The sequence below is a fragment of the Pristiophorus japonicus genome, chromosome 13 (assembly GCF_044704955.1).
Source record: "Pristiophorus japonicus isolate sPriJap1 chromosome 13, sPriJap1.hap1, whole genome shotgun sequence".
Taxonomy (NCBI): domain Eukaryota; kingdom Metazoa; phylum Chordata; class Chondrichthyes; family Pristiophoridae; genus Pristiophorus; species Pristiophorus japonicus.
In genome coordinates this window covers 9,037,824-9,182,002 of record NC_091989.1, presented here as the reverse complement: position 1 = coordinate 9,182,002, position 144,179 = coordinate 9,037,824, and positions in this window count along the sequence as shown.

Below are 144,179 nucleotides of genomic sequence, written 5' to 3'. Positions count from 1 at the left end.
CATGCCATTTGCTTTCTTAACCGCCTGCTGTACTTGCATGCCAACCTTCAATGACTGATGTACCATGACACCCAGGTCTTGTTGCACCTCCCCTTTTCCTAATCTGTCACCATTCAGATAATAGTCTGTCTCTCTGTTTTTACCACCAAAGTGGATAACCTCACATTTATCCACATTATACTTCATCTGCCATGCATTTGCCCACTCACCTAACCTATCCAAGTCACTCTGCAGCCTCATAGCATCCTCCTCGCAGCTCACACTGCCACCCAACTTAGTGTCAAAAGACCAATGTGTGCAGAAACTGACAAAAAAAGAAAAAGTGGTCAAAGAAGTAACATGTAAATAAATCCAAACTGAAACTGAGCTTTTTAGAAAGTGTCGATCAAGAAATAGTGGGGTAATTTTAACTTTGGGCGTTAGTTTAAGAACATAAGAATTAGGAGCAGGAGTAGGCCATTCGGCCCCTCGAGCCTGCTCCGTCATTCAATAAGATCCTGGCTGATCATCAACCTCAACTCCACTTTCCCGCCCGATCCCCATATCTCTTGATTCCCCTAGAATCCAAAAATCTATCGATCTCAGCCTCGAATATACTCAGCGACTGAGCATCCACAGCCCTCTGGGGCAGAGAATTCCAAAGATTCACAACCCTCTGAGAGAAGAAATTCCTCCTCATCTCAGTCCTAAATGGCCGACCCCTTATCCTGAGACTGTGATCCCTGGTTCTAGACTCCCCAGCCCGGGGGGAAACATCCTCTCAGCATCTACCCTGTCAATTCCCCTCACAATCTTCTATACCAAGCATTTCCTCCAACACAGCTCCAAAGTTGCACGGCCCAGCGAGACGCCTCAGGTCGGCACAAACTCCACCACATCCTGGTCCTCGGAATGATTGTGCGTATTTAAGCGATACCTCGCCATGATGATGCTTAACTTTGGTTTAATGTGGTTCCGAACCAGCGTACACAATTCATCGTAAGTCTTGTCCATTGATCGAGTTGGTGAGAGTAGACTCTTGATAAGGCCATAAATTTTTGACCCACAAACGGTGAGGAGAACCGCCCTGCGCTTAATTGTGTTATTGGTTCCTTCAAATCCGTTGGCTACGAAGTACTGATCGAGGCGATCAGTGAAATTCTCCCAGTCTTCCCCTTCCACGAATCTCTCCAAAATTCCAACAGACATGGTTGTGTGAAAGTTCGTATTTTTAACTCGTTGCCAATTGTTAAGTATCGGTTAACTCCACAAGGCTAAATACAGTGAGCTAGTTCAGGCATGACCTTCCTCCAGTTTATTTATTCTCAAAGTGAGGATTCAACATGGCTGCCAACATTATATACACGGCTTGCAGTGTCTGCCAGTGACCATTAGGACTCCGACCGTTGCGCCCTCCAGTGGCAGATAAAGCCCAGTTAACATACATAACAGTGGGGATGACGGCCGAACCACTGCTTGGATGGATACGGAGGAGGATGGTCCCGAGGTGGGAACGTGCTCCGAGCCAGAAGCATGATGTTGCTGCTGGCTCTTGTGTGTGGTTGGCAATGGCCGTGCGTTACCTTGGGCTGCAGTGCCACGCTCCGGGACCATTGGGAGCCCTCTGCCACCAGTGTTCCTGGCTACCAGCTCCAGGGCCTCCACCATCCCTTCCACGTTATATCTTATTTGTTGGAAAAAAACTCGGTGCCAACTACGTTCTTGGTGCTTAGTGGGCTTTTTGCTGCTGGTGAATCTCCCTCGTTCCTCCCACAACAGCCAGACAAGCACACACCACAGCCACACTCACTTTCAGTCCCTCTGAGCTCCCCCTCTCTCTATCTCCTCTTCTGCGTATGTCATGATGACCCTTGACCTCCTGAATCACAGGAATCGAGCGCTGCCATGCCGTTGCTAAGGACGGCGACACTTTACGGCAGAAGGTCAAAAAAATGTAATGCTACCGCCCATTTCATATCGCTCGTGGTAACGACCATCTTCAAAAATAGAGATTAGGTGCTTTGAGAATGGGCGAGAAGCCGGTGATCTGAAAACCCTTTTTTACCGCCCACACCGGAAATAGCCTCCATTTTTGGGCGATAAGCTCAAAAATGGAAAATCTAGCCGCAAGAGTTAACAAGCAAGCAGCAGTGAGAAAGACATTAAAGCAGGAGATGTAATTAAAAGGGGAAAATGTTGTTTCAAAAGTGAGAGAGAGTTTATGAAAAGGAAGGCAGTGCAGTGATGAATTGGGGATTATGAAGCCGTAACCTAATACCCAGCCAAAGTCCTCCCAAATAATCCATTGCAGAATGAAGGTGGTAACCTTGATCAGGGACCAGTGAAAGAGCTCTTCCAAAATTGGAGTTGGGTTTGCTCGGTACAGATTAACCATTTTGGGATATCCCTGAATGGTTAGACTGTGTTCCTAACTGGCTGGTTCAGAGATTGGGAGGTGGGGAGGTCTGGTGTAGAGTAGCCCTGATTATTGCCCCCATTCTAAATGTGAACAATTTTTCTAACAGATTGAGGGTTATTTTCTGACACATTGGCCGAGGTGAAGCTTGTGAACTCGCACATATTGGAAAATGACCCTATAGTGATTTTTCATTATTCATTGGATATGTTCAAGAAGGCAGTTCACCACCACCTTCTCAAGGGCAATTGGGATGGGCAATAAATGCTGGCAAGGCTGGCATTTATTGCCCATCCCTAATTGCCCTTGAGAAGGTGGTGGTGAGCTGCCTTCTTGAACCGCTGCAGTCCGTGATACTTCTTTGTAGTAGTTTGTTACAGTGTTTGAGTGGCATGTTAGACCAGAGGGCAGTTAAGAGTCAACCACCTTGCTATGAATGTGGATGGGTTCAAGTCCCACTCCAGGGGCTTGAGCACAAAAATCTAGGCTGACACTCCAGCGCAGTACTGAGTGAGCTCTGCACTGTCGGAGGTGCCGTCTTTTGGAGGAGATGTTAAACCGAGGCCCCGTCTGCTCTCTCAGGGGGACGTTAAAGATCCCGTGGCACTATTTCGAAGAAGAGCAGGGGAGTTATCCCTGATGTCCAGGCCAATATTTATCATCAGAAAAAACAGATTATCTGGTCATTATCACATTGCTGTTTGTGGGAGCTTGCTGTGTGCAAATTGGCTGCTGTGTCTCCCACAATACAACAGTGACTACACTTCCAAAAGTACTTCATTGGCTGTGAAGTGCTTTGGGACATCCTGTGGTTGTTAAAGGCGCTATAGAAATGCAAGTCTTTCTTTCTTTATTTCTTAAAAAAAACGTTTTGAAATCTTGAAATCTGCGTATTAGATATATACAGTGAAAGATTGCATCTTGGTTATACGGTCCTATATGTATTAAGTGATTTATTTTCCCCTGCTGCCCACTCCCCCCTCCCCCTCCCCCACCTCTCTTGTGATAGTCATTTAACACTGAGGGCTTAAGTCTGTACAGCAATTTTAACAAACCACTTATGAGTAATTGAGCGCATTACATTATAAATGTTCGCGCTCTGGTGGGGGGCTGGCTGCATGTATGGAAACAAAATAAAAATTAGATGAGTTATTCTGACGAGCTTGACATGTACACAATTCATGCAAAGCTGAAATCATTTCCTCGCTCGATAATGCCCAAATAAACATGTTCTAAGTACACCTATGGAGGCACTGTATGGATAGAAGGATGAGTCGGCAGAATCACAGTCCCAGAAGGAACATGATTAAATAATTTATATGAAAAAGTTCACCAACTAAGTTTTATTATTTTAGAGTTTTCAGCATCAATTATTGAAAGTGATGGATATTTCAGTGAGGCACACAGAATTTTATCATGCCGCTCACATTCACAACACAATTTAACTTGCTCAATATTTATTTCGAAAAGGTAAATCCACTGGATGGGGCATCTAGGCTTTGCAAATGATAGCAAAAAATAGTTTTAAGCTGGAAATACAGCGGTTGTTTTAAAATTCTCATCCTCGTTTTCAAATCCCTCCATAGTGCCCCACCCCCCTCCCTATCTCTGTAATCTCCTCCAGAGCCACAACCCCCCCGAGATATCTGCCCTCCTCTAATTCTGGCCATTTGCTCAACCCTGATTATAATCGCTCCACCATTGGTGGCCGTGCTTTCATCTGTCGAGACCCCAAGCTCTGGTACTCACTCCCTAAACCGCTCCACCACTTTCTCCTCCTTTAAAACACTCCTTAAAACCTACCTCCGAACATGTTTTTGGTCATCTGTCCTAATATCTCCTTCTGTGGCTCGGTGTCAAATTTTGTTTGATATCGCTCCTGTGAGGCGCCTTGGAATGTTTTACTACATTAAAAGTGCTGTTTAAGAAATAGGAGCAGGGTTAGGCCATTTGGCCCCTCGAGCCTGCTCCGCCATTCAATACGTTCATGCCTGATCTGATCATGGACTCAACTCCACTTCCCTGCCCGCTCCCCATAACCCTTCACTCCCTTATCATTCAAAAATCTGTCTATCTCCGCTTTAAATAAATTCAAAGATGCAGCCTCCACAGCTCTCCGGGGCAGAGAATTGCACAGATTTACGACCCTCTGAGAGAAGAAATTCCTCCTCATCTCCATTCTAAATGGGCGACCCCTTATTCTGAAACTATGCCCCCTAGTTCTAGATTCCCCCCAAGAGGGGAAACATCCTCTCTGCATCTACCCTGTCGAGCCCCTTCAGAATCTTATACATTTCAATAAAATCATCTCACATTCTTCTGAACTCCAATGAGTATAGGCCCAACCTGCTCAACCTTTCTTCATAAGTCAAACCAAGTTGTTGTTGTTGTTGGATAGCTCAGGACACTTTCCGTTTGCCGCGAGGATGTGGATTTAAATAGCATCCAGGCAAAGAGGTACATCTCCACCCAGGCCCCGTCGGTGTGTCCATAATGTCACAATGTCCTGAAGACAAATGGACTCTGAACAGCTTAATTGCGCTGAACTCTCTTCAAATTCAGTCCAGTTGATACTACACTGCAACGTTGGAAGGTGTAATGGTGTGAGACCAGACCAACATCCCCAGCATTGAAGCACTGACCACACTCGATCAGCTCTGCTGGGCAGGCCACATCGTTCGCATGCCAGACACAAGACTCCCAAAGCAAGTGCTCTACTCGAAACTCCTTCACAGCAAATGAGCCAAAGGTGGGCAGAAGAAACGTTGCAGGGACACTCTCAAAGCCTCCCTGAAAAAGTACAACATCCACACTGACACCTGGGAGTCCCTGGCCAAAGACCGCCCTAAGTGGAGGAAGTGCATCCGGGAGGGCACTGAACACCTCGAGTCTCGTCGCCGAGAGCATGCAGAAAACAAGCGCAGGCAGCGGAAGGAGCGTGCGGCAAACCAGACTCCCCACCCACCCTTTCCCTCAACCACTGTCTGTCCCACCTATGACAGGGACTGTGGTTCTCGTATTGGACTGTTCAGCCACCTAAAGACTAATTTTAAGGGTGGAAGCAAGTCTTCCTCGATTTTGAGGGACTGCCTATGATGATAATGATGATGTAATGTATTTGCTTCATGGGTTCTTTGCTTAGGAATTCACAGCAACACATTGCTATTAAGAACTAGTTGGTTTATTAACAAAGGTTTAACAATCACACTACACATTACCAGTTCATCCACTAGGCTCACAACTGCATACCTCATCGTGGATGACCGAGACCCAACTGGCTGGGGTTTTATTGAGTCTTGTGAACATCACGTGACTGGCTAAGCCACTCACAATACGATAGCTCTACAACTATTTTAGTTGTGCACTTTAATTAAGTGCCCCCTGGTTAAAGGGGAGGCACACTCGCAAAACCTTCAAACAAGTGCCCCCTTGTTTTTTTTTGAGGGGCACTAAAAACACAAATTATACAGGTGCCCCCTGGCTAAAAGGAGGAGAACATAAGGGCATAAGAACATAAGAACATAAGAATTAGGAACAGGAGTAGGCCATCTAGCCCCTCGAGCCTGCTCCGCCATTCAACAAGATCATGGCTGATCTGGCCGTGGACTCAGCTCCACTTACCCACCCGCTCCCCGTAACCCTTAATTCCCTTATTGGTTAAAAATCTATCTATCTGTGACTTGAATACATTCAATGAGCTAGCCTCAACTGCTTCCTTGGGCAGAGAATTCCACAGATTCACAACCCTCTGGGAGAAGAAATTCCTTCTCAACTCGATTTTCAATTGGCTCCCCCGTATTTTGAGGCTGGGCCCCTGAGTTCTAGTCTCCCCGACCAGTGGAAACAACCTCTCTGCCTATATCTTGTCTATCCCTTTCATTATTTTAAATGTTTCTATAAGATCACCCCTCATCCTTCTGAACTCCAACGAGTAAAGACCCAGTCTACTCAATCTATCATCATAAGGTAACCCCCTCATCTCCGGAATCAGTCTCGTGAATCGTCTCTGTACCCCCTCCAAGGCTAGTATATCCTTCCTTAAGTAAGGCGGCCAAAACTGCACGCAGTACTCCAGGTGCGGCCTCACCAATACCCTATACAGTTGCAGCAGGACCTCCCTGCTTTTGTACTCCATCCCTCTCGCAATGAAGGCCAACATTCTATTCGCCTTCCTGATTACCTGCTGCACCTGCAAACTAACTTTTTGGGATTCATGCACAAGGACCCCCAGGTCCCTCTGCACCACAGCATGTTATAATTTCTCCCCATTCAAATAATATTCCCTTTTACTGTTTTTTTTCCCAAGGTGGATGACCTCACACTTTCCGACATTGTATTCCATCTGCCAAACCTTAGCCCATTCGAGGGGGCACTAAAACCGACGAACATAGACAAATTAAACTTTAAACATTAATGATCATATTAAAATTTGGTTGCCGGGGGTGATGATGCACTCCAGTCCCTCCGGCGCCCACCTCTCGCGGAAGGCCACGAGCGTACCGGTGGACATCGCGTGCTCCATCTCCAGGGACACCCTGGCTTGGAATTAACCGCGAAAGAGAGGCAGGCAGTCGGGCTGAACGACCCCACCAACAGCTCTACAACTCTTTTAGGGAGTACAAAATAAACATTAGATCGAGTGCCCCCCGATCTGGGGGACACTCCAGACACTTATAACTGCCCTCTTTTTTTTGTTTTTTTTGTTTTTTTTGTGTTTTTTTTGTGTTTTTTTTTCCTTTTGTGATTTTTTTTTGGGCATTAAAATCATATAATTTACAAGTGCCCCCTATAAAAAGGGAGATTTGAACACGGATCGTCGAATTCAAAGCCCAGAGTGCTCACCATTACACCATTGAACCAACCCAACAGCTCTACAAACCTGTCAGCATTCTCACAGGTGCATACATTACAAGTAGTGGTACCAGCGGCAGATTAACCATGGGACAAATGGGACAATAGCCCCAGGTCCACCAAAGATCAAAGGCCCACCAAATAAATGTAGGAAAAAAAATATAAGGCCTCCCAAATCAGCTGAATAGAATAGAAAATAAGAGAGGAAAAACAAAACCAAGGAAAATATTGTTTATTGTCCTAACATGTCCAGAGGTATTTTTGCAGAGTCAAGATGTTTACTATTTATCTGTGTTATTATTTAACTGTGTTAATTCGATATATTTAATATATAAAATATATGTTAATATACAATATATTATATTAATATATTATAGTATAAGTCCACCATAGTAATTGTTATTATATTTATGCATGTGATATATATGCTTTCATTGTTGAATAAACTGGCCTATGTTTTCATACTCAGATTCAGAATCATATACGTGATGTAACGACCATGAACAAATATAACTCTAGGCCCATTTTGATCAGTTTGCCCCAGACCCATCAGGCCCTGAATCTGGCCCGGAGTTGTACTAAGGGCACAGTGGGGAGGGAAGCGCTATTCAAAGAAATATGGGATTACTGAGGGAAAAAAATCATCCCGATGCATGTTAAAGGTAAAGAAAATGGGAAATAAAATGCAGCCTGTTACTGTTTAAGGCACTTTTCAGTCACCAGTGAGCCTGATCACCATACAAAGGGTCATCGACCTGAAACATTAACTCTGTGTTTCTCTCTCCACAGATGCTGCCTGACCCGCTGAGTGCTTCCAGCATTTTCTGTTTTTATTTCTGATTTCCAGCGTCCGCAGTATTTTGCTTTTTGTGTAAATTGGAGGCAACAGCACGTCGTCCTGTTTACAACCGAAGTTAGCTTAACCCCTGCTGGCATTTCCTAGACATTGTTTTGGTACAATAACATTGTGACTGAGATATGGGGAGAAGCCTTTTTACTGCCGTAATCTGTGGTGCATGTAGCACACAAATCACTGACTCCACACGGTCTGGTGTAAATCTAACTGCTGTGACTTTCGTCCTTTATTGTTCAGCTCCAGAGTGCCTCTCAGGTGTGGTGGTTAGCCTTATATAGTGCCTGTTCGAGGTACTTCCAGGTTTCCCACCACAGCGCCCTCTGTGGTGTGGCATAGTGCTTACATTACATTTAAGGTACCAGGACGATACACACATCATTACATAACATAACATAACGTCACTAAAATATACAGTTTGAAAATTCATAATAAAAAGACTAAGGGGTAGATTCTGACTTTGTGCGGAAATGTAAGATGGGTGGTGGTGAATCGTCAGCTTGGTTTAAAAATAAAATAAAAATTGAGAGAGATAAGAACATAAGAAATAGGAGCAGAAGTAGGCTATTCGGCCCCTCGAGCCTGCTCCACCATTCAATGAGATCATGGCTGATCTTCGACCTCAAATCCACCTGCCTGCACTATCCCCATATCCCTCGATTCCCATAATATCCAAATCTCTATCGCTCTCTGTCTTGAATATACTCAAAGACTGAGCCTCCACAGCCCTCTGGGGTAAAGAATTCCAAAGATTGAGCAGATGTACGACGGGCTGCTGGGACACTGCCTCAAAGCAGAGGGTGGATGGGCAGCACAGGCCCGAGGCTCCCTGGACATCAGGCCTTGGGCCGACATAAGAACATAATAAGAACATAAGAATTAGGAACAGGAGTAGGCCATCTAGCCCCTCGAGCCTGCTCCGCCATTCAACAAGATCATGGCTGATCTGACCGTGGACTCAGCTCCACTTACCCGCCCGCTCCCCATTACCCTTAATTCCCTTATTGGTTAAAAATCTATCTATCTGTGACTTGAATACATTCAATGAACTAGCCTCAACTGCTTCCTTGGGCAGAGAATTCCACAGATTCACAACCCTCTGGGAGAAGAAATTCCTTCTCAACTCGGTTTTCAATTGGCTCCCCCGTATTTTGAGGCTGTGCCCCCTAGTTCTAGTCTCCCCGACCAGTGGAAACAACCTCTCTGCCTCTATCTTGTCTATCCCTTTCATGATTTTAAATGTTTCTATAAGATCACCCCTCATCCTTCTGAACTCCAACGAGTAAAGATCCAGTCTACTCAATCTATCATCATAAGGTAACCCCCTCATCTCCGGTATCAGCCTAGTGAATTGTCTCTGTACCCCCTCCAAGGCTAGTATATCCTTCCTTAAGTAAGGGACCAAAACTGCACGCAGTACTCCAGGTGCGGCCTCACCAATACCCTTTCCAGTTGCAGCAGGACCTCCCTGTTTTTGTACTCCATCCCTCTCGCAATGAAGGCCAACATTCCATTTGCCTTCCTGATTACCTGCTGCACCTGCAAACTAACTTTTTGGGATTCATGCACAAGGACCCCCAGGTCCCTCTGCACCACAGCATGTTGTAATTTCTCCCCATTCAAATAATATTCCCTTTTACTGTTTTTTTTTCCAAGGTGGATAAACTCACATTTTCCGACATTGTATTCCATCTGCCAAACCTTAGCCCATTCGCTTAACTTATCTAAATCTCTTTGCAGCCTCTCTGTGTCCTCTACACAACCCGCTTTCCCACTAATCTTTGTGTCATCTGCAAATTTTGTTACACTACACTCTGTCCCCTCTTCCAGGTCATCTATGTATATTGTAAACAGTTGTGGTCCCAGCACCGATCCCTGTGGCACACCACTAACCACCGATTTCCAACTCGAAAAGGACCCATTTATCCCGACTCTCTGCTTTCTGTTAGCCAGCCAATTCTCTATCCATGCTAATACATTTCCACTGACCCTGCGTACCTTTATCTTCTGCAGTAACCTTTTGTGTGGCACCTTATCGAATGCCTTTTGGAAATCACATCCATCGGTACACCTCTATCCACCATGCTCGTTATATCCTCAAAGAATTTCAGTAAATTAGTTAAACATGATTTCCCTTTCATGAATCCATGTTGCGTCTGCTTGATTGCACTATTCCTATCTAGATGTCCTGCTATTTCTTCCTTAATGATAGCTTCAAGCATTTTCCCCACTACAGATGTTAAACTAACCAGCCCATAGTTACCTGCTTTTTGTCTGCCACATTTTTTAAACAGAGGCGTTCAGGGCTGCAGTGATACCCACCCTCCTGTATGGCTCAGAGACGTGGACCATATACAGTAGACTGGAGAAAATCGCTGGAGAAAAACTACCAACGATGTCTCCACAAGATCTTGCAAATCCCCTGGGAGGACAAACGCACCAACATCAGTGTTCTCGATCAGGCCAACATCCCCAGCATCGAAGCACTGACCACACTTGACCAGCTCCATTGGGCGGGCCACATTGTTCACATACCAGACACGAGACTCCCAAAGCAAGTGCTCTACTCGGAACTCCTACACGGCAAGCGAGCCCCAGGTAGGCAGAGGAAGCGTTTCAAGGACACCCTCAAAGCCTCCCTGATAAAGTGCAACATCCCCACCGACACCTGGGAGTCCCTGGCCAAAGACCGCCCAAAGTGGAGGAAGCGCATCCGGGAGGGCACTGAGCACCTCGAGTCTCGTCGCCGAGAGCATGCAGAAACCAAGCGCAGGCAGCGGAAGGAGCGTGCGGCAAACCAGACTCCCCACCCACCCTTTCCCTCAACCACTGTCTGTCCCACCTGTGACGGAGACTGTAATTCCCGTATTGGACTGTTCAGTCACCTGAGAACTCACTTTTAGAGTGGAAGCAAGTCTTCCTCGATTCCGAGGGACTGCCTATGATGATGATGATCTCTTGTTCTTCATAACATGAAGGATTTAGACATGGGAGCAGAGGGAATAGTATCAACATTTGTTAATTAAGGGCATGACAATCTGTGTGTGTGTGTGTGTGTGTGTGTGTGTGTGTGTGTGTGGGGTGGGGGGGCACTGAATGGAAGAGACTGCAGGAAGCCATAGACAGGTTCAGGGGAATGGCAGGTTTGTGACTAATATAGTTGAACATAGGTATACAGGTGTGTAGGAGTAAATGCAAAGGATGCCGTGTGGAGGAACACAGAGAGATTTAAGGACGCATATACACAGATCTTAAAACAAAAGCTTGCAAGTGGAAAATAAACCATAAAGGCAAAGGAGATGGTAGGTTTCATATATAGAGGCACAAAATTAATACAGTGACTATACTTCAAAATACTTAATTGGCTTTAAAAGTGCTTTGGGATGTCCTGGGGTCATGAAAGGTGCTATATAAATGCACTTGACAAAATTATGGAGATGGTGACAAATCTGTTCAAGACATGGTGAGGCCACAGTTGAGTGTGGCTTCAGCCTTACTGCGTTATAATAAAGATACTTGATCCACGGAAAATATCCAACGCAAATTCACTCAGTTGAGTGGACACATTATAGTGAAAAATTAGAGCTGCTTTCACCAGAAGCAGGAAGGTTAAAGGTGGGGTCTAATCAGTGTTCAAAAGTTCGAAAGGGTAACTCGATAACACGGGGCATACAATCAGGGTCGGTGTTCGAAGCAGAAACAAGGGAGGTTGGAAGATATTTTCTGTACAAAGGATTAATAAAATCTGGTTTAAAAAAAATACTGGAATTCCACATAAAAACGGAAAGTGCTGGAAATACACAGCGACATCTTGAGGGGGAAAGCTCGGTTAACCTTTCTGGTGAAAGGTTTGTCTTTTCGTTGTTCGACAGGCTGATGGATTTTCATCTTTTCTGGGTTTTATTAAATTAAATAATGCATTACCACAAAATGGCTGTTTTAGCCAAGACAGTCACAACATTAAGGGGCAGAAATCGCGGTCTGTACGGAATGCGTACGGAGTGCGTACGGGGTCCGTACGGGGTGTGTACGGGGTGTGTACGGACCAGGGAAGGCATCGCAAAAGTCAGTTTTCAGCACACAATGCGCATGCGTGGAAAACCAGCTTTTCCGATCCGTCAAGCTGGAGCCTGACAGATCATCTGCATCTCGGGAGCGAGGACATTTGCATGGGCAAGATTGCAGGATTTACCCATATCTTGCCCAGCAAATGTCCTCAAACCTCTTGCGCTTGATAAAAGCAGACACATAGCCGCCTGTTACAGGCGTAAGTGTTTTAAAATACACAAAAACATTTTAATATAAAATTATAAAAACACTTTATTGTTAAAAACCCTCCCTACTACAGTAAGTTTATTTTAAACCATAATTAAAAAAACTTTTTTAAAAATCGGAGAAATATATATTTTTTAAATACATAAATAACTTTAATTTAAATTAATAAAAATATGTTGTGCATTTTTCTATTTTTTATTATTGGTTGTGTGTGTTTTGGGGGGTGGGGTTCTCATTCATAATGATGGGAACTCCAACTTACGTAATTCCCATTATTATGAATGAGAATATACTTTACCTGATTGGCTGCCCAGAGCCATGTGACTGCAGCTCAGTGGTGGCCTCAGGACCGGGAACCCGCGTGGGCGCAGCAGGATAAGGCAAGTGCGCATTTTTAAAAACATTTTTACCCGATCGCCCGCGGGAAGCAGCCGACCGGGATTTCTGGGCCGAAATAAGGAATAAAAACAAAACATGCCGGAAATCTCAGCGGGTCAGGTAGCACCTGTGGAGAGAGAAACGGAGGTAACGTTTCAGGTCGCTGACCCTTCGTCAGAACTGGCAAATCTTCGAAATGTAACAGGAAGTGCAAGCGGCCCTGAAAGTGGGAGGGGAGGAAAGAACAAAAGGGAAGGTCTGTGATGGAGGAAGGCAGGAGAGATTTGAGAGACGAAAGGGATGATGGGCCGAATTGAGATGGCAATGGCACAAGTTAGGAAACAAAAGATAAGTCTAGCTAGGGGGCGAATGGCAGAATAACTACCAGCTGCCCTGGGAAACAGAGAGAAAAACAAAAATAAAAAGAGGGTGGGGTTGCAAAAAAAAAGGGAGGAAAGGGAACAATATAGGGGCAGAGGATAATAAATAAGGAATTAGGTACAGAATTTAGGATGAAAAATATCAATGGAACACAGGAACATAGGAACAGGAGGACGCCATTCCGCCCCTCAAGCCTGTTCTGCCATTCAATGAGATTATGGCTGATCTGTGGGCTGCCCCGACCTGTGTGAGAACACCACCGCAGGCCGGGACTATAAATAGAGTTGGAGCGCCGGGCCCTGGAACATCGTGGGCGGAGGTACGGTGAATGAGGGCACGGGGCCCAGAAGAGCCGAGGGCCCAGGGGCAGCACGGGCCCAGCCCACACTGTGATATGTGTGCGCACTAGGTCCGTGCAGCAGGGCAGGTCTCCAGTTGTCCTGGTTAATCCTTTGCCGCTGGATAAAGGCCTAGTTCTGTCAAGCCCGTGTGGTGGCTGGCATGCAATGGTCACCACACGTTAAAAAAATTCACGCACAGGCATCTTCCACCCTTCAACTGGAGTTCAGGACTGGAACATCGGGTCCTTCATTGAAACATCTTGTGGAAGCAAGTCATCCTCGTTCGAGGGACCGCCGATGATAATTATGGCTGATCTGATCCCTAACTCCATCTACCCGCCTTGGCTCCATCTCCTTTTATACCCTTGGCTAGAAAAAGTCTATTCATCTCAGATTTAAAATGATTATTTGAGCCCCCAGCGCCTGCTGCTTTTTGTGGGAGAGAGTTCCACATGCCTACCACCTTTTGCCTGACAAAGTGTTTCCGAACTTCTGTCCTGAATGGCCCAGGTCTGATTTTAAGCTGCTGTTCCCTTGTTCTCGGGGAAGGGATTAAAGTAAATGGTTTTAATGCGAAGCTGGCCCCAATGTAAACATGAGGGCCTGGGAGGCCTTCTCTGCTGGTATTTCTATGCTTGTGCTAATCCACCGCAACTCAAATTAATTTGAGATGGAATTATGGAGAACTGGTGATTGCCATTAGTACAGGTGCAGCGTCGAAAATCTGGAGTTCCGGAATCCGGAGTGTTCCGGAATCTAGACTCTGGGCCGATCAGTGGCAGGGTAAAATGTTCCGGAATCCAGAATGGCCTTGGTATTGTTTTAACTTCAGTGGTAAGATAGCACAATAGAAAGAAAGAAAGACTTGCATTTCTATAGCGCCTTTCACGAACGCCGGACGTCTCAAAGCGCTTTACAGCCAATGAAGTACTTTTGGAGTGTAGTCACTGTTGTAATGTGGGAAACGTGGCAGCCAATTTGCGCACAGCAAGCTCCCACAAACAGCAATCAAACAGATAATGACCAGATAATCTGTTTCAGTGATGTTGATTGAGGGATAAATATTAACCAGGACACCGGGGATAACTCCGCTGCTCTTCTTCAAAATAGTGCCGTGGGATCTTTTACATCCACCTGAGAGAGCAGACGCTAGTTACACTCTCATCTGGAAGACGGCATCTCTGACAGTGCGTCGCTCCCTCAGCACTCGTCATCATCATAGGCAGTCCCTCGGAATCGAGGAAGACTTGCTTCCACTCCCAAAGTGAGTTCTCTGGCGGCTGAACAGTCCGATACGAGAGCCACAGACCCTGTTACAGGTGGGACAGACATTCGTCGAGGGAAGGGGTGGGTGGGGCTGGTTTGCCGCGCGCTCCTTCCGCTGCCTGTGCTTTGCCTTTTCACGCCCTTTGCGTTGGGACTCGAAGACGCCCTCCCAAATGGACTTTCTCCACCTCGGGCGGTCTTCGGCCAGCGTCTCCCAGGTGTCAGTGGTGATGTCGCACTTTACCAGGGAGGCTTTGAGGGTGTCCTTGTAACGTTTCCGCTGCCCACCTTTGGCCCGTTTACCATGAAGGAGCTCCGCATAAAGCATTTGCTTAAGGAGTCTCGTAACTGGCATGCGTACTATGTGGCCTGCCCAGCGGAGCTGATCGAGTGTGGTCAGTATTTCAATACTGGGGATGTTAGCCTGGTCGAGGACACTGATGTTGGTGCGCCTGTCCTCCCAGGGGATTTGCAAGATCTTGCGGAGACATCGTTGGTGATATATCTCCAGCGACTTGAGGTGTCTTCTGTACATCATCCATGCCTCAGATCCATACAGGAGGGCGGGTATTACTACAGCCCTGTAGACCATGAGCTTGGTGGTAGATTTGAGGGCCTGGTCTTCAAACACTCTTTTCCTTAGACGGCCGAAGGCTGCACTGGCACATTGGAGGCGATGTTGAATCTCTGCATCAATGTCTGCCTTTGTTGATAAGAGGCTCCCGAGATATGGGAAATGGTCCACATTGTCCAGGGCCCCGCCGTGGATCTTGATGATTATGGGGCAGTGCTGAGCGGTGGTGACAGGCTGGTGGAGGACCTTTGTCTTACGGATGTTAAGCATAAGGCCCATGCTTTTGTACGCCTCAGTGAATACATTGACTATATCATGTCACTGGGAGTGTCAGCCTAGATTTTGGTGCTCAAGTCTCCGGAGTGTGACTTGAATCCACAACCTTCTGACTCAGAGGTGAGAGTGCTACCCACTGAGCCACAGCTGACACAAAATAAGATATGTTCCAACAGCCAAGCAAAATTCTCTTTTTCCTGATTACTTTCAATATTTCTGTTTGCTGAGCAATTGCATCACTGACGCTATTTACTAGAAAGAATTGCATAGAGGTGGCGGCTGATTACGTCCCTCGGAAACGTCTCAACGTGCGTCCACTGCAATAAGTTATGTTGAAGTACACCCAGTGGTGGTTTTGCAGACAAATGGAAGAGTTACAAGGGTTGGTTTTAGGAGTGCATGTTACCAGCGTGGAGTCTCTCCCAACAGCTGTCGACATTGGGAAAGCTCATGTGCGATATTTCCCCATTCTTTGTCCACTAATGACTGCATCTGAGAGTGGAAGGAGCAGATAACCCTCAGCACAGACGATTCAGTAATTGTGCCTCTTCCATTTATCTCCGACAGACTCTTATGTATCAGCTCAGGGGGGGGGCAGCACTCTCACCACTGAGTCAGAAGGTTGTGGGTTTATGTTCCACTCCAGAGTTCTGAGCACCAAAATCCAGGCTGACGCTCCCAGTGCAGTGCCGAGGGAGTGCCGCACTGTCAGAGGTGCCGTCTTTCGGATGAGACGTTAAACTGAGGCCCCGTCTGCTCTCTCAGGTGGACGTAAAATATCACATGGGACTATTTTGAAGAAGCGCAGGGGGAGTTATCCCCGGTGTCCTGGTCAATATTTCTCCCTCGATCAACATCACTAAAACAGATTATCTGGTCATCATCACATTGCTGTTTGTGGGAGCTTGCTGTGTGTAGATTGGCTGCCGCGTTGCCTACATTAGAACAGTGACTACACTCCAAAAATACTTCATTGGCTGTAAAGTGCTTTGGGATGTTGGGTGGTCGTGAAAGGCGCTATATAAATGCAAGTCTTTCTTTCTTGCAGTATCAGGTTCACTGATCCGTCCAGATCTGTTCCCACAGTGATGTTATCAGCTCTTACCAGTTAAACCAAGGATTCAAACAAATTAATAAAAATAGTTTTGCAAAGAAGAATGTATTTAAAGGTTAATGATAATTGTAACCATGCTACCCATAAAACAGCCGTGACTATAGTCCTCTCGCATGCTCCAACAAACCAAACAGGAATCAGCTTTGACACCCAGCTATAGATCAGGGCAACAATCCTAAAGCAATGGGGGCTTCGAGACCAATAAACCAGATCCACTTAAATAGTAAGTGCATTATAATTTAGGCTGATGCACTTCAGTGCAGTACTGAGAACATGCTGTATTGTCAGAGGGAAGGTCTTTAATTTTTGTTGAGTTGCTTTTATCTGCAAAATAGGCAGTGGAAATCATGAACAAAGAATTAACGAAGGGATTTTCAGCCAGAAAAGGTCGGAGAGCAGTTAAAATGGGTGGAACAGACGGTATTAGATAGAAAAAAAGTACAGTTAAGATACAGCTTTCTGTCAGTGGCGTTTTTCAGCATTAGCGTCAGTCAGTCGAAAGAGAGAAGAAAAGCTGAGTTGGCTTAAGTAAATGGGAATTTCCCTGAATCTACTGGCAGTCTATGGGTTAATACAGTGTGTTACCCAGTGGTAACATAAAAACATATAGAGAAACATTCAGCAGTCACCTGAAGTTCCCCCCACAGGATTCAGCCTTAACAGGGAACGGTAGTATAGTGGTTACTGGACTAGTAATCCTGAGGCTTGTACTAATGATCGCGAGATGTAAGTTCAAATCCCGCCATGGCAGTTGCGTAATTTAAATTCAATTAATTAAATAAATTGGGAATGTTAAAAACCATGGTATCAATAATGCTGAACATGATACTACCAGATTGTTGCAACAAACTATGTCCTTTAGAGAACAAAATCTGCTGTCCTTACCCAGTCTGGCTTATATGTGACTCCAGACCCACAACAACATGATTGACTCTTATGTGCCCGCTACAGTTCAAGAAGGCGGCTCACCAACACCTTCTCAAGAGCAATTAGGGATGAGCAATAAATGCTGGCCTTGCCAGCGATGCCCATATCCCAGGAATGCATTAAAAACCATTCATTCAGAACTCTTGTTGTTTTAACTACAGGCAAATGTGATTACAATTATAACTTTTACACAATTGCATTAATTTGTATAGCTTTATAGACACTTTCCTGCAGGGGTATGGTGAGAAAGCAGGAATGGGGTACTGAAGTTGCATGTTCAGCCATGAACTCATTGAATGGCAGTGCAGGCTAGAAGGGCCGAATGGCCTACTCCTGCACCTATTTTCTATGTTTCTATGTTTCTATCTGCCATGATCAGCTAGTAACACATAAACCTTATCGTCCTGATATTAACAATGGGATTACCTCAAAGGTGACAGTACAGGATGCTCATATGCTTTGGATCCCAATTGAGTTCCTGTCTGCAATGAAATATTTGGGCAGTAATTGTTCACCATAAAGCACAAACTAAATGCTTACTATAAGAATGAGATTAAACATCAAGAACAGGGTTAGGTGTTTACATAGGTAGGTAAAGAGTGACCTGTCTTTTTCCTGCAGTGCAGTGCTGAGGGAGTGCTGCACTGTCAGAAGTGCCGTCTTTTGGGTGCGACGTTAAACCGAGGCCCCGTCTGCTCTCTCAGGTGGACGTAAAAGATCCCAATTTTGAAGAAGAGCATGGGGAGTTATCCCCGGTGTCCTGGCCAATAATTAGCCCTCAACCAACATCACTAAAACAGATTTTCTGGTCATTGTCACATCGCTGTTTGTGGGAGCTTGCTGTGCGGAACATGGCTGCTGCGTTTCCCTACATTACAACAGTGACGACATATCAAAAGTGCTACATTGATTGTAAAGCGCTTTGGCACGTCCTGAGATCGCGGAAGGCGCTTCATAAATGCAAGCTCATTATTTCTTTGAAAACCCTTGCACAAGTCAATCCTGGTTCTGGTGAAGGTCACAAGCTGCATTTTCTGATTTTATTTCAAGTATCTAGCAATCCTGCGGTTTTCATTCTGCTTGTGATTCTGCTCCGGATCAGAAAAGTTATCAGCTCAGTCCTGTTCACGGAGATGAGACCTCAAGCACAATTGGCCAACAAGGTGCAGCCGCACCAGTCAAACATTCCTTAAGGTCGTGGGTTCAAGTCCCACTCCAGGAACTTGAGCACAAACAGATCCAGGCCGACACTCCCAGTGCAGTGCTGAGGGAGTGCTGCACTGTCGGAGGTGCCGTCTTTCGGATGAGACGTTAAACCGAGGCCCCCGTCTGCTCACTCAGGTGGACGTAAAAGATCCCACGGCACTGTTTGGAAGAAGAGCAGGGGAGTTATCCCCGGTGTCCTGGCCAATATTTATCTCTCAATCAACATCACTAAAACAGATTATCTGGTCATTATCACATTGCTGTTTGTGGGAGCTTGCTGTGCGCAAATTGGCTGCCGCGTTTCCTGCATTACAACAGTGAATGCACTCCATAAATACTTCATTGCCTGTAAAGCGCTTTGAGACGTCCGGTGGTCATGGAAGGCGCTATATAAAAAAATTCAAGTCTTTCTTTCTTTTTACCATGAACAAACCCCACCCCCGATCCTATGTATTTTTTCTCTCTTTGTCTCCCATGGCAGCCGGTAATTATTCCGCCATTCACACCCGATCTAGACTAACCTTTTTCTAACATCTGCCATTACCATCTCAAGTCGGCCCATCATCACTTTTGTCTCTCAAATCTCTCCTGCCTTCCACCCTATCACAGACCTTCCCTTTTGTTCCTTCCTCCCCTCCCCCTTTTAGTGCTCCCTAAGAATCTGTTCATTCCGAACATTCGCCAGTTCTGACGAAGGGTCACAGACCTGAAACGTTAACTCAGTTTCTCTCTTCACAGATGCTGCCTGACCCGCTGAGTATTTCCAGCATTTTCTGTTTTAATTTCAGATTCCAGCATCCGCCGTATTTCTCTAATCAAGTCTATTTTTGTTGCCAAATTTCTGTCGTGAAACGTTAAAGATAAAGATGCTAAAGTCAGCGACCAGACTGAAGCAAAGACATTGCGGATGCGAGCTGCAGTTCTCACTGAGGCATTCCACATTATCAGTCAACAAATATTTTCAACGTGACTCGAACCGCTGAATTGAAACATGCTCAAGCTGTCGACTTGACAATGGTGCACACCGACTGCTTCAAAGTCATTGTGTGAATTTAAAGAACTGGAATCGTCCAAAGAATTTGAAGTAAGTAACATAAATCAACCTGCAACGTGCAAATTTAATGATAAAAACGAAATTATCAGCTAATTTAAATTCTGCAACTTTGAACTAAGGCTATAAATAATGATTAACTAACGACAACGAGCCATTTCCATTTATCAGCTACATGACGGATAATGAAACAAATCACTCACTTCCGCTCTATTACCTCATAGAGCGTATTGATTATTCCTACTTAGCCATTGATTTCAGGAAACAAAGTAACTTTCCCCGCTCTTAAAAAGGTGTTTCGCCACCATTACCATGCTTCATATTGAAATATTACAAGAGTTCACCCCATTTTTCTTCTTCTCGGCCATGCCTCGCAGCTCATGAAGCAACCCTTTCCTCCCACTGCGCTCCATCCAGCAGGCTGTGCTCGGGGTGGTTTCCGCAACGAACACGTTGTTAGCCTGACTCACAGCTTCCTTCCAGGGGAACCGGCTAGAGGCCATAGCGGGGGTCAGCCACTCCACTTCCATCCAACACCAGTGCCCAGCTGGATGTGGTGGCGGGAGTTCTGCTTTCCTGCTCGCCAGGGCTACGATGGGGAGGGGCTAGGATGGGGAGGGGCTACGATGGGGAGGGGCTACGGTGGGGAGGGGCTATGATGGGGAGGGGCTATAATGAGGCGGAGCTACGATGGGGAAGGCCAAAATGGGGAGGGGTCACAATGGGGATGAGCTACGATGGGGCAGGGCTCTGATGGGGTCTAAAATGGGGAGGGGCTACGATGGGGAGAGGCTACGATCGGGAGTGGCTATGATGGGGAGGGGCTACGATGGGGCAGGGCTATGATCAGGAGGAATCTCCGATGGGCAGGTGCTATGATGGGGCGGGGCTATGATTGGGAGGGGCTAGAATGGGGAGGGGCTACAATCAGAAGGCAGTCAATGGATGCCAACCAGTATACAGATACCAGGGCCCTGATGTTTACAGGGAGGCTGGGAGGGAGTGGGATGGCGGGAGACGTGGGAGGTGGGGGTGAGGGTACAGGGGAACCTGTTAGTCCAGGAGATGCAGAGGCCCTGCTCAATTTAACAGCACGGCCTCATTATCATTTTCTTCCTTCCGCTTCCCATCCGGCAGCCGGCCAGATCGACCAGCTGCTGGGCGGTTAAAGCCAGAGGCCGCAGCCGAGGCCCATCCTCAATTGGGCTTGATGGGTGAGGGGGTGGGGGGTTGTGGGGGGAAGGGGCCGGCCATGGTGAGGGAGAGAACGATCGGGGGTTGGGGGGTGGGAATGGGGGGGGGGGTTGACCAATCACGGCAGTAAGAAAAGGCCATGATCGGCGGAAGAGAGGCCGAAGATTTGCTTGAGGGGCCGGAGGGGAGAGCACGCCTGTTCCTGCTGGCCCACACAGAGGACTCTAATAAGAACATGAGGTGGCGGGGGGGGGGGGGTTAATATTGAATCTCCCACCTTGAGTTCTTGTCTCAGTCCCGCCGGGACCGACCGGAGCGTCTGTAGCTGTAATCTGGTTTAACTATCATTGACAGCAGAAAGTTGCGTGTTGTGAATGCCCAATGTTCCTTGATGCTGTGACAGTAGGTGTGCCTCAGATCTCCGTCTCTCGTTTGGATGAGACATTAAACCGAGGCCCCGTCTGCTCTCTCGGGTCAATGTAACAGGTCCCGCAGTACTGAGTCGAAGAGGAGGAGTAGCGAACAGCAGTGACCAATATTGATCCCTCAATCAACATCTAAAACAGATTATCTGGGTCATTATCGCATTGCTGTTTGTGGGAGCTTGCTGTCCGCAAATCGCCAGCAGTGTTTCCCACATTACAACAGTGACCACACTTCATTGGCTGTAAAGCACTTTGAGACGTCCAGTGGTCGTGAAAGGCGCTGTATAAATGTATAAGTCTTTCTTTTTCTGTGACTCTATTCCTAGCATCCAAAGCGATTTTCAATGCGTGAATTATTTTATGGGTCTATAAGTACTCACAGGGAAGTCACCTGTCACTGAACGCCTCAACAATTCATTTTTATTTTGGGCTTCAGACAGACTTAGTTGTCTTAATTCCACTCATGCTGTGGGTCACCATGAATTATACAACTTTTTGTTTGCTTTGCAGTACATTAGCGTAATGACTCACAGAATGGGCCCCACTGTCACGAAACCAAGCACAGCAGAGACCTGCGAGAGTTATCACGACATGTGGCTATCTCCACTCACGCCGTGAATTTCACTCTGGATTTAATTGGCTGCCTCCTACGGCTAGGTCACAGCCAGAACCTTTAGCTACGCTTCGCTGGAAATGCAGGAATTACACCTCTCCCGTCCACTGAGTCATCAAGCATGTTGAAACTTAATCAGTGTTGGGTCATAACGATTTGACATGTGCCCACACAAAATGCAACGTTCTCTCCACACTGGTGCCTGCTGGCCCATGTTTTATAGACAGTTGCTTCAGTGTTGCCAGTGACGTTCTGAATCCTCATTGCACTGTAAACAGCTTGAGTTCAGAGCAACATAACACATCACAGACAGCTAAATATGCATCAAAATGTACAGCGGGAATTGAACTGCCGGGGCTCGAAGCAGGAGCAGAACGATGTACAAATCACAACGGGTTACAAACCACCCGCTATTTGTTCTTTAATGCTGTTTTATCATAATAATACTTTCACTGCTTTTTTAAAAGATTTGTTCATGGGATGTGGGCATCGCTGGCAAAACCCAATATTTATTGCCCATCCCTAGTTGCCCCTTGAGAAGGTGGTGGTGAGCTACCATCTTGAACCGCTGCAGTCCGTGTGGTGAAGGTGCTCCCACAGTGCTGTTAGGGAGGGAGTTCCAGGATTGTGACCCAGCGACGATGAAGGAACGGCCGATATATTTCCAAGTCAGGATGGTGTGTGACTTGGAGGGGAACTTGGAGGTGGTGGTGTTACCATGCGCCTGCTGCTCTCGTCCTTCTAGGTGGTAGAGGTCGCGGGTTTGGGAGGTGCTTGTCATGTATGCATGCTTGGGTTTACTAGCCACCAGGCACCACTGTCAGGTCATTGGGCTGTGCGCACGTGTGCGCGTCCCAGGTATAAAAGGCCAGCCATCTTGTAATGTAACCACTTTGGGCCCTAATAAAGTAGAACCAGGTTTGTACCTGTCCGTACTTTACAGTGTTCAGTCTATTGAGTTATTGTATACACAACAGTGCTGTTGAAGAAATATCATACGTTATCAATCAAGAAGTCTCAATGCGTTTCACGCAACAAAAGACTTTTGGGTGCAGTGACTGATGCTGTCCAGACAATTTTGGCATCCTTTCACCACCAACAATGTCCCACAAACACCAATAAGATCACTAGTCAGCTATTCTGTTTGGTTTGGGTAATATTGGTTGAGGGAGGAATATTGAGTGGGACACAGGGAGAAAGCCCTCTTCTTCTTCAAATTGCACCATTAATGTCCAGCCTGAATATCCAGAACAGGCAGCTAGGTTAATTTCTCATCCGACTAATACTCAGCCAGTCACTCTGTTACTATTCATGTGCATACCAAGTTCAGGGCTGCTACATCTCATGCCATTAACAACAGCTAAAATGCCTATTAATGGGCACAGTTTATCAAGTACTTTTTAATGAAAGTCTTTTTTATTTATTTCTGTGGAATTGTGGCATTTGAGATCACACTACCCTCCAGGAGATAATGAAGATTCTCCCAACCTCTGTAGAATCAACATGTGTAGTCCTTGTCCCATCTGAGACCCTCTGTGGTGTCTTAACGGAAATGTACCATTAAAAGAGAGGCGATTCTACCAGAATAAAGTTTGGCAAACAAGTGCCAAGCCTAACTGATGTGTAAAACAAAGATAACAATAAGTCTGAGAGCTAGATAGACGATAAATTCTAACAATCTCCACACACAGTGTAAGTAGAATTTACCCTGAGTCACTGATCATACGGTAAGAGCTGTGTACCAGATAGATCTGGCTTTTACACAAAATTCACCATACAGAAATAATCCGTGACATTACCAGTGCGTTGTAAAAAAAACATTATGAATCCAGAAAATTTGAGGTTGCTAAGCGACAGATTGTAGAGCCGATGACCTTGAGATCACATATTCCCTCTGCTCTGAATTTTGGTTGAGATATCAGACAAACGTATTTGAGACCTGCATTTTTCCTCACCAATCATTAGCCGAGATTGGTTGAGTTGCTTATCCAGTTTTCTTAAACCAGGTTGTGGCTGTTGTGTCATTTAATTCAGAGACCCATCAAATCAAAATGTACTATCGTGGATAGTTTTATCGTAGCTGGTTGCTCAACATTCTGAACTCATAACTGGGTTAACATGTGACTCTCTTTGCTTTAAATGATAGAGTGCTTGAGACGAGGGCAACCTAATAGTGAAACCGCTCATATAGGTGTGTCTGCACAATTGTAAAATGTGCATCTTACTCAGAAAGTTATTACCACTGCTGTTGCTCTGTTCATGGCTACTAAGTCTTCCTGGATTTTTATTTAACAAGTAGGAGTTGGGTGATAAACAAATAGATCATCATCATCATAGGCAGTCCCTCGGAATCGAGGAAGACTTACTTCCACTCTTACAATGAGTCCTTATGTGGCTGAACAGTCCAATATGAGAACCACAGTCCCTGTCACAGGTGGGACAGACAGTGGTTGAGGGAAAGGGTGGGTGGGGAGTCTGGTTTGCCGCACGCTCCTTCCGCTGCCTGCGCTTGGTTTCTGCATGCTCTCGACGACGAGACTCGAGGTGTTCAGTGCCCTCCCGGATGCACTTCCTCCACTTAGGGCAGTCTTTGGCCAGGGACTCCCAGGTGTCGGTGGGGATGTTGCATTTTATCAGGGAGGCTTTGAGAGTGTCCTTGTAATGTTTCCTCTGCCCACCTCTGGCTCGCTTGCCGTGTAGGAGTTCCGAGTAGAGCGCTTGCTTTGGGAGTCTTGTGTCTGGCATGCGGACAATGTGGCCCGCCCAACGGAGCTGATCAAACTAAGCAAATAGAAGGGAGCGGATGGATGAAAGGGCAGTCAGTCACCAGCTAAAAGATGGACGTTCTCACGGGAGTGAGTACTTTAGCCATTATCTGATCATTATTTTGAATGGTCAATTATATTCTTTCTGGTTAGTGCTTCTTTATTGTCATTTAATACATCTGGGGAGCCAACTTCAAAAGGGCAAGCACAAATTCTCTGATGCAGTGGTGATTATGTCATAAGATGAAATATGCACATGGGCTACCATTAAGAATTCATGCAGCAAATGTTGTCAGCACTGTACATGTTTAATTTAGCTGAAATATAACAGCAAAGCTATGTATTGTGATCCTGGAGATATATCTTTCATTCTACGAAAGCTTCATGGGATGGTTACCTCCTGCGGATGCTGGAATCTGGAATAAAAACAGAAAATGCTGGAAATCTCAACGGGGTCAGGCAGCATCTGTGGAGAGAAAGCAGAGCTTTTGCTCTCTATCTATGTATGGCCTGAAAAGTTACTAACAATGTTAGATCATTTTTGATCTCAGTAAATAGGCACAACCGGGACAACCTAGTGTAAGGAAACTGGATAGGAAGGTCCCGTTTCCCTCAGCAGAGGGGTCAATAACCAGGGGGTATAGATTTAAAGTAATTAGTAGAAAGATTGGGAGTTGCGGAGAACTTTTTTCACCCAGAGAGTGGTGGGGGTCTGGAACTCACTGCCTGAAAAGGTGGTAGAGGCAGAAACTCTCATCGCATTTAAAAAGTACTTTACAAGGACAACCTCAAAGCCTCCCTGAAAAAGTGCAACATCCCCACTGACACCTGGGAGTCCCTGGCCAAAGACCACCCTAAGTGGAGGGAGTGCATCCGGGAGGGTGCTGAGCACCTCAAGTCTCGTCGCTGAGAGCATGCAGAAATCAAGCGCAGGCAGCGGAAGGAGCGTACGGCAAACCACCCACCCTTTCCTTCAACCACTGTCTGTCCCACCTGTGACAGGGACTGTGGCTCTCGCATTGGACTGTACAGCCACCTAAGGACTTATTTTAAGAGTGGAAGCAAGTCTTCCTCGATTCCGAGGGACTGCCTATTATGATGATGGATGTGCATTTGAAGTGCCGTCAACTACAGGGCTATGGACCAAGAGCTGGAAAGTGGGATGAGGCTGGATAGCTCTTTGTTGGCCGGCGCGGACACGATGGGCCGAAAGGCCTCCTTCTGTTCCATAAGTTTCTATGATTCTATGATCAATACAAACAGATGGCTATCAACGTAACATGCTTGTCTCAAATAGTTTAGTCTGATGTCTCAAGCAAAATCTGCAACAGAAGAAATGTGCAGTCTCGAGGCCATTGGGTCTACATTCTGTTGCTTAGCAACGTCAGAATTCTGTAGATACAAGACGTTTTGTTTTTATACTGGTCGTGTCAGGATTTTCTTTCTGGTGAATTTTGTGCCCATCAAAAGATCGATAGCGATTCTAGGAAAGGAACACATTAAAATTTTTTTCATAATGTGTTTGTATCAAGAACGCCAGCTCAGAGCTTGCTTGAGTTAGATTCAACAACAACAACAACTTGTATTTATATAGCGCCTTTAACGTAGTCAAACGTCCCAAGGCGCTTCACAGTGTTATAAGACAAAAGTTTGAGATCGAGCCACATAAGAAGAAATTAGGGCAGGTGACCAAAAGCTTGGTCAAAGAGGTAGGTTTAAAGGAGCATCTCAAAGGAGGAAAGAGAGGTAGAGAGGTAGAGAGACGGAGAGGTTTAGGGAGGGAGTTCCAGAGCTTGGGGCCCAGGCAACAGAAGGCACGGCCACCAATGGTGGAGCGATTATAATCAGGGATGCTCAAGAGGGCAGAGTTTGAGGAGCGCAGAAATTTAAGGCAAATCTTCTACATTAAATCAACAAATAAGTCAGAAACAAGTGAAACAAACCATAATGACTTTACAATCTGCCTTCGTAGTTATTAAGGGAACAAAAGGCCTTGGTGATTTGATGGTGTATGGTACCAGGGCCTTGTGTGTGTTGCTAGCACTCCGAAACGCTTAAAGATAAAATCAACAACTAACCATTCAAAAGATGATGATTACTTTCAAATGAGTGTTTGTATACATCATCATAGTGAGTTCTCAGGTGACTGAACAGTCCAATACGGGAATTACAGTCTCTGTCACAGGTGGGACAGACAGTGGTTGAGGGAAGGGGTGGGTGGGGAATCTGGTTTGCCGCACGTTCCTTCCGCTGCCTGCGCTTGATTTCTGCATGCTCTCGGCGACGAGACTCGAGGTGCTCAGCGTCCTCCCGGATGCTCTTCCTCCACTTAGGGAGGTCCTTTGCCAGTGGCTCCCAGGTGTCGGTGGGGGTGTTGCATTTTTTCAAGGAGGCTTTGAGGGTGTCCTTGTAATGTTTCCTCTGCCCACCTGGGGCTCGCTTGCCGTGTAGGAGTTCCGAGTAGAGCGCTTGCCTTGGGAGTCTTGTGCCGGGCATGCGGACATGGACGAGTAGAGAGATCGACGGGTGGTGTGCGAACTTACACTGATATTGCGTGTGACCTTCGGGTTTCTGTGGCAGCCACAGCTCACATCTTCTGGGCAGAGAAACAGATGCGACTTAAGCACACTTCAGCGTGGCGCTGCCTCTGATATGGTCAAGGATTGGCAGTCTGAGCTCAAGCTCATGCAATTTATTCGGATTGGACTGAGTGCAAGAACAACATCTGATTTGTCTCTGCAACTTGTGAAACTTCAGGACAACAAAATTCCATTACTGACATGGACAAAGGCTTTGTGGAGCAACAGTGCTGGCAACTAATTACATGTAGACTATCTCTTTGAATATATCATTTGCAGATAATCCAGACACCTTTGCCTGTACCATGGTGTAGGGCAAGCTATTTCAAGCTAAACCATGACAGTATGGCAAGACAGCAGATGTTCTCAGTGATGAATGGTGAATTTAGAACAGGCGGTGTTATATATGCAGACTATAGATATACTCTCTGTGTAGTCACTGTATAGTTGCATAAGATGGAGACTTGTTACCTGATGTACTATCAATTAGGTTTACACTGTGTATATACTACACTGGCACCACTAGAGGGAGCAACTGGTGGAGACCGCAGTTTCCTGCCCCTGTGGCAGAGGCTGTCCACCAGAGGGCACTGCAGTGGGAGACCTGAGGGTCACCTGCATAGGTGTGCAGGGCCCAGTATAGAAGGCTGCCCACCCTGCTTGTGCCTCACTCTGGAGTTACGAATAAAGGACCAAGGTCACTACAGTTTGAGTACAACACATTGCCTCGTGGAGTCATTCATAAGTGCATTGCAGACATAACAGGCGGGATGACTGCCTCATAGAAAATCTAATCAACATTTGGAATAGACTGCCATAGATTGCTGAGCCAAAAGCCCACTCATACCGCTATGCAGTGCACCGGGCTGAGAGTGTAGACTGTGGGCGAGGGCAAGATCCAGCTGGCACAGGCACGATGGACCAAATAGCCTTCTTCTTTGATGTGTTGCAGAGCAGGGGGGTCATCCCCGGTGTCCTGGGGCCAATATTTATCCCTCGATCAACATCACTAAAACAGATGATCTGGTCATTATCACATTGCTGTTTGTGGGAGCTTGTTTGTGCACAAATTGGCTGCCACATTACAACAGTGACTACACTCAAAAGTACTTCATTGGCTGTAAAGCGCGTTGAGACACTTAGTGGTCATGAAAGGTGCTACATAAATCCAAGTCTTTCCTTTTCTGTTACTAGTAACGCATGGTCATGATGGCTTCTAATATGGGGCAGGTCACCCTCAAGCTTATTAACTAGTGCATAATATTCTGGATATTTGAAGATTTCAGTTTTCTACCAAATTGTTCAACCATTTCAGATGCAGTTTTTCTTCATCAGTGAGGAAATGAGCTGAAGAAAGTTTGTGTTCTTTGGAGTAAATATAAGTGGCACACATCACAATCAATCTTTCCCAACAGAATTATTGGCCTGGTTTTCTCAGCACTGAGAATAACTGGCCACTTGTTCACCCTTGGTGTTCAGCCTTGATCTCCTTGTCTAGAGGTGATCCAAAATCTCAGCTGCCCCATGTCCTAACTCGCACCAAGTCCCGCTCACCCATCACCCCTGTGCTCGTTGCCCCGTGTCCTAACTCGCGCCAAGTCCCGCTCACTCATCACCCCCTGTGCTCGTTGCCCCGTGTCCTAACTCACACCAAGTCCCGCTCACCCATCACCCCCTGTGCTCGTTGCCCCGTGTCCTAACTCACACCGAGTCCCGCTCACCCATCACCCCCTGTGCTCGTTGCCCCGTGTCCTAACTCGCACCAAGTCCCGCTCACCTATCACCCCTGTGCTCATTGCCCCGTGTCCTAACTCACACCGAGTCCCGCTCACCCATCACCCCCTGTGCTCGTTGCCCCGTGTCCTAACTCGCACCAAGTCCCGCTCACCTATCACCCCTGTGCTCATTGCCCCGTGTCCTAACTCACACCAAGTCCCGCTCACCCATCACCCCTGTGATCGTTGCCCCGTGTCCTAACTCACACCGAGTCCCGCTCACCCATCACCCCTGTGCTCGTTGACCTACATTGGCTCCCGGTTAAGCAATGCCCTCGATTTCAAAATTCTCATCCTTGTTTTCAAATCCCTCCATGGCCCTCGCCCCTCCCTATCTCTGTAATCTCCTCCAGCCCCACAACCCCCCGAGATGTCTTCACTCATCTAATGCTGCCCTCTCGAGCATCCCTGATTATAATCGCTCAACCATCGATGGCCGTGCCTAGGCCCCAAGCTCTGGAACTCGCTGCCTAAACCTCTCCGCCTCTCTTTCCTCCTTCAAGACGCTCCTTAAAACCTACGACTTTGACCAAGCTTTTGCGCTAATTTCTACTTATGTGGCTCAGTGTCAAATTTCTTATCTCATAACACTCCTGTGAAGCGCCTTGGGACATTTCACTATGTTAAAGGTGCTATATAAATATAAGTTGTGTTGTTGTTATTGGTTATGACTAAGTCTTTGAGAAGGGGATCTATCCATTAATCAGACGGTGTGTCTTTTCAGTAGAATGAACATCACTTCTGTTGGCATTCAGCAGGGAATTCATGGGGTAAAAAGCAAATAATAACTGATTAATCCCTACGTATTCACAAGCGAAATACTGTGGATGCTGGAATTCAGAACTAAAACAGAAAATGCTGGAAATACTCAGCGTAGGCAGCATCTGTGGAGAGAGAAAAAGAGTTATCGTTTCAGGTCGGTAAATCCCAACATATATTTTGTGATAGACAAGTATCCAGGCAACATATTGAAAATGTAAATGTTTTCTTTGGAACAGAGGAGGCTGAGGGGAGATTTAGTTGAGGTGTATAATATTATGAGGGACCTGGATAGAATGGATAGGACGAACTGATTTCCCTTAGTGCGGAGGTCAATAACCAGGGGGCAGAAATTTAAAGTAATTAATCGGAGGTTTAGAGAGGATTTGAGGAGAGTGTTTTTCACCCAGAGGACGGTGGGGGTCTGGAACTCACTTGAAAGGATGGTAGAGGCAGGAATCCTTGTCGCATTTAAAAAGTACAGGTTAAACCTCTCTTATCCAGGACTCCCTTATCCGGCACCATCCCTCGTCCGGCACCATTCCCGGCCACTGGGTGGCGCAAGCGCAGAATGCGACCGTCAAAATCCTACTCCCCAATATAATCTTTCTCCTTAATCGGCTGCCTCCTCCTCGTCGCCTGCTGGAACTCCTGCAACCATAGTCCTCGGACCGGTCGCTTCTCGCCACAGCGCTCCCTCTGGGGGGATCGGGCCGACTCTTCGGGGCCCCCTGTACACTGATTGGCTGACTGACTGACTGACAGTTGGTCCAGCCAATCAGCACACACACATGCTTACCCCAGTAACAGAACTTAAAGGCGCAGTCCACCCAAACATGTGACCATCCCTCATCCGGCAAAATCCCTCTTTCGGGACACGCCAAGTCCCGAGGGTGTCGGGTATGGGAGGTTTAACCTGTACTTGGATAGGGAAGTGGAGCTGAGGCCAAGATCAGATCAGCCATGATCTTATTGAAAGGCGGAGCAGGCTCGAGGGGCCGAATGGCCAATTCCTGCTCCGATTTCTTATGTTCTTATATGAACTTGATATGCAGTAACCTAGGGCTATGGACCAAGAGCTGCAAAGTGGGATTAGGCTGGATAGCTCTTTGTCAGCCGGCACGGACATGATGGGCCCCCTTCTGCGCTGTAAATTTCTATGATTCTATGATTATGATTAAAAAGTTGTTTAATGAGTTGAAAAAACAATTATTTTAATCACTTCTACCTTCTCCGCCCACCCCCATCACAAATGGGCTCGAATTTATATTTTCTCTGACTTGAAAACTAAAAGGAGTCCTTTCCTCCTCTAATCTATCTGTCCTCCTACAATCTAAAGGCTTTAATAACTTTGGTGTCACCTAATTGCTACTGCCTGGTTAATCGCATCTTTTATTCTTTTCAACCTCGGCTATGGATCTTGAACCCTTATCTTGGTTTCTGAATTTAAAGGAAAAGAGACAAGCAATCATTTTTGAAATGTATATGTTTCAATGAGATCACCTGTCATTCTTCAAAATTCTAGTTGTGTCAGCCGTGGCTCAGTGGGCAGCCCTCTCGCCTCTGAGTCAGAAGGTTGTGGGTTCAAGTCCCACTCCAGGGACTTGAGCACATAAATCTAGGCTGACACTCCCAGTGCAGTGCTGAGGGAGTGCTGCACTGTCAGAGGTCCTGTCTTTCAGATGAGACATTAAACCGAGGCCCCGTCTGCTCTCTCAGGTGGATGTAAAAGGATCCCATGGCACTATTTCAAAGAAGAGCAGGGGAGTTATCCTGGGGGTGTCCTGGTCAATATTTATCCCTCAATCAACATAACAAAAACAGATTATTATGATCGTTATCGCATTGCTGTTTGTGGGAGCTTGTTGTGCACAAATTGACTGCTGCGTTTCCCACATTACAACAGTGACTGCACTCCAAAAGTACTTCATTGGCTGTGTAAAGTGCTTTGAGACGTCCAGTGGTCGTGAAAGGAGCTATAGAAATGCAAGTCTTTGTGATGTATGTAGCACACAAATCACTGACTCCACACGGTCTGGCGTTGCTCTAACTGCTGTGACCTTGGTCCTTTACTGAACAGCTCCAGAGTGGCCTCCAGGTGTGGTGGGCAGCCTTTTATACTGCCTCGTGCAGGTACTTTCAGGTCTCCCACCACAGCGCCCTCTGTGGAGCACCATTGTACTTATCATACATTTAATGTACCAGAGCAATACACAACAGTCTTCCTTTTCCTTCCTTTAGTTTAGGGAGCTTTACTCCCATGTCATGTTGCGCGTCGTAAGTGCTGGATGTTATCACGTGAGCTGAAACTGGAAAGGGAAAAGATGGGTTAACATTTTGGATGTAGACTCCTCCTCTACTCCTGATGTGATAATGCATCTACATCCGAAATGTTCACCTGTCTATTTTCCGTTTTTCTGCTGCTGACTGACTGACCTGCGGCGAACCTTTTGTTTGTAATTTTAATACAAAATCCGAAACAGGAGTTGTTCCATTCCCCAGAGCTCCCATTCCTCCTGAGATTCGCGCAAAACCCAAGTGTTCATTTTACAAATTAAAAACTTTCAATAAAATATTAGCTGCAGATTATCAGGGAAGGTCAGGATATCAAATTACTGAAGTTTTAATCATTTTAATTATTCAGCTTGTTCAAAAATGATTAACTCTGATATTCTCTGCTGTGTTTCTGTTTTGTTGGAGATTTTTATTTCAGTGACTGCTTCTCTCTGCAGGAGAATAGTTTCAAGGGGTCACTGTGCTTGATAATATAAAGGGCATGTAGTTGAAATTTTTAAAAAATGCTGAAGTACCCTAGGTTAATAATAGGGGAAGGGATGCTACAGTCAATATAAAAGAAAAAAGAATGACTTGCATTTATATAGCGCCTTTCATGACCCAAAGCGCTTTACAGCCAATGAAGTACTTTTGAAGTGTGATCACTGTTGTAATGTAGGAAATGTGGCAGCTAATTTGTGTACAGCAAGCTCCCACAAACAGCAATATGATAATGACCCAGATAATCTGTTTTTGTAGAATCATAGAATAGAATCATAGAATGGTTACAGCACAGAAGGAGACCATTCGGCCCGTCGAGCCCGTGCTGGCTCTCTGCAAGAGCATTTCAGCTAGTCCCACTCCCCCGCCCTTTCCCTGTAGCCCTGCAAATTTGTTTCCTTCAGGTACTTATCCAATTCCCTTTTGAAAGCCATGATTGAGTCTGTCTCCACCATCCTCTCAGGCAGCGCATTCCAGATCCTAATCACGCGCTGTGCAAAAAGGTTTTTCCTCATGTCGCCTTTGGATCTTTTGGCAATGGCCTTAAATCTGTGTCCTCTGATTCTCGACCCTTCCACCAATGGGAGCAGTTCCTCTCCATCTACTCTATCTAGACCCCTCATGATCTTGGACAATTCTATCAAATCTCCCCTCAATCTTCTCTGCAGAACAACCCCAGCTTCTCCGGCCTATCCACATAACTGAAGTCCCTCATCCCTGGAACCATTCTTGTATACCTTTTATGTACCCTGATGGTGACTGAGGGATAAATATTGGCCAGGACAAAGGGGATAACTCCCCTGCTCTTCTTCGAAATAGTGCCATGAGATCTTTTACATCCGCCTGAGAGAGCAGACGGGACTTCAGTTTAACATCTCATCCGAAAGACGGCACCTCCGACTATGCAGCACTCCCTCAGTGCTGCACTGGGGTGTCAGCCTAGGTTTTTATGCTAAAGTCCTCTGAACCCATGTTCTTCTAACTCAAAGGCAAGAGTGCTACCAACTGAGCCACGGCTGACATGTCATATGCGTAGTGACATTGAAAACTGTGCTTTTAGAAATCACTTAAGATTTTGCTATGTTTAGTGGCTGGATCAAGTCTTCCCCCCTTTGTGCAATGATGTTAATTCAGTTTTACCCGGCTCAGGAACTGTCTCCATGCTGCTTTCAATCCTGACCGAAATGCACAGAACTAGGCAGAAAACTAAATGGAACATTCACTGGAGTGTAAGTTTTAATCATTTTAATGGCATATCCTTGATTTTGTTTCAAAGAACAACCGAGGGGAGGGGGCGATTTTAACCCGACTCGCTCAGCAGAAACCTGGCGGGCGGGCGGTTAAAATCGCCCCGGGCTCTTACCTGTCCGAAAGCCGCCACGATCGCGACATAGAAACATAGAAACATAGAAAATAGGTGCAGGAGTAGGCCATTCGGCCCGTCTAGCCTGCACCGCCATTCAATGAGTTCATGGCTGAACATGCAACTTCAGTACTCCATTCCTGCTTTCTCGCCATACCCCTTGATTCCCCTAGTAGTAAGGACTTCATCTAACTCCTTTTTGAATATATTTAGTGAATTGGCCTCAACAACTTTCTGTGGTAGAGAATTCCACAGGTTCACCACTCTCTGGGTGAAGAAGTTCCTCCGCATCTCGGTCCTAAATGGCTTACCCCTTATCCTTAGACTGTGACCTCTGGTTCTGGACTTCCCCAACATTGGGAACATTCTTCCTGCATCTAACCTGTCTAACCCCGTCAGAATTTTAAATGTTTCTATGAGGTACCCTCTCATTCTTCTGAACTCCATGAATACAAGCCCAGTTGATCCAGTCTTTCTTGATAGGTCAGTCCCGTCATCCCGGGAATCAGTCTGGTGAACCTTCGCTGCACTCCCTCAATAGCAAGAATGTCCTTCCTCAGGTTAGGAGACCAAAACTGTACACAATACTCCAGGTGTGGCCTCACCAATGCCCTGTACAACTGCAGCAACACCTCCCTGCCCCTGTACTCAAATCCCCTTGCTATGAAGGCCAACATGCCATTTGCTTTCTTAACCGCCTGCTGCACCTGCATGCCAACCTTCAATAACTGATGTACCATGACACCCAGGTCTCTTTGCACCTCCCCTTTTCCTAATCTGCAATTTTAACCTGCTCCCCTGAGCGGGCAGCAAGGACAGGCGCCCGGAGCCAACAGGGTCCTTCTTTACACGGCCACGGTGCAGCCCGGTGACAACATTGAGACCCGACTGCAATTTTAACCCGGGCCTGAGCGGGGAGTCTGCCCAGAGTTAAAATGGGCGCTAAATTCGCAAATTTTTTTTTAAGGAAAAGGAAATGACACAATGCGATAGTCAAGACGGGACCGCGTTTGAACATCTGGTCAAATCCGCTTTGATAGACAAAGGGATTGTGTACGAAGAATAACAGAGGAAAAGACCCTCTGGCCCATTTAACCCGTCGCACACAATTGCCACATCTTGCTCATCACAATATACAGACTCCGCTTCTCTACCCGAAAGCCATGAGATCTCCTGGAATCATGTTAAGCCTTTGTATACAAGGAGCAGATTTTCAACTTCATCCCCACGGGGCAGTAATCTGGTTAGATGGAATGCTCACTCCCCCCCCTCCCCCCCCCCCTCCGCCGAGTTTGTTCCTTTCATTTTAATGGGATGGAAACCAGGGTGGGAGGTGGGGGCAGGTTCTGCAAAGGACGTGCGACCAACTAGTTTGAGCATACCACAGAAAGTTGTTGAGGCCAATTCACTAAATATATTCAAAAAGGAGTTCGATGAAGTCCTTACTACTCGGGGGATCAAGGGGTATGGCGAGAAAGCAGGAATGGGGTACTGGAGTTGCATGTTCAGCCATGAACTCATTGAATGGCGGTGCAGGCTCGAAGGGCCGAATGGCCTACTCCTGCACCTATTTTCTATATTTCTATGTCTATAACTTTAAATCAAGTGATCCCTTTTTGCTAAGGGCACGAGAACCCACAAATTTTCCAAATAAAACTTTAAGGGAAACTTAAATCAAATTAAAATTTGGTTGCCGGGGATGATGATGCATTTCAGTCCCTGCGGTGCACACCTCTCGCAGAAGGCCGCGCGCGTACCGGTGAACATAAAAACATAGAAACATAGAAATAAGGTGCAGGAGTAGGCCATTCGGCCCTTCGAGCCTGAACCACCATTCAATAAGATCATGGCTGATCATTCATCTCAGTATCCCTTTCGTGCTTTCTCTCCATACCCCTTGATCCCTTTAGCCGTAAGGGCCATATCTAACTCCCTTTTGAATATATTTAATGAACTGGCATCAACAACTCTCTGCGGTCGGGAATTCCACAGGTTAACAACTCTCTGAGTGAAGAAGTTTCTCCTCATCTCAGTCCTAAATGGCTTACCTCTTATCCTTAGACTATGTCCCCTGGTTCTGGACTTCCCCAGCATCGGGAACATTCTTCCTGCACCTAACCTGTCCAGTCCTGTCAGAATTTTATATGTTTCTGTGAGATCCCCTCTCATTCTTCTAAACTCCAGTGAATACAGGCCCAGTCGACCCAGTCTCTCCTCATATGTCAGTCCTGCCATCCCAGGAATCAGTCTGGTGAACCTTCGCTGCACTCCCTCAATAGCAAGAACGTCCTTCCTCAGATTAGGAGACCAAAACTGAACACAATATTCCAGGTGAGACCTCACTAAGGCCCTGTACAACTGCAGTAAGACCTCCCTGCTCCTATACTCAAATCCTCTAGCTGTGAAGACCAACATACCATTTGCCTTCTTCACCGCCTGCTGTACCTGTATGCCAACTTTCAATGACTGATGTACCATGACATCCAGGTCTCGCTGCACCTCCCCTTTTCCTAATCTGCCACCATTCAGATAATATTCTGTCTTCGTGTTTTTGCCACCAAAGTGGATAACCTCACATTTATCCACATTATACTGCATCTGCCACGCATTTACCTACTCACCTAACCTATCCAAGTCACCCTGCAGCCTTTTAGCATCCTCCTCACAGCTCACACGGCCACCCAGCTTAGTGTCATCAGCAAACTTGGAGATATTACACTCAATTCCCTCATCCAAATCATTAATGTATATTGTAAATAGCTGGGGTCCCAGCACTGAGCCCTGTGGTACCCCACTAGTCATTGCCTGCCATTCTGAAATGGACCCATTTATCCCGACTCTCTGCTTCTTGTCTGCCAACCAGTTCTCTATCCACGTCAGTACATTACCCCCAATACCTGTGCTTTAATTTTGCACACCAATCTCTTGTGTGGGACCTTGTCAAAAGCCTTTTGAAAGTCCAATACACCACATCCACTGGTTCTCCCTTGTCGACTCTACTAGTTACACCCTCAAAAAATTCTAGAAGATTTGTCAAGCAGGATTTCCCTTTAATAAATCCATGCTGACTTGGACTGATCCTGTCACTGCTTTCCAAATGTGCTGCTATTTCATCTTTAATAATTGATTCCAACATTTTCTCCACTACTGATGTTAGGCTAACCAGTCTATAATTACCCATTTTCTCTCTCCCTCCTTTCTTAAAAAGTGGTGTTACATTAGCTACCCTCCAGTCCATAGGAACCGATCCAGAGTCGATAGACTGTTGGAAAATGATCACCAATGCATCCACCATTTCTAGGGCTACCTCCTTTAGTACTCTGGGATGCAGACTATCAGGCCCCGGGGATTTATCGGCCTTCAATCCCATCAATTTCCCTAACACAATTTCGCGCCTAATAAGGATTTCCTTCGGTTCCTCCTTCTCACTAGATCCTCGGTTCCCTAGTATTTCCGCAAGGTTATTTGTGTCTTCCTTCATGAAGACAGAACCAATGTATTTGTTTAACTAGTCCGCCATTTCTTTGTTCCCCATTTAAAATTCACCTGAATCTGACAGCAAGGGACTTATGTTTGTTTTCACTAATCTTTTTCTCTTCACATATCTATAGAAGCTTTTGCAGTCAGTTTTTATGTTCCCAGCAAGCTTCCTCTCATACTCAATTTCCCCCCTCCTAATTAAACCCTTTGTCCTCCTCTGCTGTATTACAAAATTCTCCCAGTCCTCAGGTTTGCTGCTTTTTCTGGACAATTTAAATGCCTCTTCCTTGGATTTAACACTAACCTTAATTTCCCTTGTTAGCCACGGTTGAGCCACCTTCCCCGTTTTATTTTTACTCCAAACAGGGATGTACAATTGTTGAAGTTCATCCATGTGATCTTTAAATGTTTGCCATTGCCAATCCACCGTCAACCCATTAAATATCATTCGCCAGTCTATTCTAGCCAATTCACGTCTCATACCATCGAAGTTACATTTTCCCAAGTTCAGGACCCTAGTCTCTCAATTAACTGTGTCACTCTCCATCTTAATAATGAATTCTACCATATTATGGTCATTCTTCCCCAAGGGGCCTCGCACAACAAGATTGCTGCTTAGTCCTTTCTCATTACACATCACCCAGTCTAGGATGGCCAGCCCTTTAGTTGGTTCCTCGAAATATTGTTCCAGAAAACCATCCCTAATACACTCCAGGAAATCCTCCTCCACCGCATTGCTACCAGTTTGGTTAGCCCAATCAATATGTAGATTAAAGTCGCCCATGATAACTGCTTTATTGCACGCATCCCTTATTTCTTGTTTGATGCTGTCCCCAACCTCACTACTACTGTTTGATGATCTGTACACAACTCCCACTAGTGTTTTCTGTCCTTTGGTATTCCGTAGCTCTACCCATACAGATTCCACATCATCCAGGCTAATGTCCTTCCTTACAATTGCATTAATCTCCTCTTTAACCAGCAATACCACCTCACCTCCTTTTCCTTTCTGTCTATCCTTCCTAAATGTCGAATACCCCTGGATGTTGAGTTCCCAGCCTTGGTCACCCTGGAGCCATATCCCCGTAATGCCAATTATATCATATCCATTAACTGCTATCTGCGCAGTTAATTCGTCCACCTTATTCCGAATACTCCTCGCATTGAGGCACAGAGCCTTCAGGCTTGTCTTTTTAAAACACTTTGCCCCTTTAAAATTTTGCTGTAATGTGGCCCTTTTTGCTTTTTGCCTTGGGTTTCTCTGCCCTCCGCTTTTACTTTTCTTCTTTCTATCTTTGCTTCTGCCTCCATTCTACTTCCCTCTGTCTCCCTGCATAGGTTCCCATCCCCCTGCCATATTAGTTTAACCCCTCCCCGACAGCACTAGCAAACACTCCCCCTAGGACATTGATTCTGGTCCTGCCCAGGTGCAGACCGTCCGGCTTGTACTGGTCCCACCTCCCCCAGAACCGGTTCCAAAGTCCCAGGAATTTGAATCCCTCCCCTCTGCACCACTCCTCAGGCCACGTATTCATCTGAGCTATCCTGTGATTCCTACTCTGACTAGCACGTGGCACTGGTAGCAATCCTGAGATTACTACTTTTGAGGTCCTACTTTTTAATTTAGCTCCTAGCTCCCTAAATTCATCTTGTAGGATCTCATCCCATTTTTTACCGATATCGTTGGTACCTATATGCACCACGACAACTGACTGTTCACCCTCCCTCTTCAAAATGTCCTGCACCCGCTCTGAGACATCCTTGACCCTTGCACCAGGGTGACAACATACCATCCTGGGGTCTCGGTTGCGGCCACAGAAACGCCTATCTATTCCCCTTAAAATAGAACCCCCTCCCACAATAGCTCTCCCACTCTTTTTCCTGCCCTCCTGTGCTCCGCGTGCTCCATCTCCAGGGACACCCTGGGCGCGAGCGTAGCCACGGAAGAGAGGCAGGCAGTTGGGCTGAATGACCTCCTCGACCGCCGGCTGCCTGGACCATGTGATGGCCCCCTTGGCCAGGCCTAGGAGCAGTCCTACGAGGAGGCTTTCCGACCTGCCCGCTCCCTTCTGCACAGAGTGCCCAAAGATCAGGAGCGTGGGACTGAAGGACATGTGATCAATTCTGTTAGATTACCGGCAGGTGATGAAGGTGAAAATCTATCCCCCGCCCCCCCCCCCCCCCGTCCCCGCCACCTTCCCCCCTCCCCCCTGCCCCACAACATTTTTGCATGGTACAATTTCAAGGTTGGAGAATTCTTACAAAGTATTGGATATAGAATGTAATACAGCTTTTAAACAATGCATGCATCCGCTGTGCTCATCAGACATATCATCGCGCACGAAAGCTTCTAACTTACCTGAAGGTAAAATGTATCTCTGTCGCCTCAGTAAATCTCCCCACACAGCTCTGCAGGAAGTCTCGAATAGAATGTTAAAAGGCAATTATAATTAATGGAACTGTTTAAATTTTTAACAGGGGTTTGGATGTCGAGACTCGCTTTAAGACCGATATGGGAACGGGAGCCTGCAAAGTACTAGCTTTATGGGCTCTGCCAGTGCAGCTTTACTTCGGAGTGTCTGCTAATCGCTGCAGTGTACTGACCTCGGGAGGGTTGCAGGATTTGTCTGCTCTTGTCCTTTATTTAAAATTGTAAAAAAAAAATTCGATTTAAATTAGCCTTGTGATGATGTAAATCAATTTGTTCCAAATAAAGGGGATTTCTGATTTGCAGTAGTATTCTCCATTTTCATTTAACGTGCCAGCAATGAAGATACTGCTTTAATGAGAAAAAAAAATCTAATAAACGGATTTGTTTTAAAATGCTATTGAACTTTCCATCAGTTGTCCTCGCTTACAAGTTGCTTCGGTGAAAGAAAAGCTTCTGATTGCCATTCTAATAGATTAATTACAATAATTTAATTCCACTGTGACAAATTTTAATACCGATTGTGACTCAAAGTGAAACCTCTTTGGTTTTGAGACCTGCCTGGCTTCTGGGAAAATGTATATAAATATTCATTACTTCCTTCTTGAGGTAACTCGATACGCGTTCAGATCTATGCATGTTTGACACATTACACTGACTGTTGTATTACTTGTTGGATAAACTCATTTAATGCTGCAGCTCCCCGCGCTTTACTTAGTGACAGATAAACTTGCATTTATATGATGCCTTCTGTGTCTCAAATGTCTGAAAGTGCTGCACGTACAGTAAGTTGCTGGGAAATGCAGTGACTGCGGTTACAGGGACAAGTGTGGCATCCATTTTGTGCACAGCAAGGTCAGTGATCAGTCGGCAGAGGAGTGATGCAGTTATTGAACAATGCTCGGATCTCCTTCCATGCCCCTCTGCCCTGTGCTTTTCGAGCACGTGCTGGAGCAGGAGAGCAACGGCAGCGGAGAGGGAGACTGGATTGAACTTCACCAAGATCCAGGTCGCTGATTGGAGCGTGGACTGGTACTGCAGGAGCGGCGAGGTCGGGGCGAAGGAGCGGCGAGAGAATGTAGAGGGAAGTGACCGGGGCCCAGGAGAGGCGTGTGCGGGACCCAGAAGAGGCGAGGGCCCAGGGGCAGCACGGGCCAGCCCACACTGGGATATGTGTGTGCACTCGGTCCGTGCAACAGAGCTGGTCTCCAGTCGTCTTGGTTAACCCTTGCCATTGGACTAAGACCTAGCTCTGTCAAGCCCGTGTGGTGGCTGGTGTACAATGGCCACCACACATTAAAAAAATCCACACACAGGCATCTTCCACACTTCAAGATTTAGTTCTGGACCTAGAATATTAGGTCCTTCATTGAAACACCTGTAAGCTTTTTGGAGTGGAAGCAAGTCATCCTTGACTCGATGGACTGCCTATGATGATGATGCTTTTCGAGAGCGTCCATGGTTTGCAAAGAGCAAGGTTCTTTGCTTCATGTGCTGTCGATCAACGACAGCGATCTCCCATCTCTGGTTTGATAATCGGCCCGATCAATCTCGGAAGAGTTGAAGGGCAGCGGCGTTTGCAAATGAAACTTTCTACAATGTGCATTTGATCTTAATCGCTCGCTTAAGCTCTTTATGCCTTAAATGTGCTTAACATAAACGTCAAGCACCAGACTGAAGAGGTTTAAAATAACCTGGAAACTAAAGAATTAATTAAAAAATGGTGAGAAAAGAAAGAAAGAAAGAAAGACTTGCATTTATATAGCGCCTTTCATGACCACCGGACATCTCAAAGCGCTTTACAGCCAGTGAAGTACAATGAAGGGATAACCATCCATGGCTAACAAAGGAACTAAGGGATGGTATCAAATTGAAAACAAGGACATACAATGTGGCCAAGACTAGTGTGAGGGCAGAGGATTGGGAAACTTTTAAAAGCCAGCAAAGAACGGCTAAATAAATGATAGAGAGGGAAGATAGATTATGAAAGTAAACTAGCACAAAATATAAAAACAGATAGTAAGAGTTTCTGCAGGTACATAAAAAGGAAAAGAGTGGCTAAAGTAAATGTTGGTCCCCTAGAGGATGAGACTGGGGAATTAATAATGGGGAACAGGGAAATAGCAGAGACATTGAACAAATATTTTGTATCGGTCTTCACTGTAGAAGGCACTAAAAACATCCCAATAGTGGATAATCAAGGGGCTATAGGGAGGGAGGAACTTAATACAATCACTGTCACTAAAGAAGTAGTACTCGGTAAAATAATGGGACAAAAGGCAGACAAATTCCCTGGACCTGATGGCTTACATCCTAGGGTCTTAAAATAAGTGGTTGTGGAGATAGTGGATGCATTGGTTGTGATCTACCAAAATTCCCTGGATTCTGGGGAGGTCCCAGCGGATTGGAAAATTGCAAATGTAATGCCCCTATTTAAAAAAGGAGGCAGACAAAGAGCAGGAAACTATAGACCAGTTAGGTTAACAGCAGTAGCGGGACATTTGGAAAAGCATAATTCAATTAAGAAGATTCACCATGGTTTTATGAAGGGGAAATCATGTTTGACAAATTTGCTGGAGTTCTTTGAGGATGTAACGAGCAGGGTGGATAAGGGGGAACCAGTGGATGTGGTGTATTTGGATTTCCAGAAGGCATTCCATAAGGTGCCACATAAAAGGTTACTGTACAAGATAAAAGTTCACGGGGATGAGGGTAATATATTAGCATGGATAGCGGATTGGCTAACTAACAGAAAACAGAGACTCGGGTTAAATGGCTCATTTTCCGGTTGGCAAATATTAACTAGTGGAATGCTGCAGGGATTGGTGCTGGGGCCTCAACTATTTACAATCTATATTAATGACTTGGATGAAGGGACCGAGTGTAATGTCGCCAAGTTTGCTGATGATACAAAGATGGGTGGGAAAGCAAATTGTGAGGAGGACACAAAAATTCTACAAAGGGATATAGACAGGCTAAGTGAGTGAGCAAAAATTTGGCAGATGGAGTATAATGTGGGAAAATGTGAGGTTATCCACTTTGGCAGAAGAAATAGAAAAGCAAATTATAATCTAAATGAAGAAAAATTCCAAAGTGCTGCAGTACAGCAGGACCTGGGGGTCCTTGTGCATGAAACACAAAAAGTTAGTATGCAGGTCCAGCAAGTAATCAGGAAGGCAAATGAATGTTGGCCTCTATTGCAAGGGGGATAGAGTATAAAAGCAGAAAAATCCTGCTTTAACTGTACAGGTTATTGGTGAGGCCACACCTGGGGCCCAAGTTCCGGCCTCAGTTGCTCCTGATTTTTTGGAGCAACTGGTGCAGAACGGAGTATTTTAGAAATTAAAATTCTCGGCATTTAGTTTGCTCCAGTTCTAGTCAGTTAGAACAGTTTCACTTTGGAACAGAATTTTATTTTCAAAAGGGGGCGTGTCCGGCCACTTACGCCTGTTTTCAAAGTTTCGGCAGTGAAAACTTACTCCAAACTAACTTAGAATGGAGTAAGTGAAGATTTTTGTACGCTCGAAAAAACCTTGTCTACACTTTAGAAAATCAGACGTAGGTTACAAATCAGGCGTAGAGAATGGAGGGGGGGGTTTAAAGGGAAGTTTACAAACATTAAACACTTCAGTTTTGCAAATAAAGAGCCATCATCAATAATAAATGATAAAACATCAATAAATCAACCAATAAATCAATCAAAAAAAATTAATAAGAAATAAAAAAATTTTAAATCAAGAAATAAAACATTTTCTACTTACCGACTACAGCACCGGGAGCCCTCCAACAGCGTGCTGGGATGCCCCCCTCAGTGTGTCTCTGTCAGTGTCTCTATCTCTCTGTCTGTCTGTCTGTCTGTGTCTGTGTTTCTGACAGCGAGGGGAGGGGGAGGAGGGGGGGTGCAGGGGGAGGGGAGGGAGGGGAGCAGGGGGAGGGGAGGGAGGGAGGCAGAGGGGGAGGGGGAGAAGGGGGAGGGATGGGGAGAAGAGGGAGAGAAGGGGGGAGGAGAGGTGGAAGGGGGGGAGAAGGGGAAGGGGGGAGGAGGAGGAGAAGGGGAAGGGGGTAGGAGGAGGAGAAGGGGAGAGGAGAAGGGGAAAGGGGGAGAAGAGGAAAAGGGGAAAGGGGGGAGAGGAGAAGGAGAAAGGGGGGGAGAGGAGAAGGAGAAAGGGGGGGAGAGGAGAAGGGGAAGGGGGGGAGAGGAGAAGGGGAAAGAGAAGGGGGGGAGAAGGGGAAGGAGAGGGGGGAAAGAAAGGAGAAGGGGGGAATGAGAAGCGGGGGAAAGGAGAAGGGGGGGAGGGAAAGGAGAAGGGGGGGGGAGGAGAAGAGGGGGGGGGGAGGCTGAACGGGCCGGGCCCGGCCGGGCCCAAGAGTTCGGGCAGGGGCTGTCCCCAGCACCAGATTTACAGGTAGGTGGCGTTGGGTCGGGTCCAGGGTCCGGGGTCGGGAGCGCGGGTCGGGTCGGGGGGAGCGGGGTCGGGTCGGGGGGAGCGCCGGTCGGGGTCGGGAGCTCGGGTCGGGTCCGGTCCGGGGGCGGGCGGTCGGGAGCACGGGTGGGGTCGGGGGGGGAGGAGGGAGGTTGGGTTGGTTCGGGTAGGGGGGAGAGGGAGGGAGGGAGCGCGGGTCGGGTCGGGTCCGGTGCGGGTGGGGGGGGGGAGGGGGTCGGGAGGGTGGTGGGGGGGGGGGGGTGGGGAGCGCGGGTCGGGTCCAGTCCGGGGGGTCCGGTCCGGTCCGGTCCGGGGGCGGGGGGAGAGGGAGTCGGATCGGAGTCGGGTCGGGTCCAGTCCGGGGGCGGTGGTGGGGGGAAGCGGGAGTCGGGTCGGGTCGGGTCGGGAGGAAGCAGGAGCTGGGCGTGGGAGGCAGCCTTATTCACGCAATCCCAGTGAGGCCACATTCGGCCAGGGCTAGGGGCTGCATGTGCAGAGGTCCCGGCACTGTTTTCAGCGCAGGGACCTAGCTCCGCCCCCTCCGGCTCGTGCTGCGCCGCGCCCAGCTCCAGAGAACCAGCAGGGAGCCGGAGAATCTGTAAGTTTTTTTTAGGCGCACTTTGTGGCGCGAAAAATGGGCGTCCACGAAACTTGGACCCATAGAGTACTGCGTACAGTTTTGGTCTCCGTATTTAAGGAAGAATATACTTGCATTGGAGACTGTTGAGAGAAGGTTCACTCGGTTGATTCTGGAGATGAGGGGGTTGACTTACGAAGATAGGTTGAGTAGGTGGGACCTATACTCCTTGGAGTACAGAAGAATGAGAGGTGATCTTATCGAAACACATAAGATAATGAAGGGGCTTGACAAGGTGGATACAGAGAGGATATTTCCACTCATAGGGGAAACTAAAACTTGGGGGCATAGTCTCAGAATAAGGGGCCTCCCATTTAAAACTGAGAAGAGGAGGAATTTCTTCTCTCAGAGGGTTGTAAATCTATGGAATTCCCTGCCCCAGAGGGCTGTGGAGGCTGGGTCATTGAATATATTTAAGGCGGAGATAGACAGACTTTTGAGCGATAAGGGAGTAAAGGGTTATGGGGAGCGGGCAGGGAAGTGGAGCTGAGTCCATGATCAGATCAGCCATGATCTTATTGAATGGCAGAGCAGGCTCGAGGGGCCAAATGGCCTCCTTCTGTCCTGTACTGTTCTATAATAAGGTCAATTAAATAATGACCACACACCCAGAATGGCCATGCAGCTATTGTTTAACATAACAAAAGGGATGCTGTGTGTAGCTGAATTCCAACATGTTCCAATTAGAGGCCTCAATTATTGCCCTCACTATTGGATACATCTAGCATTTAGCATTGTGTGGATCAATGAAGCTCTAAATTGTCATAATGTCAGTTCAAGACAGAATGAAAAGAGGAGCCAAAGATCCACGAAATGTCACATTCCCTTAAAAAACAGTTGGGTTCCACAACTGGTCCATCAATGTTTCCATTTTTTTCCACCGGCAATATGTTTGCCCACTTGCATGCATCCCAATGTGGTCCCCTCCACTGCAGAAACACTTGGCTATACTTTAGGGCTCACCTTTTTGGAAACCAGGCTCATTAGCCTCCTCAGTTCTATCCAACAGAAGCTGCAACTCATCCAGAACTCTGCAACACATGTCCTACCCTGCACGGAGCATTGTGCACCCACCAACGCTCTCCATACTGACCTGCACTGGTTTCCTGGCTCCCGGCACAGTAACGTTCAGATTCCCATCCTCAACTTCAAATCTCTTGCGAGCATCACTCCACCTGTGGCTCAGTGGGCAGCACACTTGCCTCTGAGTCAAAAGGTTGTGGGTTCAAGTCCCACTCCAGGAACTTGAGTACCTCAAATCTAAGCTGACACTCCTAGTGCAGTGCTATGGGAGTGCTGCACTGTTGGAGGTGCTGTCTTTCAGATGAGATGTGAAAGCAAGGCCCCTTCTGCTTTCTCAAGTGAATGCAAAAGGTCCCATGGTACTATTTCGAAGAAGTGCAGGGGAGTTATTGCCGGTGTCCTGGCCAATATTTATCCCTCAATCAATATCACTGAAAACAGATTATCTGGTCATTATCACAGTGCTGTTTGTGGGAGCTTGCTGTGTACAAATTGGCTGTCGCGTTTCCTACATTACAACAGTGACTGCACTCCAAAAGTACTTCATTGGCAGTAAAGCGCTTTGGGACGTTCGGTGGTCGTAAAAGGCGTTATATAAAGGCAAGTTTTTCTTTTTTAAAAGCACATTGAATAATAAACTGTTCAGGGGAGTTTTCCACGGTGTCCTGAGGCCAATATTTATCCCCCAGCCAACATCACAACAGATTATCTGATCATTATCACATTGCTGTTTGTGGGAGTTTGCTGTGCGTATATTGGCATTTCCTACATTACAACAGTGACTACACTTGGGAAATATTTCATTGGCTGTAAAAGCGCTTTGGAACGTCCTGAAGGCATGAAAGGCGCTATAGAAATGCAAGTCTTTCTTTCTTCTACTCCCTACACAGTCCCGTGTAAAGGGACTTGGGTCATCGTGATATGTGAAAGCCCTGATATAAATATACATATGTAAGTTGTTACTCAAATATGGATTTAATAATTCTAAAGATTCCCAGCAGATGTTGCCAAAATTTTCTGCAGATTTCTGTCACCTGCTACTTCTGAATGATAAATTACCTCAAAGCAAATATAAATGGATCTGTAGATGAAAAATTATCTTAAAACAAAATTTAATCTTCTCAATGTTGATTTTCAGCCACGTATCGTGTGGAATTGAATACACTTCACTCAAGTCTATTGCAATTTGAAACAAATAAACTCTCTGCTTATTACTCATTCTGCAGAGGGTGTTCAGTGGAAATCTGAAGTATAATTTTGGTTTCCATAAGACAGGCGGGCTGCATAATGTGTAAGCGATGGAGTCGGGAGTTATTTCGCTGAGAGGTGTTGACTGTTCATGAAGTTTCAAAAATTAATTTTGCATGCCAATTAAAGAGGAAAACTTTCGGAAGGATGTGAAGGCCTTAGAGAGAGTGCAGAAAAGATTTATGAGAATGATTCCAGGGATGAGGGACTTCGGTTACGTGGATAGACTGGAGAAGCTGGGGTTGTTCTCCGTGGAGCAGAGAAGGTTGAGAGGAGTTTTGATTGAGGGGGTCTAGACAGAGTAGATCGAGAGAAACTGTTCCCATTGGTGGAAGGGTCGAGAACCAGAGGACACAGTGGACACAGATAAAGTGATTGGCACAAGAACCAAAGGCGACACGAGGAAAAACATTTTTACGCAGCGACTGTACAGGGGAGTTATCCCCAATGTCCTGGACAATATTTATCCCTCAATGAACATTACAAAAAAACAGATTATCTGGTCATTATCGCATTGCTGTTTGTGGGAGCTTGCTGTGCGCAAATTGGCTGCTGCGTTTCCCACATTACAACAGTGACTACACTCCAAAAGTAATTCATTGGCTGTAAAGCGCTTTGAGACGTCCAGTGGTCGTGAAAGGCGCTATATAAAGGCAAGTTTTTCTTTTCTTTCCTCAAACTTGACTTTCTTATTCAAGTTCTTCATTCGTTGTGCTCACGATCTCTTCATTAGACCTATTCTTTAAGGCTTCAGGACGCGCTTTGTCCCTATATAGGGTAAGTAATGAAGTCACCGCCACAAGCCACTCTCCCTCCATCGGGGCCATTAACAGATTCCCCGTTGCTGCCCCAGCAAGGACTATCGCTCCTCTTCTGCCGTTACCTAAGTTTTGCAGGGAGGTGGGAGAATCAGCCATTTTCTCCCGCCCCGCCTACTACCATCATTTAAACGCGGCAGGGCGTGGTTAAGGGCACTGCGCCTCTAAAAGGAAGAGTACTGCGTGCCGTTCTGGTCACCACATTACAGGAAAGATGTGACTGCACTAGAAAAGGTACAGAGGAGATTTACGAGGATGTTGCCTGCACTGGAGAATTTTAGCTATGAGGAAAGATTGGATAGACTGGGGTGTTTTCTTTTGAACAGAGGAGGCTAAGGGGAGACTTTATTGAGGTGCTTGGACAACGTGGACCACTTTCCATACCTCTGGAGCCTACTGTCAGCAAGGGCAGACATCGATGACGAGGTCCAACACCGCCTCCAGTGTGCCAGTGCAGCCTTCGGTCGCCTGAGGAAGAGAGTGTTCGAAGACCAGGATCTCAAATCAGGCACCAAGCTTATGGTCCACAGGGCTGTAGTGATACCCGCCCTCCTATATGGCTCAGAGACGTGGACCATATACAGTAGACACCTCAACTCGCTGGAAAAATACCACCAATGCTGTCTCTGCAAGAGCCTGCAAATCTCCTGGGAGGATAGATGCACCAACGAGATGCTCTCGGTCAGGCCAACATCCCCAGCATCGAAGCATTGACCACACTCGGCCAGCTCCGTTAGGCGGACCACATTGTCCACATGCCTGACACAAGACTCCCAAAGCAAGCACTCTACTCGGAACTCCTACATGGCAGGCGAGCCCCAGGTGGGCAGAGGAAATGTTTCAAGGACACCCTCAAAACTTCCATGATAAAGTGCAGCATTCCCACCGGCACCTGGGAGTCCCTGGTCAAAGACCGCCCTAAGTGAAGGAAGAGCATCCGGGAGGGCGCTGAGCGCCTCGAGTCTTGTCGCTGAGAGCATGCAGAAACCAAGCACAGGCAGCGGAAGGAGCGTGCGGCAAACTAGACTCCCCACCCACCCTTTCCTTCAACCACTGTCTGTCCCACCTGTGACAGAGACTGTAATTCCTGTATTGGACTGTACAGTCACCTGAGAACTCACTTTTAGAGTGGAAGCAAGTCTTCCTCAATTTCGAGGGACTGCCTATGATGATGATGATGATGATGCATAAAATTATGAGGGGCCCAGATAGAGTGGATAGGAAGGACTTGTTTCCCTTAGCAGAGGGGTCAACAACCTGGGGGCATAGGTTGAAAGTAATTGGTAGGAGGGTTAGAGGGGATTTGAGAGGAAATTTCTTCACCCAGAGGGTGGTGGTGGCCTGGAACTCACTGCCTGAAAGGATGGTAGAGGCAGAAACCCTCATCACATTTAAAAAGTACTTGTAGTGCTATAACCTACGAGGCTACGGACCATGAGCTGCAAAGTAGGTTTAGGTTGGATAGCTGTTTGTTGGCCAGCGCAGACACGATGGGCCAAAATGGCCTCCTTCTATGCTGTCAGCAAACTTGGTAGATTACATCCAAGTCATTAATATAGATTGTAAATAGTTGAGACCCCAGCACCGATCCCTGTGGCACCCCACTAGTTTGTCAAATGGAAAATGACCCATTTATCCCCACTCTATTTTCGGTTAGTTAGCTAATCCTCTATCCATTCTAATATATTACCCAAAACCTCTTGAGCTTTTATCTTGTGCAGTAACCTTTTATGTGGCACCTTATCGAATGCCTTCTGGGAATCCAAATACCCCACATCTACTGGTTCCCCCTTATCTACCCTGCTCATTACATTCCCAAAAAATTCCAGCAAATTTGTCAAACATGATTTCCCTTTCATAAAAACATGTTGACTCTGCTTGATTGAATCATGCTTATCCTAAATATCCTGCTACTGTTTCCTTAATAATGGACTCCAGCATTTTCCCAACGACAGATGTGAGCCTAACTGGTCTATAGTTCTGTCTGCCTCCTTTTTTAAATAGGGACATTACATTTGCTGTTTTCCAATCCGCTGGGACCTCCCCAGAATCCAGGGAATTTTGGTAGATTACAACCAATGCATCCACTATCTCTGCAACCACTTCTTTAGGACCTTAGTGTTATGTATGCAACCCTATGTAACCAACATTCTACCGCCACCAGAGTGCGTATCTGTTGGAGTCCCAAGGGATCCCAGCATCAGCACTGTATATAAGCACGCCTCCCATGCGGTACCAGCACTCTGGAGTTAGAATAAAGAGACTAAGGTCACACTTACTCACGTCTACAGCACTCAATCACATTACTTTATTAAGGACATAACAACTGGCGATGAGATAACGAACAACCACATGAAAATGCAACGAACTGTTGGTATCCTGGAGAAATTCTCAGAAGGGGACGATTGTGAGGCCTTTGTGGAGAGATTCGACGAATACTTCATGGCCAACGAACTGGAAGGGGATGAGAACGCTGCCAAGCGAAGGGCGATCCTCCTCATCATCTGTGGGGCAACAACTTATGGCCTCATGAAGAATCTTCTTGCTCCGGTGAAACCAACAACTAAATTGTATGAAGAACTGTGTACGCTGGTCCGGGAGCACCTAAAGCCGAAGGAGAGCTTTTTGATGGTAAGGTATCGATTTTACACATGTCAACAGTCTGAAGGCCAGGAAGTGGCGAGCTACATCGCCGAACTAAGGCGCCTCGCAGGATATTGCGAATTTGATGGATTCCTGGAGCAAATGCTAAGAGACTTTTTTGTGTTTGGCATTGGCCATGAGGTTACCCTTTGCAAACTATTGACTGTTGAAACACTGAACCTGAGCAAAGCCATAACGATAGCCCAGACATTTTTTGTCCACCAGCGATAACACCAAACAAATTTTGCAGCATAAAGATGTTTCGGCAAGTACTGTACACAAAGTAATGTCGTTTTCAGGCAAGAATGCATATGGCAGAATGTACACACCTGCAGCTGCACGACCTCAGATGACCCAGAGTCCACCATCAAATGTTAATGCGAGGCAGTTAACGCCTTGTTGGTGCTGCGGAGGTGATCATCAAGCCCATCAATGCCGCTTCAAACACTATACGTGCAAAGGCTGTGGAACAATGGGACACCTCCAGCAAATGTGCAGTCGAGCTGCAAACCCTGCAAACCACCAAGTTGCAGAGGAAGATCGATCCATGGTGGATCAGGCTGAACTAAAGACTCAAACCGAGGAGGCAGAAGTGTACTGGGTACGCATCTTCACCACGAAATGTCCACCGGTCATGTTAAAAGTTGAACTGAACGGAATTCCAGTATCCATGGCATTGGATACGGGTGTGAGTCAGTCCAACATGAGAAAAAAGCCTTCGACAGGCTGTGGTGCAACAAGGCACACAAGCTCAAGCTGAGCCCCATTCACACCAAGCTGAGAACTTACACTAAAGAGCTGATCCCTGTAATTGGCAGCGCAGCAGTAAAAGTCTCCTATGACGGAGCAGTGCACGAACTCCCACTATGGATTGTACCCGGAGATGGCCCCACACTGTTCGGCAGAAGCTGGCTGGGAAAAATCCGCTGGAACTGGGACGACATCCAAGCGCTTTCGTCTGTCGACGATGCCTCATGTGCCCAGGTTCCGAGCAAGTTTCCGTCATTATTTGAGCCAGGCATTGGAAGTTTCTCGGGAGCGAAGATGCAGATCCACTTGATTCCCGGTACACGACCCATCCACCACAAGGCACGGACGGTGCCATATATGATGCGAGAGAAAGTGGAGATCGAGTTAGACAGGCTGCAACGAGAGGGCATCATCGTACCGGTGGAATTCAACAAGTGGGCCAGCCCGATTGTTCCAGTTCTCAAGGGCGACGGCATGGTCAGAATTTGCGGGGACTATAAAGTAATGATTAACTGTTTTTCGCTGCAGGACCAGTACCCACTACCCAAGGCAGACGACCTATTTGTGATGCTGGCAGAAGGAAAGACGTTCACCAAGTTGGATCTGACATCGGCCTACATGAGGTAGGAGCTTCGAAAGGCCTCACCTGCATCAACACACACCTGTTCATCTATAATAGATGCCTGTTTGGGATTCGATCGGCCATGGCTATTTTTCAAAGGAACATGGAGAGTCTGCTCAAGTCGGTTCCGCGCACCGTGGTTTTCCAGGACGACATACTGGTCACAGGTCAGGACACCATCGAACACTTGCAGAACCTGGAAGAGGTTCTAAGTTGGCTAGATCGTGTGGGACTCAGGTTGAAACGCTCAAAGTGTGTTTTCCTGGCGCCAGAGGTCGAGTTCTTAGGGAGAAGAATCGCGGCAGACGGCATCAGACCCACCGACGCCAAGACCACAGAACGTGATGGAGCTGCGGTTGTTCCTGGGACTCCGCAATTATTTTGATAATTTCCTACCCGGGTTAAGCACCTTGCTAGAACCTCTACATGTGTTGCTATGCAAGGGAGATGACTGGGTATGGGGGAAATCGCAAGAGACAGCTTTTGAGAAAGCCCAAAAATTGTTATGTTCCAACAAACTGCTTGTCCTGTATGATCCTTGTAAACGTTTAGTGCTAGCTTGCGATGCGTCGTCGTACGGGGTCGGGTGTGTGTTACAACAAGCAACCGAATCAGGAACATTGCAACCGGTCGTTTATGTATCCAGGAGCTTGTCCAATGCTAAAAGGGCCGACAGCATGATTGAAAAAGAAGCTCTGACATGCATTTACGGGGTAAAAAAAATGCATCAGTATCTGTTTGGGCTTAAGTTCGAGTTAGAAACTGACCATAAGCTGCTCATATCGCTATTCTCAGAGAGCAAAGGTACCAATACCAAAGCCTCTGCTCGCATCCAAAGATGGACGCTCACGTTGTCCGCCTATAACTATGTAATTTGCCACAGGCCAAGCACAGAGAACTGTGCTAACGCCCTCAGTCGGCTAACATTGCCCACCACCGGAGTGGAAATGGCACAGCCTGCAGACTTGCTCTTGGTGATGGATGCGTTTGAAAATGAAGTCACCCGTTACGGTCCACCGGATCAGAACCTGGCCCAGCCAGGGTCCTTTACTGTCCCTTGTTAAAAACTGTGTCCTCCATGGGAGCTGGTCCAGCATCCCAGCGGAGTTTCATGAAGTGATCAAGCCGTTCCAGCGGCGTAAAGAAGAAATGTCCATACAGGCGGACTGTCTTTTGTGGGGTAACTGCATGGTTTTGCCCAAGAAATTCAGGGAAACGTTCATACGTGACCTACACAGTACCCACCCAGGCATAGTAATGACGAAAGCTATAGCTAGATTCCATGTGTGGTGGCCTGGCATCGACTCAGATTTGGAGTCTTGTATACGCCAACGCAACACTTGCTCTCAACTGAGCAATGCACCCAGGGAGGCACCGCTAAGTTTGTGGTCATGGCCCTCCAAACTGTGGCCTAGGATCCATGTTGACTTCGCTGTCTCGTTTCTAGGCAAAATGTTCTTGGTTGTTGTGGATGCTTAGTCAAAGTGGATTGAGTGTGTAATAATGTCTGTAAGCATGTCCGCTGCCACCATCGAAAACCTAGGAGCCATGTTCGCCACACACGGCCTGCCTGATGTCCTTGTCAGCGACAACGGGCCATGCTTCACCAGCGCTGAATTCAAGGAATTCATGACCCGCAATGGGATCAAGCACATCACATCTGCCCCGTTCAAGCCCGCATCCAACGGCCAGGCAGAACGGGCAGTCCAAACCATCAAACAAAGCTTGAAATGCGTGTCGGAAGGCTCCCTGCAGACCCGCCTGTCTCAAGTCCTGCTCAGCTACCGCACAAGACCCCACTCGCTCATCGGGGTTCCCCAGCCGAGCTGCTCATGAAAAAGGCGCTCAAAACAAGGCTTTCTCTCGTCCACCCTGATCTCCATGATCACGTTGAGGTCAGGCGGCATCAACAAAGCATGTACCATGATCGCGCAAATTTGTCACGCGATATTGAAGTCAATGACCCTGTATTTTTACTCAACTATGGACATGGTCCCAAATGGCTTGCTGTCACTGTCATAGCCAAAGAAGGGAGTAGGGTGTTTCAGGTCAAACTCGCAAATGGACTAACTTGCAGAAAGCATTTGGACCAAACCAAACTGCGATTCACAGACAGCCACGAGCAACCTGAAGAGGACACCAGCAACTTCGACCCTCCGACACACACTCAAGTGGCAACCGACATCACGGTTGACCACGAAGCTGAACTCACCATCCCCAGCAGCCCAGCAAGGCCAGCTGCCCAGCAGCCCAGCGAAGAATCAAACAACTCACCTGCACCTGCATTTGTCCCGAGATGATCGACTAGGGAGCGAAAAGCCCCAGATCGTCTCACCCTGTAAATAAGTGTACTATTGACTTTGGGAGGGAGTGATGTTATGTATGTAACACCTTGTAACCAGCATTCTACTGCCACCAGAGGACGTATCTGTTGGAGTCCCAAGGGATCCCAGCATCCTTTGGGTGCACTGTATATAAGTGGGTCTCCCATGCTGTACCAGCACTCTGGAGTTAGAATAAAGAGACTAAGGTCACACTTACTCACATCTACAGTAGTCAATCACATTACTTTATTAAGGACATAACACCTAGGATGTAAGCCTAGGATCTTTAGTCCCATTATTTTACCGAGTACTATTTCATTAGTGATAGAGATTGTATTAAGTTCCTCCCTCCCTATAGCCCTTTGATTATCCACTATTGGGATGTTTTTAGTGCCTTCTACCGTGAAGACCGATACAAAATATTTGTTCAACGTCTGTCATTTCCCTGTTCCCCATTATTAATTCCCCAGTCTCATCCTCTAGGGGAACAACATTGACGTTAGCCACTCTTTTCCTGTTTATGTACCTGTAGAAATTCTTACGATCTATTTTAATATTTTGTACTAGTTTACTTTCATAATCTATCTTCACTCTCTTTATTATTTTTTTTGTTGTTCTTTGCTGGCTTTTAAAATTTCCCAATCCTCTGGCCTGGGAATGCCTTTTACCTTTTGATTGAAATTTTTTTTTTAAAGTTTTCCCTCTCCCTCGGCCGAACGCAGCCTCGGACTAAATTTTAAATACTTACCGTCCATTCTGGTAAGAACCGCCCATTTTACATAGTTTCCCCTTAATTGCCGAGAAAACCGCCGGCAATAAAGGTGCAATGGCCATTTTCTCGCTGGGTGATTAGTTTTAATTAGTTTAAACATAAAAGTGGAAATTCTCGCCAGTGTTACTCACCAAACATTAGTTCTCCTGAGCGGGCAATCAGGCATTGAGGGGCTCATAGGAAAGTCTAGCCCCTACAGTTTTATTTAAAGTTCTAAGTTTATATCAAAATGTTAAACTAGATTTCGCTGTGTGCACCTTCTACTTACCCAATACATACCAGAAATTCCCACTCGTTCCATATTTCCGCATATACCACTCTGTTTAACTCCACTCTGTTTAGGAGCTCTCTGTGCAGATCATCCGCTGCTGAAGCCCACATTCATGTCTTTGTTACCTCTAGACTTGACTATTCCAACGCACTCCTGGTTGGCCTCCCACATTCTACCCTACATAAACTAGAGGTGATTCAAAACTTGGCTGCCCATGTTCTAACTCGCACCAAGTCCCGCTCACCCATCACCCCTGTGCTCGCTGACCGACATTGGCTTCCGTTTAAGCAACACCTCGATTTCAAAATTCTCATCCTTGTTTTCAAATCCCTCCATGTCCTAGCCCCTTGCTATCTCAGTTATGTCCTTCAGCCTTTCAAGCCCCTGAGATGTCTGTGCTCCTCGAATTCTGCCCTCCTGAGCATCCCTGATTATAACTGCTCAACCGTTGGTGGCCGTGCCTTCTGTTGCCCGGGCCCCAAGCTCTGGAACCTCTCCTCCTCTCGACCTCTCTTTCCTCCTTCAAGACGCTCCTTAAAACCTACCTCTTTGACCAAGCTTTTGCTCACCTGCCCTAAAGTCTCCTTATGTGGCTCGGTGTCAAATATTTTATCTCATAATACTCCTGTGAAGCACCTTGGGATGTTTCACTATGTTAAAGGCGCTATATAAATGCAAGTCTTTCTTTCTTTGAAATATCCACGAATCATTCAGTTCCAGCCAGCGTCCCCTTTCCCACAGTCTCCAGCTCTGCATTAGTGGCACTGCTTCTGATGGTTGGAACAGGTTCATTTACATTCTCACAAAATGTACGTTCAGTCAGGTTTCAATAGATTTATTTCCCATCTTTGCCTTGAATTTACAATTAAGCCCCGAGCCCGTTTGTCACAGTTCATGGGATCTCTCACAGTTCGAACTTTATTTAGAATTAACGGTTCTAACAGAATTCTCTAAATCCGCTTCTGTATTCCGCATTTTGGGAAGTCCGTCGACAGCAAACAAAATAAACACTGGAATTACGCGTGTGAACTACTTCCGGGTCGTTGGCAGCAGCCACGCCCGTTCAATAATGACAGTGCCGTTATAATGCAGGCACATGCCCAATACTTTTGTATGACGGGAAAAGCCTGAAACGGGACGTCTAGTTGGTCTCTCCTGAGAGGCCGACTGGGGAAATGAGGTGCCTCCCGCCACAGATCTCAGGGGGCAGGTTGGCATGATGTTCCCCAGGGTCTGGGATTCACGGCCACAGTCGCACTTTGGGTTGTCCCTCACCTTCCACGTGTGGAGCAGGTGATCGCTTCATCTGTGTCCCGTGTGGATTGGGTCGAGCGCCGCCCACTGTCTCCGAGGGGGGGGGGATGAAGCCAGGGACCCTCTCTGCTGCTGGGTCAGTGATGAGATCTTGGTTCTTTAGGTTGCAGGCGTCCCACGATTCTGTCCGTCTGGATAGCGGGTCGACACCGGCTGCCTGAATATTGGCCGCTGATTCCCCATAATGGCCGGTGCCATTTTTTTTTAAGCCCTTCCGCGATGGGTTTTTTCAAGTCTTCGTGAATGGGAAGGTCGATATTGTTCGTGATGTTTTCCGTCTCACGGAGCACGGTGGCGTCATGGCAAATGGTGGCCGGGGCGATGTGGACAACACCGGGAGCCACTCAGACTTGAGCGTCCCTGACATCATCCTCATGGCGACGTTTAGCTTCACATGCCTTAAATTACAGGGATACACGCCACAGAAACAGGCCATTCGGCCCAACCAGTCCATGCCGGCGTTTATGCTCCACTCGAGCCTCCTCCCCGGCTTTCCCCATCTAACTCTATCAGCATAACCCTCTATTCCCTTCTCCCCCCATATACTTGTCCAGTCTCCCCTTAAATACATCGATACTATTCACCTCAACCCCTCCCTGTGGTGCCGAGTTCCACATTCTCACCGCTCTCTGGGTAAAGAAGTTTCTTCTGAATTCCCGATTGGATTTCTTGGTGCCGATCTTATATTGATGGCCTCCAGTTATGCTCTTCCCCACAAGTGGAAACATTGGGCCCAAATTTCCCCATGAGTTGCATTGTTTTTTTTGGTGCAACTTGATTTTTCTGGTGGATCTTTTTAATTGCAAATATGGCCATTTAATTTGCGCCAGTGTAAGTGAGTTAGTTAGGTTTTTTGTTAGATCAGTTTTTTTTTCAAAAGGGGGCGTTCCCAGCCACTTACACCATTTATGCCAATTTGGGCAGAAAAATGCTGTACTAAACTAACTTAGGGCAGCGTATGTTGCCACTTCTGTCCGCACAGAAAAACCTTACCGAGAGTTAAGGAATACCGCGGTGCAAGTAACTACATTTAAAGCACCACCAAGCACCAAACAAAACACAAAAAGTATTAAGCAATTCGTTAGCAAATAAAATAGAATGAACCCTGCCCCTAAAGCACCAAGACCAAAATAATAAGCAATCAGTAAATAACAAATAAAAAAATAGAAGGAACATCCTGCACCTAAAGCACCAAAATCAATCAGTAAATAACAAATAAAAAATAGAAGTCCTACCTTCGGGAACATAGCGGGCTGCCGATGAGGGAGCCCATTGGGCCAGGGCTAGGGACAGCGTGCTTCAGGCCCCTCCCACACAGCCTGCAGCGCGCGTTTGCAGAAACGGCCTGCCAGGAGCTATTGCGTCTGCACGTACACGTGCAGAGTTCCTGCACTGTTTTCAGTGCCGGGATCTAGCTCTGCCATGCCAGCTCCACAGACGGCCCGAGAATCGGCCATGATCGCACGGATTTTTTTTGCCGCTGCTTCTGATGTAAAATGTCGGCAGGGGGCTCGGAGGTGCGGTGAAAAAAACGGAGGGCCAAATTTGGGCCCATTCTCTCTGCATCCACTCTATCAAAACCTTTCCTAATTTTAAAGACCTCTATAGGGTCACCCCTCAGCCTTCTTTTTTCAAGAGAAAAGAGACCCAGCCTGTTCATCCTTTCCTGCTATGTGTACCCTCACATTTCTGGTATCATCCTTGTAAATCTTCTCTGCACGCTCTCCCGTGCCTCGATATCCTTTTTATAATATGGTGATCAGAACTGCACAGCACTAAATTATAATTATAAATATAATGCAATAAGTTAAAAATTAAATATACAGGACTATCTTATTCTACAGATATAGAACATTAATTTCAGATAAACTACCTTACATTGCAACATAAATATAATTCACTGAATTAAAGTACAAATACACAACACTAAATTATAATGAAAATTCAGTACTTAAAATAACAATACAAATGCAGTGCAATAAATGTAAAATAGATTAAATTAACTTAAAATAAAAGTTATGTGCATTATATTATAGTACAAATACAGCCCAATCAATTATAATACATTGTATTAAAATAATACAAATATAGCCTTGTAAATTATAACGCAGATTTAGTACATTAAATTAAACTGCAAATACAGCACAATAAGGTACAGTTCAAATATAGTGCATTAAATTATATTACAAATATAAATTAAAATGCAAATACAGCATAATAAATCACAATACAAATACACGCTCAATTATAAGTCAAAATACAGAGCATTAAATGTAATGTTAATGCAGCATAATAAATTATACCCAAATATAATACCTTAATGTGTAGTACAATAAATTATAATACAACTACAGCAAATTAAATAAGTAAGAAATACATTGTTATTTTCCCATAGGTTACTGTGTCAGCTCTATCTCCCCACCATCCCTGTTCTCTCCCAATTCCGAGAATACCGGGATGCCAACCAAACTGCGACATTGGAACATGAGCCATCATTTGCTCAGGAAGTCAAGTCTCCATTCTGTAGTTGGTCAATGCCCACATAGATACAAGACTCCCAGAGCAAGCGCTCCACTCAGAACTCCTGCACGGCAAGCAAGCCCCAGGTGGGCAGAGGAAACGTTTCAAGGACACCTTCAAAGCCTCCTTGATAAAGTGCAACATCCCCGCTGACACCTGGGAGTCCCTGGCCAAAGACCGCCCCAAGTGGAGGAAGAGCATCTGGGAGGGCACTGAGCACCTCGAGTCTCGTCGCCGAGAGCGTGCAGAAACCAAACGCAGGCAGCGGAAGGAGCGTGTGGCAAACCAGACTCCCCACCCACCCTTTCCTTCAACCACTGTCTGTCCCACCTGTGACAGAGACTGTAATTCCTGTATTGGACTGTTCAGTCACCTGAGAATTCATTTTTAGAGTGGAACCAAGTCTTCCTCGATTCCGAGGGACTGCCTATGATGATGACTGGCTGTAAAGCATAGAAACATAGAAAATAGGTGCAGGAGTAGGCCATTCGGCCCTTCGAGCCTGCACCGCCATTCAATAAGATCATGGCTGATCACTCCCTCAGTACCCCTTTCCTGCTTTCTCTCCATACCCCTTGATCCCTTTAGCCGTAAGGGCCATATCTAACTCCCTCTTGGATATATCCAATGAACTGGCATCAACAACTCTCTGCGGCAGGGAATTCCACAGGTTAACAACTCTCTGAGTGAAGAAGTTTCTCCTCATCTCAGTCCTAAATGGCCTACCCTTTATCCTAAGACTATGTCCCCGGTTCTGGACTTCCCCAACATCGGGAACATTCTTCCCGCATCTGACCTGTCTAGTCCCGTCAGAATCTTATACATTTCTATGAGATCCCCTCTCATCCTTCTAAACTCCAGTGAATAAAGGCCCAGTTGATCCAGTCTCTCCTCATATGACAGTCTGGCCATCCCGGGAATCAGTCTGGTGAACCTTCGCTGCACTCCCTCAATAGCAAGAACATCCTTCCTCAGATTAGGAGACCAAAACTGAACACAATGTTCCAGGTGAGGCCTCACCAAGACCCTGTACAACTGCAGCAAGACCTCCCTGCTCCTATACTGCTATGGCCCTCTCAAACATTGTCTTCGTCTTCATAGCCTCGTCTGTTGCTCTTTCTTGGCCGAAGCCTCTTACATCCTCCCATCCTGCAGTTTCTGGCCAATATTTATCCCTCAATCAACATAACAAAACAGATTATCTAGTCATTATCGCATTATGGGAGCTTGCTGTGCACAAATTGGCTGCCGCGTTTCACCACATTAGAACAGTGACTACACTCCAAAGGTATTTTGTTGGCTGTAAAGCGCTTTGAGATGTCTGGTGGACACGAAAGACGCTATACAAATGCAAGTCTTTTTCTTTTCAATATAGGTTGCCACAGCTAGGACAGCTTTCTCCTCCCTGCTCCAGTGCTCCCTCGCTGTGGCTCAGTGGGCAGCACTCTCACCTCTACCTCAGAATCAGAAGGTTGCGGCTTGAAGTCCCACTCCAGAGAGTTAGGTACAAAAAAAACAGGCTGACACTCCAGTGCAGCACTGTTGGAGGTGCCATCTTTCAGATGAGACATTAAGCTGAGGCCCCATCTGCTCTCTCAGGTGGTCTTAAGAGATCCCATGTCACTATTTCAAAGAAAAGTACAGTGTTATCCCTGGTGTTCTGACCAATATTTTTCTCCCAATCAGCATCAATAAAACAGATTATCTGGTCTTTATCACATTTCTGTTTGTGGGAGCTTACTGTGCGCAACTTGGCAACCGCGTTTCCTGCATTACAACAGTGACTACACTCCAAAAGTACTTCATTGGCTGTAAAGCGCTTTGGGACATGCTGAGGTCATGAAAGGCGCTATATAAACGCAAGTCTTTCTTTTTTCTTTCTACAAACAATACATTGAGAGGGAGCTTTCCCTTCCCAGTCCATTCACTTGTACATGGATCTGGCATGGGCGGGGGGGGTGGGGGGGGGTGCGGTGTGGGGGGTGGGGAGGAGGTGTGGCGCAGAAGTAAATCGGGCAGGGGGCTGTACCGATCACTTCCCAATACCACTTCTGTGAATTTCCACCAGAAGTGATGTTTGGCGTACAGTATGTCGGCAACATCCCCACCGACACCTGGGAGTCCCTGGCCAAAGACCAGTCCGCCCTAAGTGGAGGAAGTGCATACGGGAGGGCGCTGAGCACCTCGAGTCTCGTCGCCGAGAGCAGGCAGAAAGCAAGCGCAGGCAGCGGAAGGAGCGTGCGGCAAACCAGTCCCACCCACTCTTTCCTTCAACCACTGTCTGTCCCACCTGTGACAGAGACTGTCATTCCCGTATTGGACTGTTCAGCCGCCTGAGAACTCACTTATTGGGCCCAAGTTTCCACATGATTCGCGCCTGATTTTTAGGAGCAACTGGTGGAGAACGGACTATTTTAGAAATCGCAATTCTCCACATTTTTTTTCCTGCAGTTCCAGTCAGGTAGAACAGTTCTAGTTTAGAACAGAATTTTTTCTTCAAAAGGGGGCGTGTCCGGCCACTGACGCCTGATTTGAAAACGTACTCCAAACTAAAGTAGAATGGAGCAAGTGAAGATTTTTGTAGAACTGAAAAAAAACCTTGTCTACACATTAAAAAATCAGGCGCAGGTTACAAATTAGGCGTCCAGAACGAGGTGGGGGGGAGGGGGGAGGGGGGAAGGGAACTCATTAAATTCGACAATAAATCCTTATTTATACTTCTACAAATATTATACAAATAAATCCAACCTGAATAAACATTTATAAGCCAAGAAAAGATTAAATAAACCATCTTCCTACAGGGGGAAGAGGAGGGGGGGAAGGGGGGGGCGTCGGGGAACAGGAGCGGGTGTCGGGTCCGGGGGGGGGGGGAGAGCGGGTGTCGGGTCTGGTCGGGGGGGGGGGGGGGAGCAGGAGCTGGCCGTGGGAGGAGCCTTATTCACGCAGCCCCAGTGAGGCCATTGGGCCAGGGCTAGGGGCTGCGTGCTTCGGGCCCCTCCCACACAGTTCGGCGCCTGGAGCTACTGCACTTGCGTGCCGACTGTAGCGCGCATGTGCAGAGGTCCCGGCACTGTTTTCAGCGCCGAGACCTGGCTCCGCCCCCCCCCACAGCTTGTGCTGGCTGCGCCGAGTGCCACAGGACCTGTAAGTCGGTGGAGAATACCGAGGATATTTTTAGGCGCCGTTTTAGGCGCGAAAAATGGGCGCCCAGCTCGGAGGGGCGCCCGTTTTTTTTCTTGTGGAAACTTGTGCCCTTAGAGTGGGAGCAAGTCTTCCTCGATTCCGAAGGGCTGCCGATGATGATGATGCCGGCCCTTATATAGGCGAGCATTTTAAAACTGACCCACAACTGAGGCCACGTGATGGAGGTACATAAAATGGTACATGGTGAAAAAAAGGAAAGAGTTGCATTTCTATGGCGCCTTTCACGACCACCTGATGTCCCAAAGCGCTTTGCAACCAGTGACGTACTCTTTGAAGTGCAGCCACTGTTGAAATGAAAAGTAAAGCTTCCTGGTGCACGACTTTGAGGAGACGAAGTAAATAGTGAGACTAACTGTCGGGTGACAGAGGGGATGGGGGCAGGGAGGCGAGGAGCAGGTGGTTTAGTGATGGCCGTATTTCCCCACTCACTTTGTTGTCACTCTTATCCCTGTCTCCAGCAACTGCACCTAACGCCTCCAACTGTTTACACTTCTTACTTCATCATCATAGGCGGTGCCTCGTATCGAGGATGACTTGCTTCCACTTCAAAAAAAAGATGAGTTCACAGGTGTTTCAATGAAGGACCGGATATTCCAGGTCCCGAACTACATGTTGAAGGGATGGAAGGTGCCTGTGCTATATACAGTTCAGTCGCCCTCTTCACTGCCGTCGCTCTCCAGCACGCGCCGTACCTTGAAGTGGTGTGCTCCTTTGCAGACTGGATTGGGAGGTCACCAACATCCAGGTTGCTCATTGGAACTTGGGCAGGTACAGCAAGGAGCGGCGAGGTTGGGGCGAGGGAGCGGCGAGAGCTCGTGGAGCGACGGGATCGGGCCCAGGAGTGGCGTGAGTGACTTCCTACTTACTGCATTCTGGTCAGCCTTTCCCTGTCTGCACTGCTTTTCCGCCTTTTACTTCTCGCAACTACAACTTCCTATCGTGTTCCGTAGTGCCCTGTGCTGCCAATATTCGTGCTGTCCCTTTTTGCTCTTCCTTAAGTCATGGCTCATGCTCCTCACTTTGGCCCATGTCCTGCAATGAGAGTGTTGACCAACAAGGAGAGATTGAGTAGATTGGGCCAATACTATCTGGAGTTTAGAAGAATGAGAGGTGATCTCATTGAAACATATAAGATTCCGAGGGGGATTGACAGGGTAGAGGCTGAGAGGTTGTTTCCTTCTGTCTGGAGGGTCTAGAACCAGGGGTCACAGTCTCAGGATAAGGGATCGGCCATTTAAGACTGAGATGAGGAGAAATTTCTTCACTCAGAGGGTTGTAAATTTTTGGAATTCTCTGCCCCAGAGGTCTGTGGATGCTGAGTCGTTGAGTATATTCAAGGTTGAGATCGATAGATTTTTGGACTCTAGGGGAATCAAGGGATGTGGGGATCGGGCGGGGAGGAGGAGTTGAGGTTGCGGATAAGCCATGGTCTTATTGAATGGTGGAGCAGGCTCGAGGGGCCCAATGGCCGACTCCTGCTCCTCGTATTCCTTCTGTTGAGACCATGGTCCTTACGTACTCCCATCCTTGCCCGCTGCTCTGTTTGTCGGCTGCCTTCGCTCCCCACCCCCCTCCCACCAAAATCCATCAGAAGTTGCAGTGGCTGGACAGTGAAGCAAGATTTTCTCACCCGTCCCTGAGGTGCTTTCTGCAACATTTTCATGTTCCACAGTCCAATGAATGAAATCTGATATTTACATAGACTGGGCTTGTATTCTCTCGCGTATAGAAGATTAAGGAGGGATCTAATTGAGCTGTTTAAGATGATTAAAGGAGTTGATTGGGTAGAGAGAGGGAAACTATTTCCTCTGGTGGGGGGAATCCAGAACTAGGGGGCGTGACCTTAAAATTAGAGCCAGGTCGTTCAGGGGTGATGACAGGAAGCACTTCTTCACACAAAGCATAGTTGAAATGTAGAACTCTCCCCCAAAAAACTGTTGAGGCTGAGCTTGCAAAATTTTTGTTTGGCAAGACTATTAAGGGTTACAGAACCAAGGCCGGTAGATGGAGTTAAGATACAGATCAGCCCTGATCTATTGGCATACTCCTGTCCCTATGCACCTTACACTTACACACAAGCCAATTTGCGCACAGCAAGCTCCCACAAACAGCAATGTGATAATGACCAGATAATTTGTTTTAGTGATGTTGGTTGAGGGATAAATATTGGCCCCAGGACACAAGAGATAATACCCCTCCTCTTCTTTGAAATAGTGCCTTGGGATCTTTTATGTCTGCCTGAGAGAGCAGACGGGGCCTCTGTTTAACTTAACATCTGGAAGACAGCATCTCCAACAACGCAGCACTCCCTCAGCATTGCACTGCAGTGGGGTGTCAGCCTAGATTTTTGTGCTCAAATCTCTGGAATCGGACTTGAACCCACAGCCTTCACGACTCAGAGGGGAGGGTGCTACCCACTGAACCACGACTGACAATGCACGCACGCACACTCAAAGCTCAAAAGCTCAAAGCACGCGAAAACTATTTAAATTGGGCATTGAGGGGTTGAATTATTATTGGGATGAATGGTTTCACCTTCAGCTTGTGCCCAGAGACCATACCACTTGTGCTTTGGTCCGATGTGTAGCTCAAAGCACTCATGGCAAACCGAACAGTTCATCCCAGTGATCACTCAAGACACTATCAATATAATAGATTTCTGAATTCAATTACATGTGTACTTTTACATGTGCCTGAGACATAGATCATGTTTGCTTATGCTCGTTAATCAATACACGGAGGCTTGAATGTTGGAAACATGCAGTATCAATTTTTCATCTCTCGTAACAATTTCCCTTTTTGTCTTTTGAAGATTAAATATTCAAGAAAGAATCCATTCTCTGAAATCAAATAGTAATGAGTTGCATCCTGGTTGCTAGGTAACCTACCCTCTTCTCATTCTAAGGCCTGCCCTGTATCTCCATCAAGGACATCTCACCATTCCCATTACTCTTCCCTTTTATATTTTTATTGATTATTCTGGACAAACACTCTCCCACTGTTGTAATAATGTTTATTTTATTAAGTTGAACTCCCTCAGCTAAGAGTTTTCTGTAGTTTTATGTTCAATAGTTTCTCCCTCAACTAACAAAGCAGTGCATTAGACATTTTGCATTTAACCACCCGTATTTTTCCACCCAATTTTCTCCTCTCCAATTTAAGCCGTGGTACACCATCTCCAGCAGCACTTTCTTCATCCGTGAGCCTAGGCAGTGACTGTTAGGTGTCAGCTGTGGCTCAGTGGGTAGCACCCTGGCCTCTCAGTTAGAAGGTTGTGGGTCCAAAGCCTTGAACACAAAAAATCTAGGCTGACACTCCAGTGCAGTGCTGAGGGAGTGCTGCACTGTCGGAGGTGCCGTCTTTAGGATGAATCGTTAAACCGAGGCCCCGTCTGCTCTCTCAGGTGGATGCAAAAGATCCTATGGCACTATTTCAAAGAAGAGCATGGGAGTTAGCCCCGGTGACCTGGCCAATATTTACGCCTCGATCATCATAACAAAAAACAGATTATCTGGTCATTATCACTGCTGTTTGTGGGAGCTTGCTGTGCGCAAATTGGCTGCCGTGTTTCCTGCATTGCAACAGTGACGACACACCAAAAGTACTTCATTGGCTGTAAAGCACTTTGAGACGTCTGGTGGTTGAGAAAGGCGATATATAAATGCAAATCTTTCTTGCGCTCTTTCTATTACAACAACAACTTGCGATTGTATATTTCCTTAAATGTAGTAAAATATCCCAAGGTGCTTCACAGGAGCATTTGCACTGAGCCACATAAGGAGATATAAGGGCAGATGACCAAAAGCTTGGTCAGAGAGACAGTTTTAAGGGGTGTCTTGAAGGAGAGGTAGAAAGGCAGAGAGGTTTAGGCAGGGAATTCCAGGGCTTGGGGCCTAGGCAACAGCAGTCATGGACACCAATGGTGGAGTGATTCAAATCAGGGATGCTCAAGAGGGCAGAATTAGAGGAGTGCAGACATCTCGGGGGGTTGTGGGGCTGGAGGAGATTACAGAGACAGGGAGGGGTGAGGCCATGGAGGGATTTGAAAACAAGTATGAGAATTTTGAAATCAAGGCATTGCTTAACCGGGAGCCATGTAGGTCAACGAGCACTGGGGGTGATGGGTGAGCGGGACTTGGTGCGAGTTAGGACATGGGCAGCCGAGGTTTGGAAGATCTCAAGTTTACATAGGATAGAATGTGGGAGGCCAGCCAGGAGTGCATTGGAATATTCAAGTCTAGAGGTAACCAAGGCAAAGATGAGGGTTTCCTCACCAGATGAGCTGAGACACGGGCGGAGTCGGTCGATTTCAAAGAAGAATGGGGGAGGTCATTGAATATATTTAAGGTGGAGATAGACAGATTTTTGAACGATAAGGGAGTGAAGGGTTATGGGGAGCGGGCAGGGAAGTGGAGTTGAGGCCAAGATCAGATAAGCCATGATCTTATTGAATGCCGGAGCAGACTCGAGGGGCCATCTGGTCATCATCACATTGCTTGTGGGACCTTGCTGTGCTTGCATTACAACAGTGACTACACTTCAAAAGTACTTCATCGGCTGTCATGAAAGTCATGAAAGGCGCTATATAAATGCAAGTCTTTCTGTTCCACATGGAATGTGTTACAGTTGAGCTGATGCTATTCTCACCTGGCAGGATGTGTCAAAAGAACATAAGAAATAGGAGCTGGAGTCGGCCATTCGGCCCCTCGAGTCTGCTCCGGCATTCAATAAGATCATGGCTTATCTGATCTTGGCCTCAACTCCACTTCCCTGCCCGCTCCCCATAACCCTTCACTCCCTTATCGTTCAAAAATCTGTCTATCTCCACCTTAAATATATTCAATGACCCAGCCTCCACAGCTCTCTGGGGCAGAGAATTCCACAGATTCACGACCCTCTGAGAGAAGAAATTCCCCCTCATCTCCGTTTTAAATGGGTGACTCCTTATTCTGAAACTATGCCCCCTAGTTCTAGATTCCCCCACGAGGGGAAACATCCTCTCTGCATCTACCCTGTCTAGCCCCCTCAGAATCTTATCAAGAAGATCACCTCTCATTCTTCTCAACTCCAATGAGTACAGGCCCAACCTGCTCAACCTTTCTTCATAAGGCAACCCACTCATCTCAGGAATCAACCTCGTGAACCTTCTCTGAACTGCCTCCAATGCACGTATATCCCTCTTTAAATAGGGAGACCAAAACTGTCATGAGGTCCGGAGTGTGAGCTCTGCGTGGTTTTTACACCTCTCACTTTGTTCAGACTTTGAAACCTATTGTTGTTACCCCAACAGGAAAGATGTGATTGCACTAGAGAGGGCACAGAGCAAATTTACCAGGTTGTTGCCAGGACTGAAGAATTTTAGCTACGAGGAAAGATTGGATAGGCTGGGGTTGTTTACTTTGGAACAGAGGACGCTGAGGGGCGACCTTATTGAGGTGGATACAATTATGTGGGACCTAGATAGAGTGAATAGGAAGGACCTGTTTCTCTTGGCAGAGAGGCCAATTACCAGGGGGCATAGATTAAACTAATTGGTTGGAGGTTTAGAGGGGATTTGAGGAGAAATGTATTCACCCAGAGTGTTACATATGCAGACTATAAATATACTCTCTGTGTAGTCACTGTATAGTTGGAGTGACTACACAGAGAGTAAGATGGAGACTTGTTTGCCTGATGTACTATCAATAAGGTTTACACTGTGTATATACTAAGCTGGCACCACTAGAGGGTGCAACTGGTGGAGACCGGGGTTTCCTGCCCTGGTGGCAGGGGCTGTATAAAAGGGTAGCCACCATGCGGTTGCCTCACTCTGGAGTTACGAATAAAGGACCAAGGTCACTACAGTTTGAGTACAGCACATTGCCTCGTGGAGTCATTCATAGGTACATTACAGACATAACACAATGGGTGGTGGGATCTGGAACTCACTGCCTGAAAGGATGGTAGAGGCAGAAACCCTCATCACATTTAAAAAGTGCTTGGATGTGCACTTGAAGTGCCGTAACCTACAGGGCTATGGACCAAGAGCTGGAAAGTGGGATTAGGCTGGGTAGCTCTTTGTCGGCACGGACATGATGGGCCAAATGGCCTCCTTCTGTGCTGTAAATTTCTATGATACCGTTACCACAGTTGAGTCAGCACAGGCGAGGAGGAACCAAACCTCGGCCCTTCAGTATTCCTCAGGTCCGCAACAAGTTTACAGCTGAGCACTGGGGGTGGACCTGAATCCATCGAGTAATGGCTATATGTTTACTTCTGATTTCTGCCTGCAGGGACAGAACTGGGGAGGTAATGGCTGCATTGTCAGAAATAAATCCAAATTTGAGATGTACCCCGTGAAGAAATTCCCCCTCAAATCCCCTCTAAACCTCCGACCAATTATTTTAAATCTATATGATCAAGTTATCATCATCATCATAGGCAGTCCCTCGGAGTCGAGGAAGACTTGCTTCCACTCTAAAAGTGAGTTCTCAGGTGACTGAACAGTCCAATACGGGAATTACAGTCTGTGTCACAGGTGGGACAGACAGTGGTTGAGGGAAAGGGTGGGTGGGGAGTCTGGTTTGCCGCACGCTCCTTCCGCTGCCTGCGCTTGGTTTCTGCATGCTCTTGGCGACGAGACTCGAGGTGCTCAGCGCCCTCCCGGATGCTCTTCCTCCACTTAGGGCGGTCTTTGGCCAGGGACTCCCAGGTGTCGGTGGGGATGTTGCACTTTATCAAGGAGGCTTTCAGGGTGTCTTTGAAAGTAGGATCAAGTAAGGAGGTCTATCAGACCCAATACAACATACCGCTGATAATTGTCCTGGGGCCAATATTTATCCCTCAACCAACATAACAAAAACAGGTTATCTGGTCATTATCACATTGCTGTTTGTGGGAGCTTGCTGTGCACAAATTTGCTGCTGCGTTCCCCACATTGCAACAGTGACTACACTCCAAAAAGTACTTCATTGGCTGTAAAGTGCTTTGAGATGTCTGGTGGTCGTGGAAGGCGCTATATAAATGCAAGTCTTTCTTTCTTTTTAAATATGAATATCTCATTATTCCAGCACAGAATATGCATGATTCACGGAGTCAAAAAATTTGATTATAATTTGAAACATTAACAGTATAATAATCTGAATATTAAATTATTTAATAAACTACTCCCTCCGGAATATCCTGGGGCCAGCTGACCTCTTTGCCCAAATTCCCAATAAGTGAATCTCCATGCCTCGATTACAAATTTATAAAATTATCCCTATGGTTAATTGTATCCCACTAACTTACTGCAACACTTTCCAATAACAGGAGAAAGGGAGCCCCACTACTCTACTGTAGTATTAGAATGAAAGGCTTGCATTTATATAGCGCCCTTCACCAACTCAGGATGTCTCAAAGTGCTTCACAGCCATTGAAGTACTCTTGAAGTGTCGTCACTGTGGCAGTGTTAGATTATAATCTAAAACTCCTTGGACTAGAAATTTGTTACCGCCCGCTTAGAGGCGCTGAAGGCCCCGGGCCACTACCTTTAACGCCGGGCGATGTTTACCGCCTCGAAGTGGGATATTCGGTTGTATCGCCCCAAGAGGAGAGTGGAGAGCTAAGGGAAGCGTCCCACACTCCTCCTCGGGCGCTAACGGAGCGATAGCGCAGGAGGCCGACTTAATTTTCTGCATGTTGAAAAAAAAAATCCTGGTGAAAATTTCAGTAAACCTCACCCTCACTTCCCCACTACTGCAACAAATAAATAGAAGTTGGAGAAGTGAAATTTGAGCACTTGCCGAGCACTCCGGACAATATCGCCCCGGGATCGTCGCCGGACCGACTGCTTTCCCCCGCCGATCTCATTGCCAGGTGCCACGGCAGGCGAGAGAGTGAATTTAGCAAACGCGGGACTACGGGGGCATTGCGCACTCGGTGATGTCATCGAGTGGGCGGGGCTAGCGAGCGCAGCGCAAACTGCCAGCGCCGCGGCTAAACCCTCGCTGAAGTTCGTGGCAAGTGCTGACAGTGCGGCGGGAGGGCAGGAGGGGCCTAGCGGCCCCTTAGCGCCTCTCTCTCTGGCGCTAATGGTGGCGTTAAACAACCCAATTGCTCCCCCGCTGCATGGGCCTGACTCCTACAACCTTCTGACCCACAGGGGCGAGTGCTGCCCACCAAGCCAAGCTGGCACAAACGTCATTGAACCCATCGTTTTCTCTTTCAGAGGCTTACTAACCCGTTGTATATTTTCTGTTTCATTTCAGATTTCCAGCTTCCACAGGGCTGAAAATTCTTTTGCTTGGCACCACCCGTTAGCGCCCGAGAGGCGCGGCAATGGGCCGCTAAGCGCTAACCGACCGAGCATCACACTGGCAGCACCTCCCGCCACCCTCAGTGGAGGTATACTGGCGGCACAAAGAGTTAGTGCCGCGCACTCTAGCTCCGCCCACTGGGTGATGTCAATCAGTGCACAACGCCCACCTTAGCATCACGGTCGCGAAATTGAATGCTTTAGCCCGCCGTAGCGCCCGGCGCTAATCCCGACAGGGAAAGCAGGTGTCCCAGAGAAGCTGCCAGGGCGATATTCCCGCGGGTGAGCAGTTGGGTGGTTAAAATGGCAATTATTTTTCACTAATTTATCTCTCTTAGGTGTTCAACACTGTTGCTAATCTCCCTCGCATTTTCTCTCAGTTTCCTGGGGGGTCAGCTGACCCCCCCCCTTTTAGGCGCTGGGATGCTGGTTTCCTAGCGCCAGAACTCCATCAGCGCTCCCGTGATAACGCCCCAGGAATCAGGGTTAGCGCCCGGAGAGAGGTGGGGAACGCTTCCCTTAGTGCTCCACTCACCTCTTGGGGCACTAAAAACCAATATCCCGGTTGGAGGCGGTAAACATCGCCCGGCGCTAACGTTCGCGACCAGGAGGTGTTACCGTTTCAAACTGGGCTATAACAAATTTTTCGCCCTTGTAGTATTTTACTTAATAATAACTTTTATTTATATAGCGCCTTTCATGCAGTAAAACGTCTGAAGGCGGTTCACACAGTGTTGCGAGACAAACCGATAAATTTGATATTATTTAATTATAGTCCGGAATCTAGGTTAGCAGCACCTGTTGGAATTGGGTTTATACAGGTGCTGGTCAAAGAGTCATGCAAATATTTTCTTTCATTCTCCTTTCTTTAGTCTTCAATACTATACCCAGAACATTATGTGACTTGATACTTTTTCTGTTGGAGACCCTTGGCTACTGCAGTCCTTCAGTTACATGTTTAACTTAATCGGCCCTTGTTTGAACACAGCTCAGAAACGAGACTGAATAGCGTCTCTGTGCCCATGTCTTTGTTGTTACGGTGTTGGCACGCTGCACATACTTCTCCTCTCGTGTGTCTTCCTCCAGAATAGTTTTCTCTGTAGATTGTTATCGGTGTTTCCCTAAACAAGCATCTCCTGAAAAAAAGCGCAGTATCATGTGATTCTCGTTCGGTAATGGCAGCTGTTGGATTTTGTTCATTGCCAGGTGTGACCCGAGCTCATTCTCACGTGATTGTGAAGATAGCAGACGTTTAACTTGTGTCTCGCTGCATTGCGCACAGCCCTTGTTTGCTAAACATTAAACATAGAAAACATAGAAAATAGGTGCAGGAGTAGGCCATTCGGCCCTTCGAGCCTGCACGACATTCAATAAGATCATGGCTGATCATTCACCTCAGTACCCCTTTCCTGCTTTCTCTCCATACCCCTTGATCCCTTTAGCCGTAAGGACCATATCTAACTCCCTCTTGAATATATCCAATGAACTGGCATCAACAACTCTCTGCGGTAGGGAATTCTACAGGTTAATAACTCTCTGAGTGAAGAAGTTTCTCCTCATCTCAGTCCTACATGGTTTACCCCTTATCCTTAGACTGTGTCCCCTGGTTCTGGACTTGCCCAACATCGGGAACATTCTTCCTGCATATAACCTGTCCAGTCCCATCAGAATTTTATATGTTTCTATGAGATCCCCTCTCATCCTTCTAAACTCCAGTGAATACAGGCCCAGCCGATCCATTGCTTGGAATGCCTCTGCGATAATGAAAGCTAATGCAACAAAATATTTTCTGTCCGCATTATTAAATGATCTCTTAACTTGTCTTCAAAAGCCTCCAAGTTGGAAGTGAACTCAACCTTTACTGTCAGCCATTGGCTCAGTGGGTAGTACCCTCACCTCTGAGTCAGAAGGTTGTGGGTTCAAGTCCCATTCCAGGATCTTGCGCACAAAAATCTAGGCTGATGTTCCAGGGCAGTACTGAGGAAGTGCTGCACTATCGGAGGGGCATTACTGAGGAAGTGCTGCACTGTCGGAGGGGCAGTACTGAGGGAGTGCTGCACTGTCGGAGGGGCAGTACTGAGGGAGTGCTGCACTGTTGGAGGGGCAGTACTGAGAGAGCGCTGCACTGTCGGAGGGGCAGTACTGAGGGATTGCTGCACTGTCGGAGGGGCAGAACTGAGGGAGTGCTGCGCTGTCGGAGGGGCAGTACTGAGAGAGCGCTGCACTGTCGGAGGGGCAGGACTGAGGGAGCGCTGCATTGTCGGAGGGGCAGTACTGAGGGAGCACTGCAATGTTGGAGGGGCAGTGCTGAGGGAGCACTGCACTGTTGGAGGAGCAGTACTGAGAGAGCGCTGCACTGCTGGAGGGGCAGTACTGAGGGAGCGCTGCACTGTCGGAGGGGCAGTACTAAGGGATTGCTGCACTGCTGGAGGGGCAGTACTGAGGGAGCGCTACACTGTCGGAGGGGCAGTACTGAGAGAGCACTGCACTGTCGGAGGGGCAGTACTGAGGGATTGCTGCACTGTCGGCGGGGCAGTACTGAGAGAGCACTGCACTGTCGGAGGTGCTGTTTTTCAGATGAGACGTTAAACCGAGGCCCCATCTGCTCTTTCAGGTGGACATAAAAGAACATGGCAAGCCTTCTGTCTATCGCAGTATTACGTTTGTCCATCTTCAATGGGGTGAAGAAAAAGGCCCTTTAAATTAAACACATCCCAATGTACTTCACAGGGAAATAAGAGGAATGGATGTTGAGATATTTGAGCGAGGTTTGGAGAGATATTTGAGCGAGGTTTGGAGAGGTGACTGAAGATTCATTTAAAAATATGGTTTTGAGAAGGTTTTTAAAGGAGGACAGGGAAGTGGAGAGGCTGAAGGATTTAGGGAGGGAGTTCAAGAGAGTTGGGTCAAGGTGACTTGAAAGCTTTGCCATTGAATGCGGGGCAAAAGAAGAAAGATTGCATTTATATAGCGCCTTTCATGACCTCAGGACGTCCCAAAGCGCTTTACGGCCAATGCAGTACCTTTGTAGTGTAGTCACTGTTGTAATGTAGGAATAATTTGACCAATTAAATCTATACCAGCTCTTTACTGGGGCGAGCAAAAGTATTCTCATTGCCCTGCTCTCTCTCCATATTCTTGTAACATTCCCCTGCTACAAATGTCAATTGATCAACTCCATCCAAAGCTATTTTTCCCCATTCTATTTTCTCTGCCTTATTTATAATCTTCAATTTTATTTGTTCCTCACACCTGTCCAATCTTTTCTAACACTTTTATCCCTAAACTATTCAGATTGAAGCCTTTTTATTCAAGTAGCATTTTTTTCTTCCTGGTTCTGGACTTTTGCAGCAAGTTGGGCCAGTTGAAAGCCCAGCCTTATGAGATTGACCTAGCCAAGTGGGCCAGACTTTTGGCTTCATTGTCGGTGATTTTCTCGGCGGTACAGCTGGCTTTCCGGCCGGCGAGAGTGTCCACTTAAGCTTTTTCGCGGTATCGCCCACATCTGAAGTCACCCGCCGGGACCAAACCGCCCACGTGCAACACCGAGAACCACCAGCAGGGCCTAAGTTTGGCCTCAACCCCCGGCGTCCAGATTGCCGCAGGACCCGCCCTGTAAACGCTGCTTAAACAGGACGGTGAGGAGGGACCCTGCAAAGAAAGGTAAGTTAAAGGTTCTTTAATTATTTTTTTTTTAATGTTACCACGGCGATTAGGGTTACAACTGCCTTGGGAATGCTTTGTATGTGTTTTTTTTTTTAATGCTAATTTTTTCTTTAAGTTTTCCCCCCTCCGTAGGCCCAACCGAAGCCTCGGCCTAAATTTTTCTACTTACCGTCTATTCCAGTAACGACCGCCCATTTGTCGTAATTTTGCACTTACCCGCCGAGAAATCGCTGACAATGAGTGTACAACGCCCATTCTCTCGCCGGGCGATCAGTTCCACTTACTTTTACCTTCAAAATGGAAATTCTCGCCCGCTTTTTTTGGCCGATCGTTAGCAATCATTCTCAGCGGGCAATCGGACGTTGAGGGCCTTTATGGAAAGTCTGGCCCATGAAGTCTGCCACATCAATCTTTGATGTGTTTTCATTGGGCTATTAGCAAGAGGCTCGGCCAACAAATGGCTGTCAGTGATTCTGCCTGAGTAAGCGTGTCTATGTGGTGGAGAGTTAAAGCTTGACTCTCTGTCCCCCACATCCTCGACAACACATCGATTCCGACCAGGGCACTCTTAGATTTCCAGCATAAATGATTTGAATTAAATGGTTTCAAATGAAACTATTTTTCCCCAAAGAGTAATGGATATATGGAATAACTCCGAGCAGAAGCAATTAACGCAGTGCCGATTAATATCTTAGTCAAAGAAAAAAACTAGATGCATTTGTGGTTAGGGATGAGATTGAACAGATGAGTGTAGACAGAGATAATCAAATATTCCGTGGACTGGAATGGCTGGTGCACTGCTGTGATCACCTGTGGAGAGCGGGAGTCAGGATCGACGGAAGTTGTGGGATATTTAGCATTTTTGCCTTTTAAAAAAAATGCATTCAGAGGATGTGGGCATCGCTGGCAAGGCTGGCATTTATTGCCCATCCCTCATTACACTCAAGAAGGTGGTGGTGAGCCGCCTTCTTGAACCGCTGCAGCCCGTGTGGTGAAGGTGCTCCCACAGTGCTGACTTTTTTTCAGCAGATTATTACAACTGAGTGTCTCGCTGGGCCATTTCAAAGTCAACGACATTGCTGTGGTCTGGAGTCACACATAGACCAGACCAGGTAAGGACAGCAGATTTCCTTCCCTAAAGGACATTAGTGAACCAAATGGGTTTTCCCAGCAATCCAGTAGTTTTAATTCCAGATTTATTTAATTAACTGAATTTAAATTCCCCAACTGCCATGGTGGGATTTGAATTCATGTCTCCAGATTATTAGTCCAGTAACATAACCACTATGCTACCGTACCTCCTGATTCTGTGCATGTGGTTGTGGGGATAAGGGCGGAATTTCACAAAATTGTGACTCAAGGAATTCAATGGATAGAATCCACAATGGGGTGAACTGCACATGGAGAAGTCGGGCTCGAAGGGTAAAAATGTCTCTCTGTGTTTTAACGTGGCTCAGCAAGTGTTTCCAGTGATTGGCTGAGACATACACCCAACTCACCAATCAGTGACGAGTGACAGTCGGGCAGTGGTAAAGGTATGACGACTAGCCTCAGTGCCCTGCGTTACAGAGACACAAATTGTCTAGACCTCCCACTCTTAGTCCTTGTCGTCTGAGGAGAGGGTGTGTGTGAGATGTGAGATGTATGAGGGTGAGTGTGAGTGAGGGTGAGTGTGTGTGTATAAGGGTGTGTGTGAGATGTGAGATGTGTGAGGGTAAGTGTGTGTGAGGCTGTATGTGTGAGTGTGTGTGTGAAGGTGAGTGTGTGAGGGTGTGTGTGTGAGGGTGAGTGTGTGAGGGTGTGTGTGTGAGGGTGAGTGTGTAGTGTGTGTGTGTTTGTGTGTGTGTGGTGAGGGTATGTGTGAGTGTGTGTGTGTGAGTGTGTGTGTGTGTGAGTGTGTGTGAAGATATGTGTGTGTGTGTGTAAGTGTGTACGTGTGAGTGTGTGTAAGTGTGTGTGTGTGTGTGTGTGTGTGTGTGAGGTTATGTGTGAGAGTGTTTGTGTGTGTGTGTGTGTGTGAGGTTATGTGTGAGGGTATGTGTGAATGTGTGTGTGTATGTGTGTGTGAGTGTGTGAAGGTGTGACTGTATGTGAGGGTATGTGTGAGAATGTGTGTGAGGGTGTGTGTGAGGATATGTGTGAGGGTGTGTATGAGGGTGTGTGTGAGAGTATGTGTGAGGGTGCATGTGAGGATATGTGTGAGGGTGTGTGTGAGGGTATGTGTGAGGGTGTGTGTGAGGGTGTGTGTGAGAGTATGTGGGGTGAGGCCAAGATTAGGCTCAGCTCTGTTGGCCTCTGCCATTGGGAAAAAAACTATCTTTCTAAATATTTAAAAACCTTTGAGTTGCCTCCCGCATCTACATTAATCTTTTCTTCAAGGTAAAATCAGAATGATAGAGGGCAAATTGCATGCATGAACACAAGGCACCCGTGGTAATATGCCCTTCAGATCAGTGATTGCTGTACGATTGGCACACACACTGGGCTGTGATAAGGCAGCAGTACTGAATTCAGCAAAGAATCTATGGTTACTGCACAGAAGGAGGCCATTCAGCCTGTTGAGCCCGTGCCGGCTCGCTGCTCGCCCCATTCTCCCGCCCTTTCCCCAGAAGCGAGTGTCATGTATTGTGGTGTGGAGCAGGTTTTATTATTTTGGGCACTGCATGTTTCAGTGTCCAAATGCTGTTGCTTTCTAAATTCATTCCAAGTTGTTTGCAAAGTAATCACTATTGTTTTAATGCCGTGCATATATTGCCATCTTTCCCACTGATTAAGTCTCAGACACTTCTTGCTGCTGATTGTGAAGTAATTAAAATGGTGTCATATCCGAAGCAGCCTCCTTGGCAACAGCCCCGCACTACTCGTTCATGTCTTCACCACTCTCCACCTTTAATGATTGGAAATAAAGAACCAGTAACAACCGGAGAAAATAAATGCCATCAAAATCAGACCCTGACATAAAATAAAGTCTGCAGTTACTGATACACAATCCCCTCCTGTCCTGTACATATCCAAAAAATCCAAGCTGACACTCCAGTGCAGTGCTGAGGGAGTGCTGCACTGTCGAAGGTGCCGTCTTTCAGATGAGATGTTAAACTTAGGCATCCACCTGCCCTCTCAGCTGGATGTAAAAGATCCCAGAGCACTATTTGAAGAACAGGGAAGTTATCCCTGGTGTCCTGGACAATATTTATCTCTCAATCAACATCACTAAAAAAAAAACAGATTATCTGGTCATTATCACGTTGCTGTTTGTGGGAGCTTGCTGTGCGCAAATTGGCTGATGGGTTTCCCACATTACAACAGTGACTTCCTTCCTTCCTTCCTTCCTTCCTTCCTTCCTTCCTTCCTTCCTTCCTTCCTTCCTTCCTTCCTTCCTTCCTTTCTTCCTTCCTTTCCTTTCTTCTTTCCTTCCTTCCTTCCTTCCTTCCTTCCTTCCTTCCTTCCTTCCTTCCTTCCTTCCTTCCTTCCTTCCTTCCTTCCTTTCCTTTCTTCCTTCCTTCCTTTCTTCCTTCCTTTCCTTCCTTCCTTCCTTCCTTCCTTTCCTTTCTTCCTTCCTTCCTTCCTTTCCTTTCTTCCTTCCTTCCTTTCTTTCTTCCTTCCTTCCTTCCTTCCTTCCTTCCTTCCTTCCTTCCTTCCTTCCTTTCCTTTCTTCCTTCCTTTCTTTCTTTCTTTCTTTCTTTCTTTCTTTCTCTCTTTCTTTCTTTCTTTCTTTCTTTCTCTCTCTCTTTCTTTCTTTCTTTCTTTCTTTCTTTCTTTCTTTCTTTCTTTCTTTCTTTCTTTCTTTCTTTCTTTCTTTCTTTCTTTCTTTCTTTCTTTCTTTCTTTCTTTCTTTCTTTCTTTACTTCCTTCTCTTCCCGCCCCTGCATCGTTACCTCTGGTGCCCCCCAAGGATCTATCCTTGGCCACCTCCTATTTCTCATCTACATGCTGCCCCTTGCTGACATCATTCGAAAACACAGCGTCAGTTTCCACATGTACGCTGATGACACCCAGCTCTACCTCACCCCCCACTTCTCTCGACCCCTCCACGGTCTCTAAATTGTCAGGCTTCTTGTCCGACATCCAGTTCTGGAAATTTTCTCCAATTGAATATTGGGAAGACCAAAGCCATTGTTTTCAGTCCCCGCCAAAAACTCTGTTCCCTGGCCACCAACTCCATCCCTCTCCCCAACTTCTGTCTGAGGGTGAACCAGACTGCTCGCAACCTTGGTGTCATATTTGACCCTGAAATGAGCTTCCGACCGCATATCTGCAGCATAACTAAGACCATCTATTTCCACTTCCGTAACATCGCCCGTCTCCACCCTTGCCTCAGCTCATCCGCTGCTGAAACCCTCATCCATGCCTTTGTTACCTCGAGACATGACTATTCCAACGCACTCCTGGCTGTCCTCCCACATTCTACCCGACGTAAACTAGAGGTGATCCAAAAACTCGACTGCCCGTGTCCTAACTCGCACCAAGTCCCGCTCACCCATCACCCCCTGTGCTCGCTGACCTACATTGGCTCCCGGTTAAGCAACGCCTCGATTTCAAAATTCTCATCCTTGATTACAAATCCCTCCATGGCCCTCGCCCCCCCTCCCTATCTCTGTAATCTCCTCCAGCCCCAAAATTTCAACCTCCGAAATTCCTGGGGTGGAAGTGGGCCTCTACTTGATTTTTTTTTTCAACCACAAGATTTTGTGGCGAGGTCCCGGAGGTTCCGCATCAGTACGCGAGAGCAAAATCTCCAATATAAATGGTGGGGTTGTAGGGAGCTCCAGTTACTCGGCTGGGTCTGTGGGGACATAGGGCCAGACTTTCGGCTTCATTGTCGGCGATTTTCTCGGCGGTACAGCTGGTTTTCCGCCCGGCGAGAGTGTCCAGGTAAGCTTCTTCATTCACGGGTATCGGCCACACCTGAAGGCGCCCGCCGGGACCAGACCGCCCACGTGCAACACCGAGAACAACCGCCAGGGTGTAAGTTTGGCTTCAACCGCCGGAGTCCAGATCGCCGAGAGACCCGCCCTGTAAAAGCTGCTTAAACAGGGCGGTAAGGGGGGGGGCCCTGCAAAGAAAGGTTAGTTAAAGGTTCTTTATTTATTTATTTTAAAATGGCGATTAGGTTTAAAACTGTCTTGGGAATGCTTTGTACGTTTTTATTTTTTTATTTGATGAAAACATTTTTTTTTAAGTTTCCCCCCTCCCTAGGCCCAACCGCAGCCTTGGACTAAATTTTAGTACTTACCGTCCATTCTGGTAACGACCGCCCATGTTGCTAACTTTCCACTTACCCGCCGAGAAAACCGCCGACAACGAGTGTGCAACAGCCATTTTTTCGCCGGGCGATTAGTTTTACTTACTTTAAACTTAAAAATGGAAACTCTCACCAGCTTTTCTCACCGAACGTTAGCGGGCAATCGGGCGTTGGGGGCCTTTCGGGAAAGTCTAGCCCCGGTGTTTTCTGTGTTTGACACCGCACAGTTGATGAGGTTAGGAGCATAAAGTCACGAGTTGGAGCTGGTGACTGGGACTTATCACAATCCAGGATAAAGGTGGCTTTCCAGAAAGTGGAATGATGGAAAATCTCAAAGCCAAACACAAACCAAGTGACATAGGATATCAGTTTGCGATGAATTCCCTTTGTTTCTTTCCTGCTACATGCTGTGTTTCGGTGTTTTGGGAGAGTTTTTCTCATTGATAGTAGCGGGAACTCCAACAAACACAGCTCCCATTTTTACCGATGAGAATACTGCATCGTGATTGGTGGTCCGGGCCCACGTGACTCCAGTATTTCCGTACGTACGGGGAAGTCCTGTCCCCGTGCGCTGTTCAGCGAATGAAGGCCTCCGACCCGACTCAAAGGCGCCTCCGGGACAGTCAGGTATTGTCATTAACAATTTTCAGGTTGGAGGCGTCCGTACGAAGGAAGCCTCCAACCAGAATTCTAGGCCCAGTAAGTTCTCTATAGGCTAACTGCTTAAATCGCAGGTATTTAATTAAACGCACGGGACCATTCAGCGTGTCAAGCCTGCTTCTTTCACTGACCATGTATGCCCTGCCCTATCTTGGAGTCTACCCCATATATTTAATCTCCTGAGGGAAACGTTCAGTACCATTCAGATGAAATTCATCACAGAGAAGTGAGAGGTGGTATGTTTTGGTAGGAAGACTGAGAGACAGTACACACTAAATGGTACAATTTTAAACGGGGTGCAAGAAGAGAGAGACTTGGGGGTACTTGTGCACAAATCTTTGAAGGTGGCAGGGCAGGGTAACAAAGCAGTTAATGAAGCATATGGGACCCTGGGCTTTATAAATGGAAACATAAAGTACAGAAGCCAGGAACTCTGCTAAACCTATATAAGGCTCGGGTGGGGTACTGAAGTTGAATGATCAACCATGATCATATTGAATGGCAGTGCAAGCTCGAAGGGCCAAATGGCCTGCTCTTGCACCTATTTTCTATGTTTCTATATAAAACACTAGTTTGGCCCCAGCTGGAGAATTGTGTCCAATTCTGGGCACCGCACTTTAGGAAGGATGTGAAGGCCTTAGAGAGGGAGCAGAAAAGATTGACAAGAATGGTTCCAGGGATGAGGGACTTCAGTGATGTGGATAGACTGGAGAAACTGGGGTTGTTCTCTTTGGAGCAGAGAAGGTTGAGAGGAGATTTGATCGAGGTGTTCAAAATCACGAGAGGGTCTGGACAGGGTAGATCGAGAGAAACTGTTCCCATTGGTGGAAGGGTCGAGAACCAGAGGACACAGATTTAAGGCGATTGGCAGAAGAACCAAAGGCGACATGAGGAAAAACGTTTTTGCGCAGCGAGTGGTTAGGATCTGGAACGCGCTGCCTGAGAGGGTGGTGGAGGCAGACTCAATCGTGGCTTTCAAAAGGGAGTTAGATATGTAGCTGAAGGAGAGAGATGTATAGTGCTATGGGGAAAGGGCGGGGTGAGTGGGACTGGCTGAGGTGCTCTTGCAGAGAGCCGGCACGGGCTCGATGGGCCGAACGGCATCGTTCTGTGCTGTAACCGCTCTATGATTCTATGGTAACTCTCTTATATTGATGGCCTCTAGTTTTGCTCTTATGATTGGGCTGGATTTTTGGGTCTTCCGTTTTGTGCCCTGGAGCGGCGGCAATGGCGGCGGTGAGGTGTTCTGGGCGGGTGGTCAGCCTCCAGCGCCCCGCGGCGATCCTCGGCTCCGGTTTGACGATGGCGCGGGACAGCACCGCCCGGAAGAGCCGCAACCGGTGTGCAACACTCCTGGTTGCGATACCGGCACGAGTTTTGATTCTTGCCCGACCCGTCCGCCCCGCAGCGGGGTAAGTGTGGTTGTATTTTCTTGTAATTATGTTTGCGATTGGTGTGGTGGCGTGGGCAATGTATTGGGAATGGTTCTGTGGTATTTCTTTTAGGATCTCCCCCCCCCACCCCGGCCGTCTCTGGCCCGGCTCTTTAGCTCGGGAGTTTCCCATCCTAACGCCCCGATAGAGGTGTACAACGCCTCCCTTAACGTGTCGCCCCCTGACTCAGGGCCCAGCTGCCCAAACTTACCTACTGAGGCGCAAACTGTTCCCGGGCGCTAACTTTCCCGCCCCACCGCCATTATCGCCCCGAAATGAGCAAAGCCGAAAATCCAGACCTATATAGCTTTCAGCATTTTAAAGAATTCTGTAAATACATTGAATATTCATAGAATTTTACCACGCGGAAGGATCTGTTCGCCCCATCGCTCTCTGAACGAGCGATCCCCTGCTTTCCATTTTCTTGCTTGTTCCCCACACGCTCTTTAATTTTTCTTTTTCAAGTATATATTCACTTCCCTTTTAACAGCTATAATGAATGTTCCTTCCCCGACTGTTTCTGCCACAGCACTCCCTGTCCTAACGACACTCTGTCTGATCATTTGTTATTCCACTCTCCCTCCTTTTGGTGATGATCTGAAATTTATGCCCTTTAATTACTGGACTCAACACACCAAATGAAAATAACTGATTCTAATCAATTTGGTAATTATTTAATACTGTCTACTGCATTGTAATGAAGTAATGCAGAGAATGACTACCTGCACTGCACTGAGGAACTGTAGACAGAGTGATCGGAATGATAAAACCTAGTTCGGAGGTTCGGCGAATGTTTGTGGCGGAGGAGCGGCGAGAGATCGTGGGCGGAGGTGCGCCGAATGAGGGAACGGGGCCCAGAAGAGCCAAGGGCCCAGGGGCAGCACGGGGCCAGCCCACACTGCGATATGTGTGCGCACTAGGTCCGTGCAGCAGAGCAGGTCTCCAGTCGTCCTGGTTAACCCTTGCCACTGGATAAAGGCCTAGCTCTGTCGAGCCCGTGTGGTGGCTGGTGTGCAGCGGTCACCCCACGTTAAAAATATCCACGCACAGGCATCTTCCACCCGTTCGATTGGAGTTCAGGACTGGAACATCGGGTCCTTTATTGAAACATCTGTGAACTCTTGTGAAAGCAAGTCATCCTCGTTCGAGGGACTGTCTATGATGGAGTTTCCTCAGCTTAATATTATAGGATAATTTTTATTTATGAATTTGAGCTCTCAGCACAGATCCTCACCTGCTGGGAATGAATATTGGGCAATACATCTTGCCCACACACCAGTAGCATATGGGTTTCCCATTAGAATTCCCCATCACTCGTTTTTTTGCTAATTATTCGTGGGATGTGGGCATCACTGGCAAGGCCGGCATTTATTGCCCATCCCTAATTGCCCCTTGAGAAGGTGGTGGTGAGCCGCCTTCTTGAACCGCTGCAGTCCGTGTGGTGAAGGTGCTCCCACAGTTAGGGAGGGAGTTCCAGGATTGTGACCCAGCAACGATGAAGGAACGGCCGATATATTTCCAAGTCAGGATGGTGTGTGACTCGGAGGGAGTGTTTTTAGGAAGAAATGGAGGGCCGATGGCCAGAGATGCAAGACAAGTCTGGTGGCGCACTCCATATATGTATATAGATTCCTAGGTGAAGGAGGCATGCTCCTGACATTCATCGACGTTTATAAACATAATCGCAACAACTCATATTGGGCTAGAAATTCAGTTTTCAGCGAAAATTGTAATTTTTCACCAAATTACCATTTTCGCTTCGCTATCATTGGTAGGCCGGATATTGAGCCTTTCATTTGCGTGGCGGTAAAAATTGGCATTGCCCGAGGATTTGAGGCGCAAACCACCAATTTTGGCAACTTTAGTCGGAGGCCGATAGCGCTGCGAGAGAGGCCTTGGGAAGGGGGAAACAGCAAAAAAGTTTGGAAGAAAAAACATTCACAAAACATTCACAAAACCCTTACCTACTAAATCGCTGAAAAAGAATTAAAAAATAAAAATTTTAACTTATCTTTTTTTGCAGGTCTTCATACTTACCGCTGCCGAAAGGGCTGTACCGACAGGTTGTCGGTACCTGGGCACAGAATGCGAGTGCAGAGAGAGGCAGACTTCGGGCGAAAACACTATTTCGGGTCTTGCACGGCGGGGCCGATCTACCCAGCGGTACGTGGAAAGCACCGCCACAAAAAGGTGCCCAAAGTTCCCGCCAACCGTTTTTTCCGGCAAATATGGTGAAATATTGCCAAAAACCCGGTTGCAAAGTCGGGGAATTTCTAGCCCTCAGTACCTTTAAATTAAAAACATCCCAATGTGCTTCACAGGGAAATAAGAGGAATAAATGTTGAGATATTTAAACGAGGTTTGGAGAGGTGACTGAAGATTACGTTGAAAATATGGTTTTGAGAAGGTTTTTAAGGGAGGACAGGGAAGCGGAGATGCTGAAGGATTTAGGGAGGGAGTTCACGTGAGTAGGGTCAAGGTGACTTGAAAGCTCTGCCATTGATTGCGGGGCAAAAGAAGAAAGAAAGACTTGCATTTCTATAGCGCCTTTCATGACCTCAGGACGTCCCAAACGCTTTGCAGCTGATAAAGTACTTTTGAAGTGTAGTCACTGTTGCAATGTCGGAAACACAGCAAGCTCCCACAAATACCAATTTGATAATGACCAGATGATCTGTTTTTTCAGTGATGGTGATTGAGGGATACATTTTAGCCAGGACACCGGGGATAACTCCCCTGCTCTTCTTCAAAGTAGTGCCATGGGATCTTTTAAGTCCCCCTGAGAGGGCAGATGGGGTCACAGGTTAACATCTTTGTTATGTATGTGATCCTATGTGTCAGACTTACCACTAAGGGGCACACCTGTGGGACACCTATGGGTCACCTGTATACCCTGGAGCAAGCAGGTATAAAAGGTACCTGTTATCGACAGTACGGCAGTGAAAGTATCGTATGACGGAATGGTGCATGACTTACCACTATGGATTGTACCAGGTGATGGCCCAACGCTGTTCGGCAGGAGCTGGCTAGGAAAGATCCGGTGGATCTGGGCCGACATCAAAGCACTGTCTTCGATGGATGACGCCCCGTGCGCCCAGGTGCTAATCAAATTCCCGGTGTTATTTGAGCCAGGCATCGGCAACTTCACAGGTGCCAAGGTGCAGATCCATCTTGTTCCTGGGGCACGGCCCATTCATCACAAGGCCCGAACAGTCCCATATATGATGCGAGAGAAAGTCGAAATCGAGCTGGACAGACTTCAACAAGAGGGAATCATATCGCCAGTCGAGTTCAACGAGTGGGCCAGTCCAATCGTGTCGGTGCTAAAGAGTGATGGGATGGTCAGAATCTGTGGGGACTACAAGGTGACGATCAACCGAGTCTCGTTACAGGACCAGTACCCGCTACCCAAAGCGGAGGACTTATCCGCAACACTAGCAGGGGGAAAGTCGTTCACCAAGCTAGACCTAACCTCTGCTTACATGACACAGGAACTGGCTGAACCGTCAAAGCACCAACACGCACAAAGGGCTGTTCATGTACCACAGATGCTCCTTTGGGATTCATTCGGCTGTGGCCATCTTCCAAAGGAACATGGAGAGTCTGCTGAAATCGGTTCCATGCACCATGGTGTTCCAAGACTACATATTGATCACTGGTCGCCACACCATCGATCACTTGCACAACCTGGAAGAGGTTCTAAAGCGACTGGACAGATTGGGATTCAGGCTGAAATGCTCCAAGTGTGTTTTCCTGGTATTAGAGGTCAAATTTCTAGGGGGGAAGATCGCGGCAGATGGCATCAGACCCACGGACTCCAAGGGTCCTGCTCAGCTATTGGACGCGCCCCCACTCACTCACCGAGGTTTCCCCCTGCAGAATTGTTAATGAAGAGAGTACTCAAAACCAGGCTCTCCTTAGTCCAACCGGATCTCAGTGATCACGTAGCAATCCTCGGCACAGGCTTAACGTGTACCATGATCATGCGGCAGCATCGCCTGACATTGAGGTTAATGATCTGGTGTTTGTTCTAAATTACGATCACAGTCCCAAGTGGATTGCTGGCACTATCTTAGCCAAGGAGGGGAAAAGAGTGTTTGTTGTAAAATTGTTGAATGGGCAAACATTCAGAAAGCACCTAGATCAGACCAAACCGCGATTCACGGACAACCAAGAACAGTTTGAAGAAGACCTTACCAGCTACGATCCACCAACACACACCTAACCAGCAATTGACCTCGCTGTCAACCACGAGGATGAACCCACCGTGCCCGACAATCCAATCAGACCAGCCGCGCAGCAACGGTACGACCCACTCACCCACATGCCCACATGCCAGGACTTCAACTCAGGCGATCGACCCGGGAACGCAGAGCACCAGATCATCTCAACCTATAAATAACTTGTACATAAGACCTTGGGGGGAATTGATGTTATGTATGTGAACCTCACCTATGTGTCAGACTTACCACTAGGGGGCACCTGTGTACCCTGGAGCAAGCAGGTAGACAAGGCAGCCCACCACGTTGCTGCCTCACTTTGGAGTTATATTAAAGAGACCAAGGTCACAATGGTTTGAGCTTACAACACAGCCTCATGGAGTTATTCTGAACTCAACACATTTCATCCATAAGACGGCACCTCCAGACAGTGCAACACTCCCCCAAGCACTACACTGGGAGTGTCAGCTGAGATTTTTGTGCTCAAGTCCCTGGAGTAGGACTTGAACCCACAACCTTCATGACTCAGAGACAAGAGAGAGTGCTACCCACTGAGCCACACCTGGCACTGTAAAATAGGAAGGGATGGTCAGGAGGCCAAAGTCAGTGGATTGAAGAGTGAGGAGGGAATGTAATGTTGGAAATGGTGACAGACGTAGGGAGGAATAAATCGGTGGAAGGATTTGAAAATGAGGGACAGGTTTTTAAGTTCGCTGACTTTGGCCTCCTGCCCATCCAGCTCTCCTGCACAGTGTCAGCTGTGGCTCAGTGAGTAGCGTTCTCGCCTCTGAGTCAGAAGATTGTGGGTTCAAATCCTACACCACAGACTTGAGCACATAAATCTAGGCTGACACTCCAGTGTGGTGCTGAAACATTCAGATGAGACGTTAAACCGAGGCCCCGTCTGCTCTCACAGGTCAATGTAAAAGATCTTATGGCACTATTTTAAAGAAGAGCAGGGGGGAGTTATCCCCGGTGTCCTGGGGCCAATATTTATCCCTCAATCAACATAACAAAAAAAATGATTATCTGGTCATTATCACATTGCTGTTTGTGGGAGCTTGCTGTGCGCAAATTGGCTGCTGTGTTTCCCACATTACAACAATGACTACACTTCAAAAGTGCTTTGTTGGCTGTAAAGCGCTTTGGGATGTCAGCTGGCCATGAAAGGCGCTATATAAATGCAAGTCTTTCTTTTTTAAAAGCACGCTGAATAATGAACTGTTCTTGGTCAATGGAACATCAAGAGCAAAATGCAAAAACATCTCAAATACGCAGAGCCTGTACTGTGTGGCTGGATAAATCCTGCATTCATTTTAAATCTCATTAATCTACAAAAGTATGTCATGTACTGAGTTATCTATTTAAACCAAGTGCATTGAGGAAATAATAAAGAATATTTAATGATGATAGCAGTTGACTGGTGAATTGTTGTGAACTCTGCTGACTGATATGGTGGAAACGATGACTAAGGTTCAGATTTAAGATCATCTGAAGGCAACTGGTTAGTTCTGTAAATATTTTTGAATTGGGTTTCAGCCTCCGGCAGAACACCGTCTTTTTGTCATCTGTTGAGCACTGGAAGAACAAATGACTTCCTTTTCAGTCTGTCTGCCTCCTCTACCTCGTGGTGAAATATTACCGTTCATGACTGGAGAATCCATTCTAGGACATCTAAGCCATGAATTGTAATCCGAGCCATTTTGGGGAAACAACCATGTTTACAGAAGGAAGTTTTACATCTACACTGTCACATATGCCAGGTAACTTTAGCTTATATTGTTATGTGCAACACCGCCTCCAGTGCGCCAGCGCAGCCTTCGGTCGCCTGAGGAAGAGAGTGTTTGAAGACCAGGACCTCAATTCTGGCACCAATCTTATGGTCTACAGGACATACCCCACCCCCCACCCACCCCACTCCTATATGGCTCAGAGATGTGGACCATATACAGTAGACACCTCAAAACACTGGAGAAATACCACCAGCGTTGTCTCCGCAAGATCCTGCAAATCCACAGGGAGGATAGATGCACCAGTGTTCTTGACCAGGCCAACATCCCCAGCATCGAAGCACTGACCACACTCGACCAGCTCCGTTGGGCAGGCCTAAGCATCCACATGCCTGGCACAAGACTCCCAAAGCAAGCGCTCTACTCGGAACTTCTACGCGGCAAGCAAGCCCCAGGTGGGCAGAGGAAACGTTTCCTAAGGACACCCTCAAAGCCTCCTTGATTAAATGCAACATCCCCACCGACACCTGGGAATCCCTGGCCCTAGTCCGCCCAAAGTAGAGGAAGAGCATCTGGAAGGGTGCTGAGCATCTCGAGTCTTGTCGCCAAGAGCATGCAGAAACCAAGCGCAGGCAGCGGAAGGAGCGTGCGGCAAACCAGACTCCCCACCCACCCTTTCCTTCAACCACTGTCTGTCCGACCTGTGACGGAGACTGTAATTCCCATATTGGACTGTTCAATCACCTGAGAACTCACTTTTAGAGTGGGAGCAAGTCTTCCTCGATCTCGAGGGACTGCCTATGATGATGGTATTGTTAATAGCCACTTGCCTTTATATAGCGACTTTAACATCAGTAGACACATTTGGGAAGATAGCCAGAGGTTATAGTCACAGAGATGGGTTTTGAGAAGGCCTTTGAAGGTGAGGAGATGAGGTAGACTGGACGGGCTTAGCGCAAGAGCTGTAGGATGAGATAGCTGGGGCTCCTTCACCAATGGGGAACAGAGGGAGGAGCGATGCATAGAAGGCCAGAGTTAGAAGGGTGGACTTGGGTTGAAGGAGGCTGCAGAGGAGGGGAGAGGCCATGGAGGGATTTGTAAATGAGGATAAGGATTTTGAATTTACCATGTTGGGAAACGGGGAGTCAATGAAGATTGAATCATAGAACCATACAGCACAGACTGCGGCCATTCAGCACATCGTACCTGTGTCAGATCTTTGGTAGAGCTCTCCAATTAGTCCCACATCCCTGCTCTTTCCCCATAGCCCTGTAAAATTTCCCCTTCAAGCATTTATCCAATTCTATTTGAAAGTTACTATTGAATCTGCTTCCTCCGTCCTTTCAGGCAGCACGTTCCAGATTGTAACAACTCACTGCGTAAAAAACATGTTTCCTCATGTTGCCTCTGGTTCTTTGGCCAAATGCGTTAAATCTGTGTCCTCTGGTTACCGATCCTTCTGCCACTGGAATCAGTTGCTCCTAATTTACTCTATCAAAACTGTTTATGATTTTCAACACCTTTACCCACTGTCCTCTGCTCGAAGGAGAACAACCCCAGCTTCTCCCGTACCTCCAACTAACTGAAATCCCTCATCCCTGGCACCATTCAGCAAATCTCTTCTGCACCCTCTCCAAAGCCTTGGCATCTTTCCTACAGTGCGGTGCCCAGAATTGAACACACTACTCCAGCTGAGGTCTAACCAGCGTTTTATAAAGGTTTAGCGTAACCTCCTTGCTTTTGCACGCTATGGGATAGAAATTCGGCTGTTTAGCACCACCCGTTAGTGCCAGAGAGGGGCGCTAAGAGGCTGCTAAACGCCTCACGCCCGAGACCCCGCGCTGTCAGCGCCTGCCGCGAACTTCAGCGAAGGTTTAGCGGCGGCGCTGGCAGTTTGCGCTGCGCTCGCTAGCCCCGCCCACTGGGTGACATCACCGAGTACGCAACGCCCCCGTAGCGCCGCGTTTGCAAAATTCGCTCTCTCGCCTACCGTAGCGCCCAGCGCTGAGACCGGCGGGTAAAGCAGTTGGCCCAGCGACGATCCCGGGGCGATATCGTCCGGAGTGCGAGGCAAGGGCGGAAGTTTCATGGTTAAGCTTCTGGTTATTTGTTGCAGTAGTGGGGGGAGTGTGGGTGAGATTCAGTTAAATTATCATCAAGATTTGTTTTTCATCTTCTGCCGCTAGGGTGCCGGCATCCTGGTGGCCAAAAATTGAGAGGGCCTCCTGTGCTATCGCTCTGTTAGCCCCCAAGGAGGAGCGTGCAACACTTCCCTTAGCTCGCCACTCTCCTCTTGGGGCGATACAACCGAATATCCCACTTTGAGGCGGTAAACATCGCCCGGCACTAAAGGTAGCGCCCCGGGGCCGTCACCACCTCAAAGCGGGTGATACCACATATCGGCCCCTGTGCCTCTATTAATAAAGCCAAGGATCCCATATGCTGAAGGCAGTTGTCGAATTTCATGTGCTCCACAAGCCCCTAAAAGAGTGCTCAGTGCCTATGTAAAATGTCTCTTCCCCGTCCCCCACACTGCCCCCCCCTTCCCCTGGCACCCCCCTCCCCCCAATGCTAATCCAAGATCATTGACAGAGGATTGAAACGCCTAGCTGAGGGAAATGAATGTCCACGGGGAGGACAGAAGTGGTCTTTGCGGAGGGTGGGAGGGGGATGAAAGGTGTTTTATATCGATACTGAGCACTGTTTTGGGGACTTGTGGAGAGGTCTGGACAGAGTAGATTGAGAGAAACTGTTCCCATTGACAGAAGGGTCGACAACCAGAGGACACAGATTTAAAGTGTTTGGCAAAAGAACGAAAACTTTTTTACGCATCCATTGTTTAGGATCTGGAATGCGCTGCCTGAAAGGATGGTGGAGGCAGATTCAATCATGACTTTCGAAAGGGAATTGGATAAGTACCTGAAGGAAATTAAATTTGCAGGGCTACAGGGAAAGGACAGGGAAGTGGGACTGGCTGAAGTGCTCTTGCAGAGAGCCGGCATGGGCTCGACGGGCCGAATGGCCTCCTTCTGTGCTGTAACCGTTCTACGATTCTGTGATTGGTTATAGTAAAACAGTAACTGCACTTCAAAGATAATCCATTGGCTGTAAAACTCTTTGGGACACCTTGAGAATGTGATAAGGTGATACAGGTACAAGGTCCGAAATCCGGAATCCTCGGGGCCGAATCCGTGCCGGTTTTTGGGTTTTTTCTGGATTACAAACAAGAAAATCAAGAGTCTGAAATCCGGAATCCTTGACCGAATCTGTGCCGGGTTTTAGGTTTTGCCTCAAAAAAGTCCGGTTTTCGGACAATAATTCCGGACAACTCCAACAGCTATGCGCAAAAATGTCCGGTTTTTGGACAATTCCGGTTTTTGGAGTTCCGGATTCGGGACTTTCCACCTGTATATAAATTGCAAGTTCTTTCCTCCGGAAAATATTTTAAATACAGTAACTTTGTTTGTTCCATCAATTACAAGATAAAATAACTCTACATTTCACTGTTCCTCCTATTCCTGTTGCCATTATATAAAAATCGCCTCAGCATAGCTCGCCCACGCATTCTAAGGGAGGTCGCTGACTATTCAACGAGAATCCAGCTCCTCAAATTGCATTTGAATGTTTGTGGCAATTTAGATTTTCTATTACTAAAATCATTTTTCTTACACACAGTATTTAAAAATGTCTTAAATCCTTCAAATGTTACCATCTCTTTGAAGTTATTGTTCATTAAAGCATTGAGTTCTTGACAATAATGCATAAAAGCCACATTTAATTTTCAATTAAAATTTTTAATTGAACTGGTAATTCAAAAATCTATCTACTTGTAATTTTAAGTAGTTGCTCAATATTAAATATTTAGTTATGTAGATTAAAATAATTTTACAGAAGTTTGGGACGACCTCAAGTTTAAAAAAAATAATTTGTGATCCCATTTCAGTCATCTCTACACATGTCATTTGCATATTATTAATTGGCGTCAGCAGACTGGGTTGTTAATGTCTAGCGCTGTGTGTCAGCCGTGGCTCAGTGGGTAGCACCCTCGCCTCTGAGATCACGAAGGTTGTGGGTTCACGTCCCGCTCTTGAGGCTGGCAATCCCAGTGCAGTGCTAAGGGAGTGCTGCACTGTCAGAGGTGTCGTCTTTCAAATGAGATATTAAACTGCAGCCCCATCTGCCCTCTCAGGTGGATGTAAAGATCCCATGAGACTATTTTGAAGAAGAGCAGGGGACTTATTCCTGGGTCAATATTTATCCCTCAATCAACAGATTATCTGGTCATTTTCATATTGCTGTTTGTGGGAGCTTGCTGTGCGCAAATTGGTTGCCATATTTTGTACATTAGAACAGTGACTACAAAAAGTACTCTAAAGTGCTGTAAAGCACTTTGGGTGGTCTGGTGGTTGTGAAAGGCGCTATATAAATGCAAGCGTTTCTTAATATCACAGCCACTGCCAGAAACAGAACACACATTTCCTAATTGTATTTTTGGTCGCGATTTTAAGTCCAGGTGGATTCGCCACTCAGGCCTGAGTTAAAATTACCGTTGGGTCTCAATGATGTCATTGGGCCGCAACCTGAGGTTGTGAAAGGTGCTATATAAATGCAAGTTCTTTCTTTTAATCGAAAAAGGTAAACTATGCTGACAAACGCAGTCCGCAGTTCCTTGCAACTATATTGTGGAATGCCAGCAGTGAGTTAAGCAATATGATTTGTCATGGATTGCGCTCTGCGTCATATTTATGTTATTTTCTGTACAATGTTGAGTTTGTTCATCACCTCCAGGCCAGCCCAAGAGAGGCAGTCTTGCAGAAGTATCTCCGGCAAAGAAACACATGCGCAAATCCACCACTGTATGTATTTCTCACCCTGTCCGCCCAATTTACCCTTCACGACAGTGAGTTACAGCAATCCGAAACATGACACAGCTGTTGCAAGAGGTTCTGTTCAACAAGACATTGACGCAGTGAATAAAGAGCATTAGCATGTTACTGAATAATGAAAGAAAAATCAATGCAGGACATTATAGAGCTAGATAAGCTCATCAATATGCATCACAGGGAATAAAGATCATTACTGTATGTCACACTGTGACAGAATTCAAACCATCATATCAATATTGCAATAACATGTACTATTTATCCTGCTCATGTTTTTAAAGCTTCTAAGGTTCAATTGATAGATTTTTAATGGGATCTTGATACATATTCACGTTATCAACAATAAATATCTCTATTACCCTTTGGTGCCGCCTTTCGCAGAGAGCTGCATTGTTATTTGCTGAAAGGAATATTTATCTTGGAAAAATCAGTTTTGACATGTACCATAAACACGTAAAGTTTACGGCATAAATGTATGAAGCATAATGGTAATATGATCAAGCTCATCAGGGTGACTTAGCCTTGCTACAGAAAAGAAAGTCATGTATTTTATAAAGATCATCTGGGAATGAATATAACCTGTCTCGAGTGACCACAACATACAGATGGATAAGAGAAATAGTTTGCTTTTATCATTTCCTCTGCAGCTACAGTTTGACTGCTTGTCCGACATCCAGTACTGGATGAGCAGAAAGTTTCTCCAATTGAATATTGGGAAGACCGAAGCCATTGTTTTCGGTCCCCGCCACAAACTCCGTTCCCTGGCCACTGACTCCATCTCTCCCCCCACCTCCTGTCTGAGGCTGAACCACACTGTTCACAACCTAGGTGTCATATTTTGACCCAGAAATGAGCTTCCGACCACATATCCGCAGCATAACTAAGATGCCTATTTCCACCTCCGTAACATCGCCCGTCTCCGCCCTCTCCTCAGTTCATCTGCTGCGGAACCCCTCATCCATGTCTTTGTTACCTCTAGACTTAACTATTCCAACGCACTCCTGGCTGGCCTTCCACAGTCGACCTTACGTAAACCTGAGGTGATCCAAAACTCGGCTGCCCGTGTCCTTACTCGCACCAATCTCGCTCACTCATCACCCCTGTGCTCATTGACCTACATTGGCTCCCAGTTAAGCGTGCCTTGATTTCAAAATTCTCATCCTTATTTTCAAAAAGCTCCATGGCCCTCGCCCCTCCCTATCTCTGTAATCTCCTCCAGCCCCACAACCCCCTCGAGATGTCTGCGCTCCTCTAATTCTGCTCTCTTGAGCATCCCTGAATATAATCGCTCCACCATCGGTGGCCGTGCCTTCAGCTGCCTGGGCCCCAAGCTCTGGAACTCCCTGCCTAAACCTCTCCGCCTCTCTACCTCTCTTTCCTCATTTAAGACGCTCCTTTAAACCTACCTCTTTGACCAAGCTTTTGGTCACCTGCCCTAAATTCTCCTTATGTCTCTCGGTGCCAAATTCGTTATTTCATAATACTCCTGTGAAGCGCCTTGGGATGTTTCACTATGTTATAGGCGCTATATAAATACAAGTTGTTGGTTTTTTTTCTTGTTGTTGACATTAGTACATAAATGTATTGCAATCAGCATTAAAACTTAGAAATATAATTGGCTTAAAGCTGCAATGTTCTAGAACTTAACTTTCTTCCCAAAATAAGCCTAACCCAAAGCTTTAAAATATACATGTTCTTAAATCAAATATTGGGGCAAAAATTGCCATACATTTGCTTTACAAAAGTATCTATCCGGTGGTCCCAGAAGAACAAACACTTGCGCTCCGAGGTTTAGATGCGCAGCCCAGCGCAGAGGCCCACGTATCCCGGGAGCGAAGGGGCATCCTGGGATCACATGGGCCTGCACCACCAATCACAATGTAGTATTCTCATTCATAGGTGGCCCCTTGTACCGAGGAAGATTTGCTTCCACTCCAAAAAGGGATGAGTTCACAGGTGTTTCAATGAAGGACCCAATATTCCAGATCCCAAACTACATCCTGAAGGGTGGAAGATACCTGTGCGTGGATTTTTTTAACGTGGGGTGGCCGTTGCACACCAGCCACCACACGGGCTTGACAGAGCCAGGTCTTGGTCCTGTGGCAAGGGTTAACCAGGACGACTGGAGACCCGAGCTCCCTTTACAATCAATGAGAATACCCCTAAAATTAAATAAAACACAAACATAAATAAAGAAAACACTTCACTTTTAAAAAATTAACAGAAATTGCATTAAATTAAATGTTTTAGAGAAAATTTTGTTTTTTTGAAATTTTTAAAAGAATGTTTTAATAGTGTTCAAAATAAACTTACCTTCATAGACCATGGTTTTAATATAAAAATAATTAATAACATTTATTGTTTTCTATCTATTAAAACTCTTACGCTGGTAAAAGCAAGCCTGATGCCTGTTTTTACCAGGCGTAGGTTTGACGGACATTCGCTGAGCAGGAGTTGGGTAAGTAGCCCAAATCTCCGCTCGCGTAGGCCAGTCTCCAAGGGATGCGTGCAGCCTGTCCAAAGACATTTTGACAGATCACAAGCACCGGGTTTAAGCGCATGCCCTTCACGCACCTCAATCCGGAACTTGTGCAGTCTCTTCGGGCATGCAAGCACATCGCACATCGTACGCACAGGAAGAGGCCGCAATTTCAGGGCCAATATTGTAAGATACACCAATTTTTTCTTGAAGCAAGGCACAGGAAGAGGCCACAAACAAACTGTTTTAAAGTAAAACAAACTGTGGGACTACCTGGGAGGGGAACAGGCGCCAGCCTGAGGCAAGTGGTGACTCATCACTCATTAAAGTTGATCAAGGACGACACTTGGTTATGCATGAAAGACGTTGATACCCCAGAGACTACAAGTTTGCAAGAAGCAAGACTACAAAGGACCCTATGAAATGCACATTTTTGGATAACAGGGCATTAAGGATAAGGAGTTATCTTTTGCACTGTCAACTCGGCGTGCAAATTATAGGCATTCAAACTCATCACCACAGCCAGTTAAACAAATCACTACATGGATAATTGGATCTCGGAAGCAGGAAACTTATTTATACTGTGGATATAAATATACGAACACAGCGACACACAAGCAGGTAACACAGGAAGGAACAGCAAGCAGGCATGGAAGGAAAAGAATAGAAGCTGCAGAGAATAGCCAGAAGAAGAACGAATCAGTCACAGAATTAATGGCCACGGACCTACAATATCTACGCCAGGGCTGGTGATTGTATGTCTAGTCAATTTCTCTCAGCAGTCTAGTGCTGTAGTTTTAGTCGGTTTTTGTTGCGTAATAAAACTGACACTGGGTTAAGCCTAAATTGTGTGCCACGTGTTGTCCTTTCCCACTATAAGTTCCGAGGTCTATGAATCAGAGTAAAGTGAAAAACAAACACCCTACAATATAAGATCCGTTAAATTTCCACAAAGGTTCCCCCTGATGGCTTAGCCGGTTACGGCAGTGAGTAACTGTGGCATCCGGATCAGGAAGGTCACAAGTTCGATCCCCCGGTCTGTGCTGAGTTGGCTGAGGTAGGGAATACTACATTCAGACACAGCTCAACTTGACTTAACAGGAAGATCAGAGGGTTACAACCCCTTGCAAGATTCCAAAATTCGTGGAAACCCCCCAGTGTTTGGACTCATTGAAAAGGAATTTCGATTTGGGACTATCAAACAGAAAGTTTGGGATCCTAAAATGCTTATGAAAGAAATCTACGAGTTTTAACCAAGTTTGGGATTTTTAAACGGTGAATGTTGGGTCTGCAAAGAAAGGGGTGGGGTCAATCTCTAAAAGGCCAGTTTGGACTTTGGAGCTAATCAAGCTGTCTGGAGACATTTGAATTAATCAAATTGTCTGGGGAACTGTTTACCCTCGAAACTTGCCCTTGGAAGACATTTACATTTCAACAATTGATCCAAGGTAGTACAGTTTCAACTCAAGCACAAAAATTCATCCAACACATGATAATGCTAATCACTTTTCCAGCCTGCATTGACAAGGGCTGGTCAGCTCAGAAATGTCTATCAACGCCAGATTAAAAACACTTAATCAAGTTTCAGTTAGCTGGGCTGCAAAACTTAAACAAAGAACCAAGGTTCATTTGGGGCACAGAAAAGGAAGTCTCTCAAAGTATAATTAAGGCCTGTTTGTACAGCCAGGAGGACACTTTGCTTCTACACCAGCTTCGTATGCTTCAGACTTGGCAGACTTCAAGATCAGCACACCAGTTTTTCATTAACCTGGTTCTTCAGAACATCAACCAGCACAGCATCGCAAACGTCCAGGACAACAAGCACACCGTGGCAGCAAGAGGCTCACGAAACAACTACCAAGATATTACCAGCAACCAAATTGGTAATATTGAGCCACAGCGACCAACCATTTCCAAACCGAACTCAGCTCGACGAAAACCTGAAGATTCGCAAGCTGTTTCCGCTCTACAAGCTATCCCTGAGCTACCAACGGGTAAAACATTACCTAAAAGAACCTACTGCGAAAGGAAGAAAGTGGGTACTCACCCCATAAATCCAATACGCGCCCTACCACATCAGCAGACACCACCCAACTGAGGAACACGCAGCAAGAAGTCCTCTCCTACGTTCGGGGTACAGCCAGCAGAATCGACACAATCCAACGCACCCCGAAACCGCGACCCATTACCGACTATCAAAGAAGGATTGGTGAGCATAGTCCCTGAAGCCCCAGAGCCTAATCTAGTTAGATAGGGGGAATTGGGAGATGGGAGGTGTTGTACTGCTGTGTATTCTCTTGTGTTTGAGTAAAGGATTCCCCCATTAGAGTCATAAGTTTTCTCTCCTTTAAAGTGATAAGTTTTCTCAGTTTTAATAAAAGGTGTATTCATTCTTCTTGAATAAAAACCAAACATTTCTTTGTACAAAATAGTTGTCTGCTGTACTTTATCACACCCTGATTAATAAATCCAGGCTCGAGAACCAGGGAGTGAGAGCGATTCGTAACCGCTCTGGGTCAGGGAAGGCAAACTGACCCCACACACCACCCCCTACACCCTTGATTGCTATTCGGTGACCTCCATACTGGGAGTACACAGATATAAATCTCTGGGGGCAGGACTACAAGCCTGGCTTATAGTCAAATAGGCTGCCGTCACTGTGCAGGTACCGGGCAGAGGGAAGGGTGACCACCTGGGGAACATGTACTCTAACCAAAAGTCAACCTCTTCCGGAGAGGAAGAGAGAAAATTGGCAGGAAAAAGGGAACAAATAAAAGCATAAATACACATCCAATTTTCAAACTAAAGTGCCACATTATAGGCTTGCCAACAAAGTTGAGGCCCGTGAAATAAAAGGGACAGTGTCAGCATGGATATGAAATTGGCTCAGTGACAGGAAACAGAGAGTCGTGGTGAATGGTTGTTTTTGGAGGAAGGTATACAGTGGTGTTCCCCAGGGGTTGGTACTGGGACCACTGCTTTTCTTGATATATATTAATGACTTAGACTTGGGTGTGCAGGGCACAATTTCAAAACTTGAAGATGACACAAAACTTGGAAGTATAGTGAACAGTGAGGAGGATAGTGATAGACTTCAAGAGGACATAGGCAGGCTGGTGGAATGGGAGGACACGTGGCAGATGAAATTTAATGCAGGAAAGTGTGAAGTGATACATTTTGTTAGGAATAACAAGGAGAGGCAATATAAACTAAACGGCACACTCCTAAAGCGGGTTCATGAACAGAGGGACCTGGGGGTTCTTGTGCACAAATCATTGAAAGTGGCAGGACAGGTTGAGAAAGCAGTTAAAAAGGCTTACGGGATCCTGCCCGGGCTTCATAAATAGAAATGCAAGAGCTAATCAAGCCGTTCCAGCAGCGAAAGGACGAGCTGTCCATTCAGGCAGACTGCCTGTTGTGGGGTAACCGCGTAGTGCTACCCAAAAAGGGCAGGGAGACGTTCATCTCGGATCTCCACAGCACACACCCGGGTATAGTAAGGTTGAAAGCGATAGCCAGATCCCACGTGTGGTGGCCCGGTATCAACTCTGACTTAGAGTCCTGTGTACGGCAATGCAGCGTGTGTGCTCAGTTGAGCAACGCGCCCAGAGAGGCACCACTAAGTTTGTGGTCCTGGCCCTCCAGACCATGGTCAAGGATCCATGTCGACTCTGCGGACCCGTTTCTCGGTAAAATGTTCCTGGTGGTGGTGGATGCTTTTTCAAAATGGATTGAATGTGAAATAATGTCGGGAAGCACCGCCACCGCCACCATTGAAAGCCTGAGGGCCATGTTTGCCACCCACGGCCTGCCTGACATACTGGTCAGTGACAACGGGCCATGTTTCACCAGTGCCAAATTTAAAGAATTCATGACCCGCAATGGGATCAAACATGTCACTTCGGCCCCGTTTAAACCAGCCTCCAATGGGCAGGCAGAGCGGGCAGTACAAACCATCAAACAAAGCCTTAAACGAGTCACAGAAAGCTCACTCCAAACCCGCCTGTCCCGAGTACTCCTTAGTTACCGCACGAGACCCCACTCGCTCACAGGGGTGCCCCCGGCTGAGCTACTCATGAAAAGAACACTTAAAACCAGACTCTCGCTGGTTCACCCCAACCTGCATGATCAGGTAGAGAGCAGGCGGCAGCAACAAAATGTAAACGATGGTCGCGCCATTGTGTCACGAGAAATTGATCTGAATGACCCTGTGTATGTGCTAAACTATGGACATGATCCCAAGTGAATCGTGGGCACGGTGATAGCTAAAGAAGGGAATAGGGTGTTTGTAGTCAAACTAGACAATGGACAAATTTGCAGAAAGCACCTGGACCAAACGAGGCTGTGGTTCACAGACTGCCCTGAACAACCCTCAGCAGACAAAACCTTTTTCGAGCCCACAACACACACCCAAAGGATCAACGACACCACCCCGGACCAGGAAGTCAAACCCATCACGCCCAACAGCCCAGCAAGGCCAGGCTCACCCAGCAGCCCTGCAGGGCCAACAACACGCCAGCCCAGTGAGGGCACAGCCAACACACCAGAACTGACATTTGTACCGAGGCGGTCCACCAGGGAAAGAAAGGCTCCCGACCGCCTCACCTTGTAAATAGTTTTCACTTTGATTTTGGGGGGGAGTGATGTTGTGTATCTGTAAAGCATGCACTTCCATGTTCCACCACTAGGGAGCTCATCCCCTGAAGTCCCAAGGGATCCCAGCATCCCTTGGGAGCACTGTATATAAGCCGGCCCCTAAGGCCTGTTCCTCACCTTGGAGTGTCTTAATAAAGACTGAGGTCACTGTTACTTTAACCTCCCTGTGTGCAGTCTCATCTGTGTTCGGAACACAACAGTTAGGATCTGGAATGCGCTGCCTGAGAGGGTGGTGGAGGCAGACTCAATCGTGGCTTTCAAAAGGGAATTGGATAAGTACCTGAAGGAAAAATAATTGCAGGGCAACGGGGAAAGGGCGGGAGGAGTGGGACTGGCTGAAGTGCTCTTACTGAGAGCCGGCATGGCCTCAATGGGCCGAATAGCCTCCTTCTGTGCTGTAACCATCCTGTGATTCTATAAATAGGTATGTATTTCAGTTAATGTCGTCAGCATGAGCCAAAGTTGCAAAGATGGCAAAATGGAAATGATTAAGGCCAATATAGCCGAGTCCAAAGGGAATTATTGGTTAATGCCATGCTTCTAAATCGTTCTCAGACTTTCCTGGAATCAATCCATTGTTAGTGGTTGCCTTAGGAGCTTTAACATTTTGTAGATTTACTCAGGTCATCACCACAGTCTTTTCAGCTCACCAGGTTGCGCAGCCTATATTGATGAATGTTACAACGCTTTAGTTCCACCATCTGTTATTATTAAATACCCCTCCGTCCAAACACCGTCCCTCTCTCCCCCCCCCCAACCCCCACACTTTGGATTGCCTGCAACACCTTTGTGTTTTGCCCAATTGATCTTGGGTGTCAGACTCGGCATGTTTATCCCAGGCATGGCGTGTTCGCGACCAAAATATTTCTTGTGCACCAACACTATTTGCTCCATGTCCTAATAAAGCCCATCTGTCAAGTGTTATTGCACCACCAGCTTTCTCTGCCTTTAAATGCTTTGCCAGAACCTCAGAGCAGAGATAAATGATGCAGAAACATAATCCAATCAATAGCAAAGGCATGTGGAAAAGAAATTCTTCAATAAAAAAGTAACTGTAAAAGTACAAGCCAAGAGATAATAATTCCCCTAATTCGAAATGAAATGAATTAAGATTGGACAGCTCCATATCTCCAGCAATAGACTCCCCAACAAAAGGTTTGCTGTTATTTTGAACTCATCTGCCTTTAATAGATGAGTTTCGCTCACGCCCTTGTGAGAGGGAACTCAACAACATTCAGTTTCTTGGAGTACAGCACCAGCTAGCTGATCGTAGCACAGGATCAGTTTATAGTCCACAATCCTCATTGTCCCCTTGCCCCCCACTCCAAAGCAGTGTTTGATAAACAACAGCTGAGAATCTAAAACGGGATGGCCCTATTTAAGAAAGGAGGGAGACAGAAAGCAGGAAACTATAGATCAGTTAGTCTAACATCTGTCGTTGGGAAAATGCTAGAGCCCATTATTAAGGAAGCAGTAGCAGGACATTTGGAAAATCATAATTCAATCAAGCAGAGTCAGCACGGTTTTATGAAAGGGAAATCATGTTTGATAAATTTGCTGGAGCTCTTTGAGGATGTAACGAGCAGGGTGAATCAGGGGAAACCAGTAGGTGCTGTGTATTTGGATTTCTAGAAAGCATTCAATAAGATGCCACATAAAATGTAACTGCACAAGATAAAAGGTGACAGGGTTGGGGGTAATATATTAGCACTGTTCATGCACCCGCTTTAGGATTGTGCCATTTAGGATTGGCTAACTAACAGAAAGCAGAGAGTCGGGATAAATGGGTCATTTTCAGGTTGGCAAACTGTAACTCGTGGGGTGCCACAGGGATCGGTGCTGGGGCCTCAACTATTTACAATCTATATTAATGACTTGGTTGAAAGGACCTAGTGTAATGTAGCCAAATTTGCTGATGATACAACTATAGGTGGGAAAACAAGTTGTTTGGAGGATGCAAAGAATCTGCAAAGGGATATAGACAGGCTAAGTGAGTGAGCAAGAATTTGGAAGATCGAGTATAATGTGGGAAAATGTGAGGTTATCCACTCTGGTAGGAAAAATTTAAAAAAAATTATTATTATTTAAATGGGGAGAGATTACAAAATGCAGTGGTACAGAAGGATCTGAGTGTCCTTGTGCATGAAACGCAAAAAGTTAGCCTGCAGGTATAGCAAGTAATTAGGAAGGCAAATGGAATGCTGGTCTTTATTGCAAGGGGGATGGAGTATAAAAGCAAAGAAGTCCTGCTGCAACTGTACAGGGGCAGAGAGAGAGGCTGGGGGAGAGAGAGGGAGAGAGACGGATGGGTTGGGGGGTGGGGGTAGAGTCACAGGGGGAGGGGGATCGGAGGGGAAAGAGGGAACTCAGGGAAAACGGATCACGTTCTTCCAACCCCCTACAAGGGACATCGTTGGAGTGGATGATATCCAGAAGTCACGACACTGTCACTATTCATTTCATACCCAATAAATCTGTTAACAATCTGTACACAATGCCTGCCTCATCTATGGCGGGGTGGGGGTTGGGAAAGGATGCACTTGTGCTGGGGTAAGGCACCGGCTGGGGGAAGCATGTACTTGCGCTGGGGTACGGGACTTCGGCTGGGGGAGGGATGCATTTGGACTGGGGAAAGGCACTTTGGCTGGGGGAGGGACATACTTGGACTGGGGTAAGGCACTTTGGCTGGCCCTTGCTGTCTTCTGGGGAGCTCTGTCCTCTGTCACTTCAGGAAGTCAAAGTGGATCGAGTTACAATTTGCAAAGTCACTGAGACTTTGGGATGGGCGGTTCCAGTGACACATTCCTGTGAAACTTCAGGGTGTGGCTAATCCTCCAAGGAGACCTAGCATAGACAGAGGGTGGAACATGGAAGCCATTTTTGCAGTACAAATAAGCGCGTCCATTTCTTATGTTTTTAAGTTCGAAAAGTAGGCAGAACCCAGAAATAAAAATGAATGAGCTTGGTGTAACAATCTGTGCCGAAAGATATCATGGGTGGCTGGATTTCAACACAAGACAAGATAAACTCATGGGCAATGGCATGGTAATGCCAGAAGTAATTATTGCTGAATCGACAAAGATTATTCCACTGGAAGTCAAAATTAACGGGTTGAAGAAGATTCCATGGGTAATTAGCTTCAGAACATAACATAATAAGGGACGGGATGGGGGGGAGATGTTTGGAGCACTTGCCGGTTCCACCATTGGTGGGATGTCAAGGACATTGTAGAGAAGTTTGAAACTAATTCAGACAAAACTGTTCAGTATGTTGGAGGGTAAATCAATGCCCCGATTTCAAAATTTTAAATGTATTCTCGAAACTTCTTTTGTTGGAGGTAACATTTTGAGTAAACGTTTAGCGGTTTCCCCAGTGAGATCCATTGCAACGGCCTCCCTCTCAAATTTCTTTGTGATCAGCACCATCTATTTACGCAAATAAAATTCAGTATGGGTACTTGGAACGACAAAGATGTACCGCTGGTTTGCAAACTGGGCAGCGGGAGCTCGGTCAGGCACAGCAATGTGATATTTCCCAGTGACAGGCACTCTATTAACTCTCTTTCTCATCGGCACAGAGAGACCCTCATCCCCATTCCACCCCTACCCCACTTTAAAAAAAGAAACTTCTGCAGTCAATTGGGATTCATTTGAATATTTAAGAACATAAGAACATAAGAAATAGGAGCAGGAGTAGGCCATACGGCCCCTCGAACATGCTCCGCCATTTAATACGATCATGGCTGATCCAATCATGGACTCACGTCCACTTCTCTGCCCGCTCTCCATAACCCTTTATTCCCTTATCATTTAAGAAACTATCTATTTCTGTCTTAAATGTATTCCATGTCCCAGCTTCCACAGCTCTCTGAGGCAGCGAATTCCATAGATTTACAACCCTCTGAGAGAAGAAATTTCTCCTCATCTCAGTTCTAAATGGGCGGCCCCTTATTCTAAGATCATGCCCTCTAGTTCTAGTCTCCCCTATAAGTGGAAACACACTCTCTGTATCCACCTTGTCAAGCCCCCTCATAATCTTACACGTTTTGATAAGATCACATCTCATTCTTCTGAACTCCAATGAGTAGAGGCCCAACATACTCAACCTTTCCTCATAAGTCAACCCCCTCATCTCCGGAATCAACCTAGTGAACCTTCTCTGAACTGCCTCCAAAGCAAGTATATCCTTTCTTAAATATGGAAACCAAAACTAGACACTGTATTCCAGGTGTGACCTCACCAATACCCTGAATAATTGTAGCAAGACTTCCCTGCTTTTATACTCCATCCCCTTTGCAATAAAGGCCAAGATACCATTGGCCTTTCTGATCACTTGCTGTACCTGCATACTATCCTTTTGTGTTTCATGCACAAATACCCCCAGGTCCCACTGTACTGCAGCACTTTGCAATCTTTCTCCATTTAAATAATAACTTGCTCTTTGATTTTTTTCTGCCAAAGTGCATGACCTCACACTTTCTAACATTATACTCCATCTGCCAAATTTTTGCCCACTCACTTAGCCTGTCTATGTCCTTTTGCAGATTTTTGTGCCCTCCTCACACATTGCTTTTCCTCCCATCTTTGTATCCTCAGCAAACTTGGCTACGTTACACTCGGTCCCTTCTTCCAAGTCGTTAATATAGATTGTAAATAGTTGGGGTCCCAGCACTGATCCCTGCGGCACCGCACTGGTTACTGATTGCCAACCTGAGAATGAAGCATTTATCCCGACTCTCTGTTCTCTGTTAGTTAGCCAATCCTCTATCCGTGCTAATATATTACCCCTAACCCCGTGAACGTTTAGCTTGTGCACTAACCTTTTATGTGTCACCTTGTCATTTCTTTTCTTTTTTCATTCCTTTTTATTAAACAAGTGTTAGAACTGAGACACAAACTGTAAACGGAGGCTGGAATTTATTTTGGGACCTTGTTGTCCGAATGTGAAATGCTTTAAAAAATAAAATCCGATTTTCTTCTTTCCTGAGTGCTGTGGAAATCCGGCAGCACTGCAGTTCAGTGGGTGCTGACAGAATTCTATCCTCTCACCAACTGGCCACGTTTCGTGTCTCAGTCTAGCTCATCATAGACGGTCCCTCGAACAAGGATGACTTGCTTCCACGAGTTCACAGGTGTTTCAATGAAGGACCCAATGTTCCAGCCCTGAACTCCCATTGAAGGGTGGAAGATGCCTGTGCGTGGATTTTTTTTAGCGTGTGGTGACCGTTGCACACCAGCCACCACACGGGCTCGACAGAGCGAGTTCTTGGTCCAGTGACAAGGGTTAACCAGGACGACTTGAGGCCTGCTCTGCTGCACGGATCTAGCGCACACATATCGCAGTGCGGGCTGGCCCGTGCTGCCCCTGGGCCCTCGCCTCTTTTGGGCCCCGTACCCTCATCTGTCGCACTTCCGCCACAAACACTCGCCGCTCCTCCGCCCCGACCTTCCTACTCTAGCTGACGTGGATGTGAAGGCTCCTCCTGACCGGAATCGCTGGACAGCAATGAGGGCCGGGAACCCTGATTAATGTCCCAACCCGCAGCAAGTCCCGCTCACCCATCACGTCTGTGCTCGCTGACCTACATTAGCACCCGGTTAAGCAACGCTTCAATTTTAAAATTCTCATCCTTATTTTCAAATCCCTCCACGGCCTCGCCCCTCCCTATCTCTAAACCTTTTCCAGCCCCACAACCCCCCGAGATGTCTGCGCTCCTCTAATTCTGCCCTCTTGAGCATCCCTGATTATAATCGCTCAACCATTGGTGGCTGTGCCTTCTGTTGCCTGGGCCCCAAGCTCTGGAACTCCCTCCCTAAACCTCTCCACCTCACTATCTCTCTCTCCTCCCCCTGGTCCTGATGAAATGCATCCCAGGGTATTAAAAGAGATGGCGGAAGTTATAGCAGATGCATTCGTTATAATCTACCAAAATTCTCTGGACTCTGGGGAGGTACCAGCGGATTGGAAAGCAGTTAATGTAACGCCTCTGTTTAAAAAAGGGGCCAGACAAAAGGCAGGTAACTATAGGCCGGTTAGTTTAACATCTGTAGTGGGGAAAATGCTTGAAGCTATCATTAAGGAAGAAATAGCGGGACATTTAGATAGGAATCGTGCAATCAAGCAGACGCAACATGAATTCATGAAGGGGAAATCATGTTTAACTAATTTACTGGAATTCTTTGAGGATATAACGAGCATGGTGGATAGAGGTGTACCGATGGATGTGGTGTATTTAGATTTCCAAAAGGCATTCGATAAGGTGCCACACAAAAGGTTACTGCAGAAGATAAAGGTACGCGGAGTTAGAGGAAATGTATTAGCATGGATCGAGAATTGGCTGGCTAACAGAAAGCAGAGAGTCGGGATAAACGGGTCCTTTTCGGGTTGGAAATCGGTGGTTAGTGGTGTGCCACAGGGATCGGTGCTGGGACCACAACTGTTTACAATATACATGGATAAGTGGAGCTGAGTCCACGGCCAGATCAGCCATGATCTTTTTGAATGGCGGAGCAGGCTCGAGGGGCTAGATGGCTTACTCCTGTTCCTAATTCTTATATGTTTTAAGACGCTCCTTAAAACCTACCTGTTTGACCAAGCTTTTGGTCACCTGCGCTAATTTCGCCTTATATGGCTCGGTATCAAATTTATTGGAATCATAGAATCATAGAAATTTACAGCACGGAAGGAGGCCATTTCGGTCCATCGTATCCATGCTGGCCGACCGAAAGCTATCCAGCTTAATCCCACTTTCTAGCTCTTGGCCCGTAACCCTACAGGTTACGGCACTTTAAGTGCACATCCAAGTATTTTTTAAATGTGGTGAGGGTTTCTGCCTCTACCACCCTTTCAGGCCGTGAGTTCCACCCTCTGGGTGAAGACATTTCTCCACAAATCCCCTCTAAACCTCCCCCCAATTACTTTAAATCTATGCCCCCTGGTTGTTGACCCCTCTGCTAAGGGAAACAGGTCCTTCCTATCCACTCGATCCAGGCCCCTCATAATTTTATACACCTCAATCAGGTCTCCTCTCAGCCTCCTCTGTTCCAAAGAAAACAGACCCAGCATCTCCAATCTTTCCTCATAGCCAATATTCTTCAGTCTTATTGTTTCATAAACTCCTGTGAAGCGCTTTGGGACGTTTCACTATGTTAAAGGCGCTATATAAGTACAAGTTGTTGTTGTTCTTCAAATATCTTGTAGGTATTTGGAGGATGAAAGGATGGAAGCGAGGCAGGTCAGACTGCCTATGAAGCAGTTGTCTGTGCCCATCATTACCTGTAACTGCAACAGAGGCTCACCAGCCATGACGTACCGGACAGAACTGTGTTCGCAACTGCACTTCATTCAACAGGCAGTGACAGAATTCGGCCTAGCTCCTGAAAACTAACCTGCAGCCAACTTCATCCACAGGATCGGCAATGTCAGTGGCTGTCAAACTCACCAGAGGCCTGCAGGGCGCGGATTTTCAGCCCTGTTTTTCGCCCCGGAGCAGCGGCAATGGCGGGGGTGAGGTGTTCTGGCCGGGCGGTCAGCCTCCAACGCCCCGCGGCGATCCTCGGGTCTGGTTTTGCGGTGGCACGGAGCAGCACCGCCCGGAAGAGCTGCGCCCGGGGTGCATCGCCCCCGGTTGCTACACCGGTGTGAGTTTGGACTCTTGCCCGAACCCGTCCGCCCCGCAGTGTGCCCTGCACTGACCGCCCGGGGAATCGGGACGCTCCAACCATCCCAACAGTGGAGAGGTCGGTAATGGGCTCCTAAGGTAAGTGTGATTGTTTTATCTTTTATTTTTATTTTTTGCGATTTGTGTTGTGGTGGCATTGGGCAATGTTTTGGGAATGTTTTTGTGGGATTTTTTCCTAGTTTTTTTTCTTCCCCCCCCCCCCCCCCCGGCCCCGCCCTCAGGTATCTCTAGTAATGCTCCCGGCCAAGCTCTTTAGCTTCTATGCCTCAGGTTCATTGCACGCTGTCTCACTAGCTATCAGCAACTTCTGTTCACATGTGCATCACTCAGGCGACCAACTGGGCAAACAATTTGGTCAAGGACACCTGGCAGCAGAAGTGAGCAGGAGCCCCCAATACCAGGAGGTCACTGAGAGCATCCATGTGACCATGGGTCACCCACATGCTGTTCCGTCACCTTCATGAACTACAAGGGCTTCCATTCCATCAACCTGCAGATCATCTGTTGCAGTCAAGACGGGATTCTTAAGAACATAAGAACATAAGAAATAGGAGCAGGAGTCGGCCATTTGGCCCCTTGAGCCTGCTCCGCCATTCAATAAGATCATGGCTGAACTGATCATGGACTCAGCTCCACTTCACTGCCCACTCCCCATAATCCTTTACTCCCTTGTCGCTCAAAAATCTATCTCCGCCTTAAATATATTCAAAGACCCAGCCTCCACAGCTCTGTGGGGCAGAGAATTCCACAGATTTACAATCCTCTGAGAGATAAAATTTCTCCTCATCTCAGTTTTAAATGGGCGGCCCTTTATTCTGAGACTCTGTGCCCCAGTTTTAATTTTCCTATGAGTGGAATCTGTATGGGTGGAGCTATGGAATACCAAAGAGCAGAAAATGCTAGTGGGAGTTGTGTACAGACCACCAAACAGTAGTAGTGAGGATGGGGACAGCATCAAACAAGAAATTAGGAATGCGTGCAATAAAGTTATCATGGGCGACTTTAATCTACATATTGACTGGGCTAACCAAACTGGTAGCAATGCGGTGGAGGAGGATTTCCTGGAGTGTATTAGGGATGGTTTTCTAGACCGATATGTTGAGGAACCAACTAGAGGGCTGGCCATCCTAGACTGGGTGGTGTGTAATGAGAAAGGACTAATTAACAATCTTGTTGTGCGAGGCCCCTTGGGGAAGAGTGACCATAATATGGTAGAATTCTTTATTAAGATGGAGAGTGACACAGTTAATTCAGAGACGAGGGTCCTGAACTTGGGGAAAGGTAACTTCGATGGTATGAGATGTGAATTGGCTAGAATCGAGTGGCTAATGATACTTAAAGGGTTGACGGTGGATAGGCAATGGCAAATATTTAAAAATCACATGAATGAACTTCAACAATTGTACATCCCTGTCTGGAGTAAAAATAAAACGAGGAAGGTGGCTCAACCGTGGCTAACAAGGGAAATTAAGGATAGTGTTAAATCCAAGGAAGAGGCATATAAATTGGCCAGAAAAAGCAGCAAACCTGAGGACTGGGAGAATTTTGTAACACAGCAGAGGAGGACAAAGGGTTTAATTAGGAGGGGAAAAATACAGTATGAGAGGAAGCTTGCTGGGAACATAAAAACTGACTGCAAAAGCTTCTATAGATATGTGAAGAGAAAAAGATTAGTGAAAACAAACGTAGGTCCCTTGCAGTCAGATTCAGGTGAATTTATAATGGGGAACAAAGAAATGGCAGACCAGTTAAACAAATACTTTGGTTCTATTTTCACGAAGGGAGACAGAAATAACCTTCCGGAAATACTAGGGGACCGAGAGTCTAGTGAGAAGGAGGAACTGAAGGATATCCTTATAAAGCGGGAAATTGTGTTAGGGAAATTGATGGGATTGAAGGCCGACAAATCCCTGGGGCCTGATAGTCTGCTTAAGTCAGATTACTTAAGGAAGTGGCCATAGAAATCATAGAAATAGTGGATGCATTGGTGATCATTTTAAACAGTCTATCGACTGTGGATCAGTTCCTATGGACTGGAAGGTAACTAATGTAACACCACTGTTTAAAAAAGGAGGGAGAGAGAAAACGGGTAATTATAGACCAGTTAGCCTGACGTCAGTAGTGGGGAAAATGTTGGAATCAATTATTAAAGATGACATATCAGTGCATTTGGAAATCAGTGACAGGATCGGTCCAAGTCAACATGGATTTATGAAAGGGAAATCATGCTTGACAAATCTTCTGGAATTTTTTGAGGATGTAACTCGTAGAGTGGACAAGGGAGAACCAGTGGATGTGGTGTATTTGGACTTTCAAAAGGCTTTTGACAAGGTCCCACACAAGAGATTGGTGTGCAAAATTAAAGCACATGGTATTGGAGATAATATACTGACATGGATAGAGAACTGGTTGGCAAACAGGAAGCAGAAAGTTGGGATAAACGGGTCCTTTTCAGAATGGCAGGCAGTGACTAGTGGAGTACCGCAGGGCTCAGTGCTGGCCCAGCTCTTTACAATATACATTAATGATTTAGATGAAGGAATTGAGTGTAATGTCTCCAAGTTTGCAGATGACACTAAACTGGGTGGCGGTGTGAGCTGTGAGGAGGATGCTAGGAGGCTGCAGGGTAACTTGGACAGGTTAGGTGAGTGGGAAAATGCATGGCAGATGCAGTATAATGTGGATAAATGTGAAGTTATCCACTTTGGGGGCAAAAACACGAAGGCAGAATATCATTTGAATGGTGACAGATTAGGAAAGGGGGAGGTGCAACGAGACCTGGGTGTCATGGTTTATCAGTCATTGAAAGTTGGCATGCAGGTACAGCAGGCGGTGAAGAAGGCAAATGGTATGTTGGCCTTCATAGCTAGGGGACTTGAATATAGGAGCAGGGAGGTGTTACTGCAGTTGTACAGGGCCTTGGTGAGGCCTCACCTGGAATATTGTGTTCCGTTTTGGTCTCCTAATCTGAGGAAGGATGTTCTTGCTATTGAGGGAGTGCAGCAAAGGTTCACCAGATTGATTCCTGGGATGGCGGGACTGACATATGAGGAGAGACTGGATCAACTGGGCCTTTATATATTGGAGTTTAGAAGGATGAGAGGGGATCTCATAGAAACTTAAAAGATTCTGTTGGGACAGGACAGGTTAGATGCGGGAAGAATGTTCCCGATGATGGGGAAGTCAAGAACCAGGGGATACAGTCTTAGGATAAGGGATAGGCCATTTAGGACTGAGATGAGGAGAAACTTCTTCACTCAGAGAGTTGTTAACCTGTGGAATTCCCAGCCGCAGAGAGTTGTTGATGTCAGTTCATTGGCTATATTCAAGAGGGAGTTAGATATGGCCCTTACGGCTAAAGGGATCAAGGGGTATGGAGAGAAAGCAGGAAAGGGGTACTGAGGTGAATGATCAGCCATGATCTTATTGAATGGTGGTGCAGGCTCGAAGGGCCGAATGGCCTACTCCTGCATCTATTTTCTATGTTTCTATGTTTCTATCCTCTCTGCATCCACCTAGATGAGCCCCATCTTTATCTTGTATATTTCAATAAGATCACCTCTCATTCTTCTGAACTCCAATGTGTATAGGCCCAACCTACTCAACCTATCTTCATAAGTCAACCTTCTCATCTCCAGAATCAGCCTAGTGAACATTACAGGAAAAATGTGATTCTTGCAACTGAATTCCCACGTGATAGACAGCAGTCCTGATGCTTTCATTTGAAGGCAATCCATGGTGCCAGCATATTTCGAGTCAGAAGGAAGGGTATGAAGTTGCTACCCTCGAGCTCCAGCTAATGACAATTCTGAAATAGCCACAAAGAGACCACAGATATGATGAAACCCATGCAACCACTGGGACCATTATCAAAGCCGCCATAAGGATCCTGTAGCATCACTTTGGATGCTACTGGGCTGATCAAGAGAGGCTTACAATTATAATATAGCTGTCCATCATGATCATTCTTGTGCGCTGCATGCTCCACAACTACTGAGGGACAGGATAAATCTTCATTTAGAAAAACACGGATTAATCAAGGACAGTCAGCATGGGTGTGTTAAGGGAAGGTTGTGTCTGACTAACGTGATTGAATATTTTGAGGACGTAACTAGGAGGGTCGATGAGGGTAGTGCGTTTGAGGTAGTATATATGGATTTTAGCAAGGCTTTTGATAAGGTCCCACTTGGCAGACTGGTCACAAATGTAAAAGCCCATGGGATCCAGGGCAAAGTGGCAAGTTGGATCCAAAATAGGCAGGAAGCAAAGTGTAATGGTCTATGGGTGTTTTTGTGACTGGAAGGCTGTTTCCAGTGGGGTCCTGCAGAGCTCAATACTAGGCCCCTTGCTTTTTGTGATATATATCAATGATTTAGACTTGAATGTAAGGCGAATGATTAAGAAGTTGCAAATGGTAAATGGAATTCAATCCGGAGAAGTGTGAGGTAATGCATTTGGGGAGGACTAACAAGGTAAGGGAATACACAATAAATGGTAGGACACTGAGAAGGGTAAAGGAACAGAGGGACCTTGGAGTACAAGTCCACAGATCTTTGAAGGTAGAAGGACAGGCAGATAAGGTGGTTATGAAGGCATACGGGATACTTGCCTTTAATAGTCTAGGCATAGAATACAAGAGCAAGGGGGTTATGCATGAACTGTATAAAACACTAGTTAGGCCACAGCTGGAGTACTGCATGCAGTTCTGGTCACCACATTGTGATTGCATTAGGGAGGGCACAGAGGAGATTTACGAGGATGTTGCCTGGATTGGAGAATTTTAGCTATAAGGAAAGATTGGATAGGCTGGGGTTGTTTTCTTTGGAACAGAGGAGGCTGAGGGGAGACCTCATTGAAGTGTATAAAATTATGAGGGGCCTTGATAGAGTGGATAGGAAGGATCAATTTCCCTTAGCAGAGAGGTCATTAACCAGGGGGCATAGATTGAAAATAATTGGTAGGAGGTTTCGAGGGGAGTTGTATGCAAAGAACTTTAAGCATGGAGAAGGAAGGCACCCACTCACAGCAAGATGAAGATGAGAAGCAGGAAGATGTTCCTGTTGGACTACCATTGCAGGCAGCTAGAGTCAGATGGCAGGCTTTCATAGACAAGGCCACCAGCTCAGGGTCTCATTTTCCCACTGCATGAATAGTCCTCGCTACATCTGCACCATTCAATGACCCAGATACACAAGGCAATGGACCTGACCTGACCTGACCTGACCTTTAACACAGTTTTTCTTTCTTCTGTGGCCAGCAAAAAATAATTGAGACCTTTAAAGAATTTCAGAGTTACAACTACATGCTACTTATCACCCCCCCCCCCAACATCCCCCCCCCGACCCCCGCCTCCGATGTCACAAACCCCCCAGTGCCAGAACCTGTCTGAGCACCAGGAACTTGCTATGAATATGTAACAGGCACAATCTCTTTGAAGTGATAGGATTACATCGGATATACGGCACAGAAACAGGCCGTTTGGCCCAACTAGTCCATGCCGGCGTTTATGCTCCACTCGAGCCTCTACCACAGAAAGTTGTTGAGGCCAGTTTGTTAGATATATTCAAAAGGGAGTTAGATGTGGCCCTTACAGCTAAAGGGATCAAGGGGTATGGAGAGAAAGCAGGAATGGGGTACTGAAGTTGCATGGTCAGCCATGATCATATTGAATGGTGATGCAGGCTCGAAGGGCCGAATGGCCTGCTCCTGCACCTATTTTCTATGTTTTCTATTTTCTATGTTTCTATGTTTCTATCCCTTGATTCCCCTAGAGTCCAAAAATCTATCAATCTTAGCCTTGAATATACTCAATGATTCAGCATCCACAGCCCTTTGGGGTCGAGAATTCCAAAGATTGATAACCCCCTGAGTGAAGAAATTCCTCTTTATCTCAGCCGTAACTGGCCGACCCCTTATCCTGAGACTGTGACCCCTGGTCCTAGACTCTCCAGCCCAGGAAAACAACGTCTCAGCATCTACCCTACATTACAACAGTGACTACACTCCAAAAGTACTTAATTGGCTGTAAAGCACTTTGAGATGTCCGGTGGTCATGAAAGGCGCTATATAAATCCAAGTCTTTCTTTCACCTGTTCAATCCCCCTCCGAATGTTATGTTTCAATGAGGTCACTTCTCATTCTTCTGAACACCAGAGAATCTTGGAGGATAATTGTTGAAGTAAAAATACCATTAACCTTTCATATTTCCAATGGTACCGGCGTGTGAAAAAGTATTTTGGTTCCTCCGTCAACTCCACATCTGTCATAAACAGTAAAGCTTGGAAAATCTCCACGGTGCTGGGAACAGTTCAGCTGCTGCTTGTATTGATCTGTAGAAAAGATTGCAACGTATAATTCAAAGGCCGGTATGAGCAAACACAAGACACTGTAGATATGATTTACGATGCGCCCTTTTTAAAATCTAATCTAGGTACACTGACCATAACTGATACTGGCATTGACTTTGAGCGCAATAATTTACACAATATGCTCGATCTTCAAAAACACTTGAGTATGTCTGATGTAACCAATTTCACCTGGATAAAATTAGCGCTGTGCTGACTGACGGAACGTAATCAATTATTAAATCGATTGGAATTATTACTAGATTGAAAAGCGAATAATCGATTGTGCTGTCATTGAGCCATTCGATATGGTCGTGTTACGGTATCACAGTGATATGAAAACAAAACAGCCATTGGCGCTGTAATCTTTAGTCTCTCTCCCTTAGTAACTTGCTATCCTCATGATGAATCGTATTCAATACATCATTACAGTTGACATTTCATTTAAATCCCCAAATAGTTGGCTAAAATAGACTTTAAGGGCCCGAACTTGGTAGGCCTTACCGCCCGCTGCAGCCGGCTGCCGCCGAGCTTTTTTGGGCGGTCTCCCCTCTGTGCCATTTTTGTGGAGGCCTCCCGCCGGCGGGGGAGGGGAGGACCGCTGGGAACCGCCCGCTGATGGCCGCTGGCGTAAGTGACCTCCCACTCGCCGCGCTGCCAGTGTGGTCCGGGCGGGCGGGAGTCGGTGTCAGCAGGGGGCAGGGCCGCTGGGTGGAGGCAGATCTAACCCCAACGCTAAGTACGAAGACCTGCAAAAAAAAATGGTTCGTGAACTTCTTTCATTAATTTTTCTTCCAGCGATTTATGAGTGTGGGGTCCCCTGAAGGTCTTCCAGTGGGTTTTTTTTGGGGTGAAAATTTTTATTTTTAGCTTTCCCCCCCCCCACCCCGGGCCCTGACTCAATCCTCGGTGGCACTTTGGCGAGGATCGCATTTGCTGCCGAGATAGGGAGCTTCCGCCCACTGCCGCCCAGATTCACGGCGTAAGCCGTTTTTTTGCCGCCGGGCGGTACTGGCATATCTTTTAGAGGAATCTTCCTGGCAAAGTACCGCCTGGTCTCTCGGTGATCGGTTGGGTGTCACTTGGGCGGGCTTTGGCTTTGACCAAGTTCATGCCCTTTAAATATGGTTCAAAGACAATCATCATTGACACAGCATTCCTGGTAGGAACATAAGAACATAAGAAATAGGAGTAGGAGTAGGCCATACGGCCCCACAGCCTGCTCCGCCATTTAATACGATTTTGCTGATCCGATCATGGACTCAGGTCCAGTTCCCTGCCCGCTCCCCATAACCCCCCATTCCGTTATTGGTATTCCTAATACAGCTAACTTTTGTTAAATGAATAATCTGTTTTACACAAGCATATTATTAAGCTTCTCCACAATTTCATCAGCTTATGACTCCAATGGTAATTTTTCTTGTTGATGCAAGTGCTTAAATAAAATTAGATGCTTTGGAATATATTATTTGCAGAAATGATTAATTCACGTTTTCTACATTTTTGTAAAGGATGAAAAGAAAAAACATGTTTCAGCAGCTGAAAGTACTGAGTGCGCTGCTGGCTATATATAAATATACATATATGTAGTGTGCTGAAATTCTGATCCACCCCATGCAAATCTCGGGTGTAAGTTCCTGGGGGAGGGGAAAAGGCAGAGCTGGGAAATGATATGATGGCAATGATTTTTGGCTCCACCAGAACTCCGTTCAGACGATGCTAGAAAATTCAGGTTGGGGGCGGGGTGGGGGGAGGTGTGAGTGAGCAGGTGACTCCTCGGCCTCATGTGACGGCATGTGGTGCATTGTAGTAGTCGATATATGAAGTGACGGTTCGGTGTTGTGATCCTTAGGTCAAGTTATTTATTGAATTTAGATGTGAGCTAGAGCAAGGTGCACCCCAGATCATAGGGAACATGAGGTCCGCTTATACAGTAACACATGGCACTGAACCTGAGAGAATATCTTGAGCAAACATCCAAATGATTACTACAGACAGAGAGATTCCAGCTGAGAAGTTTATTTTGCCTCATTTTCTCCTCTCCCCAGCATTAGTCAGCATTCAATGCCTTACCAAGTTAACCAATCTTTATGTGTGAGCTGAGAAAGTGAAATGTTGGCTTTTGACTATGAAGGGCATTACAGCTGTACTTTTCGCTCCAGCCTTTAGCAAGGGATGCTCAATAGCGATGGTCAGTGGATTCCTGGCTCCCTAAATCAGCTGAGGCTGATGGTAGACTTCCCACAATCATCCTGGCTTAAATCACCAACTCACCACAGGGAATATCAAGCGTGGGATCTTCCTGTTCTATATGGCTCAATCATCATAGGCAGTCCCTCGCAATCGAGGAAGACTTGCTTCCACTCTGAAAGTGAGTTCTCAGGTGACTGAACAGTCCAATACGGGAATTACAGTCTCTGTCACAGGTGGGACAGACAGTGGTTGAAGGAAAGGGTGGGTGGGGAGTCTGGTTTGCCGCACGCTCCTTCCGCTGCCTGTGCTTGCTTTCTGCATGCTCTCAATACCATTTTGAACACTGAACGATATAGAATTATCTTTGTCTATTGCGTACAGTTTTGGTCTCTGTATTTAAGGAAGGAAATACTTGCATTGGAGGCTGTTCAGAGAAGGTTCACTAGGTTGATTCCGGAGATGAGGGGGTTGACTTATGAGTCTAGGTTGAGACTTATAAGATAATGAGAGGGCTCAACAAGGTGGATGCAGAGAGGATATTTCCATTCATAAAGGAAACTAAAACTAGGGGACATTGTCTTAGAATAAGGGGCCGCCTATTTAAAACTGAGATGAGGAGAAATTTCTTCTCTCAGAGGGTTGTAAATCTGTGGAATTCTCTGTCCCAGAGGGCTGTGGAGGCTGGGTCATTGAATGTATTTAAGGTGGAGATACACAGATTTTTGAGTGATAAGGGAGTAAAGGGTTATAGGGAGCGGGCGGGGAAGTGGAGCTGAGTCCATGATCAGATCAGCCACGATCTTATTGAATGGCGGAGCAGGCTCAAGGGGCCAAATGGCCGACTCCTGCTCCTATTTCTTATGTTCTTATGTTCCTATTTATTATAAGGAAATACTGTGTACAGTATATATTACATAAAATCTCTGTAATATACTGGGGCTGATTATGAAATATTGGTTTACTGGTTTTGGTTGCCTGTGTATTCAATTCACTTTCTGTTCTCTCATTTATCTACTAACAATGGGGTAAGATTTCCTTCATGCTGCAAAATGCTAAGCGTACTCTAGCAGCACATCTCTCCTTCAGATGAGATATCACACTGACGCCTTGTCTGCCTCTTCAAGTGGATGTTAAAACTTCCATGGCAGTATTTGAACGATGAGTCAAGATCTCTCCTGGGGAACTAAGAAAGAAAGAAAGACTTACATTTATATAGCGCCTTTCACGACCTCAGGTCTTCCCAAAGCCCTTTACAGCCAATGAAGTAGTTTTTGGAGTTTGTAATGTGGGAATCGCGGCAGCCATATTGCGCACAGCAAGTTCCCACATACAGTAATGTGATAATGACCAGATAATCGGTTTTAGTGATGTTGATTGAGGAATAAATATTGGCCCCAGGATACCGGGGAGAACTCCCGTGCTCTTCTTCAAAATAGTATTGTGGAATCTTTTACACCCACCTGAGAGAGCAGACGGGGCCTCGGTTTAACGTCTCATTTGAAAGACAGCACCTCCGACAGTGCAGCGCTCCCTCAGAACTGCACTGGGAGTGTCAGCCTGGACTTATTGTGCTCAAGTCTCTGGAGTTGGGCATTCCTCCCTCAGAAACACCACCATCAAAAGCAGATCATTCACTTCAGCTCTGTCTGTGGGAGCTTGCTGTGTATGAATTAACTGCTGAGTTTGTCCACAGTACCATAGTGCCCGCACTTCAAAATAACCAGCTGTTCAGCATTTTGCAGTCATATGAAGTGTTTCGGAGTATTTCTGAATGGTGTGATATAATTGCAAGTCTTTAATTTCCTTTCTTGAACATAATGTGTTTATAATTTAACGAGAAGTATTAAACAGAAAAAATTGTTCAATACCATATTGTCTCATATCAGGGGAATTCTTGCCTCAATATAGGCCGTGAACTGGTAACATCAGTCTTGCAAACCATAGCAAATAAGATGAAGAGGGAATTTCATCACCTGAATTTCTGTTAAAAATCAGCTCATGAAAATAAATTGGGCTTCTGGCTACAATAACAACAGCTTGCATTTATATAGCACCTTTAACGCAGTAACACATTCCAGGGCGCTTCACAAGAGCATAATAAAACAAATTTTGACACCAAGCCACATAAGGAGAAATTAGGGCAGATGAAAAGAGGCAGGTTTTGAGGAGCGGCTTAAAGGAGGAAAGAGAGGTAGAGAGGCGAAGAGATTTAGGCAGGGAGTTCCAGAGCTTGGGGCCCAGGCAACAGAAGGCACGGCCGCCAATGGTAGGGCGATTAAAACCGGGGTGCTCAAGAGGGCAGAATTAGAGGAGCGCAGACATCTCAGAGGGTTGTGGGGCTGGAGGAGATTACAGAGATAGGGAGGGATGAGGGCCATGGAGGGATTTGAAAACAAAGATGAGAATTATAAATTTGAGGCGTTGCTTCACTGGGAGCCAGTGTAGGTCAGAGAGCACAGGGGGTGATGGGTGGGCGGGACTTGGTGTGAGTTAGGGCACGGGCAGCCGGGTTTTGGATGACCAACCAGCTCATTGCATGAAAATCTCCTTCCACACAAGCCAAATATACAATCACTTGAGCAAGAAGTAAAACAACGGAGGACTCAGAAAAGAAAGGACTTGATTTTGATTTTTTCTTCTTGATTACACAGTGAATACAGATGATGTAATGGTTTAAACAAATTATTCAGCCCAATGGGTTGAAAGAAGTGAATTATTGCAAACTGTATTGAAGCTGAACCATCTCGATTAACGGGAAAGGCAAGGTGAAATTAATTCAACTCCTTTACACTGGCCATCCCTGATGATGTCTTTGGCATTTGCCATTTGAAGAATAATAAGCAACAGAATGTGTTTTTGAAATCACACTGTCGTTCAAATGAACTACATGAAGCAGTTGATGAGGCCATTAGTGAAGACGTTGTTAAGAATGGAACTGAGTTGCGAATATCAGGAAGGAGCCAGTGTGGAGGCGTGGCCTGCACTGAGTTAACCAATCACAGCCGGGAGAACAACAACAACAACTTGCATTTATATAGCGCCTTTAATGTAGTGAAACGTCCCGAGGCGCTTCACAGGAGTATTATGAGACAAAAAATTTGACACCGAGCCGCATAAGGAGAAATTAGGGCAGGTGACCCAAAAGCTTGGTCAAAGAGGGAGGTTTTAAGGAGCGCCTTGAAGGAGGAAAGAGAGGTAGCGAGGGGGAGGAGAGGTTTAGGGAGGGAGTTCCAGAGCTTGGGGCCCAGGCAGCTGAAGACACGGCCACCAATGGTTGAGTGATTATAATCAGGGATGCTCAGGAGGGCAGAATTAGAGGAGCGCAGACATCTCGGGGGGGGTGGGTGTTGTGGGGCTGGAGGTGATTACAGAGATAGGGAGGGGGCGAGGCCATGGAGGGATTTGAAAACAGTGATGTTGGGGACTACAATCGTCCTTCATACCTGTGACAAATGGCAGAGGAAAAACAACAACAACTTGTATTTATATAGCACCTTTAATGTAGTAAAATGCCCCAAGGCATTTCACAGGAGTATTATCAATCAAACTTTGACACCGAGCCGCGTAAGGAGATATTAGCGCAGCTTGGTTTTAAGGAGTTTCTTAAAGGAGGAAAGAGTGGGAAGGAGGTTTAGGAAGGGAATTCTAGAGGTTAGGGCCTAGGCTGCTGAAGGCACGGCCACCAATGGTGGAGCGCTTAAAGTAGTGGATCCGCAAGAGAGCACAATTAGAGGAGCGCAGATACCTCAGAGGGTTGTAGGGGGGGAGGGGTTGTGAGGCTGGAGAAGGTTGCAGAGATAGGGAGGGGCGAGGCCCTGGAGGGATTTCAAAACAAGGATGAGAATTTTGAAATCGAGGCGTTGCTTAACCGGGAGCCAATGTAGGTCAGCGAGCATAGCGGGTGATGGGGGGAGCGGGACTTGGTGCGAGTTGGGACATCATTCAGGCTTCCCGGTCCTATGTTGCTATCCAGCAATTCTTAGCCAAGATGCCTGTGCACCCATATCAGCTAGACTGAGACACGAAACGAGGCCAGTTGGTGAGAGGATAGAGTTCTGTCAGCACCCACTGAACTACAATGCTGCGGGATTTCCACAAGAAAATCGGATTTTATTTTTTAAAGCATTTCGCATTCGGACAACGAGGCCCCAAAATAAATTCCAGCCTCCATTTACAGTTTGTATCTCAGTTGTAACATTTGTTTAATAAAAAACAACGGGAAAAAGAAATGAAACATATATTCAAATGAATCCCAATTGACTGCAGAAGTTTATCTTTTAAAGCGGGGTGGGGGTTGGAATGGGGATGAGGGTCTCTCTGTGCCGATGAGAAAGAGAGTTAATAGAGTGCCTGTCACCGGGAAATATCACATTGCTGTGTCTGGCCGAGCTCCCTCTGCCCAGTTTGCAAGCCAGCGGTATATCTTTGTCATTCCAAATACCACACACTGAATTTTATCTGCGGAAATAGATGGGGCTGATCACAAAGAGCAGTTAAGAGGGAGGCCGTTGCAATGGAGCTCACTGGAGAAACCGCTAAACATTTACTCAAAATATTACCTCCGACAAAAAAAGTTTTGAGAATGCATTTAATCGTGCAGTTGTTCCATTTTTTGCGGGGGTGGGGGGGGCTTTTACAAATTTTCACGGGTGTGAAATGAGGATCAAAATGGAAGAATGCGCAGAATTCAGATTCTGAAATGAAAAGTATGTGTCGACCAGCGATTATAATGAGACGGCAAATAATCTTTAACGTTCTCTCTTCACTGTGGCTGCTTTTTTTTTTGCACAAGTAAAATGAATGGGGCTTATCGTTCTAATTCTTCTCTTCCTGTATGGTCTACTCAAATCCATGTATTAGAAATTATTTAAAAATGGGGGAAATTCTTTCAATTTTTTTAGCTTTGTTTTAATCTGTATAGATTGTGTACAAAAATTAAAGTTCTTTTGAGTTAATATTTTTGAATTCTAAATTGGTTGCAGTTGTAAAGTGATAATTACCACACTAAACTAATTGGGCACGTGATTTATTCTGGTTTAATTTTATCGGGAGGTGCACTTGTGCAAAGCCAAGGGAAGCTAGCGGGGATTTTTTTCAGTTGTGTTTCTGTACTTCCGTCAGATTTAGTTCAGTTAATAGTTTTGAGTGCAGACTGGGAAGACAGGGACATCGTTTGTATCTCGTTTATATGCGTGTGAGACTGTGCAGGAAGAAAATTTAAAGATACATGCAAAACAAGGCCAATTCATCAGAGACCCTGCTGTTGCTTAGCAACACCCTTTTAAAGCCCTCGCTTTGCATAATTGTGCAATGGCTGTATCTAAATAAGTTGACTTCAGGAAGATAAGGAGTGTGTAATGCTTTTTTTTGTAATAAATCCCATTTACACTGCACAAAAAGGGAAACATAATTTCGTGGAAAGCATTGATTTCCTGATACAAAGAAAATGGATGGTCGTAATTATTTATTTATTAATGTTTTTACAGGACGCGTATCTGCACAGTACTAAATGCTTATAAATCCCCGCTGGGCCTCAAAACGGTAAAAGTTAACTTAACCAAAAGGTTATATTGCAGCAGGGTTCTGTAATGAGGTCCTCATGCATTAATAAACGTTAAGAGAAACATGGAAACATAGAAAATAGGTGCAGGGTAAAGAGCTGTATCAACTTGCATTGAGGTTACGATAGTATAGCGGTTCGGTTACTGGACCAGTAATCCAAAGTCCTGGACTAATGATCCGGAGACGTGAGCTCAAATCCCACCATGGCAGCTGGGGAATTTAAATTCAGTTAATTCAATAAATCTGGAATTAAAAGGTTGCTAACGCCTGCTGATAACATCGGTGTTAACTGGGAGTTAGGTGGTTGGGAGCGCGCTGGGTGGCTGTTCACGCCTGACGCGAAATTCGGTGGTGACTTTTTAAGGGTGTTAACACGTTACGTCCCGCCGACTAATACCACGGAAATCCTGACGTCAGTACGCATGCAGCGCCTCTATCGCGAGATTTAGTTTGAACGTCGGCCTTCCCGACAGGCATTCTTACAGCCCGGAAAAATTGGTGAGTAAACAGCGGAACCTGGGTTTAATTGGCCAGAGAGCAAGGTTAAGTTTTTTTGGTTATTTATTTCTTCATTTTTTCATTATCTGTAACAGTAGGGGAGTTTGTGAGCGGGTCGGGGAAGCTTGAGGGTCTTTTTCTTTTTTCCCGTTTCCCAGCAAGCATGGCGCCAGCCTCCTGATGCAAAATTCAGTCGGCCTCCTGAGCTCCCGCCCGAGGATGAGTGTGTGATGCCAACTTTAGTGCTGCTCCCTCATCTTTGGGCGTAAAAACTGGATTTGCCCGGCACTAAGATCAGCACTCAGGCGAAGACACCGCCTCAAAAACAGCGGGACCGAATTTCAACCCCAAAGTGTCAGTAATGGTGACCATGAAATTATCGGATTGTCGTAAAAACCCATCTGGTTCACGAATGTCCTTTAGGGAAGGAAATCTGCCGCCCTTACCCGGTCTGGTCTATATACAAATCCCCTGGGAGGGCAGACGCACCAACGTCAGTGTCCTTGACCAGGCCAACATCCCCAGCATCGAAGCACTGACCACACTTGATTAGCTCCGCTGGGCAGGCCACATTGTTCGCATGTCAGACACGAGACTCCCAAAGCAATCGCTCTACTCTGGAACTCCTCAATGGAAAGTGAGCCAAAGGTGGGCAGAGGAAACATTACGAGGACACCCTCAAAGCCTCCCTGATAAAGTGCAACATCCCCACTGACACCTGGGAGTCCCTGGCCAAAGACCGCCCTAAGTGGAGGAAGTGCATCCGGGAGGGCGCTGAGCACCTTGAGTCTCGTCGCCGAGAGCATGCAGAAACCAAGCGCAGGCAGCGGAAAGAGCGTGCGGTAAACCTGTCCCACCCTCCCTTACCCTCAACGACTATCTGCCCACCTGTGACAGGGACTGTGGTTCTTGTATTGGGCTGTTCAGCCACCTAAGAACTCACTTTTAGAGTGGAAGCAAGTCTTCCTAGATTGCAAGGGACTGCCTATGATGATGATTAGGGAAGGAAATCTGCTGCCCTTACCCGGTCTTGGCCTATATGTGACTCCGGACCCACAGCAATGTGGTTGACTCTTAACTGCCCTCTGAAATGGCCCTGCGAGACACTCAGTTGTACCAAACCCGATACGACAAAGTGGGAGTTCCAAGGGGCATGAGGCAGGCTCTCATAATACTTTCAACGCAGGTCCTTTGCCTTGAAAAGCGAGTTAATGACATGACTTCCTCTGGCACCAACGGGGCCTTACAGAGGGATTTGAGGAGCGAGGGGACATTGTGGAATGTTCGGAGTTCTGGATCCAATTCGGTTCGGAACATTATCCATTGGCAGAGCTCAGTCCGGATCACTAGCTCCAGAATAAGAGGACTGGCCAGCAAAGACTGCAGCGGTTCAAGAAAGCAGCTCACTATCAACCTTCTCAAGGGGCAATTAGGGACGGGCGATAAATGCTGGCCTTGCCGGCGATGCCCACATCCCGTGAATGAATAAAATGAACAAAAAAGTATACAGAGCATTAAACGATGAAGTTTATTCAATATATGAGGAGGAGTGCAATTAGTCCAAGAGGGCTCAATGAGGTGTAGACTTGATGCCAGGGCAGGAAGCAAATGAAAATGGTCTGTGCAGGGTTGGACTGAGGACCTGAATAACAGGGTGACTCGTGAGTTGGAACTGTAGAAATTTCAGCACAGAAGCAACCTTCAACTTATTGTATCCGTTGAATGACCTCATTATTTTTTCTTTCAGTCTCCAGTGTGTACTTTCCTCAGTCAAAACAAAGTTCTTGTCATTGTAAACTAATGGCAGCTTTACCAAATAATTTGTCTTTAACTTTACAGTGAGTAACCTGGACCCCTTTATTTTTGGCGCGTGATTATAATCACAGTTTCTGTCATACAAGGACTTGAGAAAAAATGGAGCAAAAACAGCCCATTTGGCCCATCAAATCCGTTCATTCCACAGACTATACATAATCTGTTCTATCACTAATCTTACCCAAACCATTCAGTTTCCTGAGGTAAGGTTCTGCAAGGTTTCTCCCTGTTTCCCGTTCAAATCCAGAAAAAGTCCTTGAGATGTATCTCGCTTCAAGATGGAGCTGACCAAGAACAGCTTTATGTACATCTTCAGAAATAAATGGTACTTAAATAACTCACAAATGACAAAACCGTAAGTGGATTACAGTTAGCATCCTGAATGGAGCTATTTGTATTTCATTGATTTCATTTTTCTAACAACACGTGTCAATTGTTTGTCCGACCTCTCGGCAGACTGGGCAGCTGGAGTCCCTGCGTTTGTATACCTGTTAGATTGTATGTATTGTAATGTATTTACTTCAAGGGTTCTTTGCTTAAGAATTCATAGCAACACATTGTTATTAAGAACTAGTTGGTTTATTAGCAAAAAGGTTTAACAATCACACTACACATTATCAGTTCATCCATTAGGCTCACAACCACCTGCCTCATCGTGGATTCCCTGAACCCAACTGACTGGGGTTTGATTGAGCCTTGTGAACATCACATGACTGGCTAAACCACTCACAATGCAACAGTTCTACAAACCCGTGAGCATACTCTACGGTGCATACATTACAGGTTGGAAGAGGGCTGATCTCAGTAGGATGTCCATGGGCTGCCTCATTTATCATGTAAACATAAGAACATAAGAAATAGGAGCAGGAGTCAGCCATTTGGCCCCTCGAGCCTGCTCCGCCATTTAATACAATCATGGCTGATCTGATCATGAACTCAGCTCCACTTCCCTGCCCGTTCCCCATAACCCTTTATTCCCTTATCGCTCAAAGTTCTGTCTATCTCCACCGTAAATTTATTCAATGACCCAGCCTCCACAGCTCTCTGGGGCAGAGAATTCCACAGATTTACAACCCTCTGAGAGAAGAAATTCTTCCTCATCTCAGTTTTAAATGGGCGGACCCTTATTCTAAAATTATGCCCCCTAGTTCTAGTTTCCCTTCAGTGGAAACATCCTCTCCACATCCACCTTGTCAAGCCCCCTCATAATCTTATACGTTTCGATAAGATCACCTCTCATTTTTCTGAACTCCAATGAGTAGAGGCCCAACCTACTCAACCTTTCCTCATAAGTCAACCCCCTCATCTCTGGAATCAATCTCGTGAACCTTCTCTGAACTGCCTCCAATGCAAGTATATCTTTCCTTAAATACGGAGACTGAAACTGTGTAGAGAGTGAACTCTGGACATGAATTACATCTGCAACCAGCAGCGTGCGGGCGCAGTGGTTGAGAAATAAATGCCAGCAGCTCAAGGGGCTGAGGGGGGTACTTTTTCAGATCAATTTACAAATACATTTAATGGGCCGGAATTTCCTGCAAACTGGCGCCACAGTAACGGGGCATCTACGGCATACGCCAATATTGTGGTCCTGAAATTCCAGGAAATTACGAGGTGAGTGACTTATGCCATTACAAGCACCATGCCATCATAAGAACATAACATAAGAACATAAGAATTTGGAACAGGAGTCAGCCATTCGGCCCCTCGAGTCCACTCCACCATTCAATAAGATCAGGGTTGGTCTTAGTGTCAGTCGTGGCTCAATGGGCAGCACACTTGCCCCTGAGTCAGAAGGTTGTGGGTTCAAGTCGCACTCCAGGAACTTGAGCACAAAAAATCTAGGCTGACACTCCCAGTGCAGTGCTGAGGGAGTGCTGCACTGCCAGAGGTGCTGTATTTCAGATGAGTTGTTAAACTGGCGCCCCGTCTGCTTTCTCAGGTGGATGTAAAAGATCCCACGGCACTATTTCCAAGAAGAACAAGGGAGTTATCCACGGTGTCCTGGGCCAATACTTATCCCTCAATCATCATCACAAAAATATAGATTATCTGGTCATTATCACCTTGCTGTTTGTGGGAGCTTGCTGTGTGCAATTTGGCTCCCACGTTTCCTACATTACAACAGTGACTACACTCCAAAAATACATCATTGGCTGTAAAGCACTTTGAGACACCCGGTGGTCATGAAAGGTGCTATATAAATGCAAGTCTTTCTTCTTTTCTACCTCAGCTCCACTTTCCTGCCCGATTGCTTGATTCCTCTAGAGTCCAAAAATCTATCCCAGCCTTGAATATATTCAAAGACTGAGCCTCCACAGCCCTCTGGGGTAGAGAATTCCACCCTCTGAATGAAGAAATTTCTCCTCATCTCAGTCCTAAATGGCCAACCCCTGATTCTGAGACTGTGACCCCTGGTTCTAGACTCACCATTTGCTGGGACGTTTTTGGATGAAGGTTCATAGCTCTGCCCCCTCTCCCCCGCCGTCCATCCTCCGCGCCCCCCCCCATTAAAATCAATGGCCAGATCGAGTTTGCTGAATTAATGCCCCTGTCATCATAACAGTCACTTTGACCATTGAAGAGATCCAAAGAAGGGTTCACATTTAGTAAATTATTCAATCGTTTCGCAGGTTGCTTGTGGGTAATATTGTCACTGCCTTGTCTGAGAAACTTCATTGAGATCTTAAACCTCAATTAAGTACTAAAATAAACCGTTCGATAGCCAGGCATGTTCTGATTTTCCCCCGACCGGTTTTATTTTTACATTGATATTTATTGGGCTTGTGCTCCAAGTGTGAATTGCATCCGGTAATGAAATATGGATCGGGATCGCACACAGTTCGGGAGACCACTCTCATCATTGTAGGCAGTCCCTCGAAATCGAGGAAGACTTGCTTCCACTCTAAAAGTGAGTTCTCAGGTGACTGAACAGTCCAATATGGGAATTACAGTCTCTGTCACAGGTGGGACAGACAGTGGTTGAAGGAAAGGGTGGGTGGGGAGTCTGGTTTGCCGCACGCTCCTTCCGCTGCCTGCGCTTGGTTTCTGCATGCTCTCGGCGAAGAGACTCTAGGTGCTCAGTGCCCTCCCAGATGCTCTTCCTCCACTTAGGGTGGTCTTTGGTCAGGGACTCCCAGGTGTCGGTGGGGATGTTGCATTTTATCAAGGAGGCTTTGAGGGTGTTCTTGAAACGTTTCCTCTGCCCATCTGGGGCTCGCTTGCCATGTAGAAGTTCCAAGTAGATCATCATCATCATAGGCAGTCCCTCAAAACGAGGATGACTTTCTTCCACACCAAAAAAAAAGGATGAATTCATAGGTGTTTCGAATAAAGAACCCAAACTACATCCTCAATGGTAGAAGATGCCTGTGCGTTTTTTTTAAATGTGTGGTGACCGTTGCACACCAGCCACCACACGGGCTTGACAGAGCTAGGTCTTGGTCCAGTGGCAAGGATTACCCAGGACGACTGGAGACCAGCTCTGCTGCATGAACCTAGTGCGCGCACATATCGCAGTGTGGGCTGGCCCTTGCTGCCCCTGGACCCCTGGCCCTGAACTCACGCCTCCCCTGGGCCCCAATCACATCCCTCCACAGTCTCTCGCTGCTCCTGCTGCATCTACCCACACTCCAATCACTGACTTGGACCTTGCTGACCTCACACTTGCTTTGGGAGTCTTGTGTTGGGCGTGCGAACAATGTGGCCCGCCAAACGGAGCTGGTCGAGTGTGGTCAGTGCTTCGATGCTGGGGATGTTGGCCTGATCGAGAACACTGACGTTGGTGCGTCTGTCCTCCCAGGGGATTTGCAGGCTCTTGCGGAGACATCGTTGGTGGTATTTCTCCAGCGATTTGAGGTGTCTACTGTATAGTCAGAAGAATGAGAGGTGATCTTATCGAAACGTGTAAGATTATGAGGGGGCTTGACAAGGTGGATGCAGAGAGGATGTTTCCACTGATGGGGAAGACTAGAACTAGGGGGCATGATCTTAGAATAAGGGGCCGCCCATTTAAAACTGAGATGAGGAGAAAATTCTTCTCTCAGGGTGTTGTACATCTGTGGAATTTGCTGCCTCAGAGAGCTGTGGAAGCTGGGACATTGAATAAATTTAAGACAGAAATAGACAGTTTCTTAAACGATAAGGGGATAAGGGGAGCAGGCGGGGAAGTGGCGCTGAGTCTATGATCGGATCAGCCATGATGGTATTAAATGGTGGAGCAGGCTCGAGGGGCCGTATGGCCTACTCCTGTTCCTATTTCTTATGTTCTTATATGGTCCACGTCTCTGAGCTATACAGGAGGGCGGGTATCACTACAGCCCTGTAGACCATAAGCTTGGTGCCAGATTTGAGTTCCTGCTCTTCAAACACTCTCTTCCTCAGGCGGCCGAAGGCATCAATGTCTGCCCTTGCTGATAGTAAGCTCCCGAGGTATGGAAAGTGGTCCACGTTGTCCAAGGCTGTGCCGTGGATTTAGATGAGTGAGGTTGGGGGCGGGGGGGTGGGGGGCAGTGCTGTGAGGCGGGGTCAGGTTGGTGGAGGACTTTGTCTTACGGATGCTTAGTGTAAGGCCCATGCATTCGTATGACTCGTGTGCATGACCAAGCATGACTCGATGGCTTGGTCATGCACACGGGTCCCTTCTAAATTCCAATATTTTTATGTTTATACTGTTTCCGTACCAACTCCTCACACAAATTAAACCTGCGATGGACATTGTGTACGCACTCACAGAGACCAATATTCATGTTATCATTGCTCCTAAATGCATCCCTGTTAACAACACGAACAATGGCATTTATATAATGCCTTTAATGTAACGAAGTGTCCCAAGGTGTTTCGCAGGAGCGTCATCAAACAAAGTTTGACACTGAGCCCTGGATGGAGATATAAGAACAGATGACTAATAGCTTGGTCAAAGAGGCAGATTTTAAGGAGCATCTTAATGGAGGAAAGAGAGGTAGAGAGGTGGAAAGGTTTAGGAAGGGGATTCCAGAGCTTGGGGCCCAGGCAACAGAAGGCACTGCCACCAATGGTTGAACGATTATAATCAGGGATGCTAAAGGTGCCAGAATTAAAGGAGTGCAGATATCTCGGAGGGTTGTGGGGCTGGAGGAGATTACAGAGATAGGGAGGGGCGAGGGCCATGGAGGGATTTGAAAATAAGGATGAAGATGTTAAAATTGAGGTGTTGCCAGACCGGAAGCCAAGGTCGGTCAGCGAGCACAGTGGTGGTGGGTGAACGAGACACGGTGCGAGTTCGGACACGGGCAGCAGAGATTTGGACCAGCTCAAGATTATGTAGGGTGGAAAATGGGAGGCCTGGAGAACATTGGAATAGTCAAGTCTAGAGGTAACAAAGACCTGGATGATGCATTCAGCAGCAGATGAGCTGATTAACCTGTTAACTAACCAGTCGTTCCATTCAGTGTCGTGCCCAGTAACTTGGATGTGTATCATTGGCCACGTCGTTCCTGTGTCATCAAATTGTGGCGTGAATGTGCCGCTGGAAGACCGAGAATCACAATGGTCTAACTTAAGAGGCTTTTATGTTTTTGCGCCGATAATGACTGCGTAGTGGGAAAGTTAGCGGCCGGGAACAGTTTGCGCATCTGTCGGTAAGTTGTGCAGCTGGACCCTGAGTCAGGGGGCGCAGCGCTAAGGGAGGCGTTGTACACCTCTTTTGGCGCAAGGAAGGGAAACTCCAAGAGACGCCTGGGGCGGGAAGGAGGGGGGGAACCTAAAAACCCCCACAGAAACATTCCTAAATCATTACCCACGCCACCACAACACGAATCGCACAAAGAATTCAAAGAAAAAACAATCGCACTTACTTTTGGAGTCCATTACTCAGCTCTCCGCCGCCGGGATGGTCGCACCGCTCTAATTTCCCAGGCAGTCATTGCGGGCGCGCTTTCGGCCCGACGGATCGGGCAAGTCTCGAAACTCACGCTGGTGCTGTAACCAGGGGCCTTGCACACCGGGTGCAGCTCTCCCCTGGGCGGTGCTGCTCCTCCGTGCCGCGGCAAAACCTGACCCGGGGATCACGGCGGGGCGCTGGAGACTGGCCGCTGCCTGTCACACCATTCCGGACCGAAACCCCAGGACACAAAGGACCGGACAATCCAGCTCATGGCATTTGTGGCCAATATCGCCTTTGCACAAAGCACAAAACAACGGCAGACCGAAGTGTCCCAACTCCCCAATCTCCAAATCTCCACGCTGCTTCTGTTGCCGCACTGTCAGGCCGAACGCTGCCGAGGAGGGTGTTGCCATTTGGCAGCCCAGGGCACTGCCGCCACACAGGTGAGCGCTACACAGAGCTGTGAGGAGTGGCCATGCACGTCCAGGCAGGCTGCAACAGTCACAGCCATCGGCTGCGAGCCAAGAGGAGGTTTACCGAGTTCACAAGGTCAGCCTAGCCTGGACCACCCACCAGTAGTTAGCTGTCCACAGTTTGCGTGGCATCGCAGAGGCACTTCTGGTGGGGACCTTGGCACTGAGAGTGTGTATCGTAACTCCCAACATGACCATCTGTCACAGTCGGGAAATGACCCCGATACCTTCCTCTCCCTCACGCTATTTTATGGTACTTTGGATGATTGCCATGCATGGCCATTATAGAAGGAGACACATTTTGCACCAGCATCTTCCAATTGCAATTGTTCATTCAGTCACATCATTAAAGGCATTCATTCAAAACCAATCCTTTCATTAAATGCCATTGCATTCTTTTTTTTTATTCGTTCACGGGATGTGGGCATTACCGGCAAGGCCGGCATTTATTGCCCATCCCTAATTGCCCCTTGAGAAGGTGGTGGTGAGCCGCCTTCTTGAACTGCTGCAGTCCGTGTGGTGAAGGTGCTCCCACAGTGCTGTTAGGGAGGGAGTTCCAGGATTTTGACCCAGCGACGATGAAGGAACGGCCGATATATTTCCAAGTCAGGATGGTGTGTGACTGGGAGGGGAACGTGGAGGTGGTGGTGTTCCCATGCGCCTGCTGTCCTTGTCCTTCTAGGGGGTAGAGGTCGCGAGTTCGGGAGGTGCTGCCGAAGAAGCCTTGGCGAGTTGCTGCAGTGCATCTTGTAGATGGATATATGCAAGTCTTTCTTTCTAGATTTTTAACCAATAAGGGAATTAAGGGTTACGGAGAGCGGGCGGGTAAGTGGAGCTGAGTCCACGGCCAGATCAGCCATGATCTTATTGAATGGCGGAGCAGGCTCGAGGGGCTAGATGGCCGACTCCTGTTCCTAATTCTTATGTTCTTCTGTTCTTATGTAATAGCGATTGACCTTAATGGTACACTGTGTTCACGTTGCTGACAATGGATTTGTTCCGGTCTAGTTCGACAGTGAGTGCAAAATGTTAATCTGTCCATTTGCCATGTGACATGTGACATGCACTGAGAATGCTTTGAGCATTGAATATCTGCTTCCAATTGATTTTCAATAGGAAATGATGCTTTCAATTTGACAATGCCACTTTTACTTAAATATTTCTGTCACTGTCATTTAAATGATTGCACTGTACTTACAGTGTCAGCCAGTGGCTCAGTGGGTAGCACCCTCGCTTTTGAGTCAGAAGGTTGTGGGTTCAAGTCCCACTCCAGGGACTTGAACACAAAAATCCAAGCTGACACTCCCAGTGCAGTGCTGAGGCAGTGCAGAGCAGGGGAGTTCTCCCCGGTGTGCTGGGCCAATATTTATCCCTCAATCAACACAACAAAAAAACAGGTTGCATGATCATTATCCTATTGCTGTTTGTGGGAGCTTGCTGTGTGCAAATTGGCTGCCGTGTTTCCCACATTTCAACAGTGACTACACTCCGAAAGTGCTTCATTGGCTGTAAAGCGCTTTGAGACGTCTGGTGGCCGTGAAAGGCGCTATATAAATCCAAGTCTTTCTTTCTTTAGTATAATCTTATTAATAAAAGCCCGGAATTTCTGGCTCACTTTGGGCACACACCACGTGTAATCTGGGCGGAGTAGGGGGGGGGGGTCACTCTGTATGTGGCGGCATCGTTAATTCCTGTGGCCCCTCCGGTGAAATTGTAAACGTATTCTTTTAGAACGTGTTTGCGATTGTACTGGAAATAGCAAACAGCGAACACACCACCTGACACTTTCCTGATGGCGCTGCCCATCGCAAGCCAAGCGATTCGGGCTCCTGCGTTCATCGACGATCTTATGGCACCGTAACTGCTCACGGGTTCCGAAATAACGTAACCGCTGTGTGATATATCCTTACGGCATCACTAACACAACACAAACAAAAGACGGCTCTCGACAGAAAAATGTCATCATGTGACCTTGACACATGACCCTTTTGTTGTATTTACATCAGTAGTTGCATTACTACAGTACTCCACTGGGGGGGGGGTGGGGGGAGCTCTATTACATGCTGCACCTTGCGAAGCGTCGCTGTTGTGTTAGTATGTGTTACTGTGCTGTAATACAACCTCGACATCATCGAATCTCTCTGTATTACTGGTTTGCAACTCCACCCGCTTCCCTTCCCCCCACTTGATCATTTACATTTGAGAATTCCAATTAATGATTTCTAGGTGCAAAACTAATTTAAAAATTACACTTTTATTTTTTTTAATTTCGCTTTTTATTTCATTCTTTTTCGTTACGAAACAAATACAATTAAAATCCGAGATGTCCATCACGAAACATACACATTAGAACATGTGCAGAGATATAGGCAAACTAGGCAGTACAGATCTAATACCCAGTCATAAGTTAGGTTATTTTTTTATGGCTCTTAAATTATGCTAGTGTACAAACATTAATGTGTTCACCTAGAATTCCCAATGCATTTATTTAAAACAGTTAACACTTAAATTAGAAGGGAAGAATTTTAGACTAAATGCATTGAGTGCACACTGGTATCCTAAAGACATTTCAGGGCCAGTGCCCTGTAGCTGAGCTAACATAAAGATGATCTGATAGTATATTACCCACCCACCACATCCTAACCTTGCCGTCATAAATTTATTCTGAGTGTAAAAAAAAAGAAAGACTGCATTTCTATAGCGCCTTTCACAACCTAAGAATTTCCAAAACGCTTTACAGCGAATGAAATATCTTTTGAAGTATAATCACTGTTGTTCTGGAGGAAACGCAGCAGTCTGTTTGAGCACAGCAAGCTCCCACAAACAGCAATGTGATAATAACCAGATCATCTGTTTTAGTGAAATGGTTGATTGAAGGATAAATATTGGCCAGGGCACCAGGGGGAGAATTCTCGCTGCTTTTCTTCGATATAGTGCTTCGGATTCTTTTACATTGACCTGAGGGGGCAGACGGCAGCTCCGACAGTGCGGCACTCCCTCAGTACTGCCCCTCCGACAGTGCGGCACTCCCTCAGCACTGCACCTCCGACAGTGCGGCACTCCCTCAGTACTGCCCCTCCGACAGTGCGGCACTCCCTCAGTACTGCCCCTCCGACAGTGCGGCACTCCCTCAGCACTGCCCCTCCGACAGTACGTCACTCCCTCAGCACTGCCCCTCCGACAGTACGTCACTCCCTCAGTACTGCTCCTCTGACAGTGCGGCACTCCCTCAGTACTGCCCCTCCGACAGTGCGGCACTCCCTCAGTCCTGCCCCTCCGACAGTGCGGCACTCCCTCAGTACTGCCCCTCCGACAGTGTGGCACTCCCTCAGCACTGCCCCTCCGACAGTGCGGCACTCCCTCAGCACTGCCCCTCCGACAGTGCGGTGCTCCCTCAGTACTGCCCCTCCGACAGTGCGGCGCTCCCTCAGTGCGGCACTCCCTCAGTACTGCCCCTCCGACAGTGCGGCACTCCCTCAGTACTGCCCCTCCGACAGTGCGGCACTCCCTCAGTACTGCCCCTCCGACAGTGCGGCGCTCCCTCAGTACTGCCCCTCCGACAGTGCGGCGCTCCCTCAGTACTGCCCCTCCGACAGTGCGGCGCTCCCTCAGCACTGCCCCTCCGACAGTGCGGCGCTCCCTCAGCACTGCCCCTCCGACAGTGCGGCACTCCCTCAGCACTGCACTGCAGTGTCAGCCGAGATTGTTGTGTTCAAGTCCCTGGAGTGGGACTTGAACCCACAACCTTCTGACTCCGAGGCGAGAGTGCTGCCCACTGAGCCACGGCTGACATTGAACACCATAGCATAAATACGTTACATTAACAAAGTGACGTTGTCTTATCATTTTTCAAACTCTATTTTACAATAATGCTGCGTTTCAGTCTTGGCAACTGTTCCTTTGGCAGACGTCCCAGGTTAGAAAATCGATGCAGCACCAAAAACCAAGTACACTAAGGGTTAACTGTTGCAACACGGGACAGCTGTGGAGAGATAAACTGTGCCTTTTCTGCTGAAGAAGAAAACAATCTTATCTGGTATTAAGATCAGACTGCGACAACTTAAACACGTGCATCTTAAAGGGGAAGTTGACCAGCACAAATAATCATGCAGAGAGAATAATTACATGCGAGTGGAGACGCAGGGTAACAGCCATTTTGCGAGTCTCCCCACCTCCCCCATCCCATCCAATGCAAACGTCAGCCATTTTGTGAGTCTGTTTTTCCCACCCAACACAGTCATTTTGTGCAACATCAGACAGGAGCAGGAACCCCGGGCTCAATTCTCTCCAATGCCATGTCTTTGGCGTACTTCAAGAGTTACATCTGTTTTTTTCTGGCCCCGACTATTCCAAAAAAATAACTCGCAAGTTTCCCCATTCAATTTTTTGAAATTGGCGCCATGCAGCCCGTCCTTTAACTTCGGGGGGTGGAGCCTAATGTCTGCGCCGAAACTAAACGGTGCCTCCCCCTGCTGCGCGTGCGCGAAAACAAAAAAAGACGCTTTTGACGTGATTGCTATGGGCGCGCGTGCCCAGTACACCTCTCGGTCTGCATTCGGCCATATTTAAAGAGCCAGTTGTGTGTGAGAACTTTAATTCTCATTGGAGAAATCGGAGCTGCAATACAAGATACAATACGGCTCAAGGACCAAGAATTTCTCACAGGATGAAGTGGAGGCACCGGTTACTGTGATTGAGGCCAGATGGCACGAGCTGGACACCAGCAGAAGTCACATAAAAGTTTTACCAAAAGAAATGAAGAAACGCTGGAACCAACTTGTAGAAGATTACTATGCAATGGTGACCACCCCGAGGTCTGGAGGCCAGTGCAAAAAGAAGTGGCAGGACCTTGGTCAAGTAGTTAGTGTAAGTAATAGTTTCATTTATTCACTGGAATTGCAATTGTAAATGTGACCAGCTGTATATGTCCCACCCAGCAGAAAGACACCCTCTCTAAAAAGCTATATTTTCATCGTTGCAGAGGAACATGACACACAACAAAAGGGAAAGAACTCGAACAGGAGGAGGCCCGGCAAATCTGCAGCCACTGACACGCTTGGAAGACAGGGTCGTTGCTTTGATGGGTCCTGCCTGGAGAAAAGCAACCACCGCAGCACAAGCTGGGCCCACACTCGAGGAAGAGGGTAAGTCCTGCAAATTCCACAGTCTGGCTATGCTAAATGTTAAGTACTGCGTGGGCTAGCCAAGCTTCGGTTCATGGGAATGTCTCCGTCAGCTACGCTTCGGTTGATACAATGTGCTATCATTCATTGTGGTCCTTCAACTGAGCCTGCGGCCTGCGCTGTGTGAGCCTACTCATGCCACCCACCCTGCCCCCTCCTCTGCTGCTAACCATTTGTCTGTTCTGATATATTTTGCAGAACTTGAGGCCAAACCTGACGATGCAGAAGAAGATTCCGATGCGGACAAGCCATAAGGAGAACATCTTCCAATCCCACCTTCCAGATCAAAAGCATGGGGGTGAGGGGGAGGGGGAGGTGTTGGATGAAGTTGTACTCACTCTGGAGGAAGTGCAGGTGCCGCCCATTGAGGTGCCAGCCCCTTTCCTGAGTGGTACGAGTGTTGCTGGGACATTACATGGTTTTCCACAGTCCGAGGCTGTGGGTCCCAGTGGGATGTAGCGAGGCACACCCAGGGTGAGGAGGGGAAGGAGAGCTTGACAGCGCTCTCCTGAGGTGCAGGATCTAACAGATGTGGTTCAGATGATGGCAATGAGTGTGGAGAGCATTGACCTTACACGATCACTCCTGGACACCATCAGTGGGGTGGGTGATGAGGTATCGGGACTGTCGGGAGAAGCAACAACACTCTCACGAGAAATGGGAACACTGTCCAGGAACATGAGGGAGGGAATGTCGCAGGTGGCTGAGACACTGTCGGTGAACATGAGGGAGGGAATGTCTCAGGCAGCGGATACAATGTCGATGAACATGAGGGAGGGAATGTCGCAGGTAGTTGAGACACTGTTGGTGAACATGAGGGAGGGAATGTCGTAGGTAGTTGAGACACTGTTGGTGAACATGAGGGAGGGAATGTCGCAGGTAGTTGAGACACTGTTGGTGAACATGAGGGAGGGAATGTCGCAGGTAGTTGAGACACTGTCGGTGAACATGAGGGAGGGAATGTCGCAGGTAGTTGAGACACTGTCGGTGAACATGAGGGAGGGATTGTCGCAGGTAGTTGACACACAGTCAGGGCACATGAGGGAGGGAATGTCGGAGTTAGCTGCTGCAATAAGGGAACACGCCCAGACCCCGCGCCTATTGACAGAATCAACCGTCACTCCCACTCCAATCCCCAGACTAGCCTCTGATGAGGCTCAAGCCAGGCCTTCCACATCACCGCCTGCCCCTCCCTCTACCCCCCCATCAAGAAGTGCGCATTACCCGAGATGTTCGAAAGAATAACCTTGGTACCAACCCAAGAAATGCTGCGTCACTGCCTGCGGGCAGCGCTGGAGTCAACAAGACCAAGCGCAGCGGGCGGTCTTAGAATAAGGTGGAGGAGACATGGGTGCAGCCTTTCTTTGCTGCTGCTGTTGTTGTTGTTGTTGTTATTGTTACTGTTGTAACTGTTTTTTTTTAAACAATGAATTTCTCTATTGAACAGAACACGTCGCAAAGCATTTGGCAATTCCATTGCCTTCAGCATTATATGAAATTGTTTTTTTTGTTTTAAGAGAGTGCAGTTAAATTGCTCTGATTACATAGTATTTTTTTTTACAATTATTCTAATGAGTGAATAAAACAGGTCTGGTTATCAATTTGTACTGACTACAGCACAAAACCTATTACTGAAATTGCTATTGTTACTCTGCGCACGGCATATAGACATAATGGTGCTTATGCAACATACTGAGAACAGTCACAGGTTTATTCATTTGTCTTACAGTGACAAAGGGTAGTTCTCCCTAACAAATGATGCTGCTTGTTCAGATTCTGAGCTATCCCTTAAAGGGACGTTATGCATCGTTTAAAGGGACATTCCTTTGTAAAGAAAGAAAGACTTGCATTTATATAGCGTCTTTCGTGACCTCAAGATGTCCCAAAGCGCTTTACAGCCGATGAAACACTTTTAAAGTGTAGTCACTGTTGTAATGTGGGAAACGTAGCAGCCAATTTGTGCACAAGCTCCCACACACAGCAATGTGATAATGACCAGATAATCTGTCTTAGCGATGTTGATTGAGGCAATAAATATTGGCCAGGACACCGGGGATAACTCCCCTGCTCTTCTTCGAAATAGTGCCATGGGATCTTTTACATCCACCTGAGAGAGCAGACGGGACCTTGGTTTAACGTCTCATCCAAAAGACGGCACCTCCGACAGTGCAGCACTCCATTGGGAGTGTCAGCCTAGATTTATGTGCTCAAGTCTCTGGAGTGGGACTTGAACCCACAACCTTCTAACTTAAAGGCAGGGGTGCTACCCACTGTAGCACAGCTGACTAAATGGGCGCCCAACATTAAAATCACTTGTCTTGTGATATGGAAGTAACTCTCACGTACGTCATATTTGGTGGTTATCACTTTCACTTGGGTGAGCACTGAGTTCCCCTCTGCACAGTGAGAGAGCTCCCATAGCAGGTGATCGAGGGCAGAGGCTCTGAGACCATTTCATGTAAAGTATTAAATTAATGTCTTCATCAGGCAGAGATAGACTAACTTGCTGTCTAATTGTAGTATTACAGGTTGACCCTCCCTTATCCGGAACCCTCGGGGCCTGGCCTGTTCTGGACAAGAGATTTTTCTGGATGAGGGGTGGTCACGTTAAATTGGATGGTACAGGTCATCATCATAGACAGTCCCTCAAATCGAACTGAGCAAGGGGATATTGGGGCTTGGAGTGTGGCAGAGAGATCATGTGGAGGAGGGGCTGGTGGGGGCGGTGGATCACGGGGCCAGGCAGCGATTGCGGGAGTCGGCAGCGAGGAAGGACTTCAATTTGTTCAATTTGTTCATGTCGGAGTTCTGCACATGCGCCACCTGGTGGCCGGGAATAGTTCTGGACGAGGGGTGGTTCTGGATAAGGGAATTCTGGATAAGGGAGGTCCAACCTGTGCACAAATATCCTGGATGATTTTGAAGTCAGTGTGGCAAGTACCTGATAAGTTAAAAGGGAATTGAGGCTAGTAAACCTCCTGAGTGAGGTGGTATCTAGCCAAGGATGTTGGTGGAGACTAGGGCTGCAACGCAGGTTTTTCTCGGGCGTGTTTTTCCGTCCTATGCACGGGTGCACTCAGAGCCAAATTTTAGGCAAAAGCGCTTTTTCGAGTCTTGCACGCTGGCGGTCCGCTCCCCAGTGGTATTTAAAAACCTTTGGCGCAAGACTTCTACAAATTTCCCGGTTCACCAAAAACGGCGAAATACCGTCGAAAAACCGAGCACAAGGTTGGGGAATTTCCAGCCCAATCTATATTGTTTCCCTTGCGAAAAAGTTGAACCGTTAACTTTATTCACTCCACCCTCCATTAAAATCAATAACCAATTGCAAATGTGTTGAATTGACACAACAGTCACCGCCGCTGCCACTTAGACCGTCCAAAACTAGAGGCCATCGATATAAGATAGTCACCAAGAAACCCAATGGGGAATTCAGGAGAAACTTCTTTGCCCGGAGAGGGGTGAGAATGTGGAACTCGCTGCCACAGGGAGGGGTTGAGGCGAATAGTATCGATGTATTTAAGGGGAGGCTGGACAAGCCAATGGGGGAGAAGGGAATAGGGGGTTATGCTGATAGAGTTAGATGAGGAAAGACGGGAGGAGGCTCGAGTGGAGCATAAACACCGGCATGGACTGGTTGGGCCGAATGGCCTGTTTCTGTGCTGTATATCTGATGTAATCCTATTCTACGTAAGTTACAATGGAGAGCTGATGGGCTCAATTTGGCCTAATCACAGGATTACATAAGAAATAGGAGCAGGAGTCGGCCATCCGGCCCCTGGAGCCTGCTCCACCATTCAATAAGATCATGGCTGGTCTGATCTTGCCTCAACTCCACTTCCCCGCCCGCTCCCCATAACTCTTGACTCCCTTATCGTGTTGCTTGCTCGTAGATGGATTCTTCAGCTGGTCACATTCAACCTTACAGCCCGAGGATGTAATAAAATGAAGTATTTACACTTGCGAACAAAACAAGTTTCCCCCATCACACTAGCTTTCAGACTTTCCTACCTACTTAAGTCCCAATCCTCAAGGGCTGCATTCTTGTCTGGCTGGTCATGTTCAACTCTGGGCTACAGAAACGTCTGTATTGGCCGCAGATACAACAACTGGCATTTATATAGCACCTTTAATGTGGTTAAAAACATTCCAAGGCGCTTCACAGGAGCAATTATCAGACAGAATTTGACACCAAACCACATAAGCAGATATTAGGGCAGATGACCAAAAGCTCGGCCAAAGAGGTAGGTTTTAAGGAGCGACTTAGAGGAGCAGAGAGAGGCAGGGTGTAGTGTATGGAGAAAAGGTCAGACTGAACACTGTGAGCTCAAAGTAAAGTGTGACCGTAGTCTTTTATTGCAGGTCTCCAGAGTGCCTCTCCAGCCTGTGAAGCCTTCTTAAATACCTGTGGTCCCAAGGGATTATGTGGCTGTATAGAGTAAATACAAGTCCACATATATAACAACGGGAGGCGGAGAGGTTGAGGGAGGGAGTTCCAGAGCTTGTGGCCCAGGCAGCTGAAGGCACGGCCGCCGATGGTGGAGCGATGAAAATGGGAGATGCTCAAGAGGCAATAATTGGAGGAGCGCAGAGATCTTGTGGGGGGTGGGGGAGTTGTGCGGCTGAAGAAGGTTATAGGGATAAGGCGGGTATGGAGAGAATTGCACACAAGATACCCATGTCGGGGAAGTATTCTGAGACATTTATTAAGAGGAAAATGATTTTAACACCTGCTTTCTGGTCGCTGTAATGATGTCTAGTGTTTATTAAGAATAGTTGCACAGATGTGTTTCCTGCTCACCTCAATATCGGTCGTCTGGCCGGGTCTAATTGCAGAAATCAGAAAGCACATCTTATCAGGTCAGATGAAGGTCAGAGCCAAGTCAGAGAGTGTGCAACCTTACTGTGAACCCCAGCTTTATTTAAATATTAGATCGTGTGAAATAAATAATGCGGTGTTATGTTCCAAGAAGATCAAAGGACAGAGGGTGGTTAATGAGCCTGACCCAGACTCCCCAACAGAACTTCTATTGATGTTTAACAACAAATTGTCAGCTGATGTGAATAATACCAATAATACTACAAAGACAAAATACTGCGGATGCTGGAATCTGAAATAAAAATGGAAAACGCTGGAAATACTCAGCGGGTCAGGCAGCATCTGTGAAGAGAGAAACAGATTTAACGTTTCAGGTCAATGACCTTTCATCAGAACACCAATAATACCTAGTATAGTATTAGGCGGTCTCTCGTATTGAGGATGACTTGCATCCACACCAAAAAGGGATGAGTTCACAGGTGTTTCAATGAAGGAGCTAATATTCCAGGTCCCAAGCTACATGTTGAAGGGTGGAAGATGCCTGTGCGTGGATTTTTTTAACGTGTGGTGGCCGTTGCACATCAGCCACCACACGGGCTTGACAGAGCGAGGTCTTAATCCAGTGGCAAGGGTTAACCAAGACAACTGGAGACCAGATCTGCTGCACGGACCTAGTGCGTGCACATATCGCAGTCTGGGCTGGTCCGTGCTGCCCCTGGGCCCTCACCTCTTCTGGGCCCCGAACCCTCGCCTCCCCTGGGCCCCGATCACTAACCCAATGGTGTCACACTAGGCCCGCCGTGTGGTGGCTGGCGTGCAACAGCCACCACACGTTAAAAAAAATCCACGCACATCTTGTATTCACTGGAGTTCAGAAGAGTGAGAGGGGACCTCATAGAAACGTTTAAAATTCTGACGGGTTTGGACAGGTTGGATGCAGGAAGAATGTTCCCAATGTTGGGGAAGTCCAGAACCAGGGGTCACAGTCTAAGGATAAGGGGTAAGCCATTTAGGACCGAGATAAGGAGAAACTTCTTCACCCAGAGAGTGGTGAACCTGTGGAATTCTCTACCACGGGAAGTAGTTGAGGCCAATTCACTAAATATATTCAAAAGGGAGTTAGATGAAGTCCTTACTACTCGGGGGATCAAGGGGTATGGCGTGAAAGCAGGAAGTGGGTACTGAAGTTTCATGTTCAGCCATGAACTCGTTGAATGGCGGTGCAGGCTAGAAGGGCTGAATGGCCTGCTCCTTCACCTATTTTCTATGTTTCTATGTTTCTATCTTCCACTACTCAGTGTCGAGCCTGCGGACAACATCTCGCCGTAGGCAACTAGGCCCATACAGCAGTGCCTGGTCTCCAGTCATCTTGGACCCCCTTTCCACTGGACCAAGACCTTGCTCAGCTAAGCCCGTGTGGTAGCCGGTGTACAACAACCACCCCACGCACGGGTATCTTCCACTCCCCTATGATGATGTTGAGTTCCAGTACAGTTAACCCGATGGTATCAGTGTGACAGCTGATTCCATAACTGTCACATCTTCAAATTTGTTAGGGATTTTACACTAATGATATTTTTTTTAAATATTGATAAAGACATTTTGATAAAGACGTTTAGCATGTTTGGTTCTCGAAATCAGAATGAAATCCATTTATAAATAACAATAATAACATCAATTGCTAATACAAAAGGAAACTTGACAGCTTAATGCAATAAAGTGAACCCATGATCATACCTCTCTAACCGTCTATCGACCTGGTCTTCTGTGTTTCTAAGTCATGTAGGGGGAAAAATTCGGGTTGTTTACGCCTCCCATTAGCGCCCCCATAGATTTTTTTTCAAATGAAAGCACGCTAAATCTTTACAAATCACTGGTTAGGCTTCAGCTATGTATGCCATACTTTTTAAAATTTATTCGTTCATGGGATGTGGGCAATTCTGGCAAAGCCGGCATTTATTACCCATCCCTCATTGCCCTGGGTGGTGAGCCGCTGTTCTTTGTCACGGTTTGATACAACTGAGTGGCTCACTGTAGGTCTGGAGTCACATATAGGTCAGACCAGGTAAGGACGGCAGATCTAATCTCTAAAGGACATTAGTGAACCAGATTTTTTTTTATGACAATCTGGTAGTTTCATGGTCGCCATGACTGATATTAGCTTTTTTATTCCAGATTTATTTAATTAACTGAATTTAAATTCCCCAGCTGCCGCGGTGGGATTTACTTGGATAATTAGTCCAGCCTTCTGCATTACTAGCCCAGTAACAGAACCACTGTACCGACAAAGGCTCATCGACTTGAAACGTTAACTAGCTTGGCAGGGGGATGGGAACCTGAGAATAGATTCAGTAGGGAGCGGAGTAAAGCTGGAATTAGAAAGCAAAAATGTAGAAAGTGAGTTTGAAGGACAGAAGAAACAAGCAAGAAAAAATGGTAAGAAAACAAATTTAAAAGCTCTTTATCTGAATGCACATAGCATTTGTAACAAAATTGATAAGTTGACGGCACAAATAGATACAAATGGGTACGATCTGATAGCCGCTACAGAGATGGTTGCAAGGTGACCAAGGCTGGGAACTAAATATTCAGGGGTATTTGACAATTCGGAAGGACAGACAGAAAGGAAAAGGAGGTGGGGTAGCTCTGTTAATAAAGGATAAGATCAGTGCGTTAGTGAGAAACGATATTGGCTCAGAAGATCAAGATGTTGAATCAGTTTGGGTGGAGATAAGGAATAATGTGGGGAAAAAGTCACTGGTGGGCGTAGTCTATAGGCCCCCTAACAGTAACTACACTGTTGGACAGAGTATAAATCAAGAACTAATGGAGGCTTGTAATAAAGGAACGGCAATAATCATGGGCGATTTTAACCTTCATGTTGATTGGACAAAGCAAATTGGCCAAGGTAGTCTTGAGGAGGAGTTCGTAGAGTGTATCTGGGATCGTTTCCTTAAGCAGTACATTGTGTAACCAACCAGGGAGCAGGCTATCTTAGATCTAGTACTGCGTAATGAGACAGGATTAATAAATGATCTCTTAGTAAAGGATCCTCTAGGAATGAGTGGCCATAATATGGTTACATTTCAAATTCAGTTGGAGGGTGAGAAAGCTGGTTCTCAAACCAGGGTCCGAAGCTTAAATAAAGGAAACTACAAAGGTATGAGGGCAGAGTTGGTTAAAGTGGACTGGGAAAATAGACTAAAGTGTGGGACGGTTGATGAGCAGTGGCAGACATTTAAAGAGATATTTCATAACTCGCAACAAAAATATATCCCAATGAGAAGGAAAGTCTGTAAGAGAAGGGATAACCATCTGTGGCTAACTAAGGAAATAAGGGATGGTGTAAAATTGAAAACAAAGGCATACAATGTGGCCAAGATTAGTGGCAGGCCAGAGGATTGGAAAATTTTTAAAAGCCAGCAAAGAACGACTAAAAAAATTATTAAGAAAGGGAAAATAGATTATGAAAGTAAACTATCACAAAATGTAAAAACAGATAGTAAGGGTTTCTACAATTACATAAAAAGGAAAAGAGTGGCTAAAGTAAATGTTGGCGCCCTGGAGGATGAGACTGGGGAATTAATAATGGAGAACAGGGAAATGGCAGAGACACTGAACAAATATTTTGTATCGGTCTTCACGGTGGAAGACACTAAAACCATCCCAATAGTGGATAATCAAGGGACTATAGGGAGGTAGGAACTTAATACAATCACTGTCACTAATGAAGTAGTATTAGTTGAAATGGGACTAAAGGCGGACAAGTCCCCTGGACCTGATGGCTTCATCCTAGGGTCTTAAGAGAAGTGGTTGCAGAGATAGTGGATGCATTGGTTGTAGTCTACCAAAATTCCCTGGATTCTGGGGCGGTCCCAGCGGTTTGGAAA